The sequence below is a fragment of the Mustelus asterias genome, chromosome 3 (assembly GCF_964213995.1).
Source record: "Mustelus asterias chromosome 3, sMusAst1.hap1.1, whole genome shotgun sequence".
Taxonomy (NCBI): Eukaryota; Metazoa; Chordata; class Chondrichthyes; order Carcharhiniformes; family Triakidae; genus Mustelus; species Mustelus asterias.
The window spans coordinates 79,158,398-79,302,576 of record NC_135803.1 but is presented as its reverse complement, the minus strand read 5'-3'; the positions used below and the strand labels follow the sequence as shown (position 1 = coordinate 79,302,576).

Sequence of the window (144,179 nt, the reverse complement as noted above, 5' to 3'; positions counted from 1 at the left end):
GGACCCTTTTGTATCTCTCCCCTCTCTCCTTAAACCTATGCCCTCTAGTTTTAGATTCCCCTCACTTTGGGAAAAGACATTGATTATCTCGCTGATCTACGCCTCTCATTATTTTATCGACCTCTAAAAGATCACCCCTCAGCCTTCTACGCTCCAGAGAAAAAAGTCTCAGTCTATCCAGCCTCTCCTTATAACTCAAACCATCATGCTGAGAACGAGAGAGACTCGCGGTTGGTGTGTTGCCTCCCAGGAGCCAGAGTCCGCGATGTCTCGGATCGTGTTTTCGAGATCCTTAAGTGGGAGGGGGACCAGCCCCAAGTTGTGGTTCACATAGGCACTCAAGACATAGGTAGGAAAAGGGATGGGGATGTAAGGCAGAAATTCAGGGAGTTAGGGTGGAAGTTTAGGGCTAGAACAAACAAAGTTGTTATCTCTGGTTTGTTACCCGTGCCACGTGATAGTGAGGAGAGGAATAGGGAGAGAGAGCAGTTGAACACGTGGTTACAGGGATGGTGCAGGAGGGAGGGATTCGGATACCTGGACAATTGGGGCTCATTCTGGTGGGACCTCTACAAACAGGATGGTCTGCACTTGAACCAGAGGGGTACCAATATCCTGGGGGGGAAATTTGCTCATGCTCTTCGGGAGGGTTTAAACTAATTCAGCAGGGGGGTGGGTACCTGAATTGTAGATCCAGTGTACAGGAGGTTGAGAGTAGTGAGGTCATGGATGAGGTTTCAGAGGCGCAGGATGTACTGGCAGGCAGGAAGGCGGTTTGAAGTGTGTATACTTCAACGCCAGGAGCATCCAGAATAAGGTGGGTGAGCTTGCAGCATGGGTTGGTACCTGGGATTTCGATGTTGTGGCCATCTCGAAGACATGGATAGATCAGGGACAGGAATGGTTGTTGCAGGTTCCGGGGTTTAGATGTTTCAGTAAGTGCAGGGAAGGTGGTAAAAGAGGGGGAGGACAGTATTACGGTGGCAGAAAGGACATTTGATAAGGACTCATCTACTGAGGTAGTTTGGGCTGAGGTTAGAAACAGGAAAGGAGAGGTCACCCTGTTTGGAGTTTTTTATAGACCTCCGAAAAGTTCCAGAGACGTAGAGGAAAAGATTGCAAAGATGATTCTGGATAGGAGTGAAAGTAACAGGGTAGTTGTTATGGGGGGACTTTAACTTTACAAATATTGACTGGAAAAGCTATAGTTCGAGTACTTTAGAGGGGTCGGTTTTTGTCCAGTGTGTGCAGGAAGGCTTCCTGATGCAGTATGTAGATAGACCAACAAGAGGCAAGGCCACATTGGATTTGGTACTGGGTAATGAAACAGGCCAGGTGTTAGATTTGGAGGTAGGTGAGCACTTTGGTGACAGTGACCACAATTCGATTACGTTTACTTTAGCAATGGAAAAGGATAGGTATATACCAAAGGGCAAGAGTTATAGCTGGGGGAAAGGAAATTATGATGCAATTAGGCGAAATTTAGCTGGCATAGGTTGGGGAAGGAAACTGCATGGGGATGGGCACAATTGTAATGTGGAGCTTGCTCAAGGAACAGCTACTACGCGTCCTTGATAAATATGTACCGGTCAGGCAGGGAGGAAGCAGACGTGTGAGGGAACCGTGGTTTACTAAGGGGGTTGAATCTCTTGTGAAGAGGAAGGAGGAGACTTATGTTAAGATGAGACGTGAAGGCTCAGTTAGGGCACTTGAGAGTTACAAGTTAGCCAGGAAGGACCTAAAGAAAGAGTTAAGAAGAGCCAGGAGGGGACATGAGAAGTCTTTGGCAGGTAGGATCAAGGAAAACCCTAAAGCTTTCTATACGTATGTCAGGAGTAAAAGAATGACTAGGGTAAGATTAGGGCCAGTCAAGGACAGGAGTGGGAAGTTGTGCGTGGAGTCTGAAGAGATAGGAGAGGCACTAAATGAATATTTTTCGTCGGTATTCACACTGGAGAGGGACAGTGTTGTTGAGGGGAGTACTGAGATGCAGGCTGTTGGACTGGATGGTATTGATGTTCATAAGGAGGAGGTGTTAGCAATTCTGGAAAGGGTAAAAATAGATAAGTCCCCTGGGCCGGATGGGATTTATCCTAGGATTCTCTGGGAGGCTAGAGAGGAGATTGCAGAGCCTTTGACTTTGATATTTGTGTCGTCATTGTCTACAGGAACAGTGCCAAAAGACTGGAGGATAGCAAATGTTGTCCCCTTGTTCAAGAAGGGGAGTAGGGACAACCCTGGTAATTATAGACCGGTGAGCCTTACTTCTGTTGTGGGCAAAGTATTGGAAAGGATTATAAGAGATAGGATTCATAATCACCTAGAAAGGAATAATTTGATTAGGGATAGTCAGCACGGTTTTGTGAAGGGTAGGTCGTGCCTCACAAACCTTATTGAGTTCTTTGAAAAGGTGACCAAAGAGGTGGATGAGGGTTAAGCGGTTGATGTGGTGTATATGGATTTCAGCAAAGCATTTGATAAGGTTCCCCATGGTAAGCTTTTGCAGAAAATACGGACACATGGGATTGAGGGTGATTTAGTGGTTTGGATCAGGAATTGGCTAACTGTAAGAAAACAAAGGGTGGTGGTTGATGGGAAATATTCATCCTGGAGTTCAGTTACCGCAAGGATCTGTTTTGGGGCCACTGCTGTTTGTCATTTTTAAGTCTCTTAAAAGACTCAATTGAGTCCGCTTCCACCACCACTAACGGCAGCCGATTCCTCGCACCCACCACCCTCTGAGTGAAAAACTTACCCCTAACATCTCCTCTATACCTACTCCCCAGCACCCTAAACCTGTGGCCTCTCGTGACAACCATTTCAGCCCTGGGTAAAAGCCTCTGAGAATCCACTCTATCAGTACTTTTCAACATCTTATACACCTCTATCAGGCCACCTCTCATCCTTCGCCTCTCCAAGGAGAATAGACCTAGCTCTCTCAACCTATCCTCATAAGGCATACCACTTAATCCCGGCAACATCCTTGTAAATCTCCTCTGCACCCGTTCTATGGCTTCCACATCCTTTCTGTAATGAGGCGACCAGAACTGGGCACAGTACTCCCGGTGGGGTCTGAGCAGGGTACTATGCAGCTGCAGCATTATCTCCCGATTTCTAAACTCAATTCCTCTATTGATGAAAGCCAGTATTCCATACACCTTCTTAACCACAGCCTCTACCTGCGATGCTGCTTTGAGCGTCCTATGAACCCGGACCCCAAGATCCCTCTGTTCTTCCACACTGCCAAGCGTCTTACCCTTAATAATATATTCTTCCATCCTATTCGACCTGCCAAAATGAACCACCACACACTTATCTGGGTTGAAGTCCAGCTGCCACTTCTCCGCCCAGTCTTGCATCTTATCCTATCTATGAAATTTCCTCCATTGAGTAACCCAAATACTGAAGAGTCATATCTAATTGCCTCCCCTAGAGGCTCAATAGCTATTGCAAACAATAACAGAGATAATGGGTCCCTGCCTAAAAATGATCAGATCTGTAACTGTTACTAAGGACTGCCGCCAGTGGATTCTTATAAGGAACATGTATCCACTTCACGAACTCCCAGCCCAACCCAAACTTCAGCAACGTGTAGAATAAGTAATTCGATTCCACCCAGCCAAAAGCCTTCCCTGCATCTAAAGAGATCACGAATCCATCTATTGCCCATTTTTAAAAACCTGAATAATATTTAATAACCTCCTAACATTGTTTCATGAATTCCAGCCCTTTATGAACACAGTCTGATCTCCCTGGATGATCAATAGGAGGATTATTTCTAGGCGCAATGCCAGCACTTTAGACAGCAACTTCAAATTCACATTCAGGAGAGAGATTGGCCTTAAGGATGCACATTCTTCAAGATTCTTGCTGGCTTTCAAAATTAAGGAGATATTTGCTTCTTGAAATGACTGTGGCTGTAGAACTGCTGCAAATGAATAGTTATACATTCCACTTAAAGGATCTATTCGCAATTCTTTAAATTCTTTATTAAATTCACACACAAAGCCATCGGGCCCCGGAGCCTTGCCAGATTGAACCTCCCTCAGGGCAACAGCCACTTCCCCTTCAGAAACAGGAGTATTGACCTTAAGTCCTCAGGAATAGATGGGAGTTTGAGGGAAGAGAAGAAATGCTCCATATGTGTCAAAGTATTCCCCAGACTGGCCTGTTTCATACAGGTTTGCATAGAAGTCTTTAAATGCTTTGCTAATATCCTCCATCTTAATCATCCTATTATCCTTTGACTCAAGCACAGAGGGAATCACCCTGCTATCTACTTGGTTTGTTTCCAAATCTATTTGATTTTTGTTTGGCAAACTTTAAACTCCTCTCAGCACACTGGGTTAACAAGGAGTCGAGTGCCGTCAATTTCTTGCAGTATCCAGTGATCAGGATCCTTGCCATGTTCCCTCTCTGAATCATCCAGTTTGGCTTGCAGCTAGCACTGTTGTTCTAGCATTTCACGCTTCTTGTTGGCCTCATACGAGATGACCAAATACCTAGTAAAAGCCTCACTGGTTTCCCAAGGGATTGTGGGGCTTATTTCAGAGAGAGAATTGACTGAGGAGAAAGAATCAAATTCAGCTTTAAAATAAGAGATAAAATTATGATCCCTAAGTAGAGATGCATCAAATCTTCAGGGTCTAGACCCTAAATTAAAATCTCCAAGATGTTAGAATCGTGATCAGAACTCACAGTATTACCTATAGAGCAGGAAGCCACTGAATGTAGGAGTGTCTTTGGCATGAAAAAATAGTCAATTCTATTACGGCATTGATGAGGGACAGAGAAAAAAGTGAACACATTGGGGGCAATCTTACCATTGCGCCCAATCAGTCGATGGGCGGGGCAAGCGGATAAGATCACGAGAGAACTGAGAAATTAGGTGCGTGTCAGATTTCTCACCTCTCACAATCTTATTGGCACCATATATCCGGCGAGATTAACTTCGCGCCTGTTTCGCACGAGGCTGAATGAATTATTTAAATCAAATTTTAATCTATTTTGCACTGATTTAATGAGCCCAGCACTCAATCGTCCAGGCTCACTTGCCTCTGTGGCCTTGCCGACGGAGGTTCTTTCAGGCGAGAATCACAGCTGATCCCCAGCAACAGGGACCAGATGTGATGGCCTTGCCAGTAGAACCAGAGGCCATTGAGGTCCCATGGGAGGTCGGGGCAAGGGGATGCCCCTTGGCAGTGCCAGCCTGGCACCCTGGCACTGCACACCAAGTAGTGCCAAGGGGGCAGGCCTGAGGGGGGGCCTGCTGGGGTGGGGCCAGACTGGGGAGGGTCGTTGATAGTGGAGAGGTGGACCCACTGCCTCTCTGCGTTGGGATTGTTGGTGAGGGAGGGGGAACCCACTGTCACTTTGCATTACGGATCAGTGGGGGGAGGGAGGGGGACAATCGGGTCTGGCCATGGGCGGGGGGGTCGGGCTGGCCATGGGTGGGCTGTCGGGCTGGTGATCAGGGGGGTGGGTCAGGCCAGCGAAGTGGAGGGGTTGGTCGGCAATCGGGGGATCGTTCAGGGCGACTGGGGGTGGGGTCGCAGAGTAGATCGGTCTGGGTGGGTGGAGGGGCGCGATAGGACATGGGCCCCCATGGTATCTGCGGGGGTGCTGTGTTTGAAGCTGGCTGAGAGGAGCAGAGGCTGAGTAACAGGTCTCTGCTGCTGGAGACCTGCACATGCGCAATGATGCCTTCTGCTGCTCTCAGCCAGCATTCGGGTGATTTAAGCCCAGCCCCCTCCTCCTACAGAGGCCAAAGTAGTGTCTTCTACAAGTTCATTATAACCCCTTTGCTCTTGTATTCTATGTCCAATTTATAAAGCTCAGGATGCCATATGCTTTATTAACCATGCTCTCAATCTCTACTGCCACCTTCAATGACATATGCCCATTAATCCAGGTCCCTCTGCTCCTGTACCCCATTTAGAATTGTACCTTTTATTTTATGTTTTCTCTCCTTGTTCTTCATATCAAAATGATACATTTCCCCACAGTGAACTTCATCCTCCACCTGCTCACCCATTCCACCAACTTGTCAACGTCCTTTTGAAGTTCTATACTATCCTTCTCAGCATTCTCAATGCATCCAAGTTCAATCATCTGCAAATTTTGAAATTGTGTCCTGTACACCAACAGCTAGGTCATCAACATATATCAGGAAAAGCAAGTTTCTTAACATCAACCCCGGCAGAACTCCACTATAAACCTTTCTCCAGCCCAAAAAACATTCATTGACCACTAATGGGGTGTGGAATGGACTGCCTGCAGTGATAGTGGAGTCAGACACTTTAGGAACATTTAAGCGGTTATTGGATAGGCACATGGAGCACACCAGGATGATAGGGAGTGGGATAGCTTGATCTTGGTTTCAGATAAAGCTCGGCACAACATCGTGGGCCGAAGGGCCTGTTCTGTGCTGTACTGTTCTATGTTCTATGTTCTATTCCTGTCACTCACCGGAGTCTGTATCCATGCCTCTTTTATTCCATGAGCTGCAACTTTGCTCACAAGTCTGTTGTATAGCACTGTATCAAATGCCTCTGTCATTGCCTGTATCAAATGTCAATATACATCATATCAACAACATTGCCTTCTCTTTTACCTCTTCAAAGAACCCCAGCAAGTTAGACTTTCCCTTAAGAGATCCCTGCTGGTTTTCCATAATCAACCCATATTTGTCCATGTGACTATGAATTGTGTCCAGGATTGTTCCAAGTAGTTTCCCTACCACAGAAATTAAATTGATTGGCCTGTAATTGTTGAGATTATCTTTACACCCTTTCTTGAACAAATCCTCTGGCACCACCCTTACGTTTATGGAAGATTGAAACATTACTGCTCAAACAGTAACCTCCTCTCCATCCCTCTTCCATGCCTCTTCTGCTTCCTCCCTTACAATCTACTCTTCTCAGTGTCAGTGAGGGACCTTGATGCAAAGGCCACTGGTCTGTCATTCTGGACGCAGACTGTGCCAGGTCCGTGCTGGGAGACATCTGCTGATGTATGTTTGTGTGTTCAAACTTCAAAGTATTATAGCTCTAGTGAGGCTGAGAGCGCTTGTTTGAGTCTGTTGAAGACTGCTGTGTGGTGCTCCTACCAGCACCATCTTGGTGAAAGAGGCGACGAATAAGTCCTGTGACCTCACTGTAACATGGGATAAACTTAGAAAGATAATCTGTCATACCAAGGAAGCGCTGTAAAGCGTGCTTGTCCACGGGTGTGGCATGGGCAGTTCAGAGCTCCGATCGTTTCGGGCGCGCTAAGCCCCGCCCACAGCGTGATTCGGACCCGCGATTTTTTTTCAGGCTAAGTGCGTATGCGAGTGCCTAAAAGCAGATTTCCAAGTCGGATCTGAATTGCGCCCAGATTCAGCACTTAGAATGAAAATGGTAAAATCAGGCCCATTGGGCCCGATTTACCATTGCGTCATGCCCGTTTTCGGGTGCGAAAACGTGGTAAAGTCGGGCATGAGGCCATTAACTTGATCCGTGCCTGCGTCCGCGCAGATTGCCACTTTACTGAGGCCTGGAAATGACCGCGATTCGATTCGCGCCCAAAACGATCCTAACAGCGATTTAATTGTATTTGCACGCATTTAAATCGAATTGATGAACCGCCCGCCCAACTTTATCAGCATTTCCCCCTTTACCACAGTGTTTGCCAATCCGGAAACGGGCCGAAATGGACATGCTAAATAGAAGCCTGATTCGGGTGCTTCATCGGTGAGGGTTAGTGAGGAGGTAAATGCATGACGTCCGACGGCTCTCTGCTACTCACGGGTGTCCTGTTGTTGTGGCCATTTTCTGTCTCGGGTCGGTGGCGGCTCTGCGAGTGTGTGGGGGGGTGGGGGGCTGTTGCTCTACAGGGTCTCCGATGTTTATCTTGCAGCACGGACCCGGGTCTCAGCACTGACCTCGGGTCTCGCAGTGTTGCTGGGTCCTAGCACATTCGGCTCACTTCAGGCTGAAGGATGTGCACAAAGCCCTTGCAGATAGCACTGCTGCAGCCTCTCAATTTTACCAGGAGCTGTGATTGAGGGGAGCATGTGGCTGGGGGGATTGGGGGGCATGGGGGGGTTGTGATTGTTGATGTGCTCGGGGCAAGCAGCGTTGCGTGACTTCCACATTTGTTCATCTCCACCTCCTCCCAATACCCCCCCCACCCCCTTTCAGAGTGACGAGAAGGCTTTTGCAATGCAACCAATCGATCTTGCTGTTCTTTTGGTTGCTGCTGGAGCTGAGGAGGAGGAACTGGAAGAAGAATTGCGGACCCAGGAGGCCCAGGCCTTACCACTTGCAGGACGAGGGGGAGATGACCACCAGAGGCAGGAGGTGGCCGCCATTCACCCAGAGCTTGGGCATAGGAGAAGGAGGGAGCAGAGACCCCAGCAGTTCCGTGCACGAGTGTCCTTCGAGAAGATGTTGGACACCGTATGCTGCCGACGTCTCCAACTCCGAAAGGATACCGTGCGATACCTGCGCAACCTGTTGCACGACCTGGTGCCTAGGGGCGGGGAGTGGGGGCGGGAGGGGGGGGCTGGGCGGGGAGTGGGGGGGGGGGCAGGGGCACCCATTCTCGGTGGCTGTCAGATTGACGGCCGCTCTGAACTTCTATGCGACTGGCTCCTTCCAGAGCCCGAGCGGAGATGTCTTCTTCAGTGCACACCTGTGTCAAGCAGGTCACTGAAGCGCTGTATGCCCGGGCTGGGCAGTACATCAAATTTAACCTGGACCAGGCCCATCAGGAAGCCCGGGCTGCAGGGTTCGCAGCCATGCCGAATGTGCAGGGGGCGGTCGACTGCACCCACGTCGCCCTCAGGGCCCTCCTACAGAATCCACAACGATTTGTTAATAGGAAGGGGTTCCACTCCCTGAATGTACAAATCGTGTGTGACCACAATATGACCATCATGCACGTCTGCGCCAGACATCCAGGCAGCGTACATGACAGCTTCATTGTCAGGAGCTCGGACATCCCGGAAGCATTTGAGGAGGAGCCCAGGCTGCGGGAGTGGCTCCTGGGTGATATGGGTTACCCGCTTCGGACATGGCTGATGACGCCTGTGCGGAAGCCTGTGACTGAGGAGGAGACCCGCTATAATGAGGCCCGTGTAGCCACCCGCGCGATAGTTGAGAGGTGCATTGGGCTCCTTAAGATGCGATTCCGGTGCCTGGACCAATCTGGAGGGGCCCTCTAGTATAGCCCCCTGACCTTCTCCCGCATAGTGGTGGTGTGCTGCGCCTTGCAGAGGAAGAGGACATGGAGGATGACCAGCCGGCCGTCACTGGGGAGGATGACCAGCAGGAGGAGGAGGAAGAGGAGGAGGAGGAAGGAAACGCCTTGGAACATGAGCCAGGCGGTGGAGGGCTGACATCTCAGCTGAGGCATGCGAGGGCAGCAAGGGAGGCTCTGATAACCAGGCGGTTCAGTCGCTAGGAGATGGTGATTGTGGGTTCCATTCCCCACACCCCCCAAAATGCCTTCCATTTATCCTGCACATTGTCACACCAGAGTGGTGGGCCTGGGTACTCTGTGTTAGTGAGTTTTTTGGCAGGCAGGAGGGTGATGACGACTCGCTAAGCACCATTATGATGATGCCCTGGTGCAAACTAGTCTGACTCCTACCTGAGCTCTGCATGCACGCTGGCACCTGGGCCCACGTCTGTCTAGTGGATAAGGGATCCGAAACCCCCATACAGGGCCCTGGGGCAGGTGGCTTGGGGGATGGGAGGTCATCGCTCGTGGGGTATGAGAGACCAATGGCTTCCTTTTCTCAGTGACACCGCATTGAGGGGACACTCCAACTGATCTCACCATGAGGAATCCTTCGGGTGATCGGCAATGGGGCAGGAATCATATTCGAGACAAATTGTTCGCAGGTGGTTGTGGAGAAAAAACATTTATTTAGAATAAAGGTGTTCAGATAAGCTGGTGAAACTCAAATACTTGTGAAAAGAAAACATTAAGATGCTTACATTTCTTTATAACTAGTGCAGCCCTTCACCCGGGCCATCTCAGTGCAACTACAACTTCCTAACCTTACGTACCACTACATCTCAGTGACTCCCCAGAATGAACATCGGAGGTGGAGGGGGCCAGCTGCCTACCTCGCCCCATGATCTGTGATGCGCGTGGCAGGCGTCCTCTGGAGGCCCTGGACCTTGAGGGCCCTGGCCTGCTTCCAGGTGTCTGAGATGTTTCCATGACACCCTCTTCATCCCGCTGCCCCTGAGATGCCCCAGTGTCAGGAACGGGGGAGTCAGAAGTGTTGCCATAGCCACAGTCTCCTGGCTGGAAGGCCCCGGCATGGGCTCGGGCCCTTCTTCCTCCCTTGGGGTCCCTTTTGGCCCCTGGGTCACTCCATGGGTCGACCTCTCCGCGATGGCCACTTGAGTCATGGGCCATCTCTCAATGGCCGCAGCAAGTGCCCTCTGGGACTGGCCCACACTCTGCAAGCCCTCAGCCGTGGCCCTCTAAGACTGGGCCATGCACTGCAAGCCCTCAGCTGTGGCCCTCTGAAACTGAGCCACCTTCTCAAGGTTTGCTGCCATTGCCCGCTGTATCTCAATGCTGTCCCGCCTTGTCTCCTGCAAGCTCTCGAGCCTCTCAGCAATGGGCCGCAGAATCTTGAGAAGCCTGCTCAGTCCCTCCGCTGTGGCCTGCTGTGACTCGGCCATTGCTTAGAACCTGCCATCCATGGTGAGGATCCCCTGCCCCACGCTTTCCACTGCAGATGCCACCCTTGCACTGTTGGCCTGGGAAGCACGCATGACAGGCAATAACTGGTCCGCCTGAAAGCTTCGGGACTCCTCCCAGCAGCCTCGCTCCAGTGTTGCTGTCAGCCCCTCCTGCATTCCCTGGCTCTGTTGCTGCATCTCCAGCAGCTGAGGGAGAAGTGATCTCAGAGGCCCAGCATGTAGCCTGGGGCCAGCTGAATCCTCGCCTCCAGTAGGCCCCGCATGCCAGAGGCCTCGGAAGTTCCCTCCTCCACCCGATGTACATCAGCAGATGTATCATACTCACCAGATTGTGACGCAGAAGCCTCAACACTAACTGGATCCACCAACGTGTCAGTTTCTGTGATGGTGAAGAGTGAGGTACAAGCTGACGGATAAACGGTGCCACCCTCAGAGGTCCCTTCACCCATATCCTCCGAGGACTCTCCGAGCTATCATTCTCAGGATGGATGAGAGCTGTAGCCGGGGCCTGCGGTCCAGAAGGCCCTGAGGTGTTAGGATCTGTCCCTGCAACACAGGACACAAGGTTAAGTGCAAGGGAGGGAGAGGAATCCGGGATGCCAAACACATGAATCACATGTCTCCATTGAACATAGAACAAAGAACCCAGAAAATTACATCACAGGAACAGACCCTTTGGCCCGCCAACCCTTTAGCGACCAGGCTGCCCATCTGATTTGTTTGCCCCTACCCTTCCGGGGGCCATATGCCTCTATTCCCATCCTATTCAGATAGCTGTAGAGATGTCCCTTAAATGTCCCTATCATTTCTGCATCCACGACCTCCCCCACAGTGAGTTCCAGGCACCCACTGTCCTCTCTATGCAAATAAACATGCCTCGTACATCTCCTTTACACCTTGCCCCATGCACCCGAAACTCATGCCCTCAAGAAGTTGTCTCAAAGTGAATGTAAGAATGATAGGTGCTCACGTCTGGATGGCAGACCGACCATTCTGTCATTGACTGCCTGGGTCTCCCCTTCTCTGAAGAGCCCCAGTGCCCGCTCCTCGAAGGGGGTGAGGACCCGGAGGTCTGGCTCATCACCCCTTGTCTTCACCCTCTCACGGCTGTTGTGCTCGGTCTTCTTCAGTGGAGAAAGAAGGAGCCATGAAAGAAATGGTGGTGTGACTCATGCAGAGAATCAGGTGGTGACCCTTAGAGGGCAAACACAGTGGGGCTCAATTGGGGGGAAAGGAAGGAGGTGCTTGGGGGTCAGGAGCTGGAAGCATGCAGGGTGCTGGGAATGGGAGGATCTGGGGGAGATATGGAGCAACATGCTAAATGGGGTTCAGCACTCACCCTTGCTGCACGGATGAGGTCATTGAGTTTTTCCGGCACTGCTTCGCGGTACCGGGGGCCATTGCTCTGGCACTGACCGAGGTGGCGACTTCCTCCCAGGCCACATTGCCATCAGTCCCCCTGGGTCTGCGTCCTCCAGGGAGGAAGAGGGTGTCCCGCCTCACCTCTGCTGCATCCAGCAGCCTCCACAAGTCGTCCTCAGAAAATCGGGGAGATGGTCGTGAGCTCATTTTCTCCCTGCACTGCCTGCCTGCCTGCCTGTTCATTCTTGAGTTTTTTATGGAACTGCCCCTCATTAGGGCAGATCAACTGCAGGCAGTTTGATAGAGCATTCCAGCAAGTTCCATGCAGTTTGCTTGTTAGTATTGAGGGGAAAGTAAGTGAGCACTTGCAGGTGTGCTGCTGGTGAGGGGGGGGGAGGTGGGGTGGGGGGTGGTAGTAGATGAGTGTCTCAATGATTAGCGACAGGGGAGAGAGAGAGGGAGGTGTCACACAGCCATCAGAGTCCAGAGGAGATGGGGCCTCGTGCAGGAGGGTCTGGGGTGGGGGTGAAGGGGATCACTCTGCCTGATATCTGTAGGATGGAGGGGGGAGGGTGGACCTCCCTATCTGACGTCAGTGGGGGAAAGGGGGGGTCCGCTGCCACTTTGCCTGAGATCGGTGGAGGGGAAAGGAGGAGGGGGCCGCGATTGTTCTGGGTGGCAGAGGGTGGGGGGATAGGTAAGTCTGTAATGTTGTGGGGGTGGGGCAATGTCTGTGGGGGCTTGGGGGAGGCATTATCCGGCCCAGGAGCGATGTGACAGGAGCGCAATTTTCAAATTTTTTTCCAACTGCGTATGCGCAGTTCAGAGCTCCGATCGTTTCAAGCACGCTAGGCCCCACCCACAATGCAATTCAGACTTGCATTTTTTTTCAGGCTAAGTGCGTATGGGAACGCCTGAAAGCAGATTTCCAGGTCGGTTCTGAATTGTGCCCAGATTCAGCACTTAGAATGAAAATGGTAAAATCGGACCCATTATGTCCATCAAGTGGCCATCAAGTCCTGAAATGGGGTTTGAACCTGGAGCTTCTGGCTCAGAGGGGGGGACATTACTCACTGTGCCACACGACCACAAAGCCTGCTTCACCAGCCAAACGATTGTCTTCTACCTCAGATACATCTTCCCAATATCCCTCAATTTCTTTAGTATCCTACCATCTATTCATCTTTGATATATTTAGCACTCTATTGGAGGCTCAGTCAAGAATAAAAACCAAATAAAAATTCCAAAGTAACTGAGCCTGAAAGGATCCACTATCTAATTCCAAATGGTGCAATCTGAGAAGCAGCCAGCTGGCTCAATGAGCCAGGCTATAAAGAACGCTCTCTCTCCTGAAGGATTGTGGAGGGAAAGGATTGACAAACCCATTTCTCAAATTGCTTATTCTCAAATTCTAAGCATCAGGTTCCCACTATTCTATGACAAAGAAAACACTTTCTCAAACAATGGACTGAGAAGCAGAAACACACACACACATACACACAGATACAGATGTGTCTACACGCACACAAACACACAAACACACACACACATGATGATCTTCTGCTGAAAGTTTGAATTTAAAATGCAAAACTTCAAAGGGAATAATCTATGGATTTTTACCTGAGACATATACCAATAGGCATAGGGTCAACTATAAGATAAACCCAGGTAATTTTGTAGTAATTGAGTGGCTTTATTACTAATAGTAAGTTTTGCTAGCAGTGGGAAAGCTTATTGGAAGCAGTAGGGTTTAGGTTTCTGGTCTCCAGTTTATAATGAAGAATGTGCAAAGTTAATGCAGCTCAGTCATGTAACGTGTGGAAAGTCATGGACACTTCCTGTGGCCTAGACAACCACATGCAGAGGGACATAGATAGGATGCAAGACTGGGCAGAGAAGTGGCAGATGGACTTCAACCCAGATAAATGCGTAGTGGTCCATTTTGGCAGGTCGAATGGGATGAAGGAGTACAATATAAAGGGAAAGACTCTTAGTACGGTAGAGGATCAGAAGGACCTTGGGGTCCGGGTCCATAGGACTCTAAAATCGGCCCTGCAGGTGGAGGAGGTGGTTAAGAAGGCGTATGGTGTGCTGGCCTTTATCAATCGAGGGATTGAGTTTAGGAGTCCGGGGATAATAATGCAGCTATAGAAGACCCTCATCAGACCCCAGTTGGAGTACTGTGCTCAGTTCTGGTCGCCTCATTACAGGAAGGATGTGGAAAAGGTTAAAAGGGTGCCAAGGAGATTTACAAGGATGTTGCCTGGATTGAGTGGCATGCCTTATGAGGATAGGCTGAGGGAGCTCGGTATTTTCTCCTTGGAGAGACGTAGGATGAGAGGAGACCTAATAGAGGTATATAAGATGTTGAGAGGCATAGATCGGGTGGACTCTCAGAGGTTTTTTCCCAGGATGGAAATGGCTGCTATGAGAGGACACAGGTTTAAGGTGCTGGGGGGTAGGTACAGGGGAAATGTTAGAGGGACGTTTTTCACTCAGAGGGTGGTGGGCGAGTGGAATCAGCTGCCGTCAGTGGTGGTGGAGGCAAACTCAATAGGGTCTTTTAAGAGACTCCTGGATGAGTACATGGGACTTAATAGGATGGAGGGTTATAGGTCGGACTAAAAGGTAGGGATATGTTCGGCACAACTTGTGGGGCCGAAGGGCCTGTTTTGTGCTGTAGTTTTCTATGTTTCTATGAATGAGGCTAGGCCATCAGACATTGGCGCATCACCACTGCGGCCCCCACTGTGACCCCCATCGACACTTCGGAGAAAAGCTCCGAGGAAAGCATTGAGCAGCTAGCACAGGCATCTCCCACACCATCCATCAGCGCAGATAGGCATCTCAGTGGCACATGTTAGCAGTGAGGCTTCTGGGGTACTTTCTTGGCAGCACCACACAGTCATAGATGTACATCAGGTGGAGGCGGCAACATTCGAGGGCTCAGGTAGGTGGAGGTCTCCCAGAGCCAAGGAGACTGCTGACCCCAAGTCAGGTGCCAAGCCACTGGGAAATGTTCTCCCGAAGCTGCTAGAGATGTAGAGGCAGAGCCAGGGATTGCATGAGGGGCTGTCAGCAACATTCCTGCAACTGCAAGGCTGTTGGGAGGAGCTTCATAGCTTTCAGGTGCAGGAGGTGGTGCCAGCATTGCATGGCACCCAGGCTGTTGTGGGAAAAATCCACTAGTAGTCAGACTTCGAGATTCAGAAAACACGATTTATTTAACGGAGCTCCGGGAGTCAAGGCACAAGTTAGTAGTAGACCTTCTCTCGGTAAAATGTCGGGAGCGGTCCATCTTTATACTTCTTACACAATGGATGGACTGGTGATTTGAACATTATCACATCGTTTTAGGCAGGTACAAACAGATATAGACATTTAACATAGTATTGTTCTTATGAATGGGTACATTTCCTTATGTCTGTATCTATCAGTGGTTGGTTTCGGCTCATACAGGTGTTAATTGGTTTCCGCGCATTCATATTTCCCGCTCTTCCTATGGCTAATCTGTTCCCTTTGTTTCTGGTTTTCCTTATCTTAAAATATATCTCGACCCTTGACTTGGCTTCCTGAGGTGTTTGTTTACTATGAATCACTGTCTGTGATTTCGAAATGGCTCGTCTGTTAGGTTTTGATTTAAAGTGATTTCTGATAAGTGGGAGCCAGTGTCTGCTTTTTGGCTCCTTTCCCAGTTAACTCGTAATGTGCCAGGCAGCCATTTTAAAGTGTACTCTCTTGTATTTTCCCCTTACACAGGCCAACACTACAAAAGTGGCTTCTGTGGTGGAAAGTCTGGGGCAGGAAATGGTTGCCATGGGTGGCAGGGTCCAAGGCATGTTGGATTCCACACATCCAGTGGGAGCATCTTGCAATGATGTGGGCCTCCCTCTCCACCCTGCCCTGCCAAATCCTTGCCCCCAACTCTCCTCCATCATCCGGCTCCTCCTCAGTCTCTTCCTCCACTCTTCCTCGGCTTCCTCCTCCACAAGGGCATCCACCTTGGTCCCCTTCCTCCGGTATGTCACTCCGCTGCTGCACCAGGTTATGGAGCACACAGCGGACCACCATGACATATGTGGCACGGTGGCACAAGGGTTAGCACTACTGCCACACAACGCTAGGGACCTGGGTTCAATTCCGGCCTTGGGTGACTCTCTGTGTGGAATTTGCACATTCTCCCCGTGTCTGCGTTGGTTTCCTCCAGATACCTCAGTTTCCTCCCACGGTCCAAAGATGTGCAGGTTAGGTGGATTGGCTGTGTTAAGTTGCTCCATATTGCCCAAAGATGTGTCGGTTAGGGGGATTAGCGGGGTAAATACGTGGGGTTATGGAGATAGGGCTGGATAAGATGAGTCGATGCAGTCTCGATGGGCCGAATGACCTCCCTCTGCACTGTAAGATTCTATGGTTCTATGATGTGGGAGACCCTCAGGGGGTTGTACTGGAGGGCCCCGCCAGAATGGTCCAGGCAGTGGAACCACATCGTCAAAAGCCAATGCACTCTTAATGACGGTCTGGGTGACAGAGTGGGCCTCATTGTCATGGGTCTCCGCTTCGGTCACGGGTCTCCAATATCAGCAATGAGCTCAACAGTAGCCTTTGTCCTCCATGAGCCATTCCAGCAGCCTGGGGTGGTCCTAGAAGACCTCGGGGATGTCCGAAATCCTAAGGATGTAGCTGCCGTGTCTGCTCCCCGAGTGGCATGCACACACCTGCACGATGTTCATCCGGTGGTCGCATACTCTCGGGACATTCCGTGCCACATATGTCATGGAAACCCTTCTGATTAATAAAGGGCACCCCTTGATGCCACGGGGCCTGCAGGGCGAAGAAGGTATGAGAGAGAAAGATAGTCCGTAAAGTTATCCATCCCAGGCCCCTCACCCCATGTCCCTGGACACTGACAACCCAGTAAAAGTTTTAACAACACCAGGTTAAAGTCCAACAGGTTTATTTGGTAGCAAATACCATTAGCTTTCGGAGCGCTGCTCCTTCGTCAGATGGAGTGGAAATGTGCTCTCAAACAGTGCACAGAGACACAAAATCAAGTTACAGAATACTGATTAGAATGCAAATCCCTACAGCCAACCAGATCTTAAAGATACAGACAATGTGGGTGGAGGGAGCATTAAACACAGGTTAAAGAGATGTGTATTGTCTCCAGTTAGGACAGCCTGCAAGTCCAGGAAGCAAGCTGTGGGGGTTACTGATAATGTGACATAAATCCAACATCCCGGTTTAGGCCGTCCTCATGTGTGCGGAACTTGGCTATCAGTTTCTGCTCAGCGACTCTGCGCTGTCGTGTGTCGTGAAGGCCGCCTTGGAGAACGCTTACCTGAAGATCAGAAGCTGAATGCCCGTGACTGCTGACGTGCTCCCCCACAGGAAGAGAACAGTCTTGCCTGGTGATTGTCGAGCGGTGTTCATTCATCACTGACAACCCAACATCATCCTTGGTGCCATGCGCTATCTCAATGGGTTGCCGACCATTGCCACATCCTCACCAATGGCAGGCACAAAGAGCATAAGGGTGGCTGTGAGAGTGTCCCCATTGGGAACCCTTGAAGCATAGACATGGGTGCATCCACCTGAGGTCTTGTGCACTGGCTTCAGGTAAGTCAGACGGTGGAGAAACACCCTCATGTCCTTCATGCGATGGGTGGCCATCATAGGCAGCTCTGCAGGGTCCATGGAGGGTGAGAACTCGTGTTAGCACCTGCAGAGCTCCCATCATTGGTAGAGCGGCTGCCAGAGATGTTGCTTGTCACTGTTAGCGGGGCCTGGGATGGAATGTCAGCAGGAACCACAGATCCTGACAGTGGACAGATAGCAGGGTAACCAGAGCAACATCAGTGGTGTTAGAATTCAATATCATATGAAACCCCTTGGGAATCAGTCCGTGCAGGCAGGGGAAATGCACACAACACGAGCCCCAAGCTAGTGACGATCCCCAACCTGAGGATCCCCAGACCAACACAAGCCTCCCCAAACCCCTGCACCCATGCAAGCCCTCACCCCATCCTGCACCATGGCAGCAGCTGAGACCCCACCCTCCGCACCCCAGAGGTGCTCAGCAGTATTTACCTCCTCACGCTCCTTCGCTACTGCTGTATCTGAGCCACACTTTTAAATATTTGTACTAATTGCCGCCGGCCTGACATCACACCGGAGAGGTGGGAAGTATTTGAGAGGGGGAGAAGAATGAGTACCGAACTCATTAATGATATTGAAATCCAGTCAGTCTCATGCTTTCTGGGCGTGAAGTGATTTGCACCTTTGGAAAGGGGCCGGGAACATAGCAAACTGTTTGGCGCCAGGCCTGAATCATATTTTTAGTGTCGCATGCAGTTTCCCAGCTCGCCGTGCTGTTCGCGAGGTGCGGCGAGGTGATAAATTTGCACCCTACAACAGTTCAAATTGATTGGCTGAATAAAAAAGGGGCAGCACCAAAGAACCCTGGGAAACTATTTTCTAACAAATTCCCCAGGACCTGATGGCCTACATCCTAGGGTTCTAAAAGTGATATTTGCAGTGATAGAGGATTCACTGACTATGATTTTCTAAAACTCGCTAGATTCTAGAATGATCCCAGCAGATTATAAATTAGCAAATGTAACGCACAATTCCAGAAAGGGTGGAGAGAGAAAACAGAGAATTACAGACCAGTTAGCCTAATATCAGTCATCAGGTTATAATTGGAATCTATTATTCAATAATAGTAAATTGGATTAGACACTGGCTCAATGGAAGAAGCCAGAGAGTGGTTGTAGAGGATTGCTTCTCTGAGTGGAGGCCTGTGACTAGTGGTGTGCTGCAGGGATCGGTGTTGGGTCCATTGTTGTTTGTCATCTATATCAATGATCTGGATGATAATGTGGTAAATTGGATCAGCACGTTTGCTGATGATACAAAGATTGGAGGTGTAGTGGACAGTGAGGAAGGTTTTCAAAGCTTGCAGAGGGATTTGGACCAACGAGAAAATTGGGCTGAAAAATGGCAAATGGAATTTAACGCAGACAAGTGTGAGATATTGCACTTTGGAAGGACAAACCAAAGAAGAACGTACAGGGTAAATGGCAGGACTCTGAAGAGTGCAGTTGAACAGAGGGATCTGGGAATGCAGGTACAGAATTCCCTAAAAGTGACGTCACAGGTAGATAGGGTCGTAAAGAGTGCCTTTGGTACATTGGCCTTTATAAATCGGAGTATCGAGTATAAAAGTTGGAGTGTTATGGTAAGGTTATATAAGGCATTGGTGAGGCCGAATTTGGAGTATTGTGTACAGTTTTGGTCACCTAGTTACAGGAAGGATGTAAATAAGGTTGAAAGAGTGCAGAGAAGGTTCACAAGGATGTTGCCGGGACTTGAGAAGCTGAGTTGCAGAGAGAGATTGAATAGGTTGGGACTTTATTCCCTGGAGCGTAGAAGATTGAGGGGAGATTTGATAGAGATGTATAAGATTTTGATGGGTATAGATAGAGTGAATGCAAGCAGGCTTTTTCCGCTGAGGCTAGGGGAGAAAAAAACCAGAGGGCATGGGTTAAGGGTGAAAGGAGAAAAGTTTAAAGGGAATATTAGGGGGGGCTTCTTCACGCAGAGAATGGTGGGAGTATGGAATGAGCTGCCGGATAAAGTGGTAAATGCGGGGTCACTTTTAACATTTAAGAAAAACTTGGACGGGTTCATGGATGAGAGGGGTGTGGAGGGATATGGTCCAAGTGCAGGTCAGTGGGACTAGGCAAAAAATGGTTCGGCACAGACAAGAAGGGCCAAAAGGCCTGTTTCTGAGCTGTAATTTTCTATGGTTCTATGGTTCTAATAAGTCTTAGTGGATTTAGAAAATCATGTGCAAGGTTCTGAATCTTTGGAATTGTCTCACCCATAGGGTTGTGGATGCTTCATCGTTGAATACATTTAATGCTGGAATCAACAGCTTGTTCAGCTCACACACAGTCCAGGATATGGGGAGCGGGCGGAAAATCAGAGTTCAGGACTGAGATCATCTCTGATTGTATAGATTGGCAGAGAAGGATCAATGGGCAGTGTGGTGTGCGCCTGCTCCTATTTCTTGTGTTGCTGCTACATACCCCACACACAACTGAGTGAGAAGCAGAAATCATGAGAAATATAGCAGCCTGTGGGTGTATGAACACACACACATGTACGCACGCGTGCACGCACACACACATGCACGCACACACGCACACACACAAGTATTTTTCCTCTTCTTTCCGTATGCTCCCATTTTTGATTACAATATTCCCACTTTTTATCTTCCATTCTGATGATTCTGGATTTCTGTTCTTTATAAGCTCTGCTCAGGAGAATTGTCGACTTGGATTGGATGTAATGCTGGAAGTTTGACCACATGATGTCTGTGGTTTGGGAACATAACTGTATTTACAGTATAAATTTAACTCATGGATGGCTGAAGTTTATTCTCCAACAAGAACCCATGCACTCGCTGTGTATCACTGGAGCTTTCCCAAGCTGCCTATAGTTCTATCACCAATTCCCCTCAACAAGAACACATAGAGCCCTCTGACTTTCACCACCCCCACCCCCAGATTCACTAACATTTTCCACAGGGTTCATCTTGCTCTCTCTCGGCTGGAAAGGGAGGTTTGTAATTGGAACCCTTTGAAATAACAGGCAAGATAAATCAATATATCAGATGAAGCATTAAACCTCTGGAGATTTAGTCAACCTGGTTAATTCAACCTCAGGTGTGAAAGAAAGGGTGAAGCAGCAACAAGGACGTGAGACTCTTTGATGGGCAGGAATATTTCTGGAGACCAATTTAAACTTCCTGAAAACTATTTTTCTACACAGATTTCAGGACTCAGATTTCCCACCAATTTAAATGTTATATATTTCAGTCCAGATGGTCGGAAATGTTGATGGCATCACAACCCAGCTCTTTGTCTTGACTGGAAAATTTTGACTGAGTGACTGAACTCATCAGTAAACCTATAAAAGGTCAAATTAATCCTCCTGAAGCACTTTGTAATAGGAAACCTATCAGACACCTTGACATCAGAGTTTGGCATTTAGTATAAGTAATGTGTTAATGACACTATTTAACCTGCTTCCTTTTGTATGTCAGCATATGGTCAATGAACAGTATTTTGGTCTGCCTGAAACTTCCTTTTGATTCATTCATCAGATGTCCAGAATTCATTGCCTGCAGAGGAAAGGGTTAATATCAGAAGTAGCTGATGCTGATGGAACTAACATGTAATGACACATGTCTAAGATCTGGAGGGAATTAAATTCCAACCTTATGCAGAGTCCTGGGTATACATAGAATCCTTACAGTGCAGAAGGAGGCTATTTGGCCCATTGAGCCTGTACCAATAACAATCCCACCCAGGGTCTAACCCCTTAACCCCATGTATTTACCCTGCTAATCCCCCTGACACTAATGGTTAATTTAGCATGTCCAATCAACCTAACCCGCACATCTTTTGACTGTGGGAGGAAACCGGAGCAACTGGAGGAAACTCACACAGACACAGGAGAACGTATGGACTCTGCATGGACAGTGACCCGAGGCAGGAATTGAACCCGGGTCCCTGGCGCTCTGAGGCAGCAGTGCTAACCACTGGGCCATTGTGAGTCTTGAGCAATGCCAACTTGAGCAATGCCAGCTGGTTGTTAACAGGTAATTTTCTGCCCGAACCAATTCTGAGGCTTCCTCACCATCCCCGGTAACAATAATAGATAGGAAAATAATATTCAGACATGACAGTGACTTCCCCAGGACAGGATTTTGTTAGATATGAGTAGGTTACAGGTGGCTTGTAAAATACAAAAGTAGAAAATAAATTTGTGAAAAATTCAGCAGGTACAAAAATATCCTGGGCAGATTTCTGAGTTTCTTGTTAGCGAGGGCTGCTAAATCCTGGAGGTCTCGGAAGGAAAGTCTGTGCTTTCCTCATTACGCAGATGGTCGGAGCCACAGAAAGGGTTTGTCAGAGCAAGTCCCAGTTCTGTTATATTTTGGACTGGTGCTGATTTGGACACTGGCTGCCTGCTGGTTTAAGGTTTCTGCGATTGAGATGTTTGGGCTACGTCAAGAAGGCTGGCTGGGCCTTTTCCCCAGCTAAACCTGACTGCGTCTCTGCTGCTGGTATAAGCTCCCACCTCCCCCTCGCCCGCCCCCAGCGCCATTGCCTGAACTTCGCCTCAGTCAGTTCTTAGCGAAGTGACCAGTGACGGCATAAATCAGCTCCTGCTTCTTGCTGCTCTGCCCTACATAGAGCAATAAATATCTAATACTAGTTTTCACAAACTACAGTCCTGAGTAGTATACTCAAGGAAAAAAGACAAATCCCAAATAACCCCATCTAGAGTCTGGACAGACAACAGAACATGGTGGCAGTGAGCGGCAAATAAAAGACCTAGAAAAAGCTCTATGAAGTCTAGAGGCCGGACACATGTATAGATTCTTTAAAGAAGGACGAAAGAAATAGGCTGAACACTCACCTGAATGTTGGAGCATTGCCCTAGTCCACTTCTCCATTACACCCAACGCCTCATCCCATGCCCACAGCGCCTTCCCATGCAATCATAGAAGGTGCAAGACCTGCCCCTTTACCTCCTCCCTGCTCACCGTCCCAGTCATAAACACCCTTTTCAGGTGAAACAGCGCTTCACATACACCTCCTTCAATCTGGTCTATTGTATTCGCTGCTCCCAATGTGGCCTTTTCTACGTCAAAGAGGCCAAACGTAGACGGGGTGACCGCTCTGCTGAACACCTTCGGTCCATCCACAAGCAGGACTCAGACCTTCTTGTCACTTCTTGTCACTTGCCACTTCAACACACCACCCTGCTCTTCAGTCCGAATGTCCATCCTTGGCCTTTTGAAATGTTCTAGTGAACCACAACACAATCTGGAGGGACAGCACCCCATATTCAAATTGGACATTTTACAGGCTTCTAGACTGAACATTGAGGGCCTGATTTTATCATTTTGAGTCTAAATGCCTAATCCGGGCGTCAAATAGATCCGCGCCCGGAATCGTCTTTCCAGCGCGCCCATACACGTTTTGCCAGCTCCTGTCCGATCCGCGCTGTGGGTGGGGCTTAGCGCTAGCGGACCGATCGGAGCTCTGAACTGCCCATGCGCAGTTCGAAAAAAATCTGACACAGAGTGCGAAAGACCTGGGCGCGAAAGAAAAAAAAGCAGAAAGCGGAGAGAGCAGCTCTCTGGCAGTCATCCTCTGGGGGGGGAGGGGGAGGAGGAGGGGGGGGGCGGGACCCAGATCATCCTCTGGTCGGGGGGGGTGGCAGTGGGAGGGTGGAACCCAGATCATCCTCTGGTCGGAGGGTGGGGGTCCGCCGCCACTCTGCGGCCGATCCCTCCTCCCCACCGGAGGAATGAATCCCTCCTGCCGGAGTGGATGTGCGACCATGCCATCCCACAAAACCTTCAGGACAAAGCGATTCCTCGCTAAGAAGATGAAGCAGAACCGGCCGATTCCACAGTGGATCCACATGAAAACCAGCAACAAGATCAGTACAAGTCCAAGAGGAGACACTGGCGGCACGGTAGCACAGTGGTTAGCACTGCTGCTTCACAGCTCCAGGGTCCCGGGTTCAATTCCCGGCTCGGGTCACTGTCTGTGTGGAGTTTGCACATTCTCCTCGTGTCTGCGTGGGTTTCCTCCGGGTGCTCCGGTTTCCTCCCACAGTCCAAAGATGTGCGGGTTAGGTTGATTGGCCAGGTTAAAAAAAAAAATTGCCCCTTAGAGTCCTGGGATGTGTAGGTTAGAGGGATTAGCGGGTAAGGTATGTGGGGGTGGGGCCTGGGTGGGACTGTGGTCGGTGTAGACTCGATGGGCCGAATGGCCTCCTTCTGCACTGTAGGGTTTCTATGATTTCTATGGAGAAGGACCAAGCTGGGCCTGTAAAGGGATACACCATCACTGGTACACTACTAGCCACAGATTACTCTTCCCTGCAGGGGCAAGAGAGCGGGAGAGATGGCCGTGGCTGGTCTCGTTATTTAAATCGTCGGGCCGCCTGATTCGGGCGCGGGCCGGACCCGCGCCCAAATCAGGTGTCGGTAAAGCTGCGATCTGCTCGGAATCGGGTGCAGATTGTGGTATAGGCCCGACGCCCAACTTCACCGCGATTTCACGCCTGAAAACGGGCGCGAAGTTTTGGTAAAATCGGGCCCTGAGTTCAACAACTTCAGAGCATGAACTCTCCCCTCCACCTTCCCCCCATTTCCATTTATTTTATTTCATTCTGTTTCTTCTTTTCATCTCATTTATCCATTTTAATCATCCTTCTTTCTCACTTCCATTTTTCTACTTCGCCATTTCCGCTTTCATTCCTGCCCCAAGGCAATCATCTGTACCTCAGTTCTGCCATTCACACATTCTCAGCACTTAATGGACACTTTTAGTGCCTTTCCTAGCCTTCTTCATCCTCATTTACATTCCCTTTGTCCCATTACAGCCCTCTCCCCCTCCCACACTATCAATCTTTTCTGATTTTCTTTACCGTTAGCTCTAACGAAGGGTCATCCAGACTCGAAACGTTGGCTCTATTCTCCCCCCACAGATGTTGTCAAACCTGCTGAGATTTTCCAGCATTTTCTGTTTTTATTGGAACATTGTGATTGCAGCTGATGCAATGGCAGATGCAAGCTGAGAGACAGACCTGGAGTCTGAATAGCAGTAAGCACAGACCAGATTCAATATGCCACATTAGTGAACCAACAACAAGACCAGAGTTTGGTGCAAACATTCGGCCATCCTCAAAAGCTTTCTGAAGCTTTGGAACACCCATAACAAACTTAGCACTGGGCCAATTAGAAAATGAGAGTTTCCAGGTTTTGAACCACTTCTGGTTTGCACAAGAAAGAACAAAAGGATTAGGTCAATACTTTACTCTAGGTTGTCGGAAATGCAAATGATGCAAAAACATAAACAAGAGAAAATATGGATTCGTTCAAAAACACCGCCTTAAGTCCAAAAGGGCAGTACAGTGGCACAGTGGTTAGCACTGCTGCCTCACAGTGCCAGAGACCCAGGTTTGATTCCAGCATTTGGTGACTGTCAGTGTGGAGTTTGCATGTTGTTCCTGTGAGTGCGTGGGTTTCCTGTGGGTGATCCGGATTCCTCTCACAGGAATGTGCAGGTTAGATGGACTGACCATGCTAAATTACCTCTTAGTGTCTCAAGATGTGTAGGTTAAGCGGATTAGCGGAGTAAATACGTGGGGTTACAGGGATAGGGCCTGGGTAGGATATTCTGTCAGAGAGTTGGTGCAGATCCAATGGCCAAATAGCTTCCTTCTGCACTGCAGGGATTCTATGAGGGATTGTATGAACAGTCTATAGAGGCTAACAGAAAATTACAACTATGGAATACTGAGCAGTGAATTGATTTGTGATTGCTTAGTAATTGAGAGTCCTAGATGCAGCTTTATCGGATATCTTGCAAACTAGAGAATACCTAACTTTAATGTAGGTATTTTAAATAAATCATGAGGGAAACAGCTCAGAGATAGAGGGGCGCGAACTTATCAAAAAAATTCAAAGTGCCAAACGAGCGTGAAAATGGGAGAGAATTGCACCGTTTTTTGGGGACAAGTTAAAAATAGAACCTTGCCCAACTCTGTCAAAAAATGAAGCCAGATCGGTTTCCTGCCAGCATGGGGAGGGGCCTGGTCTAAGCTCACCAAAAGACGGCAGTTAGCAGTAGGGGGTGTCATTGTGCATGCGCAGATCTCTGTGTTCACAGAACACAAAGATCTATCAGTGACGACCTCCCCCAAATATAGCTGGCTTCCGTGGCTGAAATGCCCTCCTGCAACCAGACCAATCCCCCCCGCCACATGCACCATCCTCTGCATGGTCCACCCCTCCGCCCGAACCGATCACCACCCCTGCAGCCCAGTCATAACCTCCCACCCCCACATGGGCTGTTCACGTTCTCCACGGCTGAAACCCAGCCCATCCCCCCCCTGCACATAGACCAGCCAATCACTGGTTGCAGAGCACACAGTGCCCCCCCATCGCTGGTTGTAGAGTATGCAGCGGCATCCCGCCCCCGATGACTGTTGCAGAGTGACTGCGGCCCCATCCTGATTGGCCTACCCCTGTCTGGCCCCGCCCCCCAGTTAGTCCTGTCCCTTCAGGCCCCCCCACCGGCAATGCATGGTGCCTGGTCGCCACTGCCAGTGTACCAGGTTAGCAGTGCCTGGGTGCTCAGTGAGCAGTGCCAGGGTGCCAGGCTGGCACTGCCAGGGACCCAGGCTGGCATTGCCAGGCTGGCACTGCCCAAGGGGCATCCCCTATTATCCTAACCTCCCAGGAGGGCATCAATGGGCTTCCATCCTACCGGTGCTATTGTTGTAACAGATTATCATTTGGAATTGTGTCTGCTCCAGAAATCTTGCAGAAGACAATCACGCCCCGCCATCGCTGCCATCGAGAACTGAGAATTTGACACTCAGCCAAATTTCTATTCACTGCAGCAGGACTGGAGAATCCCAGCTGCAGGCGAGGTTGAAGAAACCAGCCCTATATTTCGGACCCTAGAAGGCCTGGAAGGAATAATATGCCATATGGATAACTTGCTCTTAAATGACTCCATGAGGGAAGGGTATAACGGCAGAGTGTCAACAGTCCTGAAAGTTTTCTAGGATGCAGGTTTGACATTGAACGAGAAATGTGAATTTTCAAAACTTATGAGCACATTGTGCAAGCCCCAGGAATAACAGCCAACCCAAAACAGAAGTGATTGAGGAGTTTCCACAGCACAGGAACATCACAAAGCTACACAGATTCCTAGGAATGGTCAACTGAGTAGGAATGCTCCTACCAAATTTTGCAGAAACCAATGAGCCGTTAAGACAGCACTGAGGCAAGTAAGCGTGTTACTGGAATGCGGACCTGCAAAATGCTTTTGACAAAATCAAAAACCTTCTCATTTCACCTGGAAGATTATCACACTGTGATCCAAAATCATCACCTACAGCAGCAGCTGGTGAATCATTTATAGGTCTAGGCGAAATTTAATTCCATGTACAAAGAGGAGGTAAACATCAACTAGTTTATTATGCCTCAAGATCACGCAAAGACACAGAGAAAAGATATGCCACAATTGAGTAGGAAACATTGGCAGCAACATGGGTAAAAAATTCTCAGACTACATGATGGGATTACGGATTAAAATTGAAGCCAACCACAAGCCATTAGTCGTGCTTCCAAACACGAAGGAGATTGCCAATATGCCACCTAGAATTCAGACTGAGACTAATGAGGTATGAATCAGCAACTAAGTACATTCAAGGGAATCACCAAGCTACAGCTGATGCACTGTCAAGAATACCAGTTGAAGGAACCAAATGGAAGACTTGAAATTCATCGAGGAAATGGAAGCGTACATAGCACTCATTATTATCAAACATCTATCGATTGCTTCAAGAAATAAATAAACATAGCCACATTAAAAAAATACTGTCTGCAAGGATAGTGCATGGCCAGACTATTCTTCTAATAACCCAGTTCTACAGCAGTGCTTCAAACAGAGAAAACGCTGCACAATCATTGACGATCGCATAGTTAAATGATTAGTGGCTCTGAGAATACTTTGGCTTGATCGTTTCAAAAAAATTCATCAAGGTCATTTAGGGAGAGGAAAATGTCCAGCAAGAGCCCAGCAATCAGCCAGGCAACCAGACATCACTTATTTTATAGACGTATTTTCAAATTGCCTTACATGTTCCATCAAGGCTATTGGAATATCCGGGAATGGATTTATTTGACTTTAAAGGCAAAGAATTTTGTTATTGTCATTGGTTGCTACTCCAGGTGGATTGAAGTGAACAGATTGCACAGCATCATGGCAGAAGCAGTCATTCAATCATTGTAGAGAATCTCCACAACACATGGCCACTGTAGGTTCAGACAATGGTCCACAATTTGCGGATGAATTATTCCATAACTTTGTGAAGGAATATGGATTCATTCATTTAACTAACTCACCTTGGTATCCTCAGGGGAATGGAGAAGCTGAGAGAGGTGTGTAAACCAAAAACTTGAAGAAGAACAAAGATCTCAACTTCGGACTTCTTAGTTGTTGGGGTTCTCACCATTAGAGTTGTTCATGGGAACATGATGGAAAACACAACTTCCAGTTCTGCCTCAGAAACTAGAACCAAATATCATCATGCATCACCAAAAGAGAGTTAAAAAGTGTGAGGAGCAACAGAGACACTAAACAAGCCAATAACTTCAACTTCAGGACAGAGCATGAGACTTATCAGTGTTGCATTCTAGGGAGATAGTGTGGATATGAGACCAACAGAAAGAAGGCATAATAATAGAAAGCTCAACAATTGAGATCTTACAGGATTCAGACAGACCAGGAAAATATAAAGAGAAACTTCAACCCCTTAATATCCTTGGAAAGAAAGTCAATAGAAGCCTGGGCTTGCTACCCAGATCCGGATAAAGGTAAGGAACAAGAAATGAGACAGAGCTCTATAGCCACTCAGGAGAAGAACACTCATATCAAACAGAGAGTAAGTGCAATGTCCTCAACCTCTGAGCCAAAACAGCACAAAATCAGAGAGATTGGTCAAGGCACCTCAGAGACTAACCCTATGAAGTCAAAGATATTGGGGGGAAATGTAGGTGGATTTATATAGTTGGGATAAAGACTTCAGGGGAGACATACAGTAAATAGTTAACATCAGGAGCACCTGATGCTGATGTAACTATCATCTAATGATGCATGACTGAGTAACAAAGATCTTGAGGGAGGTGAAGTCCAACCTCATGCAGAGTTCCTCAAATGTACATAGAGCTGTAAATAAATAATAGCTGCTACAAACTACAGTCTTGAGTAGCATACTCAAGGAAAATAGACAAAGCCTGAAAAACCCCATCCAGACATAGGGAAAGGGAAGACATTGACAGACTGGTGAAATGGACAGACACATGGCAGTCAAAGCTTAATGCAGAGAAATATGTAGTAGGAAAAATGAGATGAGATGATTTACACTAAGTGCTACTATTTTAAATGGAGAGCAGGAACAGGGAGAACTGGAGATATTTGTACACAAATCTTTGAAAGTGATGGCACAAGTGGAGAAGGCTGTTAAATAAGTATATAGGATTCTTGGTTTTATTCATAGAGGCAGAGAAAGTTATGCTGAATATTGATTGTCTCCACTTGAAGAAGAGTCAGTAACTAAGGGGCATGTATTTAAAGTGACTGGCAAAGAACCAGAGGCAACATGAGGAAACGTTTATTTTTACAATGAGTTGCTGTGATCTGGAATGCACTGACGTGTTACTGGAAGCAGATTCAATTTTCAATTTTCAAAGGGCTGTCTGATAAATATTTGAACAGAAACAATTACAGGACTGTGGCAAAAAAGCAGGGGAGTGGGACTAATTGGATAATTCCTTCAAAGAGTTAGCATAGGCATCGTGGACTGCATGGGCCTCTTGTGTGCTACAAGATTCAATGATTCTGCAATCTCACCCATGTTCCTTGCTTCATCCGCTTTTTAAAAAATTCATTCATGGGATGCGGGTGTCGCTGGTTAGGCCAGCATTTATTGCCATTCCCCAAATGCCCTTGAGAAGGAGGTGATGAGCCACTTTGTTGAATTGCTGCTGTCCATCTGGTGTCAATGCATCTAGTGACATTGGGCAGGAACTTCCAGGATTTTAAACCAGCTACAGTGAAGGAAAGGCAACAATATCTTTCCCAAGTCAAGATGAGGTGTGGCTTGGAGGGGAACTTATAGGTGATGGTGTTTCCATTGCCCATATCCTTCTAGGTGGACGAGGTTGTGGGTTTAGAAGGTGTTATCAAAGAAGCCTTGGGCAATTGCTACAGTGCGTTTTGTATATGGTATACACAGCTGCTTGTTGGTAGAGGGATCTGAGGTTACGATTGACTGGAAACACCATGGCCACCATAGCAGGCTAGAGACTGGGAATTTAGCAAGTGACTCACCAAAGCTAGGAGTATAACGGAGTACATTACATTTGCCTGAGTGAGTGCTGCTTCAACAACATTCAAAAAGCTCAACACCATTCAGCACAATGCAGCCCATTTGATTGGCACCGCCTTGAACATTCACTCCCTCCATTACTGATGCACATTGGCATCACGTGTACCATCTACAAGATGCACTACAGAAACACTCAAAGGCTCATTCCACGGCACCTTCTAAACCCACAGCCTCTACCACCAAGGAGGACAAGGGCGGAATCAGCGGTGAATATGAAAGAAACACCCACATCCAGCATTAATATGGGGCATTTCATCTATGATAAAGGTCATTCAGTAGTACAGAACTTGAGTATTGCTGAAAAAAGACATGTTTTTGAAGCTTTGTACCTCACACTCATCAGGACAATTCACAAGAGTACAAAATGTAAAGGTAACAACAATTTATGCTTCATGAGAAGAGAGTGCTGATAGGTTGGCAAGTGGACCCAGATTGGCAGAGCTGTTGCCCAGGGGAATGAACCAGAAAATGGCTGTTGCCTGCTATGTATGTTGGGGCATAGCTCCTTTGAGGAAACGGATCAGGTGACCTGGGGTGTGGTGAGCTGGTTGGGAACCATCCTGAATGGGCAGTCAACATTTGGAATGTGGAACGAGTAGACTGAATAAAGACCTGTGTTCCCTGATGTCTGACTGTGGAGTAGTTCTTGAGGAGACATCTCAGCACAATGGGAAGTAAAACGTTTGGCATTTTGAGAAGCCAGAAGCCAGAAAAACCAATGGAGAAAGCTTTTCTAGAGTTGTGTTTGGTACTAAAGGGACACTTCGCACCAACACTGCTGCTGATTGCAAAGCGGTTCAGGTTCTACAAGCGGGATGAGATGGAGGACAAGACCATTACCAAATTTGTGGCTTCCCAGAAGAAGCTTGTGGAGCACTGTGACTTCAGGGTTTTCTTGAAGGACGTACTACGGGACCGGCTTGTATGTGGCCTTCAGCAGGAAGCAATTCAGCAGAAACTATTGACAGAACCGCAGCTGGAGTTTAAGAAGGCATTGGAAATTGCGGTCTCCATGGAACGAGCTGATAGGGAGGCAGCAAATTTAGGCATTAGCTCCAGGGTACACAAGGTGACAGAGACACTGAAGAGCCAGTCATGGACTGAGGAATGCGGCCTTTGTGGCCGAGGGGTGTCACAGCGTCCAGCTGTTGGACAAAGAGAGATCAGTGCTTGAACTGCTGGAAGACAGGCCACATTGCCCAAAACTGCAGAGTACCGATGTCCCAGGAGAGTGTGAAGCTGAAACAGTCAGAGTTCAAACCCAGGAGGAAGTGGCAGGTGGTCAATATAGATGAGGGCAAGGGATTTGTGGCATCTGCGGATGTTACAGAGCAGACTGAGAAGACACAGTTGAAGTTAAACATTCTGTCGGTACGAGTTTACATTTAAAGTTTATTAGTGTCACAAGTAGGCTTTCACTAACATTGCAATGAAGTTACTGTGAAAATCCCCTAGTCGTCACACTTCGGCATCTGTTCACATACACTGAGGGAGAATTTAGCATGGCCGATTCACATAACCAGCACTTCTTTCGGATTGTGGAAGGAAACTGGAGCAACCCGAGGAAACCCACGCAGACACGGGGAGAACATGCAGACCCGGCGCAGATAGTGACCCAAGCCAGGAGTCGAGCCCAGGTCCCTGGCACTGTGAGGCCGCAATGCTAACCAATGTGCCACCGTGTCACACCGTGCTGAGGTGAAGCGGTCAGGTTCTCGGCAATGCCCAAAGTTGAAGGCAAACTAGTGAAGATGGAATTGGACACGGGGGTGGCAGTGTCATTGATCCCAGAGTTGATATACAAAGTAAAGTTGAATTATCTTCTGCTGAAGCCTGCGAACATCATTCTGAGGATATATTCAGTTCCTCTGAAGGGCTATGCCTCGGCCAAGATGCAGCTGAGGGAACAGTGCGCGCAGCTGCCTTTGTATGTGGTGACGGGGGATTATCCCACATTGTTTGGACGATCTTGGTTGAAACAATCGGTCGAGTCTGAATGACATTTTGGAAAAGTATAAAGTGGTGTTTAATGGAACCCTGGGATAAATAAAAGGAGTTAAAGTGAGTTTATGACTGAAGCCAGGTACATACCCGAAGAGCATGAAGGCACATCCTATGCTGTATGCGATTAGGCCGAACTCAAGAGGCTTGGGGGTATTGGAACCAGTGATGAGTAAGTGGGCCACACCCATCATTCCTGTAAGACCAATGGCTAAGTGAGTCTATGTGGGAATTTTAAAGTCACAGTGAACCCTAACCTATGTGCGGATCAGAATCCATTGCCCCTAATGAAGACCTGTTTACTGGCCTTGCTGGTGGTCAGAAGTTTACCAAGATGGATCTCTAGCAAGCATATTTGCAGGTGGGAGCTGCCAAAGACTCTCAGCCACCATTAACCATTATCACCCAAAAGGGATTATTCCATTAGAAACAACTATCCTTTGGGATCATGTCGGCCCCAGCTGTTTTTCAAACGGCAATGGACTAGATTTTGAGTGGTCTCCCAGGTGTCCAATGTTACTTGGATGAATTTCACAGTAACTTCATTGCAGTATTAATGTAAGTCTTACTTGTGACTAATATGTAAACTTTACTAATCCCGATGATGGGTTCTACAGATGAGGAACATTTGCAAAACTTAGAAGAGACATTGAAAAGACTGCAGGAATATGGGCTGCAAATTAGGAAAGACAAGTGTGAGATTTTTAAGGACTTGGTCGAGTACTTAGGTCACATAATTGATAGGGAAGGTTTGCATAAGGCACTGAAGATTCCAGGAGTCATAATGAAAGTACCAAGACCGGAAAACATGTTCCAGCTGAGGTCTTTCCTGGGACTTATAAATTATTATGGCTCAGTGATGCCCTGGATGTTGTCATGGAACATTTTGAGTGATGCTTGTCGCCGCCCTTGCCCAGCCCTTTACTGCCTTTCCCTCCACCCAACATGATCTGCACTGAGCAGTCCCATTTCAGTCAATAATCAATGATGCTGTTTCAAGGAGGATTTTACATTCAAACAGATATGAATGACCAATCAAACTTTTTCGGTGTATGGTGCAATAGGGTGGATTTTCCTAGTTGTATCCCTGGAGGAGACTTCAGGCCTATATATTTATTCCTGGTCATAAAGAGCATTGCTATTTATTTGAAGCTTAATTAAGCCAGTGAACTAGAGCATGTGCAGAAAACAAGGCGAGTGGATGTGTTGACAATAATGACAGCAGCAGGTGAAATTTAAATCCAATTAATAAATCTGAAATATAAAGTAATGGTGATTATGAAACTATTATCAATTGTTGTAAAAACCCATCTGGTTCACTAATGTCCTTTAAGGAAGAAAATCTGCCATCCTTATCTGGCCTGGCCTACATGTGACCCCAGAGTCACAGCACTGTGGTTGACTCTTAAATGACCTTTGAAATAGCCCAGGACAGGCTTGTCCAAAGTACGGCCTAGGGACCGAGATAGAGTCATAGAATCATAGAGGTTTACAGCATGGAAACAGGCCCTTCAGCCCAACTTGTCCATGCCGCCTTTTTTTTTTAAACCCCTAAGCTAATCCCAATTGCCCGCATTTGGCCCGTATCCCTCTATACCCATCGTACCCATAGAACATAGAACATAGAACAGTACAGCACAGAACAGGCCCTTCGGCCCACAATGTTGTGCCGAGCTTTATCTGAAACCAAGATCAAGCTATCCCACTCCCTATCATCCTGGTGTGCTCCATGTGCCTATCCAATAACCGCTTAAATGTTCCTAAAGTGTCTGACTCCATGATGCGCGTTATTACTCACGAGGCTTGAGATGCTCAAGGAAATAAAGGCTTTTATTTACTATTACAACGAAGCTACCATATATAGTACACGATCCCAGACTGAGGGGTCCCAGACAGAGCAGTGACCTTTATACCTCTCCCAGGAGACGGAGCCCGACTGGGATGTACCATAATAACTATAATACAGGTGTAACAGCCCAACCCTAACCCCAACAGTAACAAGTAGAACAACCCATCCCTAACCCCAACAGCAACATATATACAGACTCGTAGTACTGGCCAGACCCTGGCTCAGTACTACCCAGTGGGAACCAACGATGGTTCACCACATTCACCCCTCCTTTGAAGACAAAGGCCGGCGGGGTACAAAAACAACACAGAATAATTTGTCATCAATCTATAAGTTCAGACGGTCAGGGGGAGCGCACCGTCGTTGTGACCTCCTCAACACCGGTGATGACACCGGAGTAGGCACTCGCGGTGGCGTTCTCCCCAAGGCGATGTCCAACGGTTCCTCCACAGTCTCACGGGCCGGTTGACCCCGAGGTGATGATAATCCGTTGAGTTCCGACACGCCCTGAAGTGGTGACCATCTCCTGGACTCAGGCAAGCTGTACACGAGAGTAAAAGGATTAAGTGATGGTCCCGATGCTGCCCGCGCCGTGTCAGGAGGGGAAACAATAGTTGGGGGGTCTCTAACAGGAGGTATGGGAGCGACAGGGGTTTCTACGTCCCCTGCTGGCGCCAGGTCTCGAATTGAGACCGTGTCCTCTCGCCCGTCAGGGTATGCCACATAGGCATACTGAGGGTTGGCGTGGAGGAGATGGACCTGTTCGACCAAAGGATCGGACTTGCGGGCCCTAACATGTCGCCGCAGGAGGACAGGTCCTGAGTACGTCAACCAAGACGGTAATTAGGTCCCAGAGGAAGACTTCCGAGGGAATGAAAACAGCCTCTCATGGGGAGTAGCGTTGGTTGCCGTACACAGGAGTGAGCGTATCGAGTGGAGCGCATCAGGGAGCACCTCTTGCCAACGGGAGACTGGAAGGCTTTTTGACTTCAATGCCAGTAAGACAGCCTTCCAGACTGTAGCATTCTCACGTTCCACCTGTCCGTTACCCCTAGGGTTGTAGCTTGTGGTTCTACTGGAGGCAATCCCGTATGAGAGCAGGTATTGCCTCAAGTCATCGCTCATGAACGACGAGCCCCTATCGCTGTGAATGTAGCAGGGGTACCCGAACAGGGTGAAAAGATCACGGAATGCCTTGATAACCGTGGCAGCGGATGTATCAGAGCAGGGAATAACAAAAGTGAATCTCGAGTACTCATCAATGATGTTGAGGAAGTATACATTCCAATCTGTGGAGGGAAGGGGGCCCTTAAAGTCGACACTCAGTCTTTCGAAGGGACGAGTGGCCTTGACTAGTTGTACCCGGTCAGGTCGGTAAAAGTGCGGTTTGCATTCCGCGCATACCCAACAACTTCTCGTTATGGACCTGACATCCTCCACCGAGTAGGGTAGATTGCGGGCTTTTACGAAGTGGTAGAGCCGAGTGACCCCTGGATGGCAGAGGTCATTGTGGAGAGCCTGCAAACGGTCCTCTGTATACTGGCGCATGTTCCACGCGACAGGGCATCCGAGGGCTCGTTGAGTTTCCCTGGACGATACATGATGTCGTAATTATAGGTGGAGAGTTCGATTCTCCACCTCAAGATCTTGTCGTTCTTGATCTTGCCCCGCAGCGTGTTATTGAACATGAACGCCACGGACCGCTGGTCCGTGATCAGGGTGAACCGTTTTCCCGCCAAGTAATGGCACCAATGCCTGACGGCCTCCACAATGGCCTGGGCCTCCTTTTCCACCGCTGAATGTCGAATCTTGGGGCCTTGGAGGGTGCGGGAAAAAAAGGCGACAGGCCTGCCCGCCTGGTTAAGTGTGGTGGCCAGGGCGAAATCAGATGCATCGCTCTCCACCTGAAAGGGGATGGACTCATCAACAGCGTGCATCGTGGCTTTCGCGATGTCGGCTTTTAGTTTATCAAAGGCCAATCGAGCCTCTGGTGTTAGGGGAAAAGAGGTAGACTTGATGAGCGGACGGGCTTTGTCCGCGTAATTGGGAACCCACTGTGCGTAGTAAGAGAAGAAGCCTAAGCATCTTCTCAGTGCTTTGGCGCTAGTGGGCAGGGGAAGTTCAAGGAGGGGACACATACGGTCTGGATCAGGGCCAATGACCCCGTTTTCCACCATGTATCTGAGGATGGCTAAACGGCGCGTACGAAAAACACACTTCTCCCTGTTGTAGGTCAGATTCAGGCGAGATGCAGTGCGTAGGAACTTAAGGAGATTGGTGTCGTGGTCCTGCTGGTCATGGCCGCAGATGGTGACGTTATCCAGGTACGGGAAGGTAGCCCGCAGTCCGTTATGGTCCACCATTCGGTCCATAGCACGCTGGAAGACCAAGACCCCATTGGTGACACCAAAAGGAAGCCTGAGAAAGTGATACAAGCGACCATCCGCCTCAAAAGCTGTGTATTGTCGGTCCTCTGGGCGAATGGGGAGTTGGTGGTAGGCAGACTTGAGGTCTATGGTGGAGAACACCCGGTACTGCGCAATCTGGTTGACCATGTCAGATATGCGCGGGAGGGGATACGCATCCAGCTGCGTGTATCTATTAATGGTCTGACTATAGTCAATGACCATCCGGGGTTTGTTCCCACTCTTGACCACCACGACCTGCGCTCTCCATGGACTAGCGCTAGGTTATATGATCCCTTCCTTGAGGAGCCGCTGAACCTCGGATCGAATGAAGATCCGATCCTCAGCGCTGTAACGCCTACTCTTAGTCGCGATGGGCGTGCAGCCTGGCACAAGATTCTGGACCAGGGAGGGTGTGGTAATCTTCAGCGTCGAGAGGCTACAGGCGGGGCGCGTTGGGCAATTTGGAGGCTGCTGTTCTCCCACTGAAAGCGGAGGGAGTGGCCCACCGTACTGTAGGTTTACACTCTTCAAGTGGACCATGAAATTTAGTCCAAGGAGTATTGGCGCGCAAAGGTGCGGTAACATCAGGAGCTTGAAGCTCTCGTAAACCGTGCCCTGCACCGTTAAATTTACCACGCAACTCCCTAGCACGGTGACAGACCGGGACCTTGATGCCATCGAAATCGTCTGCTTGACAGGTTGGATCTGGAGGCCACACCGCTTCACAGCGTCTGGGTGAATAAAACTCTCCGTGCTCCCGCTGTCAAACAGACAATAAATCAAGCGTTTGTTTACCTGTATGTCCATCATGGACTTGTCGAGTCTGTGAGGCTTGGCCTGGTCCAGGATGATCGACGCCACCGTTGGTTCGTGAGCGCCACTGCAGGCAGCTGAGATGGATGAAGATGACCCCTGCTGGTCGTTCGCGGTCGGTGCCGACCAAAATGGCTGCACCCATAGGTCGCACGTGGGTGATGGCGCCAAAATCAGCAACCCCTGGTGGTCGCGCATCTCTTGCGACTCCGTCGTCTGTAATGGCTGCGTCCTGGCCTCGCACGTGGACGAAACCCTCGACGATGCCGACGACGAAGAACCGGGCTCCGGGGAGTCGCAGGCCGCACTGCTGTTCCTGGAAGTAAGTTTGGATCGACATACCTTCGAATAGTGTCCCTTCTTATCGCAGGCGGAGCACAACACCGCTTTAGCGGGACATCGCTGCCAAGTGTGCTTCACTCCCCCACAGAAGTAACACCGCGGGCCGCCTGGAGCTGCTGCCGTCGTCAGGCCCGAGTGTGGGCACGCCATCACGCAGCTTTTCGGACCCGAGGGACGAGGTGCTGTCTCCACGTGGTCTTCGGGATACAACGCTAGGCTTTTGGAGGCCGTCTCCAATGTATCTGCTAGTTCTATCGACTTAATGAGATCAAGATTACCTTGCTCCAACAGTCTGAGTCGGATATAAGATGATCCGATTCCCGCCACAAACGCATCTCGAGCGAGCTCGTTCATGTTCTGGTCTGCCGACACTGCTTTGCAGTTACAGCCCCTGGCTAGCTGTAGGAGCTCGCACGCGTACTGTTCCATCGTTTCACCGGGCTGCCGTCGTCGAGTGGCTAAGAGATATCGAGCAAGCATCTCGTTTGGCGGTTTAATGTAGCGCTTCTTAAGAAGCTCAAGGGCCCCTTTGTAGGCGGTGGCCGCACGGATTGCGAGATATACGGCGTCGCTTACCCTCGCGTGGAGGACCCGGAGTCTGTCGTCGTCTGTGGTGACCGCTGCGGAGGCTGCAAGGTAATCCTGAAAACATTTCAACCAGTGGTCGAAGGTGTTGGAGGCGCCCGCCGCACGTGGGTCCAGTGTAAGACGTTCGGGTTTTAACATTTGCTCCATACTCTCTGTACGTTTTCCTTTTTTTTTTAACGACGAGAGTTCAATGAATAGTAAATAAAATTGATGCGCGTTATTACTCACGAGGCTTGAGATGCTCAAGGCTTTTATTTACTATTACAATGAAGCTACCATATATAGAAATCATAGAAACCCTGCAGTGCAGAAGGAGGCCATTCGGCCCATCGAGTCTGCACCGACCACAATCCCACCCCACATATTTACCAGCTAATCCCTCTAACCTACACATCCCAGGACTCTAAGGGGCAATTTTTAACATGGCCAATCAGCCTAACCCGCACATCTTTGGACTGTGGGAGGAAACCGGAGCACCCAGAGGAAACCCACGCAGACACAAGGAGAATGTGCAAACTCCACACAGACAGTGACCCGAGCCGGGAATCGAACCCGGGACCCTGGAGCTGTGAAGCAGCAGTGCTAACCACTGTGCTACCGTGCCGCCCATATAGTACACAATCCCAGACTGAGGGGTCCCAGACAGAGCAGTGACCTTTATACCTCTCCCAGGAGGCGGAGCCCGACTGGGATGTACCATAATAATTATAATACAGGTGTAACAGCCCAACCCTAACCCCAACAGTAACAAGTAGAACAATCCATCCCTAACCCCAACAGCAACATATATACAGACTCGTAGTACTGGCCAGACCCTGGCTCAGTACTACCTAGTGGGAACCAACGATGGTTCACCACACTCCACTATCACTGCAGGCAGTCCATTCCACACCCCAACCACTCTCTGCGTAAAGAACCTACCTCTGATATCCTTCCTGTATCTCCCACCACGAACCCTATAGTTATGCCCCCTTGTAATAGCTCCATCCACCCGAGGAAATAGTCTTTGAACGTTCACTCTATCTATCCCCTTCATCATTTTATAAACCTCTATTAAGTCTCCCCTCAGCCTCCTCCGCTCCAGAGAGAACAGCCCTAGCTCCCTCAACCTTTCCTCATAAGACCTACCCTCCAAACCAGGCAGCATCCTGGTAAATCTCCTCTGCACTCTTTCCAGCGCTTCCACATCCTTCTTATAGTGAGGTGACCAGAACTGCACACAATATTCCAAATGTGGTCTCACCAAGGTCCTGTACAGTTGCAGCATAACCCCATGGCTCTTAAACTCCAACCCCCTGTTAATAAAAGATAACACACTATAGGCCTTCTTCACTTGAGTGGCAACCTTTAGAGATCTGTGGATATGGACCCCAAGATCTCTCTGTTCCTACACAGTCTTCAGAACCCTACCTTTGACCCTGTAATCCACATTTAAATTAGTCCTACCAAAATGAATCACCTCACATTTATCAGGGTTAAACTCCATTTGCCATTTTTCAGCCCAGCTTTGCATCCTATCTATGTGTCTTTGCAGCCGACAACAGCCCTCCACCTCATCCACGACTCCACCAATCTTGGTGTCATCAGCAAATTTACTGATCCACCCTTCAGCCCCCTCCTCTAAGTCATTAATAAAAATCACAAAGAGCAGAGGACCAAGCACTGATCCCTGCGGCACTCTGCTAGCAACCTGCCTCCAATCCAAAAATTTTCCATCGACCACCAACCTCTGTCTTCGATCAGACAGCCAGTTACCTATCCAATCGGCCAACTTTCCCTCTATCCCACACCTCCTCACTTTCATCATAAGCCGACCATGGGGGACCTTATCAAATGCCTTACTAAAATCCATGTATATGACATCAACTGCCCTACCTTCATCAACACACTTAGTTACCTCCTCAAAAAATTCTATCAAATTTGTGAGGCACGACTTGCCCTTCACGAATCCGTGCTGACTATCCCGGATTAATCCGCATCTTTCTAAATGGTCGTAAATCCCATCTCTAAGGACCTTTTCCATCAATTTACCAACCACCGAAGTAAGACTAACCGGTCTATAATTACTAGGGTCATTTCTATTCCCTTTCTTAAACAGAGGAGCAACATTCGCCATTCTGGCGCCATCCCCGTGGACAGCGAGGACCCAAAGATCAAAGCCAAAGGCTCTGCAATCTCATCCCTTGCCTCCCAAAGAATCCTAGGATACATTTCATCAGGCCCAGGGGACTTATCGACCTTCAGTTTATTCAAAACTGCCAGGACATCCTCCCTCCGAACATCTATTTCCTCCAACCTATTAGCCTGTAACACCTTCTCTTCCTCAAAAACATGGCCCCTCTCCTTGGTGAACACTGAAGAAAAGTATTCATTCATCACCTCGCCTATCTCTACCGACTCCATACACAAGTTCCCACTACTGTCCTTGACCGGCCCTAACCTCACCCTGGTGATTCTTTTATTCCTCACATAAGAGTAAAAAGCCTTGGGGTTTTCCTTGATCCGACCTGCCAAGGACTTCTCGTGTCCCCTCCTAGCTCTCCTAAGCCCCTTTTTCAGCTCATTCCTTGCTAACTTGTAACCCTCAATCGAGCCATCTGAACCTTGTTTCCTCATCCCTACATAAGCTTCCCTCTTCCTTTTCACAAGACATTCCACCTCTTTCGTGAACCATGGTTCCCTCACTCGGCCATTTCCTCCCTGCCTGACAGGGACATACCTATCAAGGACATCCAGTATTTGTTCCTTGAAAAACTTCCACTTTTCATTAGTTCCTTTCTCTAACAGTTTCTGTTCCCAACTTATGCCCCCTAATTCTTGCCTAATCGCATCATAATTACCTCTCCCCCAATTAGAAACCTTGCCCTGCCGTATGGCCCTATCCCTCTCCATTGCAATAACAAAAGACACCGAATTGTGGTCACTATCTCCAAAGTGCTCTCCCACAACCAAATCTAACACTTGATCCGGTTCATTTCCCAGTACCAAATCCAATGTGGCCTCACCTCTTGTCGGCCTATCCACATATTGTGTCAGGAAACCCTCCTGCACACACTGCACATAAACTGCCCCATCCAAACTATTTGACCTACAAAGGTTCCAATCAATATTTGGAAAGTTAAAGTCCCCCATGACAACTACCCTGTGGCCCCCACACATATCCATAATCTGCTTAGCAATTTCTTCCTCCACATCTCTATTACTATTTGGGGGCCTATAGTAAACTCCTAACAACGTGACCGCTCCTTTCCTATTTCTAACCTCAGCCCATATTACCTCAGTGTGCAGATCCCCATCGAAGTGCCTTTCCACAGCCGTTAAACTATCCTTGATTAACAATGCCACTCCTCCACCTCTTTTACAAGCTTCCCTACACTTACTGAAACATCTATACCCCAGAACGTCCAACAACCATTCCTGTCCTTGTTCTACCCACATCTCCGTAATGGCCACAACATCGTAGTCCCAAGTACCAATCCATGCCCCAAGTTCATCTACCTTGTTCCGGATGCTCCTTGCATTGAAGTAGACACACTTCAACCCACCTTCCTGTCTACCGGTACCCACCCTTGACCCTGATACCTTCCCCAATACCTCACCACCCTCACTGACTTCTGGACTACAACTCCTTTTCCCACTCCCCTGACAAATTAGTTTAAACCCCCCTGAAGAGCCGTAACAAATTTCCCTCCTAGGATATTGGTGCCCCTCTGGTTCAGGTGCACCCCGTCCTGTTTGTACAGGTCCCACCTTCCCCAGAATATGTTCCAATTATCCACGTATCTGAAACCCTCCCTCCTACACCATCCCTGCAACCACATGTTTAACTGCACTCTCTCCCTGTTCCTCAACTCGCTATCACGTGGCACCGGCAACGTACCAGAGATGACCACATGTTTTGTCTTGGCTCTCAGCTCCAGAAATTCCTGCTTTAAATCCCCATCCCTTCGCTTACCTATGTCATTGGTACCAATGTGTACCACGACTTGTGACTGTTTCCCCTCCCCCTTCAGAATCCGGAAAACACGGTCTGAGACGTCACGGACCTTGGCATCCGGTAGGCAACATACCATCCGTGAGTCTCTTTTGCTGCCACAGAACCTCCTATCTATCCCTCTAACTAACGAGTCCCCAATAACTATTGCCCTCCCGCTCTGCCCCTTACCCTCCCGAGCCACAGAGACGGACACAGTGCTGGAGATCCTCTCACTGCGGCTCACCACTGGTATGTCATCCCCCTCAACCGTATCCAAAGCGGAATACTTGTTGCTAAGGGGAACGACCACCGGGGATCCCTGCACGGACTGCTTCCTCCCAGCCCCTCTCACTGTCACCCATCTGTTTTCATTCCTCGGAGTAACTGTATTCCTAAAGCTTCTGTCTATGGCCACCTCTACATCCCAATGATCCTAAGTTCATCCAACTCCAGCTCCAGTTCCCTAACACGGTTTTGGAGGAGCTGCAGATGGGTGCACTTCCCACAGGTGTAATCAGCAGGGACACTGATGGAGTCCCTCACCTCAAACATAGTGCAAGAGGAACATTGCACTGCCTGCACACCCATCCCCTCAAGATACCTTGCCAGTACCAGGTAGAAACAGCAAAAATGAATTAAACTCACCCCTGCTCGCCCTTTCTGCCTAAGCCCTGTGAGCCAAAGCCCTTATAGCTCACACTCTGCTTCCCACACACTACGCTGCCCACTCCCGACGCTGCCCGCTGTATACTGCAGCCTACCTTTTATACTTCACGCGCTTAAAAAACCCTTCCCAGACTCCTTAGCAGCCCACTTCCAGTTTTCACTTTAAACTTAAAATACTACTGCAAAAGTAAAGGCCAAAAAAAAAACACACACTAGCTGACTAATTAAATAAATAAACAATTCAATTAATCTCTCACCAGCACTGCTGCCTCCAATCACTCCCTCTCAGCTTGCCCCAGTGGAACAATGAGGGGGAACCTCCCAGGTAACTGACTTTTAAAGTTAAAATAAAAACCCTTCCCAGACTCCTTAGCAGCCCACTTCCAGTTTTCACTTTAAACTTAAAATACTACTGCAAAAGTAAAGGCCAATAAAAAACACACACTAGCTGACTAATTAAATAAATAAACAATTCAATTAATCTCTCACCAGCACTGCTGCCTCCAATCACTCCCTCTCAGCTTGTTCCAGCGGAACAAATGTAACTCTCCATGTAACTATCTAAATGCTTTTTAAAAGATAAAATTGTACCCGCTTCTACTACTACCTCCGGCAGCTTGTTCCAGACACTCACCACCCTCTGTGTGAAAAAATTGCCCGTCTGGACACCTCTCATCTTAAACCTATGCCCTCTAGTTTTAGACTCCCCTACCATTGGGAAAATATATTGACTATCTAACTTGTCTATGCCCCTCATTATTTTATAGACCTCTATAAGGTCATCCCTCAGCCTCCTACGCTCCAGAGAAAAAAGTCCCAGTCTATTCAGCCTCTCCTTATAACTCAATCCATCAAGTCCCGGTAGCATCCTCGTAAATCTTTTCTGCACTCTTTCTAGTTTAATAATATCCTTTCTATAATAGGGTGACCAGAATTGCACACAGTATTCCAAGTGTGGCCTTATCAATGTCTTGTACAACTTTAACAAGACGTCCCAACTCCTGTATTCAATGTTTTGACTGATGAAACCAAGCATGCTGCATGTCTTCTTCACCACTCTGTCCACCTGTGACTCCACTTTCAAGGAGCTATGAACATGTACCTCTAGATCTCTTTGTTCTGTAACGCTCCCCAACGCCCTACCATTAACTGAGTAAGTCCTGCCCTGGTTCCATCTACCAAAATGCATCACTTCGCATTTGTCTAAATTAAACTCCATCTGCCATTCATCAGCCCACTGGCCCAATTGATCAAGATCCCGTTGCAATTGGATATAACTTTCTTCACTGTCCACTATGCCACCAATCTTGGTGTCATCTGCAAACTTACTAACCATGCCTCCTATATTCTCATCCAAATCATTAATATAAATGACAAATAACAGCGGGCCTAGGATTGATCCCTGAGGCACACCGCTGGTCACAGGCCTCCAGTTTGAAAAACAACTCTCTACAACCACTCTCTGGCTTCTGTCAAGAAGCCAATTTTGTATCCATTTAGATACCTCATCCTGTGGTCTGTGTGAGATGTGGCCTATGAAGCCCTTCTATACAGCCCCAGCACCAATTTATAAAATCCCAGCTACTCCTCTAATCACCAGACAGTTCTCACCCGCTTTTGCTTCTGTTAAGTGGATTAGAGAGCCTATCAGCAGCAAATGAGGGAGTGAAACAGTGTTTGATTGGAAGAGCTGCAAACACCCAATGTGAACGTGCTGAAGGCTGCCAGACTAAGGGAAGCAAAGCAGCAGCAAGGCTGGAAACCAGGGAGACAGTTACACTTGGCCCAGAGCTCAAGGAGAGTGGATTTGAGTTCTGGTCCAGGAAAACAAAACCCTAGTCGGGATCTGAGACAGCAAGGTTTTGGCAGGTCCAGGGGAAGAGACAGTGCCATGGTAAGTGAGTGAGTATGGATGTATGTGGACATGGGAGAGTGTGAGAGAGTGGGAGGTGAGAGAGTGAGTATGCGACTATGTGGGGAGAAGGTGAGTGAGCAAGCGAGTGTGTAGGAGTTGGGAGATTGAGCAAGTGTGTGCGGTGGAGGGGAGAGTGAGTGAGTGTGCGGGGCAGGGAGAGTGAGCAAGTGAGTGTGCAGGGAGGGGGAAGATTTATGGACATGCAATTAATCAGTGGTAACCATATTCTGGGACTTCAGATGGAATGCAGCTGCTGGCGAATGTGAGTCAAAAATGAAGCATTCCCCCAACCACCACCCACCTAAATTGCTGCATTGTTGTTGCATGTCCATAATTTCTCGTAGACGGAAGGATACTAACTTGAGCATCATTATATTTTAAATTCATATGTATAAAGGATCTTGTACTGCCCAAACAGATATTTTTGCAAATGAGGATATGCAGAGCCACAAATGAGCTGATATATCTTATGTTTCCTTGAATTTATACCTGCTAGTTATATTTCCAAATCTCATTAAAAAATGGTCAACAGGCTCACTTGGTTCCTACCTTAATCTCTGAAATACAGATTGGTGGAAAGAATGGTTTGACTTTGGCTGGAGATGTGCGCTGAACTCAAAAAGAATTGTCTGAGTTTTTACTGTCACCCTCACTCATCTCCCAAATTTAATCCTTTCCCTTCTGCCCACAAAAGGATGTAGCTGACCCTTTCCTCTTCACTAGTGCCTTTTTGAATGAATGCATTCCTCCAATCAGGTTTCCATCCCTCTCACAGTACCAAAGAGCTCTTATCAAAGTTACTAAAGACCTCTTATGTGACAGAGACCTCCTTGTCCTTCTCAGCTTGTTTAAAGGATTGACTCAGTCGACCACACTCTCCTCCTCCAACACCTCTCCACCGTTGTCCAGCTGGAACGGGCTGCTCTCACCTGATTCCATTCTTATGTCGAACTGCAACCAGCTAATGGCTTCTCTTCCTGTTCCCGCACCAATACCTCTGGTGTCCTCATGGATCTATCCTTGGCCCTCTCCTATTTCACATTTAGATGCTGTCCCTCAGCAACATCATCTGAAGACAGTGTTAATTTTCAGATCTACACTATCAACACCAGGCTCTACCTCATCACCACCTCTCTCGACTCTCTCCCACTGATGCTAAGTTATCAGGCTGCTTATCCGACATCTGGTGTTGGAATAGCAGAAATTCCCTCCAATTAAATATTGGGAACACATTGTTTTGGTGTCTGTTCCAAATTCTGTTCCATAGCAACTGACTCCACCCTTCTCCCTGTCAAAAACAAAGGAGTAAACTGGCCTCTAAAGAAACTTAATTACTCTCAAGAAGACCTTTAATTCACATACTTGTGCCATCACTAAGATTGCCTATTTCTGCCTCAGTAGTATCACTGATTTTGACCCATCCCAGCTCATCTGCTGCTGAAGCCTTCACACATGCCTTCATCACCTCTGGACTTGACTATTCCAAAGCAGCCCTGGCTGGTGTCCCACATTCTATCTTCCATGAACATGAGCTCATTTAAAACTCTGCTGCCCACGTCTTATCACACACAGCCCTGTTCCCCTAGAAACCTGCTGATTTACATTGCTTCCAGATCAAGCAATATCTTGATTTTAACATTCTTATCATTGTCTCCAAATTGCTCAATGACTTCACCCCTCCCTATCTCTGTAATCTTCTCCAGCCCCACGCACCTTTGAGATATTCACACTATCTAATTCTCTTGAAAGGCAGTTTTAACATATCACTTTTTAATCGTGCCTGCACCTTAATCTCTGGAATTTCCTCTCTAAAAGTCTCCAACTCTCTATCCCACTTTCCTCATTTAAAACAGTTCTTAAAAACTATGTCTTTGACCAAGAGTTTGTTCACCTGACCTAATATTTTCTAATGTGATTTGGTGTTAAATTTAATTTTATAATATTCCTGTGAAGCACTTCAGAGTGTTTTATGTTAAATGTGTTAAGTCCTTGTAGTTCAGTTGAATTTATGCTTCTAACTTACTGTCATATTGCTCATAATGCTCTGTGCAATTGTGTACATAACTCCTATCTGTGTAATTGGCCCAACCCTGCCCATTTGTCTAATTGCTTTTCTTCCTCAAACTATTTGTCTTATAATGTGGATTTTTCATCCAAACCACCCCGCCCCCCACCCCCCAACAATCCCCAACTGTCCGTTAAATATTTACCTGCTGCCATACTTCCCCTCTCCATAAGGACAAAGTGCCTCTCCAGTGAAGATGATCCCAGCTGTCATCCCAGGACCTGAAACCTTCCCTTCTATACCTTCCTTTCAGCCACATAGGGACAAGTCTAACCTGTCTCACCTGCCTGGTCTAGTATGAGGCATTAGGCGAAATCCAGAGAGTGCTACCCTGGAAGTTCTCCTCCTTAATCTAGAATTAGCTAACCTACCCGATCCTGCTATACGCTCATAATAATATGGCCAGTAGATTTCAATGAGATTGCCTCTCATTTTTTAAAACCCGAGAGAACATAACCCCAGTTCACTGAGCCTCTCATCATAGGATAGCCCCCTCATCCCAGGGGTCAATTTTGTCAACCTTTGCTGTGCCGCCTCCAACGCAAGTATATCCTTTGTTATATGTGGAGATCAGAATTGCAGACAGTATTTCAGATGTGGTCTCACTTAAAACCCTGTACAACTGTAGCAAGCCTTCTTTATTCCTTTACTCCAATCCTCTTGCAATAAGGGCCAAAATGCCACTTGACTTTGTAATTACTTGCTGTACCTGCATGCTAACTTTGTGTTCCTTGTACAAGCACACCCACATCCATTTCAACATCAACAGTTCAAAGTTTCTCATCTTCTAAAAAATATTCTGACTACCAACGCTGAATTAATCCTGAGCTTCAGGGAGCTGCACTTGGCTGCTCAGTACCAGGGTTCACGTAAGAACAAGAGGTGAAGACCTTGTAGCGTTATCACTAGACTATTAATCCAGAAATTTAGCTAATGTTCTGAGGACCCAGGTTCGAATCCCACCAAGGCAGTTGGTGGAATTTAAATTCAATTAAAAAAATTATCTGGAATTAAGAATCTACTGAAGGCCATGAAACCATTGTCAATTGTTGTAAAAACACGGCTGGTTCACTAATGTCCTTTAGGGAAGGAAATCTGCCGTCCTTAACTGGTCTGGCCTACATGTGACTCCAGAGCCAAAGCAATGTGGTTGACTCTCAACTGCCCTTGGGCAACCAGGGATGGGCAATAAATACTGATGTGGAGATGCCGGCGTTGGACTGGGGTAAACGCAGTAAGAAGTTTAACAACACCAGGTTAAAGTCCAACCCTTGGAGCCGGCAGTTTGCGGTGTCGATGGTAGTCATGATGTGGAGATGCCGGTGTTGGACTGGGGTAAACACAGTAAGAAGTTTAACAGCACCAGGTTAATAAACAAGTTGGACTTTAACCTGGTGTTGTTAAACTTCTTCCAATAAATACTGGCCACCCAGTGACGTCCATGTCCCACAAATGATAAAAAAGTATAAATGTACCTGGGAATCGAAGTCTGTCTTCCTCCTGCGGACCTTTAACCAGCTCTGTGCAGAGGTCCTGAATCTGTCAATAGATCTCTTCTCTTTGGCTCCAGCATAATAATTGGAACAACACACTAATCCCCCCTTAGCTCAGGCAGAATGGCAGCAAGTAGCACAAAGTGTACCATCACTTCAGGTTCCAGGCTCAGCAAAACAAGGTGTTCAAAGGCTCCAGTTCGTTTCTCTTGGGTTAACACTCTGCTGTTTAAACACAAGCACAGTCCCATACTGGGGCAGATGCGGAGACAAGACATTAAAAATCCAGAATTTTCAGAGTTCTCTCGTGAGGTCACAAGAGAAATGAATTTGACTGAGAAATCATGTCTTTCATGATCAATGTGTGAGTTGACAACTCTCTCATAACTGGACCAAGCAACGTCTCCAGTCTTGTTGGTCTAGTAGCACACTGCTTATGGAAGGAGACTTGTACGTGTTTTAGGAATTTCATTCTCAATCTATAAATGAACAATTAAATTGCCCCAGAGCAATCTAATTGCTATTCCATTTCCCTTTCTAACTTTTGCAGATTTTCTTCATTTCATTCTTACAGTTTCAATGTCTGGAGCACATGGATTGAAACAACAATCCATTTTATCTTTAAGCTTCTGTATGTTGTGTCTGTGACCCTCATTTGTCTATAGCGCCCTCTCTACAGGAAGTATTCCTGCATATATCACGTTTCACTTCCTTTCTCATCTTCTCTATCCCTCCATTTTAATTCTATCCCATTTTGTTTCTTTTCCATTCCTGACCAGTTTGCAGTCAGATTTCCGCTATTAAGAATAATTGATTCTGGTTCATCCAGTTTATTTTCCATACTGGTGGCATTGTAATAAATGCAGTTTATCTTAGTCCTATATTTTTTAACTACTCCAAAGTAACCATCAGGCTTGGAGGGCTGAAGGGCCTGTTACTGTGCTGTACTTTTCTTTGTTCTTTATCTACCTGTATCCCCTGTTTATAAGCTGTGAAGCTGATTTGACAGCACTACTCAACATACTGATCATGTCTTGCACATTGACCATGTTTACCATTGGTGACTATGCCTTAGCTGCTCTGGAATGCCCCCAGTAAAACTCTCCGCTTTGTCTCTTCTCTCTCTCTCATTTAAGACGCTCCTTAAAACCTACCACTTTTAGTACCTGTCTTAATATCTGATTAATGACTTGGTGTCAGATTTTTCTTGATAACGATCCTGTGGAGCACCTGGTGGAGTTCTATGTTAAAGTCTCTATATAAATGCAAGTTGTTGTTGTCTAGTCTTAGGTTGGACATTTTCCACCACTTAGCACAGTGTACAATGCACCAAAGTCAGACTATGACCCCGATAATCTCTGTATGAGTAGCCTGTGTTAAATCCTGTTCTTCCAGATTTTGTGGTTATTGAAGATTGGGAAATGGAGACAGGAAGCAAGATCTAGGAACTGAGAAACACCCAGTAAGCACTGGATGAGATAATAACCCTTTAAAAGGTGGTCGATGTTTCAGTAGGGGAGCAGTTCGGGAACAGTGACCACAATTCAGTAAGCTTTAAGATACTGATGGGTAAAGATAAGTATAGTCCTCATGTTAAGGTGCTAAATTGGGGGAAGGCTAATTACAACAATATTAGGCAGGAACTGAAGAATGTAGATTGGGGGCAAATCAACATCTGGCAGGTGGGAGGCTTTCAAGTGTAAGTTGATAGGGATTCAGGACCGGCACATTCCTGTAAGGATGAAGGATAAGTATGGCAAGTTTTGGGAACCTTGGATAACGAGAGATATTGTGAGCCTAGTCAAAGAGAAAAAGGAAGCATTTGTCAAAGCTAGGAGGCTGGGAACACACGAAGCAAGTGTGGAATACAAGCAAAGTAGAAAGAAACTTAAGCAAGGAGTAAGAAGGGCTAAAGGGGGTCATGAAAAAGCATTGGCCAGCAGGATTATGGAAAATCCCAAGGCTTTTTATACATATATAAAGAGCAAGAGGGTAGCCAGGAAGAGAGTTGGCTCACTCAAGGACAAGGGAGGGAATCTATGTGTGGAGCCAGAGGAAATGGGCAAGGTATTAAATGAATACTTTGCGTCAGTATTCACCAAAGAGGACTTGGTGGATGATGAGTCTGGGAAAGGATGTGTAGATAGTTTGAGTCATGTTGAGATCTAAAAGGAGGAGGTATTGGGGTTCTTGAGAAACATTAAGGTAGACAAGTCCCCAGGGCCTAATGGGATATACCCCAGAATACTGAGAGAGGCAAGGGAGGAAATTGCTGGGGCTTGAGAGAAATCTTTGTATCCTCACTGGCTACAGGGGAGGTCATGATGTGGACATGCCGGCATTGGACTGGGGTGAACACAGTAAGAGTTTTAACAACACCAGGTTAAAGTCCAACAGGTTTATTTGGTAGCAAAATACCATTAGCTTTCGGAGCACTGCTCCTTCGTCACATGGAGTGGAAATTTCCACTCCATCATGTCACACTATCTGTAACCCCCAGGACTTGCCTGGGCTTGCAAAATCTCACTAACTGTCCTGGCTGGAGACAATACACATTTCTTTAACCTGTGCTTAACCCTCTCTCCACTCACATTGTCTGTACCTTTAAGACTTGATTACCTGTAAAGACTCGCATTCCAACCATTATTTTGTAAATTGAGTTTGTGTCTTTATATGCCCTGTTTGTGAACGGAACTCCCACTTACCTGACGAAGAAGCAGTGCTCCGAAAGCTCATGGCTTTTGCTACCAAATAAACCTGTTGGACTTTAACCTGGCGTTGTGAGACTTCTTACTGTTTTAAAGAGACAAGACACCATATTCACGACACCTTCTGATACCAGTCATCTAGACTTCTTACTCGATCAAAGAAGACAGAGGGTAGCTGTGGAAGGGTGTGTTTCTGAATGGAGGGCTGTGACAAGTGGTGTTCCTCAGGGATCAGTGTGGGACCTTTGCTGTTTGTAATATATATATATATAAATGATTTGAAGGAAAATGTAACTGGATTGGTTAGTAAGTTTGCGGACGACACAAAGGTTGGTGGATTTGCGGATAGCGATGAGAACCATCAGAGGATACAGCAGGATATAGATCAGTTGGAGACTTGGGCAGAGAGATGGCAGATGGAGTTTAATTCGGACAAGTGTGAGATAATGCATTTTGGAAGCTCTAATACAGATAGGAAATATACAGTAAATGGCAGAACCCTTAAGAGTATTGATAGGCAAAGGGATCTGGGTGTACAGGTACACAGGACACTGAAAGTGTCAATGCAGGTGAAGAAGGTAGTCAAGAAGGCATACAGCATTCTTGCCTTCATTGGCCGGGATATTGAGTTTAAAAATTGGCAAGTCATGTTGCAGCTTTATAGAATCTTAGTTAGGCCACACTTGGAATATAGTGTTCAATTCTGGTCGTCACACTACCAGAAGGATGTGGAGGCTTTGGAGAGGGTACAGAAAAGATTTACCAGGATGTTGCCTGGTATGGAGGGCATTAGCTATGAGGAGAGGTTGGAGAAACTTGGTTTGTTCTCACTGGAGCGACGGAGGTTGAGGGGAGACCTGATCGAAGTCTGCAAGATTATGAGAGGCATAGACAGAGTGGATAGTCAGAAGCTTTTTCCCAGGGTGGAAGAGTCAATTACTAGGGGACATAGGTTTAAGGTGCGAGGGGCAAGGTTTAAAAGAGATGTACGAGGCAGATTTTTTTTTACACAGAGAGTAGTGGGTGCCTGGAACCCGTTGCCAGGGGAGGTAGTGGAAGCGGATACGGTAGTAATTTTTAAAGGGCATCTTGACAAGTACATGAATAGAATTGGAATAGAGGGATATGGTCCCCAGAAGAGTAGGGGGTTTTAGTTAATTTGGGCAGCATGGTCGGTGCAGGCTTGGAGGGCCGAAGGGCCTGATCCTGTGCTGTAATTTTCTTTGTTCTAAAAGTCATGCAGGGAATGCGAACTCCCAGCTCCAAGCTGCTGACTCAACCCAAAACGAGGACTAATAAACTCAACCATTTCAAATCCAATTTATTGTGCCAAAATAATCAGAGATTTATATATATATATATTTATATATACATATACACAAAATCAAGAATACAGAAAAATTGCAGTCATTAAAATTCCCTTCAGATCCATTTATCATGTGTTAACAGATTTAAATCAAAAACTGGTGCATTAGTTCAATGGAAAACATTTCATTCACCACTAGAATCAGAAATAACCTGATTTTCTTAAAATAAAAGTTTAGAAATATATCTATAATTCAAATATTCTTTTAAAAGAGCATCTGATAAAGAATTTTTCAGATCAAAGTGAATTTCAAATGCTGTTTTTCTTTTTCATTTATTAGACATGAAGTTAATTTCCATATCAACAGCATCACCAAAATTAAACACACCACTTCATAAATCCTCGACACAGTCAGTCACCAGAGGGGGAAATGATTGGCAACAAAATGATTGTGGGATCCCTGGTACAATACCAGAAAAATCTGGGATCTCAGAGCAGGATGTTGAAGGAGGATCAAAAATTACTTGAATCCCATCCAATCAAAAGAACCTCAAGATTCTGTGAGCAGAATGTAACGTGATGTGTTATTCAAGCGAAGAATAAGACCTGGATTCATAAAAACAGAGGATAGAATTCCCATTTACTGTGCACCAAGATTCCTGTAGGAACTGCTACAAACAATAGAACGTGATGGGCAGGAATTCTGACACACACACACACACACACACACACACACACACACACACACAGAGTGGGGGACAGAACTTTCTAGAAAACAAGGAAGAGTATTTCAAACACTTGCTCCATTTGAGTGCAACAATAGCATGTCGAGTTTAAGATATCTTTCCAATTGTTTGCTTCCACTGGCTCCGCATTATTGACTCTCCAAATGTTACCCACAATGCCACCTGTCAATTTATCAACTTGCATGGGATTCCTCATCAAATATGCAAATGCTGCAGCAAAAGGTTACTGCTGAAAAGGACCTACAATCCCCTAACATTCCTGTATCTGACCTCAGGCACTCTCAAAGCTAGTGGGTCCCCCTGTGTAAACTGCATTCTGACTAGGCCCCTGTGACCTAGCACACAAAAAATAGAAAAAAAACAGCAGCAGAAATGAGCAGAAGACACACTGAAACATTTTTAATTAAAATATCAAAGCTTGAAATGAGTCACTAAATGATAAACCCACTCAGAGTCGAAATAACCGTCAGTGATCTAGATGGAAAACAAGCTTCATCTTTAAGGCAACATACGCTGTTTATGAACAACTTTAGTGACTTCTACCTGATGAGGACTAAACTCACACTGGTCCAACTATCTGGGAGTTAACACAAAAACTTTAAGCTGCAGTGTAGGGCCTCAGGATTACAGCTGACACAGACTAGAACCAAAAAAAAAGGGAATGATGTCAATGGAAAGAGAGGAAAGTCATGAATTAATTATTTGTAGGGAGTTGACAATCAGTCATATTGAGGCAATATATACACAATTTCCAGATTATATCTTTGCCTACCCATACTTGCGGGCTCATGAAAGTCAAAGGTCAGCACACCCAAAGCATGGTCGGTATGAACATTGTTAGTCTAACTGAAACTTTCCACACACCACAATCTCATTCTCCATCACTTCAGCGAGGGATCAAGAGGCGACTCGATGTCATCCCTTTGGGAATAGATGTCAACTGACAGCATGTTTGAGCCCAATGGACCTCTCACAGCTCCCAACATTAACATGGAAGGTTGCAAAAAATAAATCTGTTGCTTTTCTATAGTAACCTGACATTTCTCTGCAGCTCACAAAAAAGTACAAAATGTTATCAGCAAACGGATAGAATATATAAAGGGAGTGTGAGAATAAGAATAAAAATAATCAAGAGTTTCAGAGTCAAACATTAGATTTACATGGAAATCCATAGACAGTCTGTTTCAGTATTGGTTGTTACACTGTGCAGCTCCTGTGATAGCCTCTGCCATCATGACTCCAGTACATTCTCAATTATTGTATTAGGACATCCTCGTCTGAAGAGAGGAGCCAACATGTGTTCAATCTTCACTGAGTCAGAAACACCAGCCCCATTACAAATATGTTATCAAAAATAACTTCTGGGAAAAGCTTTTCCAAGCAGCCAAACCTTTCTCCAATCTTCAGACTCCAGACTCAAAGCTGATCTCCCTTGATCAGCTCATAATTAAAAATGAGAAAAAAAAAATTAAACTCTACTCATCACAGCCCTCACACCACTCAAATCAAGATTATGAACGGCAGAGATTGTAGCTACCCATCCTCTAAGCTGCTGAATGTCATTCGGACAGGATAGTCCAAAGGTCAGAAACGGTACACTGTTGTTTTAAAGTGGAGAAACACAAAAATATAGTTTATGATTTAGGAAAGGCAGACAGTTCATTTTGGTCTCAAAAGCGATCATTGCTTTGAGCGGACTCTCAGGGCAGGTGGGTAATCTCAACTTCAATCACAAGTTTCACTTGCGCCAACTGTTGGCTCCCAACTGGAATGAGGGACATTTTTAAAATAAAAAGACACATATACAACACCCGAGGAGGATCAAGGTGCGAGGTACTGGTTAAAGTTAGGATTTCTATCCCTGCAGCATCCAGGAAGGCAAGAGCTTCAGAAGGTGAGCGATGGCTACCACAGCACATCAATGGAATGAAGGCTTTCAGCACACTAAGGGTGAAAATTTAAAGAATCAGCAGCCTTTGTAATCCTCAGCACAAGAGAAACTCACACCTGGAGGATATTTTTCACTGCCCAGAATGATTGTGATGATGGTGACTGGGCAAGACACTTGTTACTTCTCCCAATTGAATGTTCAACAATTCCCATCACCAGTTTTTGTGCCACCTATGCCACCATTGATTAAAATAAAATTCAGCCCATTTAATTCTAACTAACAAAACCAAGTCAGTCCTGCACAACAAGAACTGAAAAGGGAACCATGATGGAATGTTGGTTTCTAACTGATGTGTCTGGATATAATTGGGCGTGAGCTCAAACAAGGGACAAAAACCCCACAAAAGCAAGGCCTTTAACCAGGAATCGCCTCACATCAACATATGGGGCATCTGCACATGATGCTGCCCTCCCAATCACAATAGGCAGCATTACATCACTGCAAAATACCACAAGAGGATGTTCCATCTCTTGATAAGGGCTGCACTAAGCCAGCTGCAGGGCCATTATATCCAGTACAGAGGTAAGATGTTGGGAGTATCTGCTGCTCACGCTCTAATCTGGATTCTTTCCATAAAATGAGTCCAAAAGGAATACAACCAACCATTAGAAACCTAGAGCAGCAGCCTGGGATATTAGGATGTAGCAATACTGTCTTCATCACAAAACACACCCTGCTCCACTTCAACTAATGCGGGAGTGGCAATGTCCTTCAGGAGACAGATTTGATCTGAGCCTCAGGGTATAAAGGCCAAATGGTGCTGAACCCCATCCTTGGGCCTCACACTGGTAAGTTTGTAGTAAGTGCAGTATAGCTACAGTCCAATGTAATAAACTGACCTTATGTGTCTGACCACTTTACAAACTTGGATTTAATATTCCTAACAAGGACCTGGGCCCACTGTGCTGCAATCACATTAATGATAACAGAGCTCCCACACAGAGGATCTCAGTGACATGCAGCAAGTTGACACAATGCTCTGGCCAGTAGCTGTGTGTCTCACTCAGACACTGGGTCAAGATTGTTAGCTGTCATGGGAAAGTTGTTTGCTCAGAGTTGGGCAGATGTGCCCAATTTGTGGAATCTTTCTCTTCCAATTGCAACCGCAGATGAACCACAAGCACGATTTCACAAAGTGACAGCCCCATATCGTGCAACGAAAAAGGCTGAATCTGCAAGGTCATTTAATTACACAAATAGACTCATTCAAAACATTATCCAATTAATCAGTAGGCAATAGTGCAAAGTTTTCCCTTATTTCACTGAAAATTGAAGATCTTAAACAGAAGTCTATAATATATAAAATAGTCAAAATCAAACTTTTATCAAATATTTAAAAAAAACGATATTTTCATCCAGTGTGTATAGAATACAATCTCAATAAAGGCAGAGGCAGTGATTCACTCAGTAGATAATGTCAACATCATAACTAAATACCTCAGAGATTTAGGAATATATTGTACTTATTTGCATAAAAAGTTACTTAACCCGCATAAGGGACTTTCCAATAATAGAGACTAGTCATCCGGGATATTGCATCAGAAAGTAACAGCCAGGCTATCAGAGGATTTGGTTATACTTTCTCCAGGAATATTTGACAAAGGGACTCAAATACTAATTACAAATGACTGATAAATGAAAAGGGCAGCCTGGGCCATTTATAGCATTTGCACCAGAATCCAGATGTGTGGTTATTATATTACGGACTCCATGTGAAGATGGTGTTGATCAGTGGCACCTCCCAATGTGAAACTCTGCCATTTTGTTTTTACATTGTGTACAATTCACTCCTAATAACTCTCTCCAATTTTCCAGTTCAGTCCCAATAACTCTGTCCGATTTTCCATTGGAGAACAATGTCAATGATACAGAATATTGGTGCTAAAAATGCAGTCAATGGGTAATTGGAATTGAACAATTTTGAATTACGATGCATTGACCTCAGGAAAGGGCCACTGACAAAACAAATATGATGTCAACGATCTTAGTGCAGCCACTGAAGTTTGTGTGGGGTGGGAGGGTAGAAGGTAAAACTAGAGGCAGAGTACCAATTTTCCCATTTCTTATTATTACCCAGCAGTCACAAATATAGCAGAAAGATACAGACGAAGAAGTAATGAGGTGAGGATGAATGGAGCCCAAAGGTATAAGTCATCATGATTGGCTGGATTAGCAGTGATTAACATTCAATGCAAATCAACATAAAAATCAGACATCATTGGAGAGATTTATATGTGCTTGGACAGTATTTACTAAAGAAGTATTCTAATAATGATTGACTTCCTTTGATTGGAACTGTATGAGAATGACTTAGAAAATTCCAGATATGTACCCCATTAGTCTCTGAGAATTCTTTTTTAATATCATCAGTGTTCTTGCTCCATCCACCTTTTTCAAAATACCTTTCCCAGTCGGTGTATGGAATTGGGTAGAACCAGTTGCTGGACATGTACAAAATCCCATTGCATTCTTTGTTAAGGAAATCATCGAGATGATTAGTACCACACCAGTTCTTCAACATTCGAGTTATTAGGTCAGGACCCTGATGGCCCCAGGCTTCACCATTGTAATTCTCTACATAATCTGCGATGCACATCTCGGTAAAGGAATGACTACGGCTAAATCCCAAAGCTGCACCATTAGCGTAATTTTCTGATTGTGCACAGATGAAGTTTCCAAACTCCAAAGGCTTGAGTGATATGATATCCGTGTCCAGATAGATTCCTCCGAACTTCCACAGCAGTGCTATCCGGCAAGCATCAGATAGCACGTGAAACCAGTAGCTTTCTGTGTCAGAATTCACCTGTGTAATAACAGAATAAAGACACATCATTTGCAAGTTTTGATATTAAACTAGTCATTCCTTCCAAATGCTGTTCCCTCACTCCACACGATGCTCACTGGTTGAGGATCAATTACTGAGGACACTTTGTAGCAGTCTGCAAAGTGGGATATGTGGATAGGAGAAGCTGGCCTAGTTTAGCCTTAAACTTGCCTGGTCTTTTGATGGAGAAAAGCTGAAGCCTCTTTTCCCTATTGCATCTGACAAGGTCTACATTTTTAATTTAATGGGAAAATGGAGGAAATGTCACTAGAGCCAATGTCCTCCAAACATTTCACAGCACATATGCAAAAAAATCTTAAGTGAAAAATATACAAAAACAATACATCAGGCTTCAGCTCAAACTATAAGCAAGTGAGAATTTCTGACCACATTATTGATGTGTTCTATGGCTCATGCTGAAATATTGCTTGTGTAATACAGAAGCATGTGTTAGATATTGCAGAATGTTAAATATCACTGAATGATCATTAAGAACATACTCAATAGCTGATCTTACTCTCACATATTGGATCCTTCACCAAGGTAGGTAAAGATGCAGCTTACAGTAGACTCACGCAGATGTAACCAAGTTATTAAATTTGAGTTTATACACTGTTGAGTTCTAAGAGGATGTGTTTTAGCCTGAATGAACTCAACATTGAAACACTAGGCAGGATTTTACGGACTCACTGGTCCCAAAACTGTAAACTCTCGCCCAAGGTCAACAGACCTTTCCATAGCCCGTCCCTTGTCTGCTCCGATTCCCGTAGTGGGCAGGGTGGTAAAATTCCAGCCACTCTTTTTTTAATTTACACATGGGATATGGGCATTGTTGGCTGGGCCAGCATTTATTGCCCATCCCTGAGAGCATTTAAGAGTGAACCATATTAGAATCTTAGAATTTCTGCAGTGCAAAAGGAGGCCATTTGGCCCATTGAGTCTGCACTGACTCTTCCATCCCAAATCCCATCCGCATAATCCCACATTAATTTACACTTCTTTGAAGGCTAAGGGGCAATTTAGCATGGCCACACCATCTAACCTGCACATCTTTAGACTGTGGGAGGAAACCGGAGCACCTGGAGAAAACCCACGCAGACACAAGGCCAGAATTGAACCCGGGTCCCTGGCATTGAGGCAGCAGAACTACTGAGTTGAAAAAAATGAGGCAATTCTGCCAAGCAAGTTACTCCCTCCAAGTGACCAGGAGCAATCAAGACAACAACTCACTGATACACAGGTAGAAGGAGGTCAACGCTTCAATAAGCATGGTAAATTCCTGTCTGAGTTGTTGACAGGTCAAACTGTGCATGTATAATATCCAAGCAGGAAAACATGGGACTGGCAAAAGTTGTTGGTGAAGCTCCAAAGCCACACATCATTAAGACCAAAGCCAGTAAAGCAAGTGAGAAGGCACAAAGTCCATAATCCAAACTGAAAAAGCAAAGAAAGTCTTCAGCAACATCACCAACAATTGGTGCAACATCACATTACCAGCAACAGCGACATCAATCAACACCACGCCAGAAGCCATGTGGACACAGCACTGCCTGTGCAGCATGCCACCTCATCACGGAGAGTGAGGAATTCTAAATCTACAAGATGGAGGCACAACATGCTATCTATACCTGTGACACAGGCAATAATGTTTTGAGAAAAGAAAACAAGCCATAACAGACTGTGTCATTTAATTATGAAAAGCAATTGTTAATCATCTTCATTTCAGTTAACGATTGCTACAGTTTTATTGATTTAGAGGCATTGTACCTTTTTAAAGAAAGAGGGTTGTTGTATTATTATGTATATCATTTAGAAGTTATGTGGATATACATCCAGGATGTCACATTTGGCATTGCACTGCAGTCAGCTGCTAAGCAACAATGTATATCAGTCCACTTGCCACACGGAGAGCTCTCAGAAATACACTGATGGGGACTCCAACATTTTGAGTCTAAAAGTATGAATATTTCAAACCTTTGGATACTCGAAGACTTAACAGATATCAATGACGCAGATTGCAAAGACAACTCTGGCAAGGAATATCACTGGCGATGTCACAACATTGTGACATACCTAGATGGAAAACAGTATTAAAATTCATTTCAAGGATGTGGGCTTTCCTGGCTAGGCCAACATTTATCTCCCATCCCTAATTGCCCTGGGAAAGTGGTGATGTGCCTTCTTGAACTGTTGCAATCCATGTGGTGTAGATGCACCACACAGTGTTATTAGGAAAGGAATTCCAGAATTTTGACCCAGCGACAGCGAAGAAACAGCTGATATATTTCCAAGTCAGGATGGTGAGTGGCTTGGATGGGAACTTCAAGGTGCTGGTGTTTCAATGTACCTGCTGCCTTTGTCCTTCTATATAGCAGTGGTTGTGGCTTTGGAAGGTGCTGTCTGGGGAACCTTGATGAATTCCTGCAGTGCATCTTGTAGATGGTACACATGGCTGCTCATGTGCAGAGATAGGGTTAAAAGGAGTTTTCTTCATGGTCTACTTCTTCCTGATCTGTACTCACTGAACTGACTAATGCTATTTCTTTTCTGAGCCTTTTCTAACTCATTCACCAACTTTAATTCTGAACCCCTTTGGATTCTGACTCGTTTAACTGAGAAACAGAAACACTTGAACCTGCCCCTCCTCCAGCTGCGTCAGGGATTAACTAGTTGAGTTGCCAATCAAAACAACTACCACCCTCCTGGGAATCGTTCCTCTGACAGACACAGTCTGCTCATCTAAGCCACACCCTCTGTGCTGAAATGAGTTAAGTAATTTCAGCATTGTATACGTGTGGAATTAACTAGAATATTGAGACAATCTCCATGATACACTTTGTACAGTTTTGGTTTCCTTATTTCTAAGGCAGTTCAGAGATGGTTCCGCAGGATGAATCCTGGGATGAAGGGGTTGCTATTTTAAGGAAAGGTTGAACAGGTTTGTCTTGATTTGTTTTATCATCACATGTATTAGTATACAGTGAAAAGTATTGTTTCTTGCACACTATACAAAGCATACCGTACATAGAGTAGGAAAAGCAAGAGTGCAGAATGTTGTGTTACAGTCATAGCTAAGGTGTAGGGAAAGTCAACTTAATACGAGGTAGGTCCATTCAATAGTCTGATGGCAGCAGGGGAGAAGCTGTTCTTGAGTCGGTTGGTACATGTCCTCAGACTTTTGTATCTTTTTTCCGACGGAAGAAGGTGGAAGTGAGTATGTCCGGAATGCGTGGGGTCCTTAATTATACTGGCCGCTTTTCTGAAGCAGCGGAAGTGTAGACAATGTCAATGGGTAGGAGGCTGATTTGAGTAATGGACTGGACTTCATTCACCAGCTTTTGTAATTTCTTGCAGTCTTGGACAGAGCAGGAGTCATACCAAACTGTGATACAACCAGAAAGAATGCTTTCTATGATGCATCTGTAAGAGTCGTAGCTGATATGCCAAATTTCTTCAGTCCTCTAAGTAGGGGCGTTGGTGGGCTTTCTTAACTAAGGTGTTGGCATGGAGGGACCGACAGGTTGTTGGTGATCTTTACACCTAAAAACTTGAAGCTCTCAGCCATTTCTACTTTGCCCCCATTGATGTAGACAGGAGTATGTCCTCCACTACGCTTCCTGAAGTCAATGACTATCTCCTCTTTGTTTTGTTGACATTGAGGGGGAGATTATTGTCATCGCACCAGTTCACCAGATTCTCTATCTCTTTCCTGTACTCTGTCTCATCATTGTTTGAGATCCGACCCACTACGGTGGTGTCATCAGCAAACCTGAAAATCAAGTTGGAGGGGAATTTGGCCACAGTCATAGGTGTATAAGGAGTATAGTAAGGGGCTGAAGACACAGCCTTGTGGGGCACCAAAGTTGAGGATAATCGTGGAGGTATCATTGCCTATCCTTACTGATTGCAGTCTGTGGACTAGCAAGTCTCAGGTCCAGTCACAGAGGGAGGAGCCACGCCCAAGGCCACGGAGTTTGGAGATGAGTTTTGTCGGAATAATGGTGATGAAGGCTGAGCTGTAGTCAAGAAATAGGACATAAGTGTCCTTGTAATCCAGGTTTCCAGGGAGATGGTGTCTGCTTCTGGACCTGCTGTTGCAGCGATAGGTGAACTGTAGTGGATCCAGGCAATCTGGGAGACTGGAGTTGATGTGTGCCATGACTAACCTTTCAAAGCATTTCATAATGATGGATGTCAGTGTTGAAGGCTGAGCTGTAGTTGATAAATAGGAGTCTAACATTGGTATTTTTGTTACCTAGGTGTTCCAGGGTTGAGTGCAGGGCCAGGGAGATGGCATCTGCTGTGGACCTGTCATTGGCCATCATTCCTTGGAGTTTAGAAGTACGCGAGGTAATTGTGGGCAGAGAAGGGGGGTCCACTGCCACTCTGCCTGAGATCAGTGGGGGGGGGGGGGGGCGCGATTGGTCAGGGTGGCAGGAGGATAAGGGAGTCAGTAATGTTGTGGGGGTGGGGCATTGTCTGTGGGGGCCAGGGGGATTATCCAGCCCGGGAGCGATATGGCAGGGGAGCCGTATTCTATCTTTTTTTTGTTGTTGCACATGCGCAGTTGGAGGCACGATCGGAGCTGCAAGGTTTCAGGCATGTTAAGTCCCACCCACAGGCTTGTGCAGCACAATTCGGAATCGCTGATATTTTTTCAGGCAGACTGCATATGGGAGCACCTGAGAACAGGTCTAAAAGTTGGATCTGAAACACTCCCAGTTTCAAGTCTGCCTAGCACTTGGAATCAAAATGGTAAAATAGGGCCTGATGTGTTACTCTTGGCAGTATATAGAACTAGGGGATACACTTTCAAAATAAAAGAGACCTACCATTCAAGATGGACATGAGGAGGAATTTTTTCTTTCTGAGGGTCATTAGACTTTGGACACCTTTTCCACAGCAGGAGTTGGAGGTGGAGTCATTAAATATATTCATGAAACAGTTGGGTAGATTGTTGATTTTGTTACAGTCACATCACATTGCCCGTAAAGCTTATTTGGAGCTGGACACTGACTTTTTAAAAGCAACATGCATTATGGACAACGTACTTTCACAAAATGGGCTCCAGGGAGTCAGGTGACTTCTTTTGTGGTTTTTGTACAGAGACAGTCATGTCTGAATATATCTCTGAGAAATTAGCTAAAATGCAAATGGTCTTCCCAGTACTTACCATTTCAATAAAAACATTTAAAATGACAATGGCAGCTAAACCAGCAGCCCCGTGAAGATGGAACTTCAAATAAAAGACAAACAGGATAATCGTTGCTGAAATGTTGACAGGATATCGTGTGTCAATGTAATGCAGTGTAACTGCCCGGTACCGAGTTGGGGCAATGGAATACATTGATATGGTCTTCACATGACTGCAACTGGCTTGTGACCATAAATACTTTATTAATCCACAACGGCAACCTATTAAGTCAGTCTGGAATATGAAGACAAAAGGGAAGCCACATATTGCCTGGCACAAGAGAGCACCTAGTCTCAAAGGTCATCTTAGTTAGAGAATTGGGGATTATTTGTTTTATTTGCAAAATACCTTTCTTTACTACAGAAGTTTGACCACAACTAGACTGAAAAGCCAGAAAAATTTGCTATTGTTTGAAGCAATATTGTGAGTTCATTACTAGTAACCTCTGACCTCCATTTTTCCTTCTTCAGTGAACTGAAAGCAATTTTCCAGGCCTGCAACACTTTGTTTCTTCAAGATGTTGTCTAGAATGATCAAGACTCTCAGTGCATGTTACATCTTTAGAAATCATCTTTTTGTGTGTGTGTGTACATCTCTGAGAATGAGGAATAGGTGGTTGTTGCATACATTTTCGGTATTTTGAGAAATGAATGTTTGTCCTTTTTTAATTTAAACATGAGTGCAGAAGGGAAAGGGTTAATGTTTTTTTTGTACTCAATGTATTTTGTGCCTAAAAGGTTGAATTTTGTATCTGGAATGTATCATAAACATATTGTTTACTTGTGGCTAGTCATCCCTTTTTTATATTGCTCCTGGTCTTTCATCTTTTACTTTAGTATAAGCCATTTGTTCATGGTTCCCTCGCTTGTTTATATCATTCTGATAAAACAGACAGTTGAATATAGATGTTAGGTGGTAAGTCTTTCTTTCCGTAGGCTTGTCTATGATTTAAACAGAGGAAGCAGCGACCAAATGATAGAGTGCGAGAATGGCCGTTTGAAGGAGGACTCCCACTGGGACAGTTGCACTCAGTCACTCAGTCACTTCAAAGGAAACGCTGCGGGAAGAGCAGGGGACCAGAGGTGACACCTTGACTGCAACGACCAGAAGAATTGTGCTTTATGACCCAAGGATACCAGATGGTCTCTAACCATGATCCAAAGACTATCAGAAGCTGTTAAAGGAACTATAATTTACGATCAAGGACTGTTAACTGGACTTTGCTTCATGACTTGTATTGGGAACCCTGATGTATAAATATCCATGCTTCTTGTGTTCAGTGAGAACTTTGGCTTCCGCTTTCAAGGGGTCAAGTTCTCCCATAAGCTTGTGAGAATAAAGCCTGACTGTATTTTTGACTCATATCAGCCTATAGAGGTATAATTTCCGACTTCAATGAGTAAGTTTGTTTTCATGACCTTTCAGGTCACAGCACTATAGGGGTTAAATCATTCCTTTTCAAAGGTAGATCTTGTTGCAGTCAACAGGCAAGGCAAGTGGAATTAGGTCACAACAGCAGGGCAGGCTTGAGGGGCCACATGGCCTACTCTGGCTATTTCTTATGCTTTTGTTGTCTCAATTTGATAAAAGAAAGAGGAATCAAAAAGATTTGTGTAATTTGCTGGGAAAGGATTAAGCTAGAGTGGCAGGGGGATGGGAACTTGAGCGAGAAGACACAAGAGAGGCAAATAAGGATAAAAATGAATGACAGAAAAGTAGAAAGCAGAAATGGAAGAGAGAAGAAACAAGGGCTAGCAGCAAATAGGGCCAGAGTGCAAAAAACCAAGTGTAAAAATGTTAAAAAGACAAACCTAAAGGCGCTGTACCTGAATGCAGGGAGCATTCATAATAAGGTGGACAAATTAATAACAGAAACTGGTACACGCCAATACAATATGATGGCAATTATGGAGACAATGGCTACAGGGTGACCAAGGCTGGGGACTAAATATCCAAGTGTATTCAATATTTAGGAAGGACAGGCAAAAAGGAAAAGGAGGTGATGTGGTATTGTTAGCTAAGAATAAAATCATTCCAAAGTGAGAGAGGATATTGACACAGGAAATTTACATGTAGAATTGGTCTTGGTGGAACTAAGCAACAAGGGATGAAAAACATCAGTAGGAATTGTCGATAAGCCTCTAAACAGTAGCTTTAAGGTAGGGAATGGCACTAAACAGGAAATTTGAGATGCATTTAACAAAGGTGCTACAGTAATCATGGGTGACTTTAATCTACATATAGATTGGACAGAGGGATTCCTGCAGCAGGTACGAGATGGCTTCTTGGATCAGTATGTTGAAGAACCAACTTGGGAACACACAATCCTAGATTTGATATTTTTCAATGATAAGGGGTTAATTAATAATCTTGTTGTGTGGCGTCGTTTAAGCAACAGTGATCATAATATGATATAATTCTAAATTATGATGAAAAGTGAAGTCAGAAAACTAGGGTCCTAAATGTAAACAAAGGAAACTACGAAGGTATGAGGTGTGACTTGGCTAAAATAGATTGTGGAACATAATTAAAAGGCATGACTGTGGATAGACAATAGCTAATCTTTAGCAAATGAATGTATGCATTGCAACAGTTACGGGCAGCATGGTGGCACAGTGGTTAGCATTGCTACCTCGCAGCACCAGGAACCCGGGTTCGATTCCAGCCTCGGGTGACAGTCTGTGCCGAGTCTGCACGTTCTTTGCACGTTCTCCCCGTGTCTGTGTGTTTTTCCTCTGGGTGCTCCAGTTTCCTCCCACAGTCCGAAAGACGTGCTGGTTAGGTGCATTGGCCGTGCTAAATTCTCCCTCAGTGTACTCGAACAGGCTGTCGAGTAGAGGATTTTCACAGTAACTTCATTGCAGTATTAATGTAAGCCTACTTGTGACACTAATAAATAAATGTTATACATTCCTTTCTGGTGCAAAAAAGAGCAGCCATATAAAATTGCTCGAAAAGGTAGCAAGCCAGAAAATTGGGAGGAATTCAGTATTCAGTAAAGGAGGACCAAGATATTGATTAAGAGGGGAAATAGAGTATGAGAGTAAACTTGCAAGTAACATAAATGTGGAGTGTAAAAGCTTCTATAAGTTTTTTAAAGATTTTTTAATACCACACTCTGGCACCTGCGCGGGTACACTGAGGGAGAATTTTGCACAGCCAATGCACCTAACCAGCACAGCTTTCAGACTGTGGGAAGAAACCGGAGCACCCGGAGGAAATCCACGCAGACATGGAGAGAACGTGCGGACTCCACACAGACCATGACCCAAGCCAGGAATCGAACCCAGGTCCCTGGCACTGTATCAAAAAAAAAAGGATTAGTGAAGACAATTATGGGTCCCGTGCAGTCCGAAACAGCAAAATTTATAATAAAGAACAACGAAATGACAGAGAAATTAAACAACTACTTTAGGTTTTGTCTTCATGGAGGAATACACAAATAGTCTCTCAGAAATGCTAAGGAATCAAGAGGCTAGTGAGAAGGAGGAATTGAAGGAAATTGCTATTACCAAAAAAATAGTACTGGAGAAATTAATAGGACTGAAAACCTGATAACTCACATCCCAACATACTAAAGGTGGTGGCCATGGAAATAGTGGATGCATTGGTTGTTATCTTGTGAAATTCTGTAGATTCTAGACAAGTGCCGGCAGATTGAAGAATGGCAAGTGTAACTCCACTATTTAAAAAAGGAGGGAGGAAGAAAATAGGGAATTAAAGGCCTTTAGCTTAACATCAATAGTAGGGAAAATGCGAGAGTCTATTGTAAGGATGCAATAACAGGACACTTAGAAAATATTAATAAGAATAGACAAAATCAACATGGATTTATGAAAGAGAAATCATGTTTGACAAACCTATTGGAGTTCTTTGAGGATGTAATGAGCAGAATAGATACAGGTGAACCAGTGGATGTGGTGTATTCAGATTTTCAGAAAGCCTTTAGTAAAGTCCCACATAAAAGATAATGTGCAAAATTAAAGCACATGGGATTAGGGGTAATATATCGGCATGGATTGAGAATTGGTTAGCAGACAGGAAACAGAATAGGGATGAATGGGTCTTTTTTAAAGTGGCAGGCAGTGACTAATGGAGTCCCTCGGGGATCAGTGCTTGGCTCCAGCTGTTTATAATATACCTCAAGGAACCAAATGTAACATTTCCAAATTTGCCGACAATACAAAATTTGATGGGAACGAGAGTGATGTGGAGGATGTTGAGAGAGTTCAAGGTGATTTAGACAAGTTGAGTGAGTGGGCAAATGCATTGCAGATTCAGTATAATGTGGATAAGTGTGAATTTCGGATGGAGAAACAAGACAGTATTATTTAAATGGTGATAGATTGGGAAATATTGGTGTACAAAAGGGACCTGGGTGTCCTACTATACCTGTCACTGAAAGCAAACATATAGGTATAGCAAACAGTTAGGCAGGCAAATGGTATGTTGGCCTTCAGTGCAAGAGGACTTGAGTAAGGAGGAAGGATGTCTTACTGCAGCTGTATAGGAGCTTGGTGAGAATACACCTGGAGTATTGTGTGCAGTTTTGGTCTCTTTATCTAAGAAAGGATATACTTGTCAAGGAGGGAGTGCAGTGAAGGGTCACCACACTGATTCCTGGAATGGCAGAATTGTCACATGAGGAGAGATTGCATTAACTGGGCCTGCATTCACTGGAATTTTAGAAGAATGAGAGAAGATCTAATTGTAATGTATTAAATTCTGTTAGGGCAGGACAGACTGGATGCAAGGATGTTGTTTCCTCTGGTGGGGGGGGGGGGGGGGGGGTGAAGTAGAGGGGATGGTGTCTGGAACAAGGGATCACAGTGTCAAGGTACTGTGTAGGCCAATTTAGGACTGAGATGAGGAGACATTTCTTCACTCAGAAGGTGGTGAAACTGTGAAATCATCTACCATTAAAGGCTGTGGAGGCCAAGTCCTTGAATATATTTAAGAACAAATAGATAGATTTCTAGACTCTAAATGTGTCATGGGTATGGAGAGTGTGCTGGAGTACAGCGTTCAGATACAGGATCAGCAATGACCATATTGAATGGCGGAGCAGTTTGAAAGGCCAAATGGCCGACTCCTGCTCTATTTTCTACGTTTTTATGAATGAACGCTCTCCAGACTGGCTGTTTCCGAACAGATAGTCCCTGTAGTACCAATGAACAAAGTGCAATCTTAATAATTGAGATAAAGACTCATTTTCAAAAAGATGACGACACTGACAATCTTTCCAATTCTGTAATAGATTCCTCTCAACCTGAAATTTTGCTTCAGAGAAACTAAACTTAAATTCATAACACGCAAGGAATTTGGATTCAGCAATTATACATCATCTTACACATAGAAACAGGTACCTAGCTTGTCAGTGTGCTCTTTTATTTTTCATATTAATGACCAATAGCAATCTCGAGCAGCAAACTCTGTCCAGTTGCTTACCTCTTTATACCAATTAGCCAAGCGGGTGTTGTTGAACAATTCAACAAGATTCAAGGGCAAAATAAAAACATTCTTGATTGAAGAAAGCAAAAGCATGGCTTTTATCTGAGGTTCTAGATAGGCTGACATATTCCCATTGAATCCTTTCATGAAGTAATAAACAGTCTTGCTGGGGTTTGCTCTAGCAGCTGATTCAACGGCGCACATGGACAATGCTGAAGGATTGAGTTCCTCAGAGGTCTGTACAAACATAATTCCGGACTGCTTGGCTGGGTGTGGTTGTTTCAAACTGGTGGAGTGATTTGAAGAGTCTTTGACTGAGGCATAGTTAGATGATTGATCATTGAACCAGTCAGCATAAAAGTAGAAGATGGCAAAAAATAATAGACAAAATACTAGCACTTTGATAAATAACCATTCTTTGTCACAGAATTTCATAACTGGAGATCGTTCTTCAGTGATTACTGTGAATAGAAAGAATAGTTTAAGAAAGTGATAAAACAACCCAATTGTGATCTTATACAATCACACCTGTGGGAAAATCAGTTACAAGCTCAAACACAAAATACTGCAGGCGGTGGACATAGAAATATCAACAGAAAACGATGGAAATACTCAGCAGGTCCGGCAGCGTCATTGGAGAAAGAAACAAAGTTAACGGGCAGAATTTTACGGCCTCGCTTGTCCCAAAACTGTAAAATCCCACCTTAGGTCAACAGACCTTTCCATGGTCCGCCTATTGCCCGCTCCAATTCCCGTGGCAGGCGGGATGGTAAAATTCCGGTCAACGTTTCAGTTCTGGTGAAAGATTATCAATGTGAAATATTGTTTCTCTGCACCCCACCACCCCCCAACAGAGGTTGCCTCCCCCGCTGTGTATCTCCAACATTTTCAGTTTTTAATCATTTATTAGTTGTTCAGGTGACCTTTTCATAAAACCATTCACAAATTTCCCAGATCAAATCAGTACATCACTTCTGACAGAAACAAGTGAATGCAAATGCTGGACAACAATTGCAACTTTAAGTTTACAGGCAGTGCACCCAAAACTTGGAAATGGAAGACTAGCAATTTCTTTGAAGGGTACCTCCATGGGTAAGTATGAATTATTTCCATTCTATAAGTGATAAATGACTTCAGGAACTGAACCTTGAACTAAATTTGCACCCAGGACACTCAAACTTGCTTTGTGCTATTAAGACCAAACACAATGCAGATTTTCATTTTGACCTGGAAATGGCAGCAATGAGATCAAAGGTCATGATTTCTGGATTGTTACTTCAGCCATTCACCAATTAGCATTGGATCTAGCAGATTAGAGAAACATTTGTGAGTCTCAAAAGAGTTGTGTGGGAAAAGGGGGTGCGATTCATGGGGCACTTGCCAGTGCGGAAGGAAGAGGGAGATATTCTCTTGGGATGAGCTCCACGTAAACTGGGCTGGGACCAGGTCCTGGTAAGATCCATGTGAACGGAGGTATAGCAAGTCAAAGAGAAATGCAGAAGCAACAGAACCATGCAGCAAAGTGGGTAGAGTGTGGGGCAGGGAGTTTAACAAATCATGCATCGGAAAATAATGTAATTGCAGGGAACAGAAGAAAAGACATGAAATTAAGGATTTTGTTTCTGAATGCACAAAGTATTTGTGTCTGCAATAAAATACGTGAACTACTAGCACAATTAGAAGTGATTTAGATTTAATCAAAAGTACAGAGAACTGGTGGCAAGATGATTAAAGGTCGTGAAATAACTATTGCAGGCCACACAGTTGGTGGAATCTGGCTGAAGGATCAGGGTCGCATCTATCAGCTGAGAAAATCAGCGAGAGGCGCAAACTGTTTTTGCCCATGTAACCATCTCCCATAGAACCATAGAAAATTACAGCTCAGAAACAGGCCTTTTGGCCCTTCTTGTCTGTGCCGAACCATTTTTTGCCTAGTCCCACTGACCTGCACTTGGACCATATCCCTCCACACCCCTCTCATCCATGAACCCGTCCAAGTTTTTCTTAAATGTTAAAAGTGACCCCGCATTTACCACTTTATCCGGCAGCTCATTCCACACTCCCACCACTCTCTGCGTGAAGAAGCCCCCCCTAATATTCCCTTTAAACTTTTCTCCTTTCACCCTTAACCCATGCCCTCTGGTTTTTTTCTCCCCGAGCCTCAGCGGAAAAAGCCTGCTTGCATTCACTCTATCTATACCCATCAAAATCTTATACATCTCTATCAAATCTCCCCTCAATCTTCTACGCTCCAGGGAATAAAGTCCCAACCTATTCAATCTCTCTCTGTAACTCAGCTTCTCAAGTCCCGGCAACATCCTTGTGAACCTTCTCTGCCCTCTTTCAACCTTATTTACATCCTTCCTGTAACTAGGTGACCAAAACTGTACACAATACTCCAAATTCGGCCTCACCAATGCCTTATATAACCTTACCATAACACTCCAACTTTTATACTCAATACTCCGATTTATAAAGGCCAATGTACCAAAGGCACTCTTTACGACCCTATCCACCTGTGATGTCACTTTTAGGGAATTCTGTACCTGTATTCCCAGATCCCTCTGTTCAACTGCACTCTTCAGAGTCCTACCATTTACCCTGTACGTTCTACTTTGGTTTGTCCTTCCAAAGTGCAATATCTCACACTTGTCTGCGTTAAATTCCATTTGCCATTTTTCAGCCCATTTTTCCAGTTGGTCCAAATCCCTCTGCAAGCTTTGAAAACCTTCCTCACTGTCCACTACACCTCCAATCTTTGTATCATCAGCAAACTTGCTGATCCAATTTACCACATTATCATCCAGATCTTTGATATAGATGACAAACAACAATGGACCCAACACCGGTCCCTGCGGCACACCACTAGTCACAGGCCTCCACTCAGAGAAGCAATCCTCCACAACCACTCTCTGACTTCTTCCATTGAGTCAGTGTCTTATCCAATTTACTACCTCCCCATGTATACCTAGCGACTGAACCTTCCTAACTAACCTCCCATGAGGGACCTTGTCAAAGGCCTTGCTGAAATCCAGGTAGACAACATCCACCGCCTCCCCTTCATCCACTTTCCTGGTAACCTCCTCGAAAAACTCTAATAGATTGGTCAAACATGACCTACCACGCACAAAGCCATGTTGACTCTCCCTAATAAGTCCCTGTCTATCCAAATATTTGTAGATCCTATCCCTTATCACACCTTCCAATAACTTGCCCACCACCGATGTCAAACTTACTGGCCTATAATTTCCCGGATTTCTTTTGGAACCTTTTTTAAACAACGGAACAACATGAGCCACCCTCCAATCATCCGGCACCTCCCCCGTGAATACTGACATTTTAAATATGTCTGCCAGGGTCCCTGCAAGTTCAACACTAGCTTCCCTCAAGGTCCGTGGGAATACCCTGTCTGGTCCTGGGGATTTATCCACTCTGATTTGCCTCAAGATAGCGAGCACCTCCTCCCCTTTAATCTGTAAAGGTTCCATGACCTCCCTACCTGTTTGCCCTATTTCCGTAGACTCCATGCCCGTTTCCTCAGTAAATACGGATGCAAAAAAACCATTTAGTATCTCCCCCATCTCTTTTGGTTCCATACACAGTCTATCACTCTGGTCTTCAAGAGGACCAATTTTATCCCTCACTATCCTTTTGCTCCTAACATACCTATAGAAGCTCTTTGGATTTTCCTTCACTCTGTCTGCCAAAGCAACCTCATGTCTTCTTTTAGCCCTCCTGATTTCCCTCTTAAGTAGCTTCTTGCACTTTTTATACTCCTCGAGCATCTGATCGGTTCCTTGCTGCCTGTACATTTCATACAACTCTCTCTTCCTCTTAATCAGTGTTACAATCTCCCTTGAGAACCAAGGTTCCTTATTCCTATTTACTTTGCCTTTAATCCTGACAGGAACATACAAACTCTGCACTCTCAAAATTTCTCCTTTGAAGGCCTCCCACTTTCTATTTACATCCTTACCAGAGAACAGCCTGTGCCAATCCACACTTCCCAGATCCCTTCTCATTTCATCAAATTTGGCCTTTTTCCAGTTCAGAACTTCAACCCGAGGACCAGACCTATCCTTATCCGTGATCAGGTTGAAACTAATGGCATTATGATCACTGGATCCAAAGTGTTCCCTCACACTCACATCCATCACCTGCCCTAACTCATTTCCCAATAGGAGATCCAATATCACATCCTCTCTAGTTGCACCTCTATATACTGATGTAGAAAATTCTCCTGAACACATTTTACAAACTTGAGGTAACAAAGGCAACGTAATAATCGTGGGCCTTCATAGAGATGGAGACATTCGTACTGGTAGGAGTGGTCTTGGAGGTGCATTTATGGAAGGATTCTGTGACAATTTCCTGAAGCAATACGTTTTAGAACCAACTAGGAAGAGGTGGTCAGAATTTTATTTTGCTCACACAACCCAGAAGCATGTAAATTTGCGCAAGACGACGTCAGGCACATGTCCGGATGTCATCACACCCTCATGCAATATTTTCATTAGCAGGCTCAAGTCAGAAGCACACCTCCATCAATTAAGGAACCAATTTAAATTAATTAAACAGTAACTGACTGGGATTTTTACATTGCCCGTCTGCCTTAATGGTTGGTGGGCGGGCCAATTGTCAATGCTGTCTTTACGTTTAAGCTGCAACCTCAGGGCGGGACGAAAGTCAGGTCTCAAATAAAATTAACAAATGTGTCTGGGATTGAGGTCTGTGTGTGACTGTGCCGCCTAGACACTTTCCACTGATATTTATTTTTCCACAGGTCAGCAGCTCTGAGACAGCTCTGCAGAGACAGTTCCCCTGAGGGAGCACATTGGGAGCACCAGCCTGCATGCTCCCTTTTCTTAGCATCCTCACACCTTCCCCGACAGTGCTCAGTGTTAGAGCGCGATTCAACATTGACCACAATCTCAGGTGGGTTTCACATCTCCTCTGACCAGGCCGACTTCTGGCATGCCCCGAACATAAAATCCAAGCCCATGTTTCATTAGATCTAGTATAGTGCAATTGTTAATTCATAATCTTATAGTAAAAGATCTACCGGGAAATAGTGATCATAATACCTCTGAATTCCATTTTATGTTTGGAAGTGACATACTCCAGTCACGGATGTAAATTTTAAACTTAAACAAAGCTAATTACATAGGTATGAGGGAGAATGTTAGGGTTGATTAGTGAATAAACTAAAAGGTATGGTGGTAAATGAACAGTGAGAATCAAATAGATAAACAATTGAAAACTTTCAACAAAAATACATGCCAATGGAAAACGAAAACTCCGCAAGAAAGACCCATCTGTGACTCCCTCAGAAAGTTGGGGATGGTATTAAATCATAGATTCCCTACCGTCCAGAAGGAGGCCATTTGGCCCATCGAGTCTGCACCGACAACAATCCCACCCAGACCCTATCCCCATAACCCCATGCATTTACCCTTGCTAGTCCCCTGACACTAAGTGGCAATTTAGCACAGCCAATCCACCAACCCACACATCTTTAGAATGTGGAGGGAAGCGGAGCACCCGGAGGAAATCCACGCACACATGGGGAGAACATGCAAACTCCACAGAGACAGTGACCCAAGCCGGGAATTGAATCCAGGTCCTTGGCGCTGTGAGGCAGCAGTGCTAACCACTGTGCCACCCCAAGAAGAACAGGCTTATAATGTTGCAAAGAACAGTAGTTTGTAGAGTCAAGTCTTTTAGAAACAAGAAAAGGCCACTAAAGAAAGGTGTTATAAATGCTTTAATGCACCTAATGAGTCAACCGGTTTTAGTCCCTTTATGGATATGAAGTGATGGATCTTCCAAAACTGAAAAGAAAAAACTTAAAACAGAGGGACGAACATTCCATGGTATATTATGTATCTGGGTTGAGTAGCAGCTCACAAGTACCTGCAAGATGGTTCAAGAACACTGTAAATCATAGAAACCCTACAGTGCAGAAGGAGGCCATTCGGCCCATCGAGTCTGCACCAACCACAATCCCACCCAGGCCCTACCCCCACATATTTACCCGCTAATCCCTCTAACCTACGCATCTCGGGACTCTAAGGGGCAATTTTTAACCTGGCCAATCAACCTAACCCGCACATCTTTGGACTGTGGGAGGAAACCGGAGCACCCGGAGGAAACCCACGCAGACACGAGGAGAATGTGCAAACTCCACACAGACAACCATGAAGAAATGGGCAGGCAAGCATGTCAACATATGAGCCTTACAACCAGGGAAGGAGGTGTTAGTATGGCCACCTTTGCAGGATGAACTCCTAAAAGCATGATTCAGTGGACCATAGGGGGTAGACAAAAGGATTGCTAGTTAATTATTTGATTGACACCACAGATCACAGGGGGGAAAAAAATCAGCTCTATCACATCAATATGTTGAAGTAATGGGAGGATGATAAAAGAAAGTACAGGTAGTAAGGACAATGGAAAATGAAAGAGGTAGTGAGGATGAGGTAGGAGACTGGACAGTTATCAAATTGAACCTCCTACTATCTGGTGAGCTAACACTGAACTATTAGGGAGATTAGACACAATGCTTTCATATTTAGTTGCACCACAACAAAACCTAATAACATTCCTCACAGCATTAAAGGAGTCTGTAGCCACAGAGAAGGCTGTTCAATCACACCCACACATAATGTGGATGTGGTAGAGGCCTCTCATGTAAAACATCATCCTTCCTACTTAGGTCCAGATAAATGGGCTCAGGTGAAAGCAAAGATCCAATACATGTTGCAAAATCATCTTATCGAACCCAGCCAAAGCAGCTGGAGTTCCCCAGTCATGTTAGTGCATAAACCAGGTAATTTGACCACATCCCATATAGACTACAGAAAAGTCAATGCAGTCACTCAAGCAGATTCTGACCCAATTTCTCGCTTGGAACAGTGTTGACAGAGTTGACAGTGTTATGTTTCTCACCGAAATTGTTTTGTTAAACGGCTATTGGTAGGTTCCATTAGCACCCCCTGCTAGAGAAGTATCAAAATTTATCACACCAGATTGTCTTTTCTAATACCAAGTGATGCCATATGGGCCAAAAGAAATTCCAACAACTTTTCAGAGACTAATGAACCAAGCAAGGAACAAATAACAAAGAACAGTACAGCACAGGATCAGGTCCTTCGGCCCACCAAGTCTGTGCCAACAGATGCCTCTCTAATCTAATATTTTCTTGCCTCTACCATGGTCCGTATCCCTCTATTCCCTGCCTATTTATGTATCTATCCAGATGCCTCTTGAATGTTGTTATAGAATCTGCTTCCACCACCTCCTCCAGCAGCACGTTCCAGGCATTCACCACACTGTGAAAAACTTGCCCCTTACATCTCTTTTAAATTTTTCCCCTCTCACTTTCAAACTATGCCCCTGAGTAATTGACCCTTCGACCTGGGAAAAAGACTGACTATCCACTCTATCCAAGTCTGTCATAATCTTGTAAACCTCTATCAAGTCCCCCCTCATCCTCTGACGCTCCAATGAAAACAATCCAAGTTTGTTCAGCCTTTCTTCATAGTCCATATCTTCCAAACCAGGCAGCATCCTGGTAAATCTCTTCTGCGCCCTTTCCAATGCATCAACATCCTTATGGTAGTGTGGTGAGCAGAATTGTACACAAATGTGGCCCAACCAAAGTCTTATACTGTTGCAAAATGATTTTCCAATTCCTGTACTCAATGCTCTGACCGATGAAGGCCATGCCATGCGTCCTCTTGACCACCTTGTCCTTCTAGAATCAGAGCGCAGAGGTTGGGGATTTGGAAGATGTTTAATGGGATTCGCTGGCCGCCCCGTGATGTTTTTCTCAGTGGCAGGAGATGGCCTGCTAAAGGCCGATGGTGGGATTTTCTGCTCCCAATGCTGTCAATGGGATTTCTTATTGATTCCACCCCACGTTACTGGGAAATCCAGAAGATCCCGCCAATGTGAAGAGCTGGAAGATTGTGCCGATTGTCTAAGGATCCTTGGTGAGTTTGTGCAGTGAATTTTGCAGATAGTACACATTGCCGCCACTATGCATCAGTGGTGAAGGGAGTGAATGTTTGTGGAAGGGGTAGCAATCAGGTGGGTTGTTTTGCCTGGTGTCCAGCTACTTGAGTATTGTTGGAGCTGCCTTGGAGACAGTGGACAGGCTTTAGGGAGTTAGGTAGTGGGTTACTCACTGCAGAATTCTTAACTTCTGATCTGTATTGACACGCAGTTACTTGGAAAGACCTAATTTATTTGCTTTCGAAAGCAAACCTGTTGCCAACAGATTGGTGGTTAACTGTGTCAAGTTGTTAATCACCTGATGTGGAGATGCCGGCGTTGGACTGGGGTAAGCACAGTGAGAAGTCTCACAACACCAGGTTAAAGTCCAACGGGTTTATTTGATAGCACAAGCTACGAAAGCGCTCCAAATGCTCGTGCTACCAAATAAACCTGTTGGACTTTAGCTTGGTGTTATGAGACTTCTTACTGTTAATCACCTGTCATTTGTTGTGAAAATGTCATCTCTTGGGTCTGTTGTGCAGTATTCACCTCAGGAGCATCTACAAAGCTACTTTCTAGACTTAGTTACAGATGAATCAAAATCTCAACTATACACTGGTCTCCCTGAAATGGTCCTCTTTAGTACATACCAGGGATTCTGGATCCTAAACCCCAATGCTCACCCCATATCTGCCTGGTCACCAGCTTAAAACTTGAACATAAAAAAACCCTCAGGGACCTGTTCAGTCCATGCTTTCTTAACACACACACTTCATTTCTCTAAAGTTCTAATAACAAGCTCCCCGAGTTGCACCCCTTCTTTCTCGGAGCTTGAATCTCCACCTAAATCCTCTGATCTTTTTAGTCTAAGCAATTGATCATTTTTCCTCTGCTGCGCTCTGGTTAAAAAGTCTTCAGCTGTCATAGTTTTCTTTCTCAAATTATTTACCATGTAATCTCACTAGAGTACTATGTGCAGTTTTGGTCTGCATTCTAAAACAAGGATATATGTGAATTGGAGGCAGAACAGTGAAGGTTTACTAAATTGCTCCCTAGGATGAGGGGGCTTTCCTATGATTAGATGCTGAGGAAATTTGGCTAAAGGAAAATAAGAATGTAAGACATAGGAGTAGCAGTAGGCTATTTGGCCCATCGAGTCTGTTGTGCCATTCAATGAGATCATGACTGATTTGATGTGAAAATCCTCAGTTCCACTTTCCCGCCTTCTCCCAGTAACCTTTGATTCCCTTACTGATTAGAAATCTGTTTATCTCAGCCTTGAATATACTTAATGATTCAGCCTCTACAACCTTCTGCGGTAAAGAATTCCACAGATTCACTACCCTCAGAGAAAAAAATCCTCCTCATCTCTATCTTAAATGGGTGACCCCTCGTTCTGAGATTATGCCCTCTGGTCCTAGGCTCTACCACAAGGGGAAACAAACTCTCAGCATCTACCCTGTCAAACCACCTGAGAATCCTATATGTCTCAATAAGATTGCATTTCATTCTTCTAAACTCCAATGAGTTCAGGGCCAACCTACATAAAACATCCATCCATACCTGGGATCAACCTAATGCTGCTGAACCTTTTCTGAACTTCCTCCAATGCCAATATATCTTTCCTTAGATAAGGGAACCAAAACTGTTCAGTGTGCCAGGTGTGACCTAACTAGTGCCTTGTATAGTTTTAGCAAGATTTCCCTATTTCATATTCTATTCCCATTTAAATAAAGACCAACATTCCATTTGTCTTCCCAATTACCTGAACTTTTTCTTCTAGAAAAAGTGAGAGGGCATGGGATCCAAGGGGCTGCTGCCCTGTGGATCCAAAACTGGCTTGCCCAAAGGAGGCAGAGAGTGTGTATAGATGGGTCTTTTTCTAAATGGAGGTCGGTCACCAGTGGTGTGCCCCAGGGATCTGTTCTGGGACCCTTGCTGTTTGTCATTTTCATAAATGACCTGGATGAGGAAGTGGAGGGATGGGTTGGTAAGTTTGCCGACGACATGAAGGTTGGTGGGGTTGTGGATAGTCTGGAGGGATGTCAGAAGGTACAGAGGGACATAGATAGGATGCAAGACTGGGCGGTGAAGTGGCAGATGGACTTCAACCCAGATAAATGCGTAGTGGTCCATTTTGGCAGGTCAAATGGGATGAAGGAGTACAATATAAAGGGAAAGACTCTTAGTACTGTAGAGGATCAGAAGGACCTTGGGGTCCGGGTCCATAGGACTCTAAAATCGGCCCTGCAGGTGGAGGAGGTGGTTAAGAAGGCGTATGGTGTGCTGGCCTTTATCAATCGCGGGATTGAGTTTAGGAGTCCGGGGATAATGATGCAGCTATACAAGACCCTCGTCAGACCCCACTTGGAGTACTGTGCTCAGTTCTGGTCGCCTCATTACATGAAGGATGTGGAAAAGATTGAAAGGGTGCAGAGGCGATTTACAAGGATGTTGCCTGGATTGAGTGGCATGCCTTATGAGGATAGGCTGAGGGAGCTCGGTCTTTTCTCCTTGGAGAGACGTAGGAAGAGGGGACCTAACAGAGGTATACAAGATGTTGAGAGGCATAGATCGGGTGGACTCTCAGAGGCTTTTTCCCAAGGTGGAAATGGCTGCTACGAGAGGACACAGGTTTAAGGTGCTGGGGGTAGGCACAGGGGAAATGTTAGGGGGAAGTTTTTCACACAGAGGATGGTGGGGGAGTGGAATCGGCTGCCGTCAGTGGTGGTGGAGGCAAACTCAATAGGGTCTTTTAAGAGACTCCTGGATGAGTACATGGGACTTAATAGAATGGAGGGTTATAGGTAGGTCTAAAAGGTAGGGATATGTTCGGCACAACTTGTGCTGTAGTTTTCTATGTTTCTATGTTTCATGCTAGCTTTTTGTGATTTATGCCTGAGGACCCCCAAATCCCTTTGTGCTGCAGCTTACTGCAGTCTTTCTTCATTTAAATAATATTCAGCTCCTTTATTCTTCCTACCAAAGTGCATAACTTCACATTTTCCTACATCATATTCCATCTGCCAAGTTTTTTGCCCTCTTAATAAACTTGTCTATATCCCTCTGTAGACCCTTGATATCAACCTCATTATTTGCCTTCCCACCTATTTTACTACCGTTCGCAAACTTGGCAATAGTACATTCACTTCCCTTCTCCCAAGTCATTAATACACATCATAAATAATTGTGGCCAAGCACCGACTCCTCTCCACCAGTTATGGGAAATGTCTATGTGACCTTAAGTTGCTAAGGGGATGGGAGTTAAAAAGCAAAGGGTGAATAGACTGATAACTGGGAGATCAAATTATAGCTGGACTCAGCCTACAGTTAAAAACATATCAGAACATATCTTGGTTTAAAACAGGGAGAAGACTTTAAGAATACAGTGGAGACTATGTTACTCTGTCTTGTACAGCTGCAAGGATAGTGAGCTAAAAAATGTTAAAGCAGGGATTGTGGCAAGATCTCTATTGATGCTGTTTCAATTTTGCCATCACCAACCAGATCATTAATAGACCTTGTAGAAGGTATTCTCTAGGGATGGTGTGAATCGAGCTAAAGAGGGTCCGCAGAGGTATGCTGTTTGGGTGTCACTCGAGGGCTAAAAGCATCAAGTGGGAATTGAGAGATTCTGTGTACCATGGGAAAGACTGCGAAAAGACTGTAAGATTGCATTTGTTGCATGAGTCATAAGAGTGCTTGTAATAAGGTGAGGGGCTTTGTTGCATTATTTGAAGTGAAATTTATTCCATTGTTTGAAATATTCACCTGTTTATTGTTTGAATTATGTTGAATTCAGTTGGTTTATTAGAGTGCAAGCTTTTAAAAGTGAGATTATATCAATTGGCTTTCCTTTCTTTTAAAAGGTTATCAGTCTCTACTGTGAATCTAACAACCATATATATTAATAAACTGGATGATGGAATAGAGATACATATACTCAAATTCCCAAATGACACTAAGTTGAGAAGGAACAGTAACTTTGTTTACATATGTGAGGAAGGGTGAGTATAATTATGGCAGATGGGATCTGTTGTGGGAAAGGTTCACTTCAGAGCCTAGAAAAACCAATCAGAATATTTGTTCACTGATGGGAAACTAAAAGCTGTGCAGGAGCAAAGAGATTTGGATGATTATGTAGATAAATTATTAAAAGCTTCTGGACAGATAAAATAAATACTTCAAATGGCAAATTGAGTATTGGCCTTTATTATTTTCGATGATTGGAATATAAAAGTGACCAAGTTAAGCCTCAGTTGTACAGAGCTCTGGTTTGTTCCCATGTGCAGCACTGAATTCATTTCTGCACTTCAGTAAGGATATACAAGCCTTGAAGAGAGTACAAACACTCACCAGAATGATAACAGGATTACGAGAGTTAAATGCAAACTTATAAATTCAGAGGAGTAGTAGGCCATTAGCTGTTTGAGCCTGCTCCATTGTTCAATGGCTGATCTGATGGTGGCTTCAACTCCAACTACCCCCAACAGCTTTTGACTCCTTTGTTAGTCAAGAATCTATCTAGCTCTACCTTGAGAATATTTAATGACGCTGCCTCCACTGCTCTCTGAGAAAGGAACTTTCAAAGACTCAGGACCCTCAAAAAACAAAAGTTCTTCTCATCTCCATCTTAAATAGGCAAGGGCAACCTCTTATTTTTAAACTGTCTGCCTTAGCTCTAGTCTCTCCCACAAGGGGAAACAAACTTTCAGCATCCACTCTGTCAAGTATCCTCAAGATCTTATATTTTAATAAGATCAACTCTCATTCTTCTAAACTCTTATGGGTACAGGCACAACCTGTTCAGCCTTTTCATATTCATCCCAAATATCAGGCAAATGAACCTCTGAACTGCTTCTAATGAAATTATATCCATTCTTAAATAAGGAGACCAAAACTGTACACAGTACTCCAGATGTGGTCTCACGAACATCCTGTACAACTGTAACAAAGCTTCCTTACTTTTATTTTCTATTCCTCTTGTAATAAACAACAACATTCAATTTGTCTTAAACACTTGCGATACCGGCATACTAACCTTTTGGGATTCATGTACCAGGACACCTAGATCCCTCTGTACCTCAAAAGTTCTGCAATCTCTCTCAATTTAAATAATATACTGCTTTTCTATTCTTCCTGCCAAAGTGAATAATTTCACATTTTTCCACATTATACTCCACCTACCAATTTTTCTGTCTATTCTCTTACCTATCTCTGTCTTTTTTCAGACTTCTATATCCTCTTCACAGCTTACTTTCCTACCTATTTTGTGTCATCAGCAACTTTAACAACCATACAGTTGTCCCTTAAACCAAGTCACTGATATAAATTGTAAATAGTTGAGGCCCAGCATTGATCCCAATGGCACTCTAGCCAACCAAAAAATGACCCATTTATTCCTATTGAATATTCGCTGTTAGTTAACCAATCCATTCTCCATGTTATGTTATCCACATTATGTCCCTATACCATGAGCTCTTATTTTGTGTAGTAACTTTTGATGTGGTACTTCATCAAATGCCCTCTGGAAATCTAAATACAGCACATCCACAATGTCTGCCATTGCATCTCTACTGACCCATCCCTTAAGCTAACTTCCCAGTTCACTGTAGCCAGCTCTGTCTTATCATCATAATTGCCTATTTTAAGTTTAAATATCTAGTTTTAGATTCACTCCTCTCTCCCTCAAACTGAATGCTCAATCATATTATGATCACTGCTATTGAGGGGCAATTTCACTACAAGACCTTAATTAATCCTGTCCCATTACAGATAAGTGGATCTAGTACAACCTGTTCTCCATTTGGTGCTAAAACATGCTACTCTTAAGAAATCGTCCTTAAAATACTATGAACTCATCATCAGGGTTACCTTTGCTAATCAAATTTGTCCACTCTATACATAAATTAAAATCACCCAAGATTATCACCAGACCTTTCTCACAAATCCCTCATTAGTTTTTCCTGTAACCACAGTGTGGTTACTATTAAGGGGCCAATAAAACACTCTCGCAGTGAATTCCTAGCTTTAGTATTTCTCATCTCTACCCAAACTGATTCTACATCTTGATCCCCTGGACTAAGGTCAACTCTCCTCTATTGTACCAATGTTATCCTTAATTAACAGAGCTACCCCACTACCTTCCTAAATGTCAAGTATTCTTGAATATTCAAGTCCCAGTCTTTGACATCCTGCAACCTCTGTAATAGCTTTCAGGTCAAGCACTTATTACCACTTCCACCTTCGATTCATCTGTTTTGTTGCAAATTTTATATGCATTCTGAGAGAGCCTTTAATTCTGTTTTTCTACTATTTTTGTAACCTTTATCCTTATCTGCTGGTGCACCCTTAAGTTTATACACACTATCCCTCCCAAATTTGATCCCTCACCCCTCTATTTAGTTTAAAGCCCTCTGTACCATACTAGTTATATGACTCGTCAGGACATTGGTCCCAGCACTATTCAGGTGAAGATCATCCCAAGGATACAGCTCCCAATTTCCCCAGGACTGGTACCCATTCTCCCACATAATTTAATTCTTTAATCCGATTTAGCCTATGCCAAATTGCTTGTGGCTCAGACAGAAAATCGAGAGATTACTACCTCTGAGGTTCTGCTTTTTAATTTAGTCCCTAGCGGCTCATACTTCCTCAGTGGGATCTCTTTTCATAGGAGCTACATGGACCATGACAACTTGACAAAAAACTGTGATGACAAGTGCATCAACTGGACTTGTACCAGCTTGCATTGAGAAGACTCGAGGTGCTTACGATGATAAATGTTCAAGGAACCAATAAGGTAAATACATAAAAACTACTTTCTCCAGTAGGGGAGTCCAGAACAAGGAAGCACAATCTGACTATTAGAGCCAGGCCTTTCACTGTGAAATCAGGAAGCACACTCCACACAAAGGGCGTGAAAAACCTGGAACTTACTCCACCAAATGGCTGCAGTTGCTGTGTTCATTGAAATTAGTGAGAATTGAGAATTAATGTTTACGTCAAACAATGTGGATGAACTTGTGAGCAACTTGTCAAGATCTGCAGCCCTGTGCCTGAATATGCAGCCAGTAAATAATCCGAAACAAAGAGCAAAACAGTAGACTATTATCTAACAAATGAAACAGAAAAATGCTGGAAATACTCAGCAGGTCTGACAGCATCTGTGGAGAGAGAAACAGAGTTCAGGTTTCAGGTCAATGATCTTTCATCAAAACTGACAGTTTAGCAAGGCTGTAATGAGATTTTGAGCTGTGTGTTCTGGTGGAACCAAACTGAGTGTCAGAGAGTAGGTTATTGCTGATTAAGTGCTGCTTGATAGCACAGTTGGCAACACCTTCCATCACTTTCTCAGCGTTTAAGAGAAGACAGATGGGCTGGTCATTGTCTGCATTTGTCCTGCTTTTAGTGAACCAAACGTGACTGGACAATATTTCACACCGTCTTTGTTGTAGCTGTACTGGAACAGCTTGGCTATGGGCACGGCTAGTTCTGGAATCTTCAGTATTATTGCTGGAATATTGTAAGGGCCTTTGCAATATCCTGTGCCTTCTGCGGTTTCTTGACGTCGCATGGAGTGAATCAAATTTTCTGAGGACTAACACCTGTGACCTCAGGAGGAGGCCAAAATGGATCACCTATTTGTCACTTCTAGCTAAAGATTGTAGCAAATGTTTCAGTCTTGGGTAGTGATGATGGACTCTGAGAAATTGGCTATAAGTTATGATTCTGAGAATAGGACAATGCCAGGCTATTCATCTCTGAATTTGGCACATGACCCCAGATATTAGTGAGGGGGACTTTGACGGGTGGATTGTGCCTTTGTTCTGCGGTTGCGGCTCAACAGGAGTTTCATATTACTGAAGCACAAACAACATGCACTTGGATAACACATTTAATATAATAAAATGTCCCAAGGAGCTCCAAAGGAGTAAGGTCAGAGAAGTATTGACTTTGAGCCAAAGAAAAAAATAGTGCAGATAACTGTTGAGTTTCTGCTGGGATTGTTTAGAGACAGAAGTCTGCAAGCTGCTCCAAATATCAAAACCTCTCTGAAAGTTTCAGTGTTGTTGACATACATTATAGCATGTATGCTTGGGTTTGCTAACTGTATTTAAAGTGGGTTTTAAATCTAAAGGAGTGCTGTTTACTTGGAACTGAAATAGTGATAAGTTAGAAATTAGAGTTGTTTCCTTTCATTTTTTAGCTATTGTTCAACTATTAAAAGTTAAGGTTCTTCATTTTTTAAGAGTTATATTTAAACTGTGTTATGAATAGAGCTTGTTTTGATAAGAGATCTCTAATTTGTAAGTAGAATTACTCCTGGAGTGAAGCGTCCTATCCTCAGACTCCGTTATATGCCTTGGGACTCAGGTCTAGTACCCTAACAACAGGCAGCAGCAGAATATTAGATGCAAAGTAATATTTTTAAATGCTTAGCTTAAATATTTAAGTAAAAATCAAGCCACAGAAGGCACATACAAAACTGCACTAAATGGAAAGTCATTTACAGGTGAGAAATATATATAAAAGCGGTTATTGGATAGGCACATGGAGCACACCAGGATGATAGGGAGTGGGATAGCTTGATCTTGGTTTCAGATAAAGCTCGGCACAACATCGTGGGCCGAAGAGCCTGTTCTGCGCTGTACTGTTCTATCTATGTTCTATGTTCTAAAAGATTATCTCAGCAGTTTAGAGGTTGTGTTCAATGATGTGCCAAGACGCCATCATATCTAGAATAAAATAAGTGCCTGTATCTGCCGAAAGTGTTGAGTGATGCCCAAGTGAAAGGCAGAAAGCAGTAGCAAAAAGTTTAAAGTTTAAGTTTATTTATTATTGTCACAAGTAGGCTTAAATTAACACTGCAATGAAGTTACTGTGAAAATCCCCGAGTTGCCACACTCCAGCGCTTGTTCAGGTACACTGAGGGAGAATTTAGCATGGACAATGCATCTAACCAGCATGTGTTTTGGACGGTGGGAGGAAACCGGAGCACCCGGAGGAAACCCACACAGACATGGGGAGAATGTGTAGAGTCCACACAGACAGTGACCCAAGCCGGGAATCGAACCGGGTCCCTGGTGTTGTGAGGCAGCAGTGCTAACCACTATGCCACAGTGAAAAGCAGACAACTGCATTAAAATATGGTTAGTGTGGCACTCAATGAGAGTGTGGGCACAAACAACGTTCCACATTTAGCAGTTGCTGCAATGATATTGTGCTTCCGATGAAATCTGAGGGAAAGTTTGTTGCCTAGATCCTCTGCTTGGCAAGGCAGAGGCGGAAGATATAGTGAAAAACTTTTGTCAAGCATTTCAAAGAAATATTTTGTCTAGCAGCAAATGGTGTTCCCATTTCAAGGTTCAAGGTCCAAAAACAAAAGGTATTTGTGGAGTTACTTGAAGATCAAATCACCATAAAGTCAAATTTCAAAGAAACCTGTGTGCTGAAATTTTAAAATCAGAACTTAATGTGATAAACCTAACGGTTTGAATGATCAATTTCCTTGTTATTTAACCTACTTTGACTCAGACAGTTCCAAGATTGCTAGAAGGGATGGATAGTGTGTATAATGACATTCCACTTCATAGCAACATTCAGTGGCTAAGTTGTGGCAAGGTTTTGCTGCACTTTATCTATTAGCTACATTAAAATGTATTTACTGGCACACAAAACTTTAAAATTAGAGTGAATAAATGAAGAATTAACACGCCATTTCTAAAAGGTTGTCACCCCTCCCCCCCCACACCCTATCAAACACATGGTTAACTCCACAACCAACCTCATCCCCAGTCAAACCACCCCCCATGACCATGCGACTACACATTAATACACCCCACTTGACTAACCCTTCCAACTGAGCTTCACTACTCCCGACTTGACTACTACAACGTGACTTGTGGAGCCTCCTCACAACCAGACAATGCACCTGACCCGATTAGCACCTTGATTCAACTCGACTAACCCCTAACCACCCAACTAAACTCTGATCCAACCACCACTCACCGCGCCCACCACCACCCCCCCCAACCCCCGGACTCCAAATAGATCTGACTACCCCCCAACCAGACCCGCCTACTCAGTCACCCCATCTGACCCACCTCACTCATCAGTAACATTCATGAATAGACTAGACTTTGAAATACTTAGAGTACTTGCTGCCTTATTCTGCTAAAAGGTGGGTGTATCCTCCCTTTCCGATTCAGCTCCAGTCTGACAGAATTCACCTGTGCTGTGCATTTCCATAAGACTATATGAAACAGGAACAGGAATAGGCCATTTGGCCCTTTGAGCCTGCTCTACCATTTAATAGGATCATGGCTGATCCGACACATCCACTTTCCTGCCCTTTTCCCATAACCCTTGATTCCCTTACTGGGCGGTACAGTGGCACAGTGGTTAGCACTGCTGCCTCAGAGCACCAGGTACCCGGGTTTGATTCCCGTCTTGGGTCACTATTTCTGCGGAGTCTTCACGTTCTCCCCGTGTCTGCGTGGGTTTCCTCCAAGTGCTCCAGTATCTTCCCACAGTCCAAAGATGTGCTGGTTAGGTGAATTGGCCATGCTAATTTGCCCCGTAGTGTCAGGGGGACTAGCTAGGGTAAATGCATGGGGTTAGGGCCAGGGTGGAATTGTGGTCAGTGCAGACCCGATGGGCCAAATGGCCTCCTTCTGCACTGTGGGATTCTATGAAAAATCTATCTTAGCCTTAAATATAAACAAGGAATCTGCCCCACAGCTCTCTGTGGCAATGAATTCCAAAAACTCAAGCTTCAGAGAACATCCTCCTCATCTCACTCTTAAATTGGAGCTCCTTTATTCTGAGACTATGCCTTCTTGTTCTAGACTCTCCCATGAGAGGAAACATCCTCTCAACATTTACCCTTAATCCTATATGTTTCAAAGAGATCACCTCTCATTCTTCTAAATTCCAATGAGTAGAGTCCTGTTTAACCTTTCCTCTAAGACAATCCCTCCATACCGGGGATCATCTTAGTGTACCTTGTCTGAACTGCCTCCAATGAAATAATACCTTTCCTAAATAAGGGAACCAAAACTGCTCACAGTACTCCAGATGTGGTCTTACCAGTACCTTGTACAGTTGCAGCAAGACTTCCCTACTCTTATACTCCAACCCTTCCTGAAATAAGGGCCAACATTCCATTAGCCTTACTGATTACCTGCTGCACCTGTGTGCTAGCTTTCTGTGTTTTGTGCACAAGTACCCCCAAGTCCCTTTGTGTTGCAGCTTTCTGCAGTTTTTCTCCATTTAAGTAATACTGTTATTTTGTTCCAAAAATCAACAACTTCACATTCTCCCACATTATACTCCATTTGCCAACTTTTTTGCCCACTTCAATATCTCTTTGTAAACTGTTTGTATCCCTCTTGCAACTTGCTCTTCCACCTATTTTTGTGTCGTCTGCAAATTTGGCTACAATACATTCGCTTCCTTCCTCCAAGTCATTAATATATATTGTAAACAGTTGTGATGCCAACATTGATCCCTGTGGAGCCCCACTGGTACAGGTCACCAACCTGAAAAAGTACCCCTTATCCCTACTCGCTGTTTGCTATCCATTAGCCAATTCTCTATCCATGCCAACATATTAACTCTAACATCATGGGCTATTATCTTATGACATAACCTTTTGTGAGGTACCTTGGTGAATGCCTTCTGGAAGTCCAAAACCAACACATCTACTGGTTCACCTCGATCCACACTGGTTAATCTCGATCCACACTGGTTAATTTAGTCAGACACAATTTCTCTTTCATGAAGCTATGCTGACTGCTTGATTAAATTACGATTTTCTAAATGTGCTGCTGTTACTTCCTTAATAATTGATTTCAACATTTTTCCAACAACGGCCTGCTTCTTGCATCCCTTCCTTTTTGAATAAGGGTGTCACATTGGCATTTCTTCAATCCTCCAGTACTTCTCCAGGTTTCAAAGATTTTTAGAAAATTACAACAAATGCATCCATTATCTCTGTATCTACTTCTTTTAGGATCCTAGGATGCAAGCCATCAGGGCCAGAGGACCTATCTGCCTTTAGCCCCATTAGTTTGTCTAATACTACTTCCCTGGTGACGGTACTTAATTCCTGCCCTATATTCTTTAGTATTAATGGAATGTTCGAAGTATCTTCCATTGTAAAGAGTGATGCAAAATATGTTTAACTTCTGTGTCATTTCCTTGTTCCTCATAACTATCTCCTCAGATTCATTTTCTAAGGGACCTTTGTTCACTTTTACCTCTCTCTTTTTTATATATTTAAAGAAGCTCTTGTCAGTTATATTCCTTGCTAGCTTATGCTTGTAGTTTATTTTCTGTTTCTTTATTGTCTTTTTAGGCCTCCTTTGCTGGATTCTGATTTATCCCAGTCTTCGGGGCTATCACTGACTTTTGCCTTCTTGTATGCTTTCCCTTTCAATTTAATACTCTCTTTGACAGCCAAGGTCAGAAGATCCTGGAAGAAATAAACAGAAGTGTTGAATCAGGAAAATCTTCACAAGCAGTAGCAATGAACACAGTATTGGCACTGCTCAGAAGATTCAGGTCACCATTCTCTAGGTGTCTAAGTTGGCAAACTCTGATCATTTAACATATTTTATAACAAATTATTATAGCGAGGAGCCAGTGGCATAGTGGTAATGTCAGCAGACTAGTAATCTAGGGACTCAGACTATTGCTTTGGGGACACAGTTCGAATCCGACAGCTGGTGGAATTTTAATTCAGTAAATAAATCTGGAATTAAAAAGCTAGTCTCGGTAATAGCAACCATGAAACCATTGTTGATTGTTGTAATCTGACTCACTAATGTCCTTTAGGGAAGGAAATCTACAGTCCTTGGGTACATGTGACTCCAGACCCACTGCAATGTGGTTGACTCTTAAATGCCCTCTGAAATGGCTGAGCAAGCCACTCAGTTGTATCAAACCACCACAGTCTACAAAAAGGAATGAAGTCTGATAGATCACTCAGAACTCACCTAGGCACCAGAAACGACAAAGGCAAACTCAGCCCTGTCGAGCCTGCAAAGTCCTCCTTCCTCACATCTGGAGGCTTGTGCCAAAATTGGGAGAGCTGTCCCACAGATTAGTCAAGCAACAGCCTGACGTTGTCTACAAGGTATGATTCCATGAGTATGACTGCGTCCTACCATCACCACCCCATAGCTGCTAGACTGCATCTGCGAAAGCTGGTGAAAGAACCATCAAGAGGGAAAAACCTATCTGACCTCATTCTCATCAGTCTACCAATGCAGATGCACCTGCCTGTAATAATCTTATCAAGACTAGTCTTCCCCGTCACCAATGACCTTTTATTCACGCATGTTCAAAATGCCATTCAGCAGCTACAGCGTGCAGGTCCACCCTGGGTTTTTTGATTGCCAGCCTGAGTGGAGCCAGCTGGTTTTATACCCCCACTGCTCCTTCCCTATTGGGCAAGCCTCTACCCACCTGATAGGGGAACTTGTATTATATGAGGCCCACGGGGAGATCTATTGACAATCCCTGGTGGCCATCATAACAGTGCCCATATCAGGTTTGGTAGGAGTGACCACTGCACGGTCCTTGTGGAGACAAAGTCTCATCTTCACATTGAGGTTGTGTGGCATGACCACTATGCTAAATTGCATAGATTTTGAACAGATTGAACAACTCAAAATTAGACATCCATGAGGTGCTGTGGGCCATCAGCAACAGCAGAACTGTACTCAACCACAATTTGTAACTCATGGCCCAGCATATTCCCTACTCTACCATTACCTGGCTTACAAACGATGACAATCGCTTACTGCCACTTGTCAGGAACAGAGCAGCTGAGCTTCTGAATGAGCGGAAACTGATCAAGAATAAGCATAGATTTGGAAAGGGTAGATCATGCTGGACTAAGTCAATTGGACATTTTGAGGTCACTTACGAGGTGGATAGGGAGGTGTCTATGATGGTGATTCTCTCTGGACTTCCAGAACAGATGAAGTTCCCCATAAGAGATCAACAAAAGGAACACTGCATGGTACTGAAGGTAACCTTACATCATGGGTTGGTAATTAATTAGGAGACAGAATAAGGATAAAGGGAATTCTCTCTCATTAACAGGAGGTGGTGAGAACAGACATTTCCCCAGGAACTGTCCTGGCGCCTCAGCTTTACATCACACATTAATCACTAGGGCCAAGTAGGTGAGTGTAAGATAGGAGCTGACGGAGCAATTACACTACTTCCTACGCTCTTTTCTTCATATATGGAAACAAAAGTGATCAATTTTTTTCTCACACTTAACATTCTCTTCCTGCAGCACAACTTGAGTTCTTGTTTCAAATCAGCGGGGGAAACTTAGAAACAAAAGTATCGGCTACACAGTCACACACTGGATACAGTAAATACACCATATAGGTTCAAATTTACACAGGTCCACTGATGCAGGATGTCCAAGTCTTTTTGTACATGGGATGCCAGAATGATTACAAACGTTTTGGTGATCCCACTGCATCACGTGTTTCCATGTTTCAGCACTGAGGCATAAACTAGTCAAAATCTAGCTCATTATATTTCTGCTATACATACATTTCACAACCTCCACTGCAGCAATCCTAGATCATTCTGTTCCCTTAAGTAAATAGGACCTTTGACCAATTGGCAGACCTACCACCAACTGACTGCTCAGAGTTTATCCATTACCCTTCTTTCTGCTTTTAAAATCCATGGATTAAAACAAAATCCACTGAATGTTTATCAAATTGGAAGCAGTTCAGAGAGGGTTTACCAAACTAATAACGGGAATGGGTGGGTTATCTTATGAGGAAAGGTTTTTCAAGTTAGGTTTCTATCCACTGGAGTTTCGAAGAGTAAATGTTGACTGTAAGATGGAGTAACATGGAGTTTAATTTAGACAAATGTGAGGTGATGCATTTTGGTAGATTGAACCAGGGCAGGGCTTACTCAGTTAATGGTAGGCCTCAACCGGGATCTTGGGTTCATGTCACACTATCTGTAACCTCCACGACTTGCTTGGGCTTGCAAAATCTCACGAACTGTCCCGGCTGGAGACAATACACATCTCTTTAACCTGTGCTTAACCCTCTCTCCACTCACATTGTCTGTATCTTTAAGACTTGATTACCTGTAAAGACTCACATTCCAACCATTATTTTGTAAATTGAGTTTGTGGCTTTATATGCCCTGTTTGTGAACAGAACTCCGACTCACCTGACGAAGGAGCAGCGAGCGCTCCGAAAGCTAGTGGCTTTTGCTACCAAATAAACCTGTTGGACTTTAACCTGGTGTTGTGAGACTTCTTACTGTGTTTACCCCAGTCCAACGCCGGCATCTCCACATCATGTGCAAATGAGACCACTGTAACTTCAAATGGACTTTGTCATCCATGTTAATCTTAAAATCTGTGTGTATTCCTTCAGGTAAAGGATGAGTAAAGGATTATTGTATTATAATCCATTTTTCATGTTTCATAAATTTTTTTCTTGTTGTTAAAACTAATTAGTGGTCCTGTGACTCTATTCCTTCACGTTTGATTAAGAAAGGTTATGATCTTCTGAGCCAGGGTTCCATTCTGGGAGCTTCCTGTCCAATAACATCAATTGGGATCGTAACAATTTCAAGTTGAATGCTTTAAGTGATTCCACAGACCATCGCCATTTGAGAGCAAGGCTGGTTTGGACATTTCACAAAAAAAAGGTCCTGTTTTGTGCAAGATTCTCATGGGCAATTCGGGATTGACAATAAATGCTGGAGTGGCCAATGACACCCACATCTCATGAATAAATAAATAAACACACAACTTTATTTTGACCCTCGTCTTTTCAGGAATGGCCAGTCCTGACACATTCAAGGGCTCAACCTCATTAATCTGCAATTTGACACACCTTCATTTTCACTTGGGGGCAGACGATACTTTCTGTTTCTGGCTGGATACATCAAGTTTTAGTAGCTCAGTACCACAATTGTTTGACACGAGCCCCAGACCCCTTCGCACAGAAGGGTGAAAATGCAGCATAAACTGTAGGGTACTCTGTACACAATGCTGGAACACACCTCTACCACTGAACCACAGTCCTTCCACATACAGCACTTAGTTTCAATCCAAGTCACTTCTCACCGTCCTCATTCACAAACCGAAGCCAAAAAGAGAAAATAAACTATTCATACATCATCTTACATTGCCTTAGGACATCCCAATGCACATTACTGTCAATGCAGAACTTCCTACCCTTGCTCAACTAATGCCATGGGCCTTAACATCCTTCTAAGGGGTCAGATGGTGATTTGCTTTAATTTAATCTGAAAAGCAGCACCTCTGACAAAGTCCCTCAGAACTGCACAATGGGATGGTGACACACTAGTGTAGGAATTGTGAGAACTATGATGAATTCATTGATTAAGCAATTACTAATTTACAAAATAATCCATCAATGTGTGACAGAGACACTCCATATTTTCCAATTCTTCACAAATTGCCAGCCAATATGTTGCTATGCTGCTAGTCCCGGCAAAATCCAAACAGGCTGATTTACCTATTCTCAACACATGTATGGTAAGGAAGAACAAGAGTTATACCCCTTCCCTCTCCTGCCCTGTCAACACTCCATATAAACCATTACCCACTGAAGAGGAGGCCTCAAGTGGCTGGTGACCTCCCAGATAGCGAGGTAATAAGAGACAGTAGGAAAGGTAAAAGATTCTGAAAAAGAATAGAAGTGTCATCAGCCTAAATTACTGTTTATGACCACTGGGAGGATGAGGTCAGAGATCTTGTAAAAAGGGCTCGAGGAGTTCACAGAATCATGGAGCTGTTACAACACAAAAGCGGCATCTCGGCCTTTTGGCTAAGATGCAAATGAGATCAAGCCTTGGAGGAGGAGCTATTCCTACTCCAATCAGCTTGGATCATGTAGATCAAGCCCAAGACAAGAGGTGAGAGCCCTGTCTTGTCAGCTTGGATCAGGAATGTCTCAACTTGTTGAGACTCTGAATTGGACTTGATTTGATTGAATTGGAATAAAAATACAAAAGAAACACAGAAAGGCTATTCAGCCTGTCATGTTTGCACCAACTCTGCAAATGAGCAATTCACCAAGTGCCATTCCCCTGCCTTCTTGCGTAACTCATCGCATTGTTTCTTTTCAGATAATAATCTCATTCTCTCTTGAATGCCTCAACTGAAGATGCCCTCACCACAGAGTATTTCAGACCAAAACCACTCGCTACGTGAAAACACTTTTCCTCAAATCAATTTTACTTCTTTTGCCTTTTTACTTTAAATTTGTGCCTTCTCATTCTCGACCCTTTCACAGGTTAAAAATATTTTTAAAATCGGCAACTGAAGAGCCGTAATGCAAAGGGAGGAGTAACAGAATGGATGTGTGTACCTGTGATGTACCTAGGGTTGCCAACTCTGGTCAAGTGTAATCCTGGAGGTTTCATCACATGACTACCATCCCCACATTCCCATCATTGGTCCATCCTCTCAATGTCTTGCTTTTCCTCATGATGTGGAGATGCCAGCGTTGGATTGGGGTAAACACAGTAAGACGTTTAACAACACCAGGTTAAAGTCTAATAGATTTATTTGGTAGCAAATGCCACTAGCTTTCGGAGCGCTGCCCCTTTGTCAGGTGGAGTGGATATCTGCTCTCAAACAGGGCATACAGAGACAGATAAATTGAGTTTGTGTCTCTGTATGCCCTGTTTGTGAGCATTTCTCCACTCCATCTGACGAAGAGGCAGCGCTCAGAAAGCTAGTGGCATTTGCTACCAAATAGACCTGTTGGACTTTAACCTGGTGTTGTTAAACTTCTTACTTGCTTTTCCTCACCAGGGCAGCACAGTGGCGCAGCGGTTAGCACTGCTGCCTCATAGTGCCAGGGACCCGGGTTCGATTCCGGCCTTGGGTGACTATGTGAGTTTGCACATTCTCCCAATGTCTGCGTGGATTTCCTCTGGGTGCTGCAGTTTCCTCCCACAGTCCAAAGGTGTGTGGGTTAGGTGGATTGGCCATGCTAAATTGCCCCTCAGTGTCCAAAGATGTGTTGGTTAGGTGGATTAGTCATGGTAAATGTGTAGGGTTACAGAGATAGGGCAGGGGCCAGGTCTAAGAAAGATGCACTTTTGGCGAGTCGGTGCAGGCTCGTTGGGCCAAATGGCCTCTCATTGCACCGTTGGGATTCTATAGTTTATTGAAAAGGGAACAGTTTCTTTGTTAGATTAGATTCATCTTGACTGTTAGTCAAGCAATCTTTCCTCAACTATATGCTTATATAAATAAAATGTTGCTGTCAAAGAAAATGAAGATACAATATTTTTAACGCCTCCTATGGTTTTCCTCTTGTTTAGCTCACAGAAATGGGCAGGAGGTTAACCTTTCAATTCGCATAAACTCCAGAACAATCTTGGAGGCCAATAACCCTAAATGTAGTTGGAAGAATTTCCACTTTCTCAGGTGTTGGGATGAGTTCCAGGGGCAAATAAATTTGAGACATTATGAGCTTCACCTGAACGGAATGTATACCAATGTCCTGGCAGTGAGGAGCAAGTGGGCAAGGATTTGAACAATCAGACAAAATTTCAGGAACAGACCAACTCGTTCACTAAGCATTATTCCATTTTTACACGATACACCCAAACACCATCAGCCCCACTCTCTCATCTCTCGCCAATCGCCACATCTCCTGGGAGTGGCAAAATGTCACAGAATAGAAATCAAGACATACCTCTCCAACTTCACCATGCCAACAACTACAAGGAACTACAGGGACTGACATCAGGCAGGGGAAAGGGACAAATCTTATAACAGCTGGACAAAAGTCTTTCTGAGAGGGGTCAACATGACAAAGATTAGTGGCCCAGATTTTACAGGAAACTTACACCATTATAACCGTGCAACTATGGAATACGGACGCTTAAACAGTGAGAGAGAGGAAATTCTGGAGTAGGCGATTAATGCCACTGCTTCAGGATTTCCTGGGATTGTAATATCGCTCCTGCAATCTCCAACATAAACAGCTGGAAGGTAATTATCATTGCTCCACCTCCAGGGAATTTTCACAGTAACTTCATTGCAGTGTTAATGTAAGCCTACTTGTGACACTAATAAATAAACTAAACTAAAATCAGTGTGATCCCAAATTTCCTGTGCTTGAGCCATTGCTTGCTCTGCTACTGTTTGGACTGAACTATAATGAGGCTGGTGACCCAGAATGATGTGAATGATTGGCTTTTGAATGCATTCAAAGCTGGATTGCTTCTAAACAACACATTAAACATGTTTGCTGATGGTTACTGGCTATTTCTGAGCAGCTACAGGATGTATGTTACAACCCCAGGCATCTTTTACTTCTTTCTTCATTAATAAATCAGGACTTGAAATTATTAATGAGCAATCTGATCCTTGCAACAAAATTTAACTGTTGACTAGTTCAATGTGCAAATTTTCTAGGTTTCTTACATTCCTCCATGTATCCCTCAAACCCCTTCCCAAACCCATTACTTACTGCATATGCTCCAAAGAAACTGGGCTCATTTCATCCACTATTTCTGCCACTCAAACACACCCTTGCCCTTACCTTCCTTTTATTCATTCATGCAATGCGGGCATTGCTGACAATGTCAGCATTTATTATCCATCCCTAATTGCCCTCGAGAAGATAGCAGTGAGCCACCTTCTTGAACCGCTGCAATATACAACGCTATTAGGTGAAATTTCCTGTATTTTGATCCAGTGACCATAAAGGAATGGCAATATGTTGCCAAGTCAAGAAAAGTGTTCCCATGCGCCTGCTGTCCTTGTCCTTCTAAGTAGTAGAGGTTGCAGGTTTGGAAGGTGCTGTCGAAGGTGCCTTGGCAAGTTGCTGCAGTGCATTTTGTACACACTGCTGTCACTGTGTGTCGGTGCGAGAGAGACTGAATGGCTCAATCAAGCAGGCTGCTTTGTCCTGGATGGTGTGGAGCTTCTTGAGTGTTGTTGGAGCTGCACTCATCCAGGCGAGTGGAGATTATTCCACCACACGCCAGACTTATGCCATATAGATGGTGGACGAGCTTTAGGGAGTCAGGAGTTGACTCATTTGTGTTAAGAAGTTGTGATCAGATGTTCAGTCAGGAATGGTAAACAGTGTTACTAGGCTAATCTGCATATCAAAAACCTCAGTCAATCTGTCTCTCTAACCAAGTCCCATTTATTAGATTCCTTAACTTTCGTTTTATCACAACTTAGGTCTGAGAGAGACAGAAGATGGGAAGGTGAGAAAAAGGTAGGAAGAGGGAAGAGAAGGAATAGTTGGAAATTAAACGAGATTCCACCCGTGAATAAAATGGAAGGTGCTGAGGGTACAAGGGATAAGAGTAAGATTAGATTCTCTCATTGTAATGAGCCGGGCCATACCAAGTCAGTGTGCTGGTAATTAGTGTGCAAACCAGTTGGAATTGTGGGACTTAAGAAATGGAATATTAAGTCAGAGCTTGAGGAACAAGAAAAGCCAACAGGGTTTGTTCACAGAGAGAAACAATTAGACTGGAAGAGGCTGTAAAAGTGTGTGTGCTCAGGATCAGAGTGAATAGCAGGTATCTGATGTGTTTAAGGACTTTGTTTATGAGGGGCAAGTCTTTTCATGTTTACAAAACAAAGTGAGTAAAGATGTTAAAATTTTAGGAGATATTGGAGTAAGTCAATCATTAATGTTGTGGGATAAGGATATTTGCTATCCAGAGGGAATTTTGAAGGAAGAAGTTTAGTAAGTGGTGTTCATGGAGAAGCTAGACGAATTCCTCTGGCTAAAGTAAACTTGAGAAGTAGTTTGAAGACAGGAGAATTGATTGCACAAATGGTGGAAAAATTGCCTATTGCAGGGGTTCAATTTATCTTAGGGAATGATATATCTACAGAAGGATGACAGATAGAGGATCCTGGGTTGTTTCCTGAATGTGTGGTCGTGAGATCACAAGCATAAAAGAAGAAACAGGAGGAAGAGTCTAGAACACAGGATAAGGGAAGTGAGATACAATTAGCTGACATTATCTTTAGTGAGCTGGGTTCAGGTGGCACAGATGAGAATTTTCCCCATAAATGAAGACCGCAGTTCACCTCAATGTTAACAACTCTGCAGATAATCTAGTTACCTCACCACATTCAGATATGAGATACCATTCCTGACCGAACATCTTCTTATTAAACTCTTAAAACAAGCTGGTGTCCCAAAAATATTTTTTTTACACATAGGAGCAACATATCAAGGAGACGGGAAGAAATAAAAGATATAAAGTTCGCTCCATGGAGGGATTTTGGTTTGAAAGTGTGAGGTTATGCACTTTGGTAGAAAGAATAGAGGCATTGACTATTTTCTAAATGTGGAAAGGCTTCAGATCTCTGCAGCACAAAGGGACTTGGGAGTCCTGGTTCAGGACTCTCTTAAGGTTAACATGCAGGTTCAGTTGGCAGTTAGGAAGGCAAATTCAATGTTAGCATTCATTTCTAGAGGACTAGAATACAAGAGCAGGGATGTACTACTGAGGCTGTATAAGGCAGTGGTCAGACCCCTTTTGGAATACTGTGAGCAGTTTCAAGCCCCATACCCAAGAAATGATGTGCTGGCCTTGGAGGGAGTCCAGAGGAGGTTCACAAGAATGATCCCGGGAATGAAGGATTTGTCATATGAGGAGCGGTTGAGGAGTCTGGGTTTATACTCAATGGAGTTCAGAAGGATGAGGGGGGATCTAACTGAAACTTACAGAATACTGAGGCCTAGATAAAGTGGACGTGGGGAGGATGTTTCCACTTGTGGGAGAGGCTAGAACTCGAGGGCACAACCTCAGAGTGAAGGGATGCTCCTTTAAAACGGAGATGAGGAGGAATTTCTTCAGCCAGAGGGTGGTGAATCTGTGGAACTCATTGCCACAGAGGGCTGTGGAGGACTGTGAAGGCCAGATCATTAAGACAAAGTTAGATAGGTTTTTGATCAATAAGGGAATCAAGTGTTATGGGGAGAAGGTAGGACAATTGGGATGAGAATCATGACAACCATGATTGAATGGTGGAGCGGACTCGATGGGCCAAATGGCCTTATTCTGCTGCTCCTATATCTTATGGTCTGATGCCGCCTTGGATCCGATTAATGTCTCACCTCCTGGCAGGGTTGCAATCTATAGTCGGATGTAACTTGGTTTTTAATCACCTGCGAGAAGCACAAAAAAGCCCTCCGACAGCAATGTATTGATCTCACGGAGAGAAAATCAGAAGGTTAGGGCTTTGGGTCAAGAGGGTGGAGCCGTTTTGCAAATGGTGTAAAAACCAGAACGTATACATACAAACAGTTTTTCCTTTCTGCATTCTAAAAAGTGAGGTTCTTTTCTGTGTGGGTAAGAGGCACGATTTCCTTAAGGTTATGTGACACGGGAAATGTGTGGTCTGTTTGGATCTATATAGCGATAGCAAGCTGTATTAAAGTGGTGGGGGAGGACACAGTCTGGTATGGAGATGAAGGGTGCTCACACACAGCAAGAAGATAATGGTGGAAGATACTTGTGTGAGAGTTTCAGTCTCAGTAGACAGAAGGCCCTCGTAAAGGCAACTGTGGGATCATCATTTTGTAATCCAAGTTTTCGTCAGGGAATATCCCGATTTTGGGAAAAGGAACCCTGTTTAAAACATAAGCTGTTGGTCCCAAGATCAGAAAGGTCAAAACTTTCCAAATGCTAAGCCAAAACCAATCCCACTTAACAGAGACTTTGATCACCTAATCGCCGGCTCCCAATTGGCGAGAGAGACAATGAGATCCACAAGGAAACAGTAGAGCCAATTGGAAGGCAGTTCATACATCATATAATATTGTGGCCAAGAGGCTAACAGCCTGAGCAACTAGGCCCGACACAGAATTGAACAATCTAAATTAAACAGTAGTCAACAGCCTCTGCAGTCAGGGCAAGTTTAAAACATAGGCACAGGTCAGAGGTGAGCAAGTATTTGTGTATTCCTCAGTTTCGCCAGATTTTCTGGCACCTCAGATTCCTGCCGTTACTTAATAAGGAACGGAGCTACATGCACCCCATGCACATGAGGATGGACATCTAGGGGGCTCTGCCCTTCTCCATATATAGAATTGATAACCCAATTGGGTGCTGTGATCCCTGTCTAGTGACCTTATTGGCTGATAGCCAGAAAATCTTCCAGAAGGGTGCAAAGAGGGAGATAAGAGGAGACACCTGTCGGCCAACTCCAGTGAAGACTCGGCCTACAGCGAAGACTAGGCAGAGATCCAGTGATGATGGAAGGGGGTGTGCGAGACCAACCTTTGTGCAAAATACCCTGAGTTCGAAGGCAAGAAAGGGCAGAGCTCAGCGAATTGGACCTGGCAGCTCGGTCAAGTTAATCGGCATGGGTAGTATCAGAAATCTCAGACAGATAGCGTAAAGTATTAAGCTTTTCTGTATCCTCTCCAAAGCCTCCGCATCCTTCTGGTATCATGGCAACCAGAATTGAACACCATATTCCAAGTGTGGCCTAACTAAGGTTCTATAAAGTTGCAACATGACTTGCCAATTTTTAAACTCAATGCCCTGGCCGATGAAGGCAAGCATGCCGTATGTCTTCTTGACTACCTTCTCCACCTGTGTTGCCACTTTCAGTGACCTATGTACCTGTATACCCAGATCCCTTTGCCTTTCAATACTCTTCAGGTCTCTGTTTACTGTTTATTTCCCATCTGTATTAGACCTTTCAAAATGCATTACCTCACATTTGTCCGGATTAAACTCCATCTGCCATCTCTCCGTCCAAGTCTCCAATCGATCTACCCTCTGTACGCTCTGATGGTCCTCATCGCTATCCGCAATTCCATCAACCGTTGTGTCATCCGCAAACTTACTAATCAAACCAGCTACATTTTCCTCCAAATCATTTATATATATTACAAATAGCAAAGGTTCCAGCACTGATCCCTGAGGAATGCCACTTGTCACAACCCTCCATTCAGAAACGCACCCTTCCACTGCTACCCTCTGTCTTCTATGACCGAGCCAGTTCTGTATTCATCTTGCCAGCTCGCCTCTGATCCCATGCGACTTCACCTTCTGTACCAGTCTGCCATGAGGGACCTTGTCAAAGGCCTTACTGAAGTCCATGTAGACGACATCCACTGCCCTACCCTCATCAATCATCTTCGTCACTTCCTCGAAAAACTCAATCAAGTTTTGAGACACGACCTCCCCTTCACAAAACCATGTTGTCTCTCGCTAATACATCCACTTATTTCCAAGTGAGAGTAAATCCTATCTCGAAGAATCCTCTCCAGTAATTTCCTTACCACAGACATAAGACTCACCGGCCTGTAATTACCTGGATTATCCTCGCTACTCTTCTTAAACATAGGAACAACATTGGCCATTCTCCAATCCTCTGGGACCTCCCCTGTAGCCACTGTGGATACAAAGACTTCTCTCAAGGCCCCAGCAATTTCCTCCCTTGCCTCTCTCAGTATTCTGGGGTATATCCCATTAGGCCCTGAGGACTTGTCTACCTTAATGTTTCTCAAGAACCCCAATACCTCCTCCTTTTTGATCTCAACATGACCTACAATATCTACACACCTTTCCCCAGACTCATCATCCACCAAGTCCTTCTCTTTGGTGAATACTGACGCAAAGTATTCATTTAACACCTCACCCATTTCCTCTGGCTCCATGCATAGGTTCCCTCTCCTGTCCTTGAGTGGGCCAACTCTCTTCCTGGCTACCCTCTTGCTCTATATACCAGCCTTGGGATTTTCCTTAGTCCTGCTGACCAATGACTTTTCATGATCCCTTTTAGCCCTCCTTCCACCTTGCTTAATTTTCTTTCTACTTTCCTTGTAAACCACACTTGCTTCGTGTGTTCCCATGCCCCTAGCTTTGACAAATGCTTCCTTTTACTCTTTGACTATATCTTTCATTATCCAAGGTTTCCAAAACTTGCTATACTTATCCTTCATCGTCACAGGAATGTGCCGGTCCTGAATTCCTATCAACTTACACTTGAAACCCTCCCAAGTGCCAAATGTTGATTTGCTCTCAAACATCTGCCCCCAATCTACATTCTTCAGTTCCTGCCTAATATTGTTGTAATTAGCCTTCCCCCAATTTAGCACCTTCACTTCAGGACTACACTTATCTTTATCCATCAGTACCTTAAAGCTTACTGAATTATGGTCGCTGTTCTGGAACTATTCCCCTACTGAAACATCGACCACCTGGCCGGGCTCATTCCCCAATACCAGGTCCAGGACAGCCCCTTCCCTAGTTGGACTATCTACATAATGTTTCAAGAAGCCCTCCTGGATGCTCCTTACAAACGCTGCCCCATCCCACTCCTAGCACTAAGTGAGTCCCAGTCAATATAGGGGAAGTTAAAATCTCCCACCAAAACAACCCTGTTACTTTTACATCTTGTCAAAATCTGCCTACATATCTGTTCCTCTATCTCCCACTGGCTGTTGGGCGGCCTATAGTAATCCCCCAACATTGTGACTGCACCTTTCCTATTCCAGAGTTCTATTTATATTGCCTCGCTGTATGAGCCCTCCGAGGTGTTCTCCCGCAGTACAGCTGTGATATTCTCCTTAACCGGTAATGCACCCTCTATCTAGATGCGTAGGTTAGAGGGATTAGTGGATAAAATATGTAGGGGTATGTGTAGGGCCTGGGATTGTGGTCGGTGCAGACTCGATGGGCCGAATGGCCTCTTTCTGCACTGTAGGGTTCTATGATTCTATGATATCTGAAACCCTCCCTCCTATACCAACTGTTTAGCCATGTGTTGAGCTGTACCTCTATCCCAGCTGAAACATCTGCATCCTGGAACGTTAAGCTGCCAATCCTGTCCTTTCCTTAACCAAGTCTCTGTAATAGTAACAACACCATAGTTGCAAGTACGAATCCAAGCTCTTAAGTTCATCTGCCTTACCTGTTATACTTCTCGCATTGAAACAAATGTACTTCAGTCCACCAGACCCTCTTTGATCAGCAACTGCACCCTGCCTGCTCTTTCTCTGAGTCTTACTGGCCCTACTCTCTAGTTTCCCTTCATTTAATTCACCTTTGCTTTGGTTCCCACCCCTCTGCCAAACTAGTTTAAATCCTCCCGTGTGACACTAGCAAACCTCCCGGCCAGAATATTTATGTCCTTCCAGTTTAGATGCAACCCATCCTTCTTGTACAGGTTGCCACCTGCCCCAGAAGAGATCTCAATGGTCCAGTCCAAAGATGTGCGGGTGAGGTTGATTGGCCATGATAAAATTGCCCCTTAGTGTCCCGAGATGCGTAGGTTAGAGGGATTAGTGTATAAAATATGTAGGGGTATGGGGTAGGGCCTGGGATTGTGGTCGGTGCAGACTTGATGGGCCGGATGGCCTCTTTCTGCACTGTAGGGTTCTATGATTCTATGATATCTGAAACCCTCCCTCCTATACCAACTGTTTAGCCATGTGTTGAGCTGTACCAACATCCTATTTCTAGCCTCACTGGCACTTGGCACAGGGAGTAATCCTGAGATTATAACCCTCGAGGTCCTGCTTTTTAACTTCCTCCCTAACTCCCTAAACTGCTGCCGCTGGACCTTGTCACTCTTCCTACCCATGTCGTTAGTACCAATATGTACCACGACCTCTGGCTGTTCACCCTCTCCCTTCAGAATGCTTTCTGTCCGTTCAGAGACATCCTGGACTCAGGCACCAGGGAGGCAACATACCATCCTGGAATCTCTTTCACGTCCATAGAAGCGCCTATCTGTACCCCTAACTATAGAGTCCCCTATAACTATTGCTCTAATGCTCTTTGTCCCTCCCTGCTTAACAACAGAGCCAGCCATGGTGCCACTGCTCTGGCTGCTGCTGCTGTTTTCCCCTGATTGGTTGTTTTCCATGGCAGGGCAATTGCCAACAGGAAGTTAGAATTTCCCAATGCAATCTGAAGAATCATCATATTGGACACAAAATGTAAACTCTGTTTCTTCCACCAGACCTGCTGAGTTTTTCCAGAACTCTGTTTTAATCTAGATTTCCAGCATCCACAGTATTCTGTCTTTTATTTTAGTCGGTAGGCTTTTGGGTGAATCAGTCCAACTCTGTGCAATGCTCACTGCATTTATTCTAATCAGACATGTATAGATCTCTGATAGGATGCAAGACTGGGCGGAGAAGTGGCAGATGGACTTCAACCCAGATAAATGCGTAGTGGTCCATTTTGGTAGGTCAAATGGGATGAAGGAGTACAATATAAAAGGGAAAGACTCTTAGTACTGTAGAGGATCAGAAGGACCTTGGGGTCCGGGCCCATAGGACTCGGCCCCGCAGGTGGAGGAGGTGGTTAAGAAGGCGTATGGTGTGCTGGCCTTTATCAATCGCAGGATTGAGTTTAGGAGTCCGGGGATAATGATGCAGCTATACAAGACCCCCGTCAGACCCCACTTGGAGTACTGTGTTCAGTTCTGATCGCCTCACTATAGGAAGGATGTGGAAAAGATTGAAAGGGTGCAGAGGAGATTTACAAGGATGTTGCCTGGATTGAGTGGCATGCCTTATGAGGATAGGCTGAGGGAGCTCGGTCTTTTCTCCTTGGAGAGACGAAGGATGAGAGGAGACCTAATAGAGGTATACAAGATGTTGAGAGGCATAGGTCGGGTGGACTCTGAGGCTTTTTCCCAGGGTGGAAATGTCTGCTATGAGAGGACACAGGTTTAAAGTGCTGGGGGGTAGGTACAGGGGAGACGTTAGGGGTAAGTTTTTCACACAGAGGGTGGTGGGCGAGTGGAATCGGCTGCCATCAGTGGTGGTGGAGGCAAACTCAATAGGGTCTTTTAAGAGACTCCTGGATGAGTACATGGAGCTTAATAGGATGGAGGGTTATAGGTAGGTCTAGAAGGTAGGGATGTGTTCGGCACAACTTGTGGGCCAAAGGGCCTGTTTGTGGTGTAGTTTTTCTATGTTTCTATGTATTAACATGCAGATAAATGTAGAGTTAGCTATCAACAATGATATCAGCATACCAGACCACTTTATTACAACAAATATATCTGATCTCACTGTGCATGCAACATCCAGGCTACCCAACTCTGAACTTATAGCAGATCTTCCATAGGGTGCAACAGCGGTGAGTCAAGTTAGAGCCTCGAGGTCAACCGGACTGGGGAATACAAATGGAATTCAATTCCCTTTTTAAAGTCATACCTCATTTTCATACAATATGTCTTATGAAGGGAGATTGAGCAGTTTGGGCCTATACTCACTGGAGTTTAGAAAGATGAGGGATAATTGAGCTAAAGGGGATCGACAGGGTAGAATGAGAGGCCATAGTTTTAGGCGGAGGGGTGGCAGAGTTAAAACAGAAACGAGGAGGAACTACTTCACTCAAAGGGTCGTGAATCTGTAGAATTCTTTACCCCAGAGTGCAGTGGACACTGGAACATTAAACAAATTTGAGGAGATAGATAGGTTTTTAATTAGTAGCTGGATGAAGGGTTATGGGGAGTGGACAGGAAGATGGAGATGAGGTCAAGATGAAATCAGCCATGATCGTATTGAATGGTGGAGCAGGCTTGAGGGGCTGAATTGCCTACTCCTGCTCCTAGTTCTTATGTTCTTATTTTTATTATTTGTTACTGAACAGCAAAACTTCTGACGAGAAGTAGAGTTGACGAGGCCATTAAAATTTCTCTTCAGTACAATGGAGAAAGGGAAAATGAACATAAAACTGGGGCACTTAAGAGACAGTAAGTGCAGTCATGATGCAACATTGCAGCTATAACAGAAACTTAGCGATACACAGGACAAATGTGGAAAGGAAATATTCCCAGCTGTAAATCTGTCAGGAGACTGGGGCTGAGAAAAGTAGGATGGCTGAATGTTATTAATGAACCAGAGACTAAAAAGGTTTTAATGATGGTGTCAACCTGCATCGAGTATTTAAAAGAGACCTATTGCCACTTTGGGAATATATTACAGACCCATTAACACGAAAAGAGGAAGAAGAGAGGTTTGCAAATCAGAGTTTTAAATATGACGCACATTTAACCATTTTAAAAGCACTAAACTGTTCTGCTGAAGCTATTAGGCCAATTTCATTTCTCTGCTCTTTCTGATATCTTTTTCTCTTTTCCAAATACATATCCAATTAAAAGACATACACACAAACACACAAGTTGCTGTCTCACCTTTGAGGGCTATTTTTTTATACAAGTTAGTCCACGTGTGAAGAGAGTAGAGGTATTCATGATAGGAGGGTACAAATCTCTGAGCTACATGGCCAACAGGGACTATAATAGTTATAGGCTTCTCAATCGCAAAATCCTTTTAAAGTCAAGGAACAGGCCAAACCTACATTCAGACTTCCATGCTTAAGCAGCGATGGCCTGATTTAAATGCTACAGAAATCCAGACCTCTTGCTCTTCTCTCCTATAGCGAGCTGCTTAATCCTGCCAACTACTGTCTTGACCTGTGCCAGCCAGAGGCTAATTAGGAACTTTTGTTATTTCTGCATGTTCCAGAGTGACTCATGGATATTGTTGTTTCATTGGTCTAGAGGCATTTGGTCCATGAAGCCGAGGCAACAGCTGTATTTGAAGTAAACTTGTCATTAATCATCTAACATTGGGACATCAGGATAAATAAGTGACTGTAGTTGAGAAACAGCGAACAACACGGGTAGCAGTTTCTGTCTCGTCTCCATTCTCTCAGAACACTTTAGCTTTGTCTTTCTCAAAATCACTTGTCTGGACAAGTCTAACCTCCAGCCACCCCCACCATACCATGTTACAACAGGATTCTGAGACGCATTCTGCTTTTAACATGAGAATTACATCATGGAAGATAGTTGTCAAAATCGCAATATAAATACAAGTTCTTTCTTTTAAACAAATCTTCCAATAACAACCTGCACTTTCCTTTTGCGCATCCATTCTCATATTTTCTCATTCTCCATTACAACACCCAAGACACAAACAATCATTGCAATCACCTGGATCGAGCTTCTGGACGCCTTTTCCATCAACCAACATTTATGGGCCTATTGTCAATGTTGCCGCCATCGTTCACACTTCTATTCTTACACACTCTCCCTACTTGAGCTTTGACAGGAACTATGTGTCCCATCAATCCCTTCAGCTCTGCCTTTACCACCTTTGGCCCCAGCACAAAGCAAATCTTCACTTCTATTTTCCACTTTGTGGATGATTGGGCCTCAGTGGATACCCAAGCCCATTACCTTTCAGCTGCTCTGCCTCATGCAATGGCAACATCTGTGATTCACCTCAATCTAACACTGCAGCCCAGGTCCTAAAACACTCTTTCCATGCAAGATCTCAATTCCATCAATGCAAAGCTTCATCTGCAGTGATGAAGGTGCAATCAGAATGAACACAAAAACCAAGACCTGGATTCATGCTTCTATGACTGTTGTGCAGATTTGGGAAATCTGGCTCTCCACAACTGCATCAGGGAAAGGTGAGGCGGTGGGTGGTGGGGGGGGGGGGGGGGGGGGGAGCAGGTGCCAATTGGAGTCGGGCGTGTCACCTCAGGACACAGAATACAGATCGGAGATACAGAACTCCTGAGGGCCCTGGTGAGCTATTTAAAACACCTCCCTCAATTCTCTAAAGCTTCATCCCACTTTTTGTGTTAAATATTAGACTCTCCAGTCCTCACCTACGACCTCCATCTCCACCAACTCCACATTCTCATAATGCCAACCAAGGACCCCACACACTCCATGGCCTCTTTATAGTCCCTATGCCAACCCTCCTTAGGGAGGAAAAAGGGCAACCCCCTCAGACAAAAATATGATCTGTCAGAAATGGTCTGAACTTCTGAATTTGGGGTCCGTTTGCCATTTTGTATATGCGGCAGGGTCTCCATGGCTTTGCAAAACTCTAGGCCCAGGTTTTTCAGGCTCGCACACAGCCCAGAATAGGTGGAGAAATCAGAGCCACCAAATTGCATGGGGCTGAGGATGATCAGTAAGGATAGGCAATAACACCTCCTCCAAGATCGTCCTCAACACTGGTGCCCCACAAGGCTGTGTTCTCAGCCCCCTACTATACTTCTTATACACCTATGACTGTGTGGCCAAATTCCCCTCCAACTAGATTTTCAAATTTGCTGATGACACCACTGTAGTGGGTCGGATCTCAAACAATGACGAGACAGAGTACAGGAATGAGATAGAGAATCTGGTGCGGTGACAATAACCTCTACCTCAATGTCAACAAAATGATGGAGATTGTCATCGACTTCAGGAAGCGTAGAGGAGAACATACCCCTGTCTCCATTAACGACGATGAAGTAGAAAAGGCGAAGAGCTTCAAGTTTTCAGATGTCCAGATAACCAACAACCTGTCCTGGTCCCCCCCATGCTGACACTATAATTAAGAAAGTCCACCAATGCCTCTACTTTCTCAGAAGACAAAGGAAATTTGGCATGTCAGCTACGACTCTCACCAACTTTTACAGATGCACCATAGAAAGTATTCTTTCTGGTTGAACCACAGCTTGGTATGGATCCTTGTCTGCCCAAGACCGCAAGGGACTACAAAAGGTCATGAATGTAGCCCAATCCATCGCACAAACCAGCCTCCCATCCATTGACTCTGTCTACACTTCCCGCTGCCTCGGTAAAGCAGCCAGGATAATTAAGGACCCCGTGCATTCTCTCTTCCACCTTCTTCCGGCAGGAAAAAGATACAAAAAAAGTCTGAGGTCACATACCAACCGACTCAAAAACAGCTTCTTCCCTGCTGCCATCCGACTTTTGAATAGACCTACCCTGCATCAAGTTGATCTTTCTCTACACCCTAGCTATGACTGTAACATTACATGCTGCACAGTCTCGTTTCCTTCTCTATGAACGGTATGCTTTGTCTGTATAGCATGCAAGAAACAATACTTTTCACTGTATGCTAATACATACACTAAATCAATAAATCAAACGATTGCCTCTTCTAAGCATGCCTAAGCACCAACCCCCATGACACACACTATCATTTCAATCACCTGAGTCGAGGGTTTCTAGACACTAGCTTACAACCCGTCACATCACACAGGACACTCCGCAACAATCTGAAAATACATTTCACTCAATGTTTCAACCGTCTGAATTTTAGTTCACTCCTTCTAAAATTTCCATCTTGTAACCTTGCTAGCCTGCTACCTCATGGCCAAGAATAAAATATTCACAACAAGAAGCAAAAGCTCATTGTTTCACTGAGGAAATGGTTGTTTACAGAGCGCATTCTAAAACCACACAAGCTGTACTTTTTAACAGTGAAGATTAGTCGGAGTAAACGGATATTTAACCCTGAGAGGGAGCCAGTTCCAGTCAGGCTGGGATCTATGTCACAGCAGCATTCAAGTGGTCACTCATGGGTGCCAATCAAGGATGTCCCAATATTTCTGGCTCTACTCCACATCCCTGGGGTGCTGACACAGCAAATCAAAGGACCGTGTACAATGCAGGCTGAACTTGCTGCTGAAATGTCAAACACAAACAAAAGAGCCAACAGTTTCTGGAATGAGTCAGAAATACAGTTTCTGGGGCACACATTCAGGAGTTGCGGGCATCTCAACAGTTTCTGGCATATAGACCAAAATAGATCAGCAACTTGGGGAGGTGGGGGGGGCTCGTATGTTAACCCCAAATCATTTCCATAAAGCCAGCATAGCATGCTAAAGACAAATTCATCTAGAAAGCAGTGGAGAATTAATGATTGCTTATGTCAGGTTATTTGAAACATTTAACATACTAGCGGCAAATTCCAGCAAAAAAAAAACCTTCTTCAAAACTTATTGGAAAGATCTAGAATCTTTCTCTCCAAAAACAGCTCGGGTTCAAGCTCCGCAGCAGACTGACAATTTTTACATATGGAAAATATGACAAAACTCGTCAGGAAAAGAACCTGGCCCAACTGTAAAATCTGCATCGATTCATGAAAAAATATCACTAGCAAAACCAAATTTGTTACATCGTGGTGTCTTATTGAGTTTAAGTTTATTTTTATTGCACTAGTTTCCTGCATTGCAATTCAGCTCAATTTTCTGCAAGGTGGCAAATCTCCGTGGTCTTGTTTCCTGTTGGCCTTCTCCTTCCTCTCTTCTCGTCACTTTCGCATTGGTCTGGAATTTCATCCCCGAGGAGGGAAAGGGGAGTTGGGAAAATTCCACCCCCTCCTCCTCTGACTGTGGAGGATGTGAGCAAGAGGGAGAATATGAGGCCTGTAAGGTGGGTGGGGGCAGGGGGGTGGAATGGAAAGGGGCTGGGGTCATGTGCATTCCCTTGGCAAACAATTATCTATATAACTTTCATTAGCCAAACAATTCTCAGAACATCACTGTATAAAATTTCCCATGAAACGTTTGTTAAGTAGAATCTATTCCTTCCACAAGAGCCAGTGTTGACTGCCATGGAATAGAATCATAGAATCCCTACAGTGCAGGAAGCCACCATTCGGCCCATCATGTCTGCATTGACAACAATCCCACCCAGGCCCTATCCCTGTAACCCCACATATGTACCCTGCTAACTCCCCTGATGCTAACTGGCAATTTATCATGGCCAATCAACCTAACCCGCACATCTTTGGAGTGTGGGAGGAAACCAAAGCACCGGAGGAAATCCACGCAAACAAGGGGAAAACATGCAAACTCCACACGGACAGACAGTCATCTGAGGCCAGAAATGAACTGGTGTCCCTCGCACTGTGAGGGAGCTGTGCTGACCACTGTGCTACTGTGCCACCCCTTAGCTTCCCTGATCAAAAAACAATTCCCTCCCTTGCAGTATAAATATCTCCCACTTTCTATGCCTTTTAGCTTTGACAAAAGGTCATCTGGACTTGAAACGTCAGCTCTTTTCTCTCCTTACAGATGCTGCAAATGCTGCTGAGATTTTCCAGAATTTTCTTTTTTGGTTTCAGATTCCAGCATTTGCAGGAATTTGCTTTTATCCAGAATATTAGAAAGCCAGTTGTAAAAGCCACCTACAAGATTGGTATAAGATGCAGAACTAAAATTTAATGTCCTTCAATACACCAAAGCTAGAAACGTGAATATGCAATTCTCTGTATTTAAAAAAAAATTTATTTGCCCTATTTGCATGCTTCAAAGTACTAAGTTCCAATACATCAAAACTTGCATTCTCTTGTCTGAGTGCACAACCAATTCAACTGTGCCATCAAGCTACTTAACTGCTGTTTCTCCTTTAATTGCAACATCATCTTTCTATGATAAGCGAGAACAATTTATCAGGGTACGAGTAACATTTTCTAGATATAATTGTTCATTCAAGGTTACTATAAAAGACCTATTCTGCTTAATGTCTAAGCCTACATTTTCAAAATCTCGCAAAGCCTGACTCCCAGTCTTAAATTCCCCTTTCATCTTATTTTTAACAAATTGCTTAAATTCCACAGAACCTTCAAATAGAAAAATCATCAAAATGCCCAAAGAACTTCCCTTTGCGGCACCTTGAACATTTCTGGATCTGCTTCCAGTTGAATGCAGACTATTTTCAGTAAGAAAGACGTAACCAGGTAATATCCATAACCCTTGATGTATCATTCTACACAAATGCTTTCGGTCACCTACCATAGTTTCTCTGCTTACCTCTTCAGATGGTCTCAAAATCACTTCTGTCTGAAATGTCTCACCCTACAGAAATGCGGCTTTTATCTCGATCGACCTGCATTCTCATGAATGTGTGGCCAAAGCTGAGAAAATGTGCAGGGATACTTTTCCCTCCACCTTGGGGCAGTCCACTCTAACATTTTGATCTCCAAATCGTTCTTTAAAACCCCAAGCCACGTGTCTCTCTATATATAGCCTTACAATTCACAACTAGGAGGGCATTTTCCATTCATATCCACCTATGTCCTGAAATTCCCTCCCCCCAATCTAGTACTTAAGAATAAACACCCAGTTCTTTCCAACTCTTCTCCTTTTGCTCTTCTTATTAATTAATTGGTGGCAGTCACCAAAACCCTTCCAGTCATAAAGAGCTACTAATACTAGTAGAGTTTCTAGATTGTTCCGCAGTCCTTGTTCTATTGTGTAATCGAGCCAAGTTCTGGCCCGATCTGCCCTTCTGTGTCTTTCTGGAAGCCTGCCGAATCACTCCCAGGTTCACTATGAGAACTCCTAATTTTTACTCTCACACACACAGACACAATAGTCATATTTCCCCATTCAATGGGACCTTCAAGAAGAGCTGGAAAGTCAGAGGTGCCAACTTTCAGGTGAAAGGTTAAATTGAGGCCCTGTCTGCTCTCACAGGTGGATGTACAAGATCCTACAATACTACTTGCAAAGTAGAATGGAGAGTTCTTCTCAGTGAACAGGTTAATCTGTATCCCTCAAACAACATTACAAAACATTATGTGGTATTATCACACTTCTCTGTGGGGTCTTGCTGTGTGAAAATTGACTGCCAAAATGCCTACATTACCACAATTACTACACTTCAAAAGTACAGTGAAGGGATGGTGATATATTTCCAAGTCAAGATGGTGAATGACTTGGAGGAGAACTTCCAGGTGGTGGTGTCTGCTGCCCTTGTCCTTCCAGACAATAGTAGTTGTGGGTTTGGAAGGTGTTGTCTCAGGAGCTATGATGAGTTTTGGCAGTGCATCTTATAGATGGTACACACATCTGTCACTGTGTATTGCTGGTGGAGGGAGAGAATGTTTGTGGAAGGAGTAGCAATCTGCTTTGTCCTGGATGGTGTTGAGCTTCTAGAGTGTTGTCAGAACTGGCACACAGTGTCTCATGGATGTCCAGTCTTGAGTTGCTAGATCTGTTCAAAGTCTATTCCATTTAGCACGGCGGTAGTGCCACCCAACACGATGGATGGTTCTCTCAATGCGAAGAAGGAACTTTGTCTCCACAAGGATTGTGTGGTGGTCACTCCTACAGATACTGTTGTGGACAGCTGCATGTGCGGCAGGCAAGTTGGTGAGGATGTGGTCAAGTATGTTTTTCCCTCTTGTTGGTTCCCTCAACGCCTGCCGCAGTCCCTGTCTAGCAGTTATGTCCTTTAGGACCCAGCCAGCATGGTCTGCCATGTCAATAACGTGTACAAAGAAAATGTTTCTGGATTTGTCCCACAACTTTAAATCCATGGCTACTACTTCATTAATGTCATTGGAAAACTTACAAAGGGCATGGCAACATCCTCTGATACATTGCACATCTGCTTTATTTTGCATTAATCTTTTCGATGACCTTGTATACTCATCAGCGACCACACCTGTATCTTTTATATAGGATTTTCAATCTGTGACAAGACGTGTGAGTAAATTGTTTGTGTAACTTTCAGGCAATGTGCTTCCTTTTCCTCTTAGATTCTTATCACCTGATGTCATTAACAATTATTTTATATTCTGATTGGAAACGTCAGGTTTTGTTAAAGGGGTGTAACAATGCCCCAATTTGGGTCAACTGCAGATCCACTTTCCAAAAACAACTGCTTTGTTATGTTTCATGTCCACTTTTATTTACGTTCTTCTTTTATGAAATGCTTGCCGGCATCAAATCCTAAATTCGAATAGAGAGACTAACTCAAGCTACTCTGCATGGAACCGCCAAAATGTGACCTCAATGTGTTGTCATCTCCAAACCTAAAACAAGTAGAACTTGCATGCTTCCTAGTTCTTATTGTGATTCTTACTACTGAATGAATCTAAATAACATTTTAACCAATCTGCCCCACACACTAATAGGAAGATAGGAGCAGGAGAAAGCCCGTTTGACCCTTTGAGCCTGCTCCACCATTCATCACAATCATGGCTGATCGTCCAACTCAATAGCCTAATCCTGCTTTCTTCGTATAACCTTTGATCCCATTCGCCCCAAGTACTATATCTAGCTGCCTCTTGAATACATTCAATGTTTTGGCATCAACTGCTTCCTGTGGTAATGAATTCCACAGGCTCACCACTCTTTGGGTGAAGAAATGTCTCCTCACCTCTGTCCTAAATGGTCTACCCCGAATCCTCAGACTGTGACCCCTGGTTCTGGACACTCCCACCATCGGGAATATCCTCCCTGCATCCACCCTGTCTAGTCCTGTTAGAATATTATAAGTCTCTATGAGATCCCCCTCATTCATCTGAACTCCAGCGAAAACAATCCTAATTGAGTCAATCTCTCCTCATACATCAGTCCCGCCATCCCCCCCATAAGCCTGGTAAACCTTTGCTACACTCCCTTGAGAGCAAAAACATCTTTCCTCAGAAAAGGAGACCAAAACTGGATACAACACTATAGGTGTGGCCTCACCAAGGCCCTATATAATTGCAATAACACATCCCTGCTCCTATACTCAAAACCTCTTGCAATGAAAGCCAACATACCATTTGCCTTCTTTACTGCCTGCTACACCTGCATGCTTACCTTCAGCGACTGGTGCACAAGGACACCCAGGTCCCGCTGTACACTCCCCTCTCCCAATTTACAGCCATTCAGGTAGCAATCCACCTTCTTGTTTTTGCTTTCAAAGTGAATACCCTCATATTTATCCAAATTATACTGCATCTGCCATTGATTTGCCCACTCACCCAACCTGTCCCGATCATGCTGAAGGATCTCTGCATTCTCCTCAGTTCACCCTCCCACCCAACTTGGTATCATCTGCAAACTTTGAGATATTACATTTTGTTCCCTCATCCAAATCATTAATATATATTGTGCATAACTGGGGTCCCAGCACGGATCCCTGTGGCACCCCACTCGCTACTGCCTGTCAATTTGAAAAGGACCCATTAATTCCTACTCTTTGTTTCCTCTCTGCCAACCAGTTTTCTATCCATCTCAATACACATCCCCCAATTCCAAGTGCTTTAATCTCGCACAATAATCTCTTATGTGGAACTTTGTCAAAGCTTTCTGAAATTCCAAATATATCACATCGACTGGCTCCTCCTTGTCAACTTTATTAGTTACATCTTCAAAGAATTGAAGGTGCAACCACTGTCTGACATGGCACAATTAAATGGATCAATGATTAATACACTCATTACCAGACTAAAACTTCATGTGCCTAGTCCAATTCCCTCAGACAATTGTGATCATCTTCAATCTTCAAATTCTGTGTCGCGCATCACTTCAAAAACCTTGCTGTTCAGCTTAGGGCAGTTCACAGCATAATGACATTTTGAGTTACATCTGAAACACCTGCAAACTGTTGCTAGGCATTAATTTGTCCATTGCTGCTACTCCAATCTTGTCATCTGCTGTGGTTTCCTGATCTAATAAAAACGTTCTAAATCTCATTCCTTCAGTCTGTAACTCTTCCTTTAAAAGCAGCAGACACTTGATCTGAAGGAGTTTCTTTTTGAGAAGGGAACATCACTTAAGACCCAGAGCCTATACATATGCGACAGTTTAGCACAATCAAGCAATTGAAATGTGAGCATTGAATAAGGAAATTACATTTCTGCAATCTTTTATAGTTTTTAAAAATTCATTCTGGGGATGTGGGTGTCACTGGCTGGGTGACCATTTATTGCCCATCAACGGAGTGGCTAGCTAGGCCATTTCAGTCAACCACATTGCTGTGGATCTGGAGTCACATAAGAACATAAGAACATAAGAAATAGGAGCAGGAGTAGGCCATCTAGCCCCTCGAGCCTGCCCCGCCATTCAATAAGATCATGGCTGATCTGACGTGGATCAGTACCACTTACCCGCCTGATCCCCATAACCCTTAATTCCCTTACCGATCAGGAATCCATCCATCCGCGCTTTAAACATATTCAGCGAGGTAGCCTCCACCACCTCAGTGGGCAGAGAATTCCAGAGATTCACCACCCTCTGGGAGAAGAAGTTCCTCCTCAACTCTGTCTTAAACCGACCCCCCTTTATTTTGAGGCTGTGTCCTCTAGTTTTAACTTCCTTACTAAGTGGAAAGAATCTCTCCGCCTCCACCCTATCCAGCCCCCGCATTATCTTATAAGTCTCCATAAGATCCCCCCTCATCCTTCTAAACTCCAACGAGTACAAACCCAATCTCCTCAGCCTCTCCTCATAATCCAAACCCCTCATCTCCGGTATCAACCTGGTGAACCTTCTCTGCACTCCCTCCAATGCCAATATATCCTTCCTCATATAAGGGGACCAATACTGCACACAGTATTCCAGCTGCGGCCTCACCAATGCCCTGTACAGGTGCATCAAGACATCCCTGCTTTTATATTCTATCCCCTTCGCAATATAGGCCAACATCCCATTTGCCTTCTTGATCACCTGTTGTACCTGCAGACTGGGCTTTTGCGTCTCATGCACAAGGACCCCCAGGTCCCTTTGCACGGTAGCATGTTTTAATTTGTTTCCATTGAGATAGAAATCCCATTTGTTATTATTTCCTCCAAAGTGTATAACCTCGCATTTCTCAACGTTATACTCCATTTGCCATATCCTCGCCCACTCACTCAGCCTGTCCAAATCTCTCTGCAGATCTTCTCCGTCCTCCACACGATTCACTTTTCCACTTATCTTTGTGTCGTCTGCAAACTTCGTTACCCTACACTCCGTCCCCTCCTCCAGATCATCTATATAAATGGTAAATAGTTGCGGCCCGAGTACCGATCCCTGCGGCACGCCACTAGTTACCTTCCTCCAACCGGAAAAACGCCCATTTATTCCGACTCTTTGCTTCCTGTCGGATAGCCAGTCCCCAATCCACTTTAACACACTACCCCCAACTCCGTGTGCCCTAATCTTCTTCAGTAGCCTTTTATGGGGCACCTTATGAAACGCCTTTTGGAAATCCAAAAACACCGCATCCACCGGTTCTCCTCCATCAACCGCCCTAGTCACATCTTCATAAAAATCCAACATGTTCGTCAAACACGACTTTCCCCTCATGAATCCATGCTGCGTCTGATTGATCGAACCATTTCTATCCAGATGCCCTGCTATCTCCTCTTTAATAATGGATTCCAGCATTTTCCCTACTACAGACGTTAAGCTGACCGGCCTATAGTTACCCGCCTTTTGTCTCCTTCCTTTTTTAAACAGCGGCGTAACATTAGCCGTTTTCCAATCAACCGGCACTACCCCAGAATGCAACGAGTTTTGATAAATAATCACTAACGCATCCACTATTACCTCTGACATTTCTTTCAATACCCTGGGATGCATTCCATCCGGACCCGGGGACTTATCCACCTTCAGTCCCATTAGTCTACCCAGCACTGCCTCTCTGGTAACATTAATTGTATTAAGTATTTCTCCTGCTGCCAACCCTCTATCGTTAATATTTGGCAAACTATTTGTGTCCTCCACCGTGAAGACCGACACAAAAAACTTATTTAAAGACTCAGCCATATCCTCATTTCCCACTATTAACTCCCCCCTCTCGTCCTCCAAGGGTCCAACATTCACTCTAGCCACTCTATTCCTTTTTATATATTTATAAAAACTTTTACTATCATTTTTTATATTAATTGCTAGCCTCGCTTCATAGTCTATCCTTCCTTTCTTTATTGCTTTCTTAGTCTCTCTTTGTTGTTTCTTAAATTTTTCCCAATCACTTGTTTCTCCACTATTTTTGGCCACTCTGTACGCAGCTGTTTTTATTTTAATACTCTCCTTTATTTCCTTCGTTATCCACGGCTGGTTCTCCCTTTTCTTACAATCCTTGTTTTTTGCTGGAATATATTTTTGCTGAGAACTGAAAAGGATCTCCTTAAAAATCCTCCACTGTTCCTCAGCTATCCTACCTGCCAGCCTGCTCTCCCAGTCTACCTTAGCCAATTCATCCCTCATCCTATCATATTTCCCTCTGTTCAAACAGAGGACACTGGTTTGGGACCAAACTTTCTCCTCTTCCATCTGAATCAGAAATTCGACCATATTGTGGTCACTAGACCCAAGAGGGTCCTTCACAATAAGATCCTTAATTCTACCTACCTCGTTACACAATACCAGATCCAAAATAGCTCGTTCCCTCGTCGGTTCCGTAACATGCTGTTCAAGGAAACTATCCCGACAGCATTCTAAGAACTCTTCCTCCATTCCACCCTTACCGACTTGAGTCTGCCAGTCAATGTGCATGTTGAAGTCCCCCATGATTATTGCCGTTCCGTTTTTACACGCATCCCTTATCTGCTTGTTTATAGCCCTCCCTACCTCAACATTATTATTTGGGGGCCTATATACCACACCTACTAGTGTCTTTCTCCCTCTACTATTCCTCATCTCTACCCATAATGATTCCACGTTTTGTTCCTCAGAGCCTATGTCATCCCTCAGTACTACCCTGATATTATCTCTTATTAATAGCGCGACCCCACCACCTTTTCCTTCCTGTCTATTCTTCCTAAACGCCTGATACCCCTGGATATTCATCTCCTAGTCCTGGTCACCTTTCAGCCACGTTTCTGTAATGGCCACTAGATCGTACCCACTCGTGCTGATTTGCACCATCAACTCATTTACCTTGTTCCGAATGCTTCGTGCATTCAGGCAAAGTGTCCTTATTCCAGCTTTTATCTGGACCCGCTTTGATGAGTCGCGAACACCCTCTCCCTCTACTCCCTTATCTAAATTACCGCCTTCATTCACTTGCACCCTCTCCTCTACCATTAATTTTGTAATTCCCCTTACCCCTGCATCCTCCACCCCATCAATTAGTTCCTTGATCCTAGTCAACTCTTCTAGCTCCCCTCCCCCCAACCTATCTAGTTTAAATTCTCCCCAGTAACCTTAGCCAACCTACCGGCCAGGATATTGGTCCCCGTGTGATTCAAGTTCCACCCGTTTTTTGTATACAGATCACCCCTGCCCCTAAAGAGGTCCCAATGGTCCAGGAACCTGAATCCCTGCCCCCTGCACCAGTCCCTCAGCCAAACATTCATCTTCCACCTCACTCCATTCCTGCCCTCACCTTCCCGTGGCACAGGTAGTAATCCTGAGATTACTACCTTTGCTTTCCTCTTTCTCAGCTGTCTCCCTAATTCCCTGTACTCCCTTTTCATGACCCCTTCTCCCTTCCTACCCACATCAGCGGTACCAATATGTACCGCTACCTCAGGCTCCTCTCCCTCCCACCTCAGGATTTCCGGGACGCGACTAGCGACATCCTGGATCCCGGCCCCAGGGAGGCAGACCACCATGCGAGAATCCCGCCTACCTCCGCAGAAACGCCTGTCTGTCCCCTTCACCATCGAGTCCCCGATTAATACCGCCTTCCTCCTCTTTTCCTTAGCCCTCTGAGTTACAGGGCTGGACTCCACTGCGGAGACACGGCCATTGCTGCTTCCCCCAGGCGGGCTGTCCCCCCCAGCAGTACTCAAGCAGGAGTACTTGTTGTGCAGAGGCAAATCCACTGGGGTGCTCTCAACCACCCTAGCCTTACCCTTCCTGGCCATCACCCACTTGGCCTAATTCCATGCTTCACATGGGTAAGGACAACAGATTTCCTTCCCTAAAGGACATTAGTGAACCAGATGGGTTTTTGCAAAAAGCAACAATGGTCATCATTAACCCTTTAGCCCCAGATTTTTATTTATCAAATTTCACCATCTGCCATGGTTCAAATCCAGGTCCCCAGAGCATTAACCTGGATCTCTGGATTACTACTCCAGTGACAATACCACTATGCCACCACTTCCTCAAAGTCATGTAAAGTCCATGATACATTCCTCTATGCAATGATCGTTTGCCTTTTGAAATCTGTCAAAGCTGACTATGCCTCGTAGACATCTAATAAATCATCCTTCTGATAAATTTCATCCATGATGTTTAATAGAAGATCCAAATCTTCATTCAATATCCACTGATGGGCACCTAACTCACAAATTATGTTGCTTCTGATTTTATTCTTGTTAGGAAACAACAATATTAGGGTATCACTTTGCTTTCTCTTTAGTAAGGACATAACCCACCTCCTCAGTTATTTCTGGCTCTGGTTACAAGGCTCAGACTTGGGGGAACAACAGTGGGTAATCACACCCTAACAATTTATACTTGCTTTCAGCCATTCTTTACAAAAGTAACTCAGATTACAATCATCTGCTTATAAAATACATAGAAACATACATAGAAACTAGAAGCAGAAGGCCATTTGGCCCTTCGAGTCTGCTCCGCCATTCATTATGAACATGGCTGATCATCAAATTCAATATCCTGAATCTCCCTTCCCCCCCATATCCCTTTAGTCCCAAAAGCCAAAGTAATTCATTCTTGAAATCACACGTTTTGGCCAACCTCAACTACTTTCTGTTTCAGTGAATTCCACACGTTCACCACACTCTGGGTGAAGACATTTTTCCTCACCTCAGTCCTAAAAGATTCATCAGTTATTCTCGAACTATGACCCCTAGATCTGGACTCCCCCACAGTTGGGTACATTCTTTCTGAATCTATCCTATCTAATCCTGTTAGAATTTTATAAGTTTCTATGAGATCCCCTCTCACTCTTCTAAACTCCAGTGAATATAATCCTAACCGACTTAAGTCTCTCCTCATATGACAGTCCTGCCATCCCAGGATTCACCCTGTAAACCTTTGCTGCACTCCCTCTGTAGCAAGGACATCCTTCCTCAGCTAAAACTAAAAACCTTAGGGAGGTATTTTACCATTTTTAGCCTAAGTGCTGGGCGGGCGTGGAACTGGGAGAGTTTCGGATCTGGTATTGTGGGCGTGTTTTTAGACTCCTCCGTATGCATTCTGGCTGAAAAATTCAGGGTGAGCCTGTTGCTCACTGCAGAAGCCTGTGGGCAGGGCTGAACATGCCCAAAAGCTTGTAGAGGGAGGTAGTGCACAGAATCCCTACAGTGCAGGAGGCCATTTGACCCATCGCAACTGTACCAACCACAATCTCACCCTGGCCCAATTCCTATAACCCCACATATTTACCCTGCTAATCCTCTAACACTAGGGTCAATTTAGCATGGCCAATCAACCTAACCCATACATCTTTTGGCTGTGGGAGAAAACCGGAGCACCCGGAGGAAACACAAGCAGACATGGGGAGAATTTGCAAACTCCACACAAACAGTGACCCGAGGGCAGAATTGAACCTGGGTCCCTGGCGCTGAGAGACAGCAATGCTAACCACTGTGCCACCATGCTGCCTCTGATGCTGCACACACGCATTAGCAGTATCAGGGGTCTGACAGACAAAGAAAGCGCTGCCAGGCCCCTGCTATTGCAGGCTGCCTGAAGCAGCTCCACCCCCCTCGCAATCGCAGTGGCCCACAGCTGTAGGCGCAGGCCCCGCCAACAACCCCATCCCACCCGCCAGATCGATCGCAGATGCCTTCCCTCCCCCACCGATCGTGGCCCTGCTGCCCTCCCCCTACAGGTCGCAGCAGAGTGGCAGCAGGCCCCTCCCCCCATTAGCCCTGCCCCTACTGGCCCTTCTCCCATTGGCACTGCCCGGTGGGCAAGGCCAGGTACCAGTCTGGTGTTGCCCAGTTGCCAGGATGGCACTACCCAGATGCCATGGTGGCACTGCCCAAGGGGCACACCCCCTTGCCCTCTGCCTCCCTGGGGGGCCTCAATGACCTCCGGTTCCACCGGCAAGGCCAAGTCGACTTCTCCCCATTCATGGGGAGCATGTCTATTCCTCACCGGCTAGAACCTTTCCCAGTGAAGTCATAAAGGCAGGCGAGCCTGGTCGATAGAGCGCCAGGTTCGCTAATGACATCGAAATGTTTATTTAAATTAACCTGTCTGTCACCTATTTCTGGTGAGAGGCTGACTGCGCTGGAAATCCTATTGTCGTAAAATGACGCTAGTTGCGAAAACCAGCGCTAATCGCTTTACGTCCCACTTTACGACCGCGTTGCGCCCTTAACTGGGTGCAATGTGATGGTAAAATCCCAGCTTTAGTGTCTACTCTTCATCCTTAGGCAATCGTTCACCACGACTATGCGCAACTTCCAATAACCAGATGATGAAATAAGAAACCAGAGGGCAAACCTTTATTAAACAATATCCTATGCCTCAGCAATAGCTCTTCATACTAATTTTAGCAAACAAATAAACAAATGAATAAATAATCAAATGCTCAACTGCTTAAAGGGAGTATAACTTTATAGGTGCTTAAGGAAATTAACCAATTAATGTGTGTACCTTTATATCCATGACTTTAAAAATACAATGAAGATATCATTTACAGTTCTCCTTAAATAAGAGAAGATTGAGTGAAAATTTGATCAAGATGTTCACTAGTGTTCTAAACAGAGTATAGAGGGAGACGGCTCCATTGGCAGATGGGTTGGAAGCCAAGGACACTGATTTAAGTTTGTTACGATTGTCAAAGAGATTGATAACAACTGAATTTTTAACATGCAGTTGACAGCTGAATGGATGTTAGACTAAAAGCACGACTGACTAAACACTATTGTTGTAGGCAACTTATACTTTAAACTATAGAACAGAACTCTCCCCTTTTACGATTAACAAAACTGAAAAACACTGTCCCTTAAGTAGTCATTCGATTTTTACACATCCAGTCCAAAGTGATTCTTAGCTCCCGAGGGTTTACTTCTATTCATTTCCTTTATCAGTCTGATAACTTTTAATCCTAGAGCAGTCTTTTGTGGTGAAGGTTTTTCCTGGCAATTCTTCCTCTAGCACAAGCTAGGCAAATCTTCCAGCCTCATTTCAAATCCTCAAAAATTTGGTCTTTCCAATCTGAGCATCCACCCATGCTCCTACAAGATGAACCATACAGACTTTCGGCCACTAGCTGCTCCTTCTTGCCCCAGATTCTGGCAGACTAACCTATATGTGAGATTCAGTGATATTTTAGGAAAGCCTATAACCAGATCCTTCAGTGATTTGCTATAGACTCTTCCCTCTCGAAAGCCCATCTCAAAGACAATGTTAATCATATGGGCCTTGTATGTAGATAGAAATGATGATTAGCTATTCTTTCAATTCTGTTCAGCTCTATTCTATTTTGGTAGTAAATAGACTATTTAAAGTGGAACCATTTATAACCCAACATTCTCAACATCTTCCTGGGACTTTGAAAACTACCAGATAACCACTGAAAGCACAAATGCTGCTACCTTTGTCTCAAAGTGCGAACATCTTACACCTTCTTTCCAGCCAAAGAACCCAGGCTTTCCTTTAATCTTTAACAGTCTGGTCATTCAGGCCTGCTGTCAGGCAGACTGCAGAGCAGGTCACAAGACCCCCTTCATTTAACCTACATTAAAGACAGTCACAATATCTAATCGTATAAACCTCAACTTTGTAATGAGGTAAATGGCAAAAAAGTAACAAGAGAAAAAACTTACTCAGTGAGTGATTAGTGAGGTGGCACGGTGGTTAGCACTGCTGCCTCACAGCGCCAGGGACTGGGTTTTGATTCCCGGCTTGGGTCACTGTCTGTGCAGAATTTGCACATTCTCATGGGTTTCCTCCGGTGCTCCGGTTTCCTCTCACAGGCCAAAAGATGTGCTGGTCAGGTGCACTAGCCATGCTAAATTCTCCCTCAGTGTACCCAAACAGGCACTCGAGTGTGGCAACTAGGGGATTTTCACAGCATCCTCTTGCAGTATTAATGTAAGCCTAATAAATAAACTTTAAAAGATCTAGAGTGCACTGCCTCAGTGTGTGATGGAGGCAGATTCAATTATGGTTTGCAAAAGGGAATTGGATAATTATATGCATAGAAAATATCAGGATAGGGTAAATGGTGGAGAGTGGGCCTAGCTAAGTTCTTATTTCAGACCTAGCATGAACATGATGGGCCAAGTGTCCTCCTCCTATGCTGTAATCAATCTGTAATTTTACAAACATTTAGGGAACATTCCATTGCAGTTATTCACACCTCATTGATGTTGGGCAAAAAGAGAGCAACTTGCTGCAGAATATCCACATTATCTATGTGGCTGTTTAAGTTTCTAATTAATGATAAATCCAATACTGTTGATGGTATTGCTTTTGATAACAGTATTTTGCCACCATTTGATAGCAAAGTCCAAGGTACTTGTTTCGACCAGTAAAGATGCTCATGGATAATTAGATCTACAGGTTATAAAATTATACAACTTTGGGTCACTAGATTAGAATTAGGGGATCGTTGTTTAAAGTAAGAGGTCTCCAATTTAAAATGGAGATCAACTCTTTACCCGAAAAAGGTGGTGGGAGCAGAGTCTTTGTATATTTAAGGCAGAGGTGAATAAAATCTTGAGCGGAAAGTGATAGATTATTGGGGGTAGGCGGGATTCCGATTTCACAGAATCACAGATTTGTTATGATGCAAAAGGTCATGTGGCCCATCACGTCGCCAATAGCTCTGGAGCATACTGAGGTGTACCTCAGATAATTTGTTTTCAGGACCTGGAGAGGTTGTGGAATATTGCAGTATTAAAAAGGTCCTTACCTCATCAAGTACAAGCCCTAACTTTCTGCGGTGACTTTAAGACGAAATGCAGCAGTTTCTTGAAATTCACAGGGCTAAGTTTTGCCTATTGTAGTGAGTCAGAACTCAAAATACAACCATTTTCTCTTCAGATATCTGTACATTAACACCACTGTATAACATGACTTTATCCCAGCATATTCTGAGCCATTCTCAGCTCTCCAGCAATTATTTGTGCAAATTCCCCACTGGAATGCCATGACAGCAATTTCTCAGTCTTTCAAGACCAAAGTTTTGATTTAATTTCTTGTCACATGTATTATTGTACTATTGTTTCTTGCGTGCTATACACACAAAGCATACCGTACAGAGAGAAGGAAAAGGGAGGGTGCACACAGCAGTGTTACAGTCATAGCTAGAGTATAGAGAAAGATCACAGAGAACACTCCATCCACCACAGGAAGATTTTGCTTTGCTCCCCCATCCTCTCGTCTCTCTCTAAAGAATGGGAAGTGACGTTGAAGCCATGAATGGTAGAACAAACTCGAGGGGCCGAATGGCCTACCCCTGCTACCATTTATTTAAGCTCTTCATCAACTTCAGTTGCTACCATTCGGAAGGTTTCCATTGCTACGGCAGGCCAAGAATGGGGAACCGAATCCTTTCTGTTTTTTAAGAAAAACTCATTTGCAAAGCACTTTGGGATGTTTTTCTCCTACATTAAAGGGAAGGGTCTGTGTAGGGATCAGAGAATCATCAGCTCCGGCCTGTAGCGAGAGATTTAATGGGACATTTCTCAAGCATACACAGCCTGAGTCAGCGGCTCAATCCTGATGCACTAGTCCCGGGCTCCCGTTACGTCCGGGGGGTGGGGGGAAGGAAGCAGACAAGAGGGACCTTCTCGGTCACAATTCACACCACCAGCCTTATCAACTCGTTTAAAGTAGTGGGAGGAACAGCAAGGCTGGCCATGGGATGTGGAAACTTTCCGAGCCTTTCCTGCTGTAAAGTTGGGGAGGAAATGCAACAAAAAATTGCAACGTTTTGGGTTTTCACTGAACTCCGCAAACAGCAACTTTGAAATAAACAAGAGGGGGGGGGGGGTTAGAGCGAGAGGAAGGTTGGAATCAAATCAGTCTCTTACCTTTGTGAGCAGCCGAACCCATTGTCAATGTTGGGGACACAAAAAAAGCGCTTGCACCGTTGGCAATGTTGGGTCGGGTTTTGCTGCCAGCTTGTGGTTTAGAGGCGTGAGATCAGCTTTCACATTCACTGGGCGGTGTCACTCAGCAGGCAGCCCCCTGCCGTTAGTGTCTGCAGCTTCCTCTCACACCATTAACCCACACACTGATACAGCTAGCCTGAATGGAACACTAACTACAGCGTGGGAGCCTATCACTGGGTGAACTTGTTCACAGTTATAATTCCGTTTTCACTGAGGTCTGTTTATTTTTTAAGTATGATGTGGAGATGTCGGCGTTGGACTGGGGTAAACGCAGTACGAAGTCTCACAACACCAAGTTAAAGTCCAACAGGTTTATTTGGTCGCACAAGCCACTAGCTTTCGGAGCGCTGCTCCTTCATCAGGTAAGTGGGAATTCTGTTCACAAACAGAGCATATAAAGACACAATCTCAATTTACAAAATAATGGTTGGAATGCGAGTCTTTACAGGTAATCAAGTCTTAAAGGCACAGACAATGTGAGTGGAGAGAGGGTTAAGCACAGGTTAAAGAGATGTGTATTGTCTTCAGCCAGGACAGTTAGTGAGATTTTGCAAGCCCAGACAAGTCGTGGGGGTTACAGATAGTGTGACATGAACCAAAGATCCCGGTTGAGGCCGTCCTCATGTGTGCGGAACTTGGGTTTCAGTCTCTGCTCAGCGACTCTGCGCTGTCGTGTGTCGTGAAGGCCGCCTTGGAGAACGCTTATCTGAAGATCAGAGGCCGAATGCCCATGACCGCTGAAGTGTTCCCCAACAAGAAGAGAACACTCTTGCCTGGTGATTGTCGAGTGGTGTTCATTCATCCGTTGTCGTAGCGTCTGCATGGTCTTCCCAATGTACCATGCCTCGGGACATCCTTTCCTGCAGCATATCAGGTAGACAAAGTTGGCCAAGTTGCAAGAGTAGGTACCGTGTACCTGGTGGATGGTGTTCTCACGTGAGATGATGGCATCCATGTCGATGATCTGGCACATCTTTCAGAGGTTGCTGTGGCAGGGTTGTATGGTGTCGTGGTCACTGTTCTCCTGAAGGCTGGGTAGTTTGCTGCGGACAATCGTCTGTTTGAGGTTGTGCAGTTGTTTGAAGGCAAGAAATGGGGGTGTGGGGATGGCCTTGGCGAGATGTTCGTCTTCATCAATGACATGTTGAAGGCTCCGGAGAAGATGTCGCAGCTTCTTCGCTCCAGGGAAGTACTGGACGACGAAGGGTACTCTGTCCGCCGTGTCCGCTGTTTGTCTTCTGAGGAGGTCGGTACGGTTTTTCGCTGTGGCGCATCGGAACTGTCGATCGATGAGTCGAGCCCCATATCCTGTTCTTATGAGGGCATCTTTCAGCGTCTGGAGGTGTCTGTTGCGATCCTCCTCATCTGAGCAGATCCTTTATATACGGAAGGCTTGTCCATAGGGGATGGCTTCATTAACATGTTTAGGTGGAAGCTGGAGAAGTGGAGCATCGTGAGATTATCCGTGGGCTTGCAGTACAGTGAAGTGCTGAGGTGACCGTCCGTGATGGAGGTGTGTGCGTCCAAGAATGCAACCGATTCCGGAGAGTAGTCCATGGTGAGTCTGATGGTGGGATGGAACTTGTTGATGTCATCATATAGTTGTTTCAGTGATTGTTCACCATGAGTCCAAAGGAAAAAAATGTCATCGATGTATCTAGTGTATATCGAGTGTATAGGATGCACAGGTTCGAACAAGACCTCTTCACCGCACAGGACCTTCAACTGATGCTATACACTAGATACATCGACACGCCACAGCGAAAAACCGCACTGACCTCCTCAGAAGACAAACACGGGACACGGCGGACAGAGCACCCTTCGTCGTCCAGTATTTCCCCGGAGCAGAGAAACTTCGACATCTTCTCTGGAGCCTTCAACATGTCACTGATGAAGATGAATATCTCGCCAAGGCCACCCCACACCCCCACTTCTTGCCTTCAAACAACCGCACAACCTCAAACAGACCATTGTCTGCAGCAAACTACCCAGCCTTCAGGAGAACAGTGACCACGACACCACACAACCCTGCCACAGCAACCTCTACAAGACGTGCCGGATCATTGACACGGATGCCATCATCTCACGTGAGAACACCATCCACCAGGTACACGGTACATACTCTTGCAACTCGGCCAACGTTGTCTACCTGATACGCTGCAGGAAAGGATGTCCTGAGGCATGGTACATTGGGGAGACCATGCAGATGCTACGACAACGGATGAATGAACACCGCTCGACAATCACCAGGCAAGAGTGTTCTCTTCCTGTTGGGGAACACTTCAGCGGTCACGGGCATTCGGCCTCTGATCTTCGGGTAAGCATTCTCCAAGGCGGCCTTCACGACACACGACAACGCAGAGTCGCTGAGCAGAGACTGAAACCCAAGTTCCGCACACATGAGGACGGCCTCAACCGGGATCTTGGGTTCATGTCACACTATCTGTAACCCCCATGACTTGCCTGGGCTTGCAAAATCTCACTAACTGTCCTGGCTGAAGACAATACACATCTCTTTAACCTGTGCTTAACCCCCTCTCCACTCATTGTCTGTACCTTTAAGACTTGATTACCTGTAAAGACTCGCATTCCAACCATTATTTTGTAAACTGAGTTTGTGTCTTTATATGCCCTGTTTGTGAACAGAACTCCCACTTACCTGATGAAGGAGCAGCGCTCCGAATGCTAGTGGCTTGTGCCACTGTTGGACTTTAACCTGGAGCTGTGAGACTTCTTACTCTTTTTAAGTAACCATCAAAAAGCTTCCCAAAATGTTTATTGTGTTCTCAGATCAATCTTCATCTTTCCCTGCATATCACAAGCTTGTTATGTCTCTAATGATGTGAGCCACTTCTTTCGGACCTCCCTCCTAGTATTTAGTAGCTCACTCACTGCACTTTTCACAGTTCCTTGTTTGTTATGCAAAAGCATTTCTGCTGGAACTCATGGACCATAACTTCCGAGTTACCCAGCGTTGGAACTGGAGGTACATTACACCAAAGATGCGCTGGGAATCCCTTTTGGAAGTTCCCAAGTTGACTAAACTTCCTCAACCGCTCTTCCTGTAGGAACTCGATTCCATTTTCCAGTCTGTCTTCATCACTTATGTTCAGATGTCCCCACCTTCCATCCCAGTGCTTCTTTTTCCCTTGCCTGAAGATTCCCCTCCATTATGGATTGAGACTCTCAACTGGATCCATCCAATGTCCTGTATTTCCACCATCACTCTTTCCCTTCCTGAACTTCAAACTTTGAAACTTTATAAAAAGGAAGGATATGGTTCCCCACTCTTGGCCCCACCCTCCAAAACACCAGCCTCCACATTCAATGGATCATTCCCTGCCATTTTTGCCAGCTCCAGTATGCTGCAACCGCTAAATGCATCTTTCCTCCCTCCCCTTTCAACGTTCTAAGGGTCTATTTCCTCAATCATTCCTGACTCCCCTTTCCCATTTCCACACGTCTCATGCAAGTGCAGGAGATGCAGTAGTTGCCCTTTCACCTCCTTCTTCCCACTATCGGGGGCCCCAAACACTCCTTCTTGGTGAAACATGACTAACCTGTACTTTTTTTTCAAGTTAGTATTCTGTATTTGCTGCTCACGATGCAATATGCTTCACTTCATTCAGTGTTTGGACTCGATTTGCAGCCCAGTTGGATTGTAACAACCATGTTTTCAGTACAGCCTATGAACTAGGCAACCATGCTGCAATCTGCTTCACCCGATCCAACACAGGCCATGATCTTCAGTCTGCTTCAACCCATCCAACATAGGATATGAGCTGCAGCCTGCTTTACCCCATCCAGCTTTATACTCAAGTTTAGCTTGTCTCCCTCCAAACAGCATACGTGATAATTTCAGACTTGTCATCACCCAACCCAGGGGAAGTTTCCCAAAGTTGTTGATCTGGGCGGGATCCCTCAATTTGTCTCCATCTGGCTAAGATATCCTCAAATCGCCACAATCCTGGATGAGGAAGGATGAACAATATCTTTATTCAATTCCCCTCTATTGTTTGCAGCAAAATTTAATTTGAAAGGGATCGCGTTCCGCGGATACCTTTTCCCAGCCCCAATAGTTATGTTTTCAAAGGAACCAATTTAACCAGTCTTTCTTGAGTTAAAGATAAAGTAAGTTTATTATTTACGAAAGGCAAGAAAATGGGAAAACACATGCACAAACATTCATACAGATTAGAAGACAGGATTGCCTTCAAAGGAAGTAAATATATAAAAGAGGTATATGTAACAGCTCTTGACTCGTGAGGAGTAGATGACTGAGCGTTGTGATTCGCGATTCCAGTGGAGTTGACTGTAGTAGGTGAATAGTGAGTTTCGAGGTTCCAGTAGAGTTGACATCAGCAGGCGAATAGTCCGCTTTGCGATTCCAGTGCTCTGTAGTGCGGCGGAGATGCTTTCCACTTCTGTCTTCAATGCGGCCTTTGCTGACTTGACTGACTGCTACAGTCAGAGAGAGAGAGAGATTCCTGCAAACTGGCTATTTACAGAAATACTGTGAATGTGCTTGCTGGCATTAACTTCTGTGTCAAAACATCCAGCACTTGTTCCCACAGAGCACACACGGACGGACAACGGGGACAGCTTTTCAGCTGGCTTTTAACCATTCTTTGTACATTCCAAGTGGGAAAGCAAAACCACAAAATCCATCTGGGCATCACGCATGGAACCTCATGATGAGATGGCTATTATGTCACTTTGTCTCCACTGGAAACGGTAATTAGCTTCTGGATGCTTTTAAAAATGTCTTGTCTGGTAACAGGGTGAGGATCCATTGTCTTGTGGAGAATCACTTTGCAGCAATTCAGCCAGCAGCTTACGTATCCATTTTGTAAAAAACATCAAGTCTTAATTAAAGTCCAATACTTTCGGATGTAATTCAGTGTTTTTTCTTCATTATAAAACACTGGACATCACTGCATGCAAGTAGAGATTCCATTGCAGCATATTTCACAACCTCCAATTCAGGGTTGTTTTGCTTTTTGCCATACAACATACAACTATGCCTCTCCTCATCAAACCACACTCTCACGTTGTTGCATGTATTGCTTCATCCAGCAATGGACTCACATTACAGCTGCATCTTTTCTATGCATAGACTCAAGATGCTGTTTGTTTTATGCAGTCAAGTATGATCTTGTGTTGTTTTATGCTTCCACCATCTATTTAGACTATCCATTTGCTCTATTCTTCATTCCATCCAATTTAGTGACTCATGTTACTGTATCAATCACCACATCCAAACATTCACTCATGCTGCTTCATTCTTTACCCCATCCAATGAGAAACTCACATTGCGACATGGTTCTCCTCATTCAAATAAAGATCAATTTTTCAGTATGTTTCACACCACCCAGCTAAAAACTCACATTACAGTACATATGCCCCATGTTTTCCAACTATAATTTTATGCTGCAGCATGCTTCACCCCATCTAACTATATGCTCATGTTGCTTTCTGCTTCCAACATCCTTCTCGACACCCAGATTACAGAATGCTTTACTTCATCCAAATCTGGATGCATGTTACAAAAGCAAAATACTGCAGATGCTGGAAATCTGAAATTAAAACATGAAGCGCTGAAAATAGGGGAGATTATGGTGTAGTGGTATTATCACTGGACAAGCAATCCAGAGACCCAGAGTAATTCTCTGGGGACGCAGGTTAGAACCCCACCACTGCAGATGGTGAAATTTGAATTCAATTTTTTAAAATCTGGAATTAAAATGATGACCATTAAACCATCGTCAATTGTTGTAAAAACCCATCTGGTTCACTGATGTCTTTTAGGGAAGGAAATCTGCCGTCCTTACCTAGTCTGGTCTACTTGTGACTCCAGACCCACAGGAATGGGGTTGACTCTTACCTGCCCTCTGAAATGGTCTAGCAAGCCACTCAGTTCAAGGGCAATTAGGGATGAATAATAAGTGTTGCCACATCCAGAGTCATCCATCTCACATGAACAAATACATTTTTTAAAATGCTCATCAGTCAGGTAGCATCTGTGAAGAGAGAAACAGAGTTAACGTCTCACATCTGTGAGAACTGGTGAACAGGAGCGGTGTTGAATGCTGCCCAACCCCATCGATGATTTTCGGCATTTGCTGTTTGTAATTTTGAATGCATGTCGCTATTTAAATATGGACTCATTCTGTTATGCTTCATCCCATCCAATTAGAGGTGTCTGTTGCTCTATGCTTTGCTCCATCCAACTGTGGATGAATGTTTCAATATTTTACATGTTTTTCCAACTATATACTCATCCCACTTTATATGTTTCCCAATTTAACTCTAACAATCTAGCAGGATAAAGTGTTTACATTACTGGACGAGAAACCCAGAAGCTTGGACTAATGATTACAAAACATTGGCTCCTGGGGTATTTAAATTCAATTAATTAAGTAAATCTGGAATACAAAGTAATGGTGACCATGAAACTACCAAATAACCATCTTCAAGGGAAATTTGGGATGGTCAGTAAATGCTGTTCTTGCCAACAATGCACACATACCATGAATGAATTGAAGAAAAGTTATGGACGTATCTTGCTCTTTGCTTCCAGCATCCAAAAGGAACCTGTAGGCTTTAGTTCTGCTGAAAAAAAGAAACATTCTATCAAAGTTTTTCATCTTGCATTCATCATGACAGCTCACAACAAATTAACAACAATAAAGGGGGAAACAACAATGAGAAGAGAGTGTGAATCCTTTGGTAAGTGGACTCTCATTGCTATTCCAGATTTATTTAATTGATTGAATTTAAATACCCCAGTAGCCATTTGATCTCATGGGTGTGATTTTATAGCCTCACTCGGGCGAGACCAGAAATTCCCACCCGAGGTCAACTGAGATTTCCATTGACAGACCCTCGCCCGTGCCGGCTCCGTGGCGGGCGGGGTGGTACAGTTCCAGCCCATGTTTTGCAATTTACTTTATCCTGCTACATTGTTAGAGTTAAATTGGGAAACACAATGCAGTCTATAATTGGAAAACAGGAGTAGAACAATAGTTCCTGAAATCCCAATCTAAAACTAAGGTAAGCTTTTGTTTGTTCCTTTCAAGTTTCATCCCATTTTCCCTCAAAAGAAAGAAAGCTTCATTACAGTGAAGGTTTCTTTACAATGGCTTAGACTTTCTTAACAAGAACTTAACATCTTAACTTTTTAAAAATTGGCTTATTGCATTCTAAACATTTTGTTACACAACTACATATCCTATCATATAATTACAAAGGTTTACCCAAAACAAAGTCAATACACATGACAGGTAGGATTGGCAGAATTCAAGCATCATAAAGTTTTTTTAAAAAGTTTATTTATTAATAACAAGTAAGGCTTACATTAACACTGCAATGAAGTTACTGTGAAATTCCCCGAGTCGCCACACTCCGGCGCCTGTTCGGGTCAATGCACCTAACCAGCACGTTTTTTCAAACTGTGGGAGGAAACTGGAGCACATCCATGCAGACACTGGGAGAACATGCAGACTCCACACAGACAGTGACCCAAGCTGGGAATCAAACCCGAGTCTCTGGTGCTGTGAGGCAGCAGTGCTAACCACTGTGCCACCATGCCATCCGACTGAATGCTTGCATTTCTTTTTTGTCTTATTTCCAGTCTTTAACTTGGCGAAGAATATTTCGTTTCAGTCGAGTCCATTTGTCATCCATTTTGTTAGCTGTAGGTGTAATTCTGTCATCAAAGCTCATTTTTCAAACCCAAATGTGGTAAATTTTCATTTTGAGCCAATAAGGTCAACATGGCATCATTGTGCCTTCACAGCTCATTTTTCCTGTGATCAAAATTTTTTGAGTTTCGTCACAATCGTGGAACAATTGAATAACTTAGGTCTTCACAGAATCTCAGAAATACTCGGGGTGAAATTATCTGGCCTTCCTTCAGGGGTTTTTTTCAGTGGTGCGAGGCAGCACGCTGTTTGCTGGTGGTGGGATCCTCTGGTCCCGCTGCTGTCAATGGCAATTCTCACCAGACAAACCTGCCAGGGTGAACAGATGGAGAATTTCAGCCAGAATCTTTGTAGTGCAGACAAAGGCCATTCGGCCCATCAAATAGTGCAGAAGCATTTTACTCAATACTATTTCCTTGCCATATCCCCTAAGCGTGCACATTCTTTCTTTTCATATAGCAATCCAATTCCCTTTTGAATGCCTTGATTGAACCTGCCTCCACCACCCTCTTAGGGTGTTTGTTCCAGACTCTAACCACCCTATTGTTGAAAGAAAAATCATCACATCCTTTTGCCAATAATTTTGAATCGATGGCCTCTATTTCTTGATGCTGTCTTGAGTGGGAACAGTTTCACACTATTTACTCTGTCCATACCCCTCAGAATCTTGAATTGCTACAGTCTTTATCCCTGGATTAATTCTTGTGAATCTCCTCTGCACTCTCTTCAATGCTTCCACATCCTTTCTCAAGTTTAGTGCCCAGAACTGTATGCAATACTCTAGCTGAAGCCTAACTAGTGTTTTTTTTATTCATTCAAACAATGTTGGCATTGCTGGCTAGGCCAGCACTTATTGTCCATCCCTAACTGCCCTTGAGAAGGTGTGGTGGGTGAGTTGCCTTCTTGAACTGCTGCAGTTCATGTGGTGTAGGGACACCCACAGTGCTGTTAGGGAGGAGATCCAGGATTTTGTGTCAGTGACAGGTGATATATTTCCAAGTCAGGATGGTGGATGGCTTGGAAGGGAACATCCAGATGGTGGTGTTCCTATGTATCTGCTGTTCTAGATGGTTGTGGGTTTGGAGGGTACTGTCTCAGGAGCTTTGGTAAGTTCCCGATATGCATCTTGTAGATGATACACATTGTTGCTTCTGTGCATCAATGGGAAGGAAGGGACTGTTTGTTGAAGGGTGCCAACCAAGTGGGTTCTTTATCCTAGATGGTACCGAGCTTCTTAAGTGTTGTTGGATCTGTATTCATGCAGGCCAATGGAGAGTATTCCACCACACTCCTGGCTTGTGCCTTGTAGATGGTGGACAGTCTTTGGGGAGTCAGGAGGTGAGTTAAACAGCGCAGGGCTCCTGGCCTTTGAACTGCTCTTGTAGCCACAGTATATATATGTCTAGTCCAGTTCAGTTTCTGGTCAATGCTAACCCCCATGCTGTTGACAGAGTGGGATTCAGTAATAGTAATGCCATTGAATGTCAGGGGGAAATGGTTAGATGATCATTGCCTGACACTTGTGTCACATGAATGTTACTTGCCATTTGTCAGCCTGAGCCTGAATATTGTCCAGGTCTTGTTACATTTGGACATGGACTGTTTCAGTATCTGAGGAGTCACAAATGGTGTTGAACATTATGAAGTTATCAGCGAACACCTTCACTTTTGACTTTATGTTGGAAGGAAGGTCATTCATGAAGCATCTGAAGATGGTTGAGCCTAGGACATTATCCTGAGGGACTCCTACAGTGATGTCCTGGAGCTAAGATGACTGACCTCCAGTAATCAAAAGCATCTTCCTTTGTGCCAGGTATGACTCCAACCAGCAGAGAACTTTCTCACTGATTCTCATTGACACCAGCTTTGCTTGGGCTCCTTGATACCAAACTCAGTTAAATGCTGCCTTGATGTCAAGGGAAGTCACTCTCTCACCTCGCCTCTGGCATTCAACTCTTTTGTCTCTGTTTTAACTAAGGCTGTAGTAAGTTTAGCAGCTGAGTGGCTCTGGTGGAACCCAAACTGGAGTGATTATTGCTAAATAAGTGCTGATTGATTGCACTGTTGATTTCCTCTTCCATCACTTCACCGGTGATCGAGAGTTGACCAATGGGGCAGTAATTCCATGGGTTGGGTTTGCACAAGCACTGCATCCTGAGAGATAAAGCTTATCTCTGAAACCTTGAATTGCCTGGCAGAAATCCAATTTGAACTCCCCAAAACATTTTTATCAGTTTGAAAAAGTACTGCTCAAAATTAAGACAGTTTACTGACTGCTTCTTTCAAATAGCAAACTTTCAAAATTGGAATTTAGTCAAGGGAGGAAGTTGGTTGAATAGAAGGGAAATGAGAGATTTTCTGTTCTTTTTCTACAGCTGGTCTCTAAAGTTGTAGTGATACCTCTTTAAGAAATTGGTGTCTTTCTAAATCTTCCAGTCTAAAACTGTTGAAGGTTTTAATTATGAAAGTAACTTCTCTTTATTTTTCTGTCTATAGTATTTTTTAGTCAATTGAAAATCTGTCTGAGGGGGAAAAAGGAGGATAACGAAATTTATCTTTTGCTGAAAAAATAAATTTTTTGTCAAAGCTTTTTGTCTTGCACTCATCAGGTCAGGTGTGGGAATGTTTGCTGATGAATACTAATGAATTACATCAATAGTTACACCAGATTGTCCTGATAAATGCAATATGAAAGCTTTTGACAAAATATCATTTTTCAGCAATACATAAGTACCATACCATCTTAATTGATCTTTTCTTAGAATATTTGCTATTTAGTTAAAAGTATTGATTTGAATTAAATTGGGAGTATTAAGATTATTGTTGTGAAAACTATAATTTTGTTAAAAGCCACAGTGACATTTTAGTTATTATATCAATGTGTCTGTGGGAGTCTTTAATTTCAGATTATTAGGCTCACACATCTAAAGCTTGGCAGTTTTAAACTTTAAATGTTCAAACATTTGAATTGAAAATGTAAACTAGTTAAGTAACAGGGTAGTTGTTATGGGGGACTTTAACTTTACAAATATTGACTGGAAACACTATAGTTCGAGTACTTTAGATGGGTCAGTTTTGTCCAATGTGTGCAGGAGGGTTTCCTGACACAGTATGTAGATAGGCCAACAAGAGGCGAGGCCACATTGGATTTGGTACTGGGTAATGAACCAGGCCAGGTGTTAGATTTGGAGGTAGGTGAGCACTTTGGTGATAGTGACCACAATTCAGTTACGTTTACTTTAGCGATGGAAAGGGATAGGTATATACCGCAGGGCAAGTGTTATAGCTGGGGGAAAGGAAATTATGATGCGATTAGGCGAGATTTAGGATGGCATAGGATGGGGAAGAAATCTGCAGGGGATGGGCACAATTGAAATGTGGAGTTTGTTCAAGGAACAGCTACTGCGAGTCCCTGATAAGTATGTACCTGTCAGGCAGGGAGGATGTGGTCGAGCGAGGGAACCGTGGTTTACTAAAGAAGTTGAATCTCTTGTGAAGAGGAAGAAGGAGACTTATGTAATGATGAGACATGAAGGCTCAGTTAGGGCGCTTGAGAGTTACAAGTTAGCCAGGAAGGACCGGAAGAGAGAGCTAAGAAGAGCCAGGAGGGTACATGAGAAGTCTTTGGCAGGTGGGATCAAGGAAAACCCTAAAGCTTTCTATAGGTATGTGTAACCCCCTGCTGACAACTATATGCTCTGACCAGCTGAGTTAAGTAAAGCGGTACCTGGGATGTGCTTGATGTTATAAGGGGCTACTATGTAAATGTTCAATTAACAGGATCCTGAGTTCTTAGCGGTTGGTGTTGAGCTAGGCTAAATTTCCTATTTACCAATAAATGTCAGTACAGGCGTGAATGAAAAGGATTAGTGTATGCAGTTGCAATCTAGAGTAATAACCTATTAATAATAGCGCGGTGCCTGCTAAAATGATAAGTATGTAAACCTTATAATAAGAAAAGGTTCAAGATAACCATGCAAAAGGAATAACAAAAATAAATTTATTTTCTTGCATTGTTGGGTCTCATAAAACAGGTAAAGAGTCCCAAACTAAAGATTTTTCAATTAAACAGTTTCAACCCTGAGAAATGTTCAAATTATTACCAAGCGCTTGGATTTATAAATGTTGGGGCCCATACGTTGGTGCACATATGAAGAAAACACGCCCTCAACAACACCCTGCTGATACCGTTCAGTGTCTGATAGTATAGTCTCCAGTTACTCACGCAACCACGACACACACAGTCCAGAAGGGTCTGCGAGTGGGAAGATGATGCAGCAGGAAAAATTGCAGCAAGCTGTCCGTGTAGTGACGCAGGTCCAGTGCGCTGAAGTCTGTCCTCCTCGGTAGTGCTACTTAGCAAGTTAGCTTCAGCTAATTCTCGTTCTCTCCGTCTTCTCAGTGAAAACTACGCCCGGCGTTTATAGCTGACTGTCCCTCACCCGCAGTTTCTAGCAGAAACGTCCACGCTTGAGAGTACAAGACGAAGCGCTTTACACTTTTTCTCAACAGTAATGAAAATAACAAACAGGACTAAACCCTGCTGCCTTTCACTTCAAACTGGAAAAAACGAGTTTGTAAACTGCGACAAACACGAGCTTTAACTGCACAGTAATATTTGTCCCCATATTGTGAAGTATGTTAGTCTACAAATATTATTTGCCTCGACGTTAAAACTGGGTTTTTACCGCATGGAAACAGCTCCTCTTCCCCACGTGTGTCTCCCCACTGCAGCTTCCTCTGCCTCCCGCCGTTTTTCTTTTTCCCTCCCCCTAAGTAATCTGATTGGCTTAAAGTGCAGCTCTCGAGAAAACGAATTGGCTTAGCTTACATCACTCAAACAAACAGTATCGTTCACGGTATTTGGCCCAGTAAACAGGATATTGAAACTCACAAGAAAACAAAGAACAATGGTAAATGTCTTTTTCATTAAATTTACCCATATTTCAAGAAAACACACTCTTTTCATTTTTCTTTCATTTATCCTTATTTTTTCAGGCCCCTACATTCTCCCCCCACCAAAATACAGCATGCCCCCATGCTGGGCTACATGACATAGAACCCAGTTAACCAATTACACCATGTACCTCAAACTGGCCCTCATAGTGTGATGACTGGTATAATAGGGGGTGAAAAGAGTGGTACCTTATTGATACATGACAAGCACTGAGCAAAGGAGTTACACCACCATGCATGACAACTATTGCAGTGTTCCGGAAAATGCATAGTGGGTGGCGTAGCTGAGTGAACACTTGTATGTCCTACTACTACAGACTTTGCACACGGCTCTCCCAGCTTTGTATCATGTAAACAGTCTGCTGGCTTTCTCTCTGTGATCTCCTTATCTCTGGTTCTGGATTTGCTATGTTATATGTGTCTGTAGTGTAAGTGCCCTCAACAGAACTTTCTTGTGCTACTTCCCTTTGCCCAGTTACTACCTCTTCTATCACAACAGGTAGCCCTTCTAAAGATTCTGAGCTCTCTGCGACTTCTGGCACTTCTGTAGCATTTGTGGGGGGATTGGACTCTGTAGGCATGACATCCTGTTCCGGTTGTTCACAGATTTCCTCAGGATTGTCAATGATCAAGTCCTCTGGGTAATGTCCATACTCTGACCCTGAGTCTGAAGAGTTTTGATCTCCCAGGGGCACATCAGCTGCAGAGTCATCTTTGTGAACCTCAGGAGTTTGATTCCTTTCTTTTGCTTTTCTGCGCCTGAGGGCTCTTGGAGAGGGAGTAGGCTTTGGGTCAAACTCAGTGCTCAATTGGACCTCTTGTCCCAGGGGCAAAATATGATTGCGGTGCATGACCTTAATGGGTCCCAAACCATCTGCAGGCTTTAGACGATAAACAGGAAGATCAGACATTTGACTCTCAACCACATAAGGATTTGCACTCCACCGATCAGCAAGCTTCTGTTTCCCTTTCAGGCCAAGGTTTTGAATGAGGACTCTATCCCCAGGCTTCAAGCAATGGTAGCGCACTTTCTGGTCATACCTCTCTTTGTTACTTTGGTTCATTTTAGCGGAAGTGGCTTGGGCCAACTGATAGGCTGCTTGCAGCTCTTTCTTCATCTTAGACACATACTGCGAGTGGGAAGTTGTTGAGGTCCCATCCGCTGACACGCCAAAGCAAACGTCCACAGGAAGTCTGGCTTCCCTCCCGAACGTTAAAAAGTAGGGCGAATACCCGGTAGCTTCATTTGGGTTACAGTTGTACGCGTGGACCAGATGTGCGATGTGCTGACTCCATTTGGACTTTTGACTGGGCTCAAGAGTTCCTAACATGTTCAACAGGGTTCTACAGGGAGGTCTTGCTGCAACTGTACAAGGCACTGGTGAGGCCGCAACTGGAGTACTGTGTGCAGTTTTGGTCCCCTTATTTGCGAAAGGATATATTGGCCTTGGAGGGAGTGCAGAGAAGGTTCACCAAGTTGATACCGGAGATGAGGGGTGTAGCTTATGAGGAGAGATTAAACAGATTGGGTCTGTACTCGTTGGAGTTTAGAAGGATGAGGGGTGATCTTATAGAGACATATAAGATAGTGAAGGGGCTGGATAGGGTAGAGGTGGAGAGATTCTTTCCACTTAGAAGGGAAACCAGAACTAGAGGGCACAGCCTCAAAATAAGGGGGGGCCGGTTCAGAACAGAGTTGAGGGGGAACTTCTTCTCTCAGAGGGTAGTGAATCTCTGGAATTCTCTGCCCATTGAAGTGGTGGAGGCTTCCTCGTTGAATATGTTTAAATCACTGTAGATAGTTTTCTGATCAATAAGGGAATTAGGGGATATGGGGAGCAGGCGGGTAAATGGAACTGATTCGCTTCAGATCAGCCATGATCTTGTTGAATGGCGGGGCAGGCTCGAAGGGCCAGATGGCCTACTCCTGCTCCTATTTCTTATGTTCTTATGTTCTTATGTTCTCTCTGGTTGAGGGTCACCTTGTGGGTGGTATGGTGAAGTTCTTGATTTCCTTACACCCAACATGGTCAACATCTGCTTCACCAACTGGCTTTCAAAATCCCGACCCTGGTCTGAATGTATGCGAGTTGGTAGGCCGTAGTGAATGAAGTATTTCTCCCATAGAGTTCTAGCAACTGTTATGGCTCTCTGATCCTTGGTTGGGAATGCTTGTGCATACCGAGTGAAGTGGTCAGTGACTACCAACACATTGCATACGTTGCGGGCATCAGGTGCTATGGAGAGAAAGTCAATACATACAAGATCCATAGGGCCTGAAATTTGGATGTGGGAAAGTGGTGCTGCTCTCTGTGGCAGAGTCTTTCTCTTAATGCAGCGTTCACATGTCTTGCAGTATGTCTCTACGTCTAACTTCATGCGGGGCCAGAAGAATCTGTCACAGACGAGTGCATATGTCTTGTCAAATCCCAGATGTCCATTGTTGTCATGCAGTGATTTCAGAACAATACTGTGGAACTGCTTGGGGAGCACAAGCTGTCGCCATAAGCGTTGGTCAGACTGTTTGACTGTTCTCTAAAGCAGACCCTGCTCGATGGACAGCTTCTCCCACTCTCATTTCAGAAGTGTAAGATCAGGATGGCTTGTCTGTATTTGACTTGCTGGTGCCTTCTGATTGACAGCTAGCCATATTTCTCCTATACATGGGTCGCTTTTCTGAGCAGCTTGAAGCTCTGCTGGACTGAAAGTGGGCAGCTGATCAGCTACTACTGCAACGGTATGACAGAAAGCTTTGGGAACTGCAGACACATGAGCTCCTATGTGTTCTATCACACATGGATAGGAGTGTCCTACTCGTGTGCTACTCGACACAGTCTGACAGAGAGCCCGCACTCCTGGAACTGGGATTTGTTGCCATTCATCATCTGGTGTCATGCTGTCATGGGGACGTCGAGACAACGAGTCTGCGCCAAGGTTATGCCGGCCTGGTCTATACTTAAGGCTAAAATTGTAGGTGGACAGTGCTGAGAGCCAGCGATGACCAGTGGCATCCAGTTTAGCTGACGTTGTGACGTATGTCAGGGGATTGTTATCCGTTCTGACTTGTACAGTAGCTCCGTAAAGATAGTCATGTAGCTTATCCACAATAGCCCACTTGAGAGCTAAAAACTCCAGTTTGTGTGCTGGATAGTTTTGCTCAGATGGCGAGAGACTTCTGCTGATGAATGCAACTGGGCGTAGACCATCATCCTGCTCTTGGTATAAGACACCACCTAGTCCGTCCAGGCTAGCATCCACGTGCAGAATGTAAGGCTTCTGTGGATCTGCGAACACCAATACAGGGGCTTTGGTGAGCCGGGTCTTGAGTCCTTGGAAAGCATGTTTGCATTTCTCATTCCACTGAGAGCCAAAGGGTTCAGAAGGCTTGAAGTAAGTCTTGTCAGGTGAGTTTGCAGTCTGACTCCCCTTGGAGCGGGGACGGGGAGGGTATCCTTGAAGGAGTCCGTTGAGGGGACGGCAGAGTTTGGAGAAGTCCCTGACAAAGCGGCGATAGTAGCCACAAAATCCAAGGAAGGACCTGAGCTCTGTCACAGTTTGGGGTCTCAGCCAAGAGACAACAGCCTCTATCTTGGAGGGGTCCGTCGCTATTCCGTCCTGCGACACTACATGTCCGACGTAGGTGACAGAAGTCCTGCCAAACTGGCACTTGTCAAGCGACAGCTTCAGACCTTCTTCTTGTAGCCAGTCGAGCACTTTGAGTAACCGCTCCTCGTGTTCTTCGAGGGTTCGTCCAAACACAATGAGATCATCCAGGTACACCAACACCTCCAGAAAGTTCATGTCGCCGACAGTACGTTCCATGACTCTCTGAAAAGTGGCCGGTGCTCCTGAAATTCCCTGAGGCATGCGTTCAAACTGATAAAAGCCCAACGGGCAGATAAAAGCGGTCTTCTCCTTGTCAGCCTCACTCATGGGTATTTGATAGTACCCGCTCCTCAGGTCGAGGACTGTGAACCATTTACTCCCAGACAAGCTGTGAAGAGCGTCTTCTATCCTTGGGACAGTGTACTGGTCCGGTATTGTTCAAAGGTTAAGGGTTCAGTAGTCCACGCACATTCGTACCTTCCCTGACTTCTTGCGTACGACTACTATTGGCGATGCGTAGGGACTACGCGATTCAGAGATGATGCCATGGCTCCGTAGTTCCTGTAGGTGCTGATGCACATCCTCAAAGTCAGCAGGCAACAAGCGACGTGACCTCTCTCGGAAGGGCCTTGCATCCTTCAGTCTTATTTCATGTCTGGTGCTTTTAGAATAACCCACATGCCACTCGTGCTGAGAGAAGACCTCTTTTCTCTCCATCATTTTCTCACAGAGACGCCTTTTTGCCTCCTCTGGCATAGGAGAGGCTCCGAAATCAAAAGATGAAGGGGTCAGTTCGATTGCAGCTTTATCCGCACACTGTGCCCTCGGCAGAGGAACAGGGGCTACTGGAAAAATGTGAGCAAGTGGAGTCCCACGATTCAAGGAGATTTCTCTGGATGACAGGTTCTTCACAGTCACAGTAATGCGTCTGCTGGAAACAACTGATGCAAGATGAACCTCAGGCCTCACCCACAACTCTTCAGGGGAAAAAGTGTCAATAGGCTGATCTATCAGTGCTAGCTGGTCTGTGAAATCACCAGGAAACTTTGGGAGGCCAGTGACTTTAAACACTTGTCCTGGTTGCAAGGTGATTGGCTTGTGCTGGGTAAACCACACAGTACCATGCTTGTCTACCCTTTCTGTGGTTTCAGACTGAGTGAGTGTCTCATAAGCTTCTTGGAGGACGGGGTGTATGGTCAAAGTACCCAAGAAGCGTTCTCCGGCCTGTTCTTTACAGAACTCCACCAACTTTCTCACCAGCCGGGTATTTGTCCCCACCAGCACGGCAATGTTGTCATCTTTCACAGGGTCAGGACATACTAAGGCCAAAGTGTCAACTGTCTGCGGCACTCCGGTTACAGCAGCAGTGAACTCGAGTCGTATGGACAGGTAGTCATCATATGGGTATTGGTGAGAGCTTAAACCCCATATTTTCAGGTCTTCAAGTGGCTGGAGAGGTAAGTGTTTCAGGTAGGTGTCAAGCAAAGCTCTTGCATAAACCCCTTCTATTTGCACATGTACACCAGAGATGGGCCCCACTAATACTGCAGGTAACTGTTTTGAGCCTTGCTTTGCTGGGGGTGGACAGTGGGTGGAACGTATTTCACACAGAACCAAGCACCGTTCCTTCACCTGGCTCCTGGGAAGTTTCCCTGCTGTCTGCTTGCTTTGATCAGCTTCTGATTCACTTTCCTCAGATCCTCGAGTTCTTTGCACTCTCTCCTTGTATGCCCATCTTGCCCACACCTGTAGCAAAAAATTCCTGCCGGCAGTGGTTTGGACATTTTCACTCGGGGCGACGCATCCCGAACAGTAGATTCTGGCAGTTGCTGTACGGACCCAGTCCTTGCTGTCGTACTTTCAGATGTAGGGGTAACTGGAACGGCGCTCAACAGTCTGGCCACCTGAGAAGTCAGTTCCCTTACCTCATTTCGTAGGCTGTTCAACTCAGACGTAACTGAGGACTGCGGTACACTGGCGGTGGCTGCGGTGGCAGTAGCTTTCACCCCTTCTCTGGCGCTAATCCAATTTTCTTCCTCTCTTGCCTCCCGCATCAGCTGGAAGAAGGAAGGGGGTTTGTCCAGGGTGTGGCTCATCCTTACACGCAGAGCAACCATGTCTCGAGTGTGTGCACCCTTGACTAGCTGTTCCATCCGAGCTCGATTCATGTCTGCAGCCGTAATTCCTCCCTTAAGAAGAGCACGATGGAGAAGTTTGTCAAGGCGATATAGAAAAGCAGAGAGTTTTTCTCCTTCATTCTGGTATGTGTGTCTGAACTTGGCCAAGATGTCGGCTCCACTCTCTGTGGTGCCATAAGCTGTGTCCAGAGCAGATAAATAATTGGTGGCCGTAGCAGTGGGAGTGCTAACTTTCAAAAATCGGATGATGTCAGCAGCAGGCCCTTTTAAACTCTCCACTATACGCTGTCTCTTGGCGGCGTCAGTGCATTGCCACTCATTGATCATCTGGGTAGCCTGCTCCACCCAGGCATCATATGCTTCCTCACCTGGGGGTACAGGTTTCAGTCCTGAAACCAGTCCCAGCTTTCTGTAGCTATGCCCATCGGTAGACACTTGGTTGCACTTGTCCACTAGTTTGCCAATAGCAGTCACTAAATCCATGTTCACATCCACTTTGGGAGCTTGATTTTCTGATACTATGGCCTGAAAATCCTCCATTGACTTGCCTTCCTGTTGTAGTAATAACAACAGCTGTGTATGGAAAGCGTCCTCTTCAGGAACAGCATCCTGTGTGACAAGGCTTTCTAGTGTATGCACAGCCCATGGCCCAGTTTCTCCTTCAATACCTACATCTGGAGGTACAATGTCAGGGGTTAAAACAATGCTAGTCTCCACTAATATGAACAACTGTGTGCCAGTAGAATCCCCACGGCAACCACAAATCT

General features: G+C 44.9%; 1 protein-coding gene across 1 annotated transcript; it reads right to left on the bottom strand.

Moving 5' to 3' along the window:
• Nucleotides 1-52,300: 52,300 nt before the first annotated feature.
• On the bottom strand, nt 52,301-125,030 carry LOC144491441 (lactosylceramide 4-alpha-galactosyltransferase-like). Its single transcript, XM_078209263.1, has 3 exons — nt 124,929-125,030; nt 68,422-68,885; nt 52,301-57,758 (listed from the first exon to the last, which is right to left on the bottom strand). The coding sequence occupies exons 1-3, from the start codon at nt 124,948-124,950 to the stop codon at nt 57,171-57,173; spliced, it is 1,074 nt and encodes a 357-aa protein (XP_078065389.1). The 5' UTR covers nt 124,951-125,030; the 3' UTR covers nt 52,301-57,170.
• Between the last annotated feature and the right edge of the window lie 19,149 nt (nt 125,031-144,179).

Coding starts and splice junctions, on each gene's coding strand:
- LOC144491441 (XM_078209263.1), bottom strand. CDS start 124,950: ATGGGTTCGGCTGCTCACAAAG. Junction 68,886..124,928: donor GGGTTCGGCTGCTCACAAAG/GTAAGAGACTGA, acceptor TTCTATTCACAG/TAATCACTGAAGAACGATCT. Junction 57,759..68,421: donor TGGCTAATTGGTATAAAGAG/GTAAGCAACTGG, acceptor GTTATTACACAG/GTGAATTCTGACACAGAAAG.